A 111,583-nucleotide genomic window follows, 5' to 3' on the forward strand; every position below is an offset into this window, starting at 1 on the left:
GGGTGGCGATGCTCTGACCGTGAGGGGGGGGAAGAGAGGGTGCGATGCTCTGCCTGTGAAGGGGGGGGGAGAGAGAGAGAGGGTGCGATGCTCTGCCTGGGGGAAAGGGGGGGGAGAGAGAGAGGGTGCGATGCTCTGCCTGTGGGAAGGGAGGGAGAGAGGGTGCGATGCTCTGACTGTGAGGGGGGGGAGAGGGTGCGATGCTCTGACTGTGAGGGGGGGGAGAGGGTGCGATGCTCTGACTGTGAGGGGCGGGGAGAGGGTGCGATGCTCTGACTGTGAGGGGGGGAAGAGAGGGTGCGATGCTCTGACTGTGAGGGGGGGAAGAGAGGGTGCGATGCTCTGACTGTGAGGGGGGGAAGAGAGGGTGCGATGCTCTGACTGTGAGGGGGGGGAAAGAGAGGGTGCGATGCTCTGACTGTGAGGGGGGGGAAGAGAGGGTGCGATGCTCTGACTGTGAGGGGGGGAAGAGAGGGTGCGATGCTCTGACTGTGAGGGGGGGGAAGAGAGGGGTGCGATGCTCTGACTGTGAGGGGGGGGGAAGAGAGGGTGCGATGCTCTGACTGTGAGGGGGGGGGAAGAGAGGGTGCGATGCTCTGACTGTGAGGGGGGGGAAGAGAGGGTGCGATGCTCTGACTGAGGGGGGGGGAAGAGAGGGTGCGATGCTCTGACTGTGAGGGGGGGGAAGAGAGGTGTGCGATGCTCTGACTGTGACGGGGGGGAGAGGATGCGATGCTCTAACTGTGAGGGGGGGAGAGGATGCGATGCTCTGACTGTAAGGGGGGGGGGGGAGAGGGTGTGTGATGCTCTGACGGGGGAGAGAGGGTGCGATGCTCTGACTGTAAGGGGGGGGAAGAGAGGGTGCGATGCTCTGCCTGTGGGAAGGGGGGAGAGAGAGAGAGGGTGGCGATGCTCTGACCGTGAGGGGGGGGGAAGAGAGGGTGCGATGCTCTGCCTGTGAGAAGGGGGGGGGAGAGAGAGAGAGGGTGCGATGCTCTGCCTGGGGGAAAGGGGGGGGAGAGAGAGAGGGTGCGATGCTCTGCCTGTGGGAAGGGAGGGAGAGAGGGTGCGATGCTCTGACTGTGAGGGGGGGGGAGAGAGGGTGCGATGCTCTGACTGTGAGGGGGGGAAGAGAGGGTGCGATGCTCTGACTGTGAGGGGGGGGAAGAGAGGGTGCGATGCTCTGACCGTGAGGGGGTGGAAGAGAGGGTGCGATGCTCTGACTGTAAGGGGGGGGGGGGGGGAGAGAGGGTGGCGATGCTCTGACTGAGGGGGGGGGAGAGAGGGTGCGATGCTCTGACTGAGGGGGGGGAAGAGAGGGTGCGATGCTCTGACTGAGGGGGGTGGGAGAGGGTGCGATGCTCTGACTGTAAGGGGGGGAGAGGATGCGATGCTCTGACTGTAAGGGGGGGAGAGGATGCGATGCTCTGACTGTGAGGGGGGGGGGAGAGGATGCGATGCTCTGACTGTGAGGGGGGGGGGGAGAGGGTGTGATGCTCTGACGGGGAGAGAGGGTGCGATGCTCTGACTGTAAGGGGGGGGAAGAGAGGGGTGCGATGCTCTGCCTGTGGGAAGGGGGGAGAGAGAGAGAGGGGTGGCGATGCTCTGACCGTGAGGGGGGGGAAGAGAGGGTGCGATGCTCTAGCCTGTGAGAAGGGGGGGGAGAGAGAGAGAGGGTGCGATGCTCTGCTGGGGGAAAGGGGGGGGAGAGAGAGAGGGTGCGATGCTCTGCCTGTGGGAAGGGAGGGGAGAGAGGGTGCGATGCTCTGACTGTGAGGGGGGGGAGAGAGGGTGCGATGCTCTGACTGTGAGGGGGGGAAGAAGAGGGTGCGATGCTCTGACTGTGAGGGGGGGGAAGAGAGGGTGCGATGCTCTGACCGTGAGGGGGTGGAAGAGAGGGTGCGATGCTCTGACTGTAAGGGGGGGGGGGGGGGAGAGAGAGGGTGGCGATGCTCTGACTGAGGGGGGGGAGAGAGGGTGCGATGCTCTGACTGAGGGGGGGGAAGAGAGGGTGCGATGCTCTGACTGAGGGGGGGTCGGGAGAGGGTGCGATGCTCTGACTGTAAGGGGGGGAGAGGATGCGATGCTCTGACTGTAAGGGGGGGAGAGGATGCGATGCTCTGACCGTGAGGGGGGGGGGGGAAGAGAGGGTGCGATGCTCTGACTGTGATGGGGGGGAGAGAGGTTGGCGATGCTCTGACTGAGGGGGGGGGAAGAGAGGGTGCGATGCTCTGACTGTGAGGGGGGGGAGAGAGGTTGGCGATGCTCTGACTGAGGGGGGGGAAGAGAGGGTGCGATGCTCTGACTGTAAGGGGGGGGGGAGAGAGGGTGTGATGCTCTGACGGGGAGAGAGGGTGCGATGCTCTGACTGTAAGGGGGGGGGGAGAGAGGGTGGCGATGCTCTGACTGTAAGGGGGGGGGGGGGGGAGAGGGTGTGATGCTCTGACGGGAAGAGAGGGTGCGATGCTCTGACTGTGGGAAGGGGGGAGAGAGAGAGAGGGTGGCGATGCTCTGACCGTGAGGGGGGGGAAGAGAGGGTGCGATGCTCTGCCTGTGAGAAGGGGGGGGGGGGGAGAGAGAGGGTGCGATGCTCTGCCTGGGGGAAAGGGGGGGGAGAGAGAGAGGGGTGCGATGCTCTGCCTGTGGGAAGGGAGGGAGAGAGGGTGCGATGCTCTGCCTGTGGGAAGGGAGGGAGAGAGGGTGCGATGCTCTGACTGTGAGGGGGGGGAGAGAGGGGTGCGATGCTCTGACTGTGAGGGGGGGGAAGAGAGGGTGCGATGCTCTGACTGTGAGGGGGGGAAGAGAGGGGTGCGATGCTCTGACCGTGAGGGGGTGGAAGAGAGGGTGCGATGCTCTGACTGTAAGGGGGGGGGAGAGAGAGGTGGCGATGCTCTGACTGAGGGGGGGGAAGAGAGGGTGCGATGCTCTGACTGAGGGGGGTGGGAGAGGGTGCGATGCTCTGACTGTAAGGGGGGGAGAGGATGCGATGCTCTGACTGTAAGGGGGGGAGAGGATGCGATGCTCTGACTGTAAGGGGGGGAGAGGATGCGATGCTCTGACTGTAAGGGGGGGAGAGGATGCGATGCTCTGACCGTGAGGGGGGGGAAGAGAGGGTGCGATGCTCTGACTGTGAGGGGGGGGGGGAGAGAGGTTGGCGATGCTCTGACTGTGAGGGGGGGGGAGAGAGGTTGGCGATGCTCTGACTGAGGGGGGGGAAGAGAGGGTGCGATGCTCTGACTGTGAGGGGGGGAGAGAGGTTGGCGATGCTCTGACTGAGGGGGGGGGGGAAGAGAGGGTGCGATGCTCTGACTGTAAGGGGGGGGGGAGAGAGGGTGTGATGCTCTGACGGGGAGAGAGGGTGCGATGCTCTGACTGTAAGGGGGGGGGGGGAGAGGGTGGCGATGCTCTGACCGTGAGGGGGGGGAGAGAGGGTGCGATGCTCTGACTGTGAGGGGGGGGGAAGAGAGGGTGCGATGCTCTGCCTGTGGGAAGGGGGAGGGAGAGAGAGAGAGAGGGTGGCGATGCTCTGACCGTGAGGGGGGGAAGAGGAGGGTGCGATGCTCTGCCTGTGAGAAGGGGGGGGGTGGGAGAGAGAGAGAGGGTGCGATGCTCTGCCTGGGGGAAAGGGGGGGGGGAGAGAGAGAGGGTGCGATGCTCTGCCTGGGGGAAGGGAGGGAGAGGAGGGTGCGATGCTCTGCCTGTGGGAAGGGAGGGAGAGAGGGTGCGATGCTCTGCCTGTGAGAAGGGGGGGGGGGAGAGAGAGAGGGTGCGATGCTCTGCTTGTGGGAAGGGGGAGAGAGAGAGAGGGTGCGATGCTCTGCCTGGGGGAAGGGGGGGGGAGAGAGAGAGGGTGCGATGCTCTGCCTGGGGGAAGGGGGGGGGGGAGAGAGAGAGGGTGCGATGCTCTGCCTGGGGGAAGGGGGGAGAGAGAGGGTGCGATGCTCTGCCTGGGGGAAGGGGGGGGAGAGAGAGAGGGTGCGACGCTCTGCCTGGGGGAAGGGGAGGAGAGAGAGAGGGTGCGACGCTCTGCCTGGGGGAAGGGGAGGAGAGAGAGAGGGTGCGACGCTCTGCCTGGGGAAGGGGAGGAGAGAGAGAGGGTGCGACGGCTCTGCCTGGGGGAAGGGGAGGAGAGAGAGAGGGTGCGATGCTCTGCCTGGGGGAAGGGGAGGAGAGAGAGGGTGCGATGCTCTGCCTGGGGGGAAGGGGAGGAGAGAGAGAGGGTGCGATGCTCGGCCTGGGGGAAGGGGGGGAGAGAGAGAGAGAGGATGCGATGCTCTGCCTGGGGGAAGGGGGGGGGGGATGCAATGCTCTGTCTGTGGGGGAGTCGCAGAGCAGCACCCGGCGTCCCTGTTGTCTTTTCCCGTTAGAGGCATGGAGCGGGGGGATAGATCCAGGAGGAGGGGATTGGAGCGGTCACTGTATATAAGGGAAGCCCATTGGATATTAAAGCTGGAGCCAGAGATCACAAAGGGCTGAATTCCACAATGATCTGTGACTGATACTGATGGGTTTATTAGCAGGTGATTATCAGCGCATTCATTATACACAGTTTATGGTAATTTGTGGCATTATTATTATTATTATTATTACTAATTATTGTCATTTTTCTTTATAGAGTTCGGGGCAATATCCGCTCCACAGAGAATTCTTCCTCATCCAGTGAATATGAACGTTTCATCTATTGGAGAGAATCCCACAAGTGACAGAAGAGGATATCTCTGTGTATACATTCTCTGTGCTGTGTATTATATGGGGGTGTACTTATATATATTCTCTGTGCTGTGTATTATATGGGGTGTACTTATATAATGTTTGTATTGATGCTTCTCTGTGTATATTCTCTGTACTGTGTATTATATGGGGTGTACTTATATATTCTCTGTACTGTGTATTATATGGGGTGTACTTTATATAATGTTGTATTGATGCTTCTTGTAATCTTCTATCCTGGTAAGTTGTCATTTGCTCGTGTCTTGGTGATTTGATGATTCGGTGACGGGGTTTGTTCCCCCCTCAGAGGTTGTGTGGGTTTTATAAGTGGCCGCATTTACTTTGATATTGTCCATGATTAAGAGCAGTCATCTGTGTGAGACGTGGTGATGGACAGGGTGTCCTTTTTTTCCCACTGTCTTTAATAAAGTTTCTTTTAATTAAGCTGTTTCTGGATTTCCTCTCTTCTATGGGGTCTCATAGATGCTACCATCACTAATTTAGGACTTAGTGGCAGCTATGGGCTGCTATTAACTCCTTATTACCCCGATTACCATCACACCAGGGCAATCAAGATGATCCAGGTAAAGTGCTGGGATTGTCACATCTAATGGATGCAGCGATCCGGGAGGCTGCAGGCTGATATTTTTAGGCTGGGGGGGGCAGCCTAATAACCATAGGCCTCCCCAGTCTGAGAATACCAGCCACCAGTTGTGAGGCTTTATCTTGGCTGGGTATCAAAAATTGAGGGGACTGCACGCTGTTATTTTACTGTACAATATAGATCCACCGGCGGCTGTGATTGTTTGCAGTCAGACAGCTGTCAGTCAGTGTGGGGGTTCATTTGACTGCAACCAATCACAGCCACCAGTGGGCAGGGGAAGCCGTGAATATGTATGAGCCTAATGAGCGGCCCCAGGAAGAAGAATGACAGGCCGCAGGAGCATTGTGACAGCCGGCGCCGGTGATCGGTGAGTATGAAGTGCTTGCTCCTACTGCTTTGTGCCGGATTCTGTTCCCCATAGACTTTTTATGGGGACCAGCATCTGACCAGACACCGGGGATCAATCCCCCGCTGACCCGGAGCCAGCGGGGGATTGATCTGCTAGTCCTCCAAAACACAGAAAGAAGTGACATGCTGCTGCTTTTTCCTTCCATAAAAACTGCAAGGAACAAAGAAGCGACGTGTGCACAGCCTGTCTGAATTCTCATAGACTTTGCTGGGGAAGACAATGCATGCAGTTTTGGGCAACAAACCACCAAAAAACGTGGCAAAATACGCAGCATGCGCACAGGGTCTAAGATGGAATTGCTGTTCGTTAACTTTCCAGACCTGTGACAGTGGCCGGTGTGTAATGTGTGGCAGACGGACAGGAGGTGTGAGAACGGCCTCTGACCGCACCACATCCTCAGCTCTTCATTATATTACCTGGCCGGTGTGTAATGTGTGGCAGATGGACAGGAGGTGTGAGAACGGCCTCTGACCGCACCACATCCTCAGCTCTTCATTATATTACCTGGCCGGTGTGTGTAATGTGTGGCAGATGGACAGGAGGTGTGAGAACAGCCTCTGACCGCACCACATCCTCAGCTCTTCATTATATTACCTGGCCGGTGTGTAATGTGTGGCAGATGGACAGGAGGTGTGAGAACAGCCTCTGACCGCACCACATCCTCAGCTCCTCATTGTATTACCTGGCCGGTGTGTAATGTGTGGCAGACGGACAGGAGGTATGAGAACGGCCTCTGACCGCACCACAGCCTTAGCTCTTCATTGTATTACCTGGCTGGTGTGTAATGTGTGGCAGACGGACAGGAGGTATGAGAACGTCCCCTGACCGCACCACATCCTCAGCTCCTCATTGTATTACCTGGCCGGTGTGTAATGTGTGGCAGACGGACAGGAGGTATGAGAACGGCCTCTGACCGCACCACAGCCTTAGCTCTTCATTGTATTACCTGGCCGGTGTGTAATGTGTGGCAGATGGACAGGAGGTATGAGAACGACCTCTACCGCACCACAGCCTTAGCTCTTCATTGTATTACCTGGCCGGTGTGTAATGTGTGGCAGATGGACAGGAGGTGTGAGAACGGCCTCTGACCGCCACCACATCCTTAGCTCCTCATTGTATTACCTGGCCGGTGTGTAATGTGTGGTAGACGGACAGGAGGTGTGAGAACGGCCTCTGACCGCACCACATCCTTAGCTCTTCATTATATTACCTGGCCGGTGTGTAATGTGTGGCAGATGGACAGGAGGTATGAGAACAGCCTCTGACCGCACCACATCCTTAGCTCTTCATATTATTACCTGGCCGGTGTGTAATGTGTGGCAGATGGACAGGAGGTATGAGAACGGCCTCTACCGCACCACAGCCTTAGCTCTTCATTATATTACCTGGCATAACGTTACTCACTAGTGATTGATGGGCCCTGACAGAAGTTATGAAGCATTGAACGACCGCCCTATTACATGGAATACATTACAAGCTGCGGTCAGACACATTTCACCTATATGGTGATTATGGCAGCTTGTACATCATTGTGAATGGATTTATTTCATAAAATAACCACTTTAAAGGGAATAAACCTTACATAGCAAAGTTTGTAATAGTGAGTTGAAAGAAAAAAAACATCTGCAAAGGGCGCCCTGTAACTAAAGGTCTTATCCTGATTAACTACTCATTAATTTTTTTTCTTTCCTTCGACTCCATGTGTAACACAACAAGAAACTTTAGTAAGGTTCAGAAGTGTCTTCATCAAGACATTGGTCTCTTCCAGCCAATCACTGACCTCAGCAACTCGTTCCAGCTACATCGGATGAGCCACGGAGATCTGTGATTGGCTGCAGCAATGTTGACGTGATGCCACAGCCAAACAGCATAGAACATCACCGCAGTGAAGACGGTGCTCAATCTGGTTTGGGGGTGTACATTTACACCGCGTGCAGAATTATTAGGCAAGTTGTATTTTAAAGGATTTTTTTTATTATTGATCAACAACTATGTTCTCAATCAACCCAAAAGACTCATAAATATCAAAGCTTAATATTTTTGGCAGTTGGAGTGGGGGTTTTTTTTAGAGTTGGCTATCTTAGGAGGATATCTGTTTTTGCAGGTAACTATTACTGTGCAGAATTATTAGGCAACTTAATAAAAACCAAATCTATTCCCATCTCACTTGTTTATTTTCACCAGGTAAACCAATATAACTGCACAAAATTTAGAAATAAACATTTCTGACATGCAAAAACAAAACCCCAAAAAATGAGTGACCAATATAGCCACCTTTCTTTATAATGACACTAAGCAGCCGACCATCAATAGATGCTGTCAGTTGCTCGATCTGTTTACGATCAACATTGCATGCAGCAGCCATTACAGCCTCCCAGACACTGTTCCGAGAGGTGCACTGTTTTCCCTCCCTGTAGATCTAACATTTTATGAGGGACCACAGGTTATGGGGTTCAGATCAGGTGAACAAGGGGGCCATGTCATTATTTTTTTCATCTTTTAGATCTTTACTGTTCAGCCACGCTGTGGAGTAGTTGAATGCATGTGATGGAGCAATGTCCTGCATGAAAATCATGTTTTTCTTGAACGATACCGACTTCTTCCTGTACCACTGCTTGGAGTTGTCTTCCAGAAACTGGCAGTAAGTCTGGGAGTTGAGCTTCACTCCATCCTCAATTCGAAAAGGTCCCACAAGTTCATCTTTGATGATACCAGCCCATACCAGTTCCCCATCTCCACCTTGCTGGCGTCTGAGTCGGAGTAGAGCTCTCTGCCCTTTACTGATCCAGCATCTGGCCCATCCATCTGGCCCATCAAGAGTGACACTCATTTCATCAGTCCATAAAACCTTTGAAAAAACAGTCTTAAGATAATTCTTGGCCCAGTCTTGACATTTTATCTTATGTTTCTTGGTCAGAGGTGGTGGGTTTTCAGCCTTCCTTACCTTGGCCATGTCCCTGAGTATGGCACACCTTGTGCTTTTTGATACTCCAGTAACGTTGCAGCTCTGAAATATGGCCAAACTGGTGGCAAATGGCATCTTGGCAGCTTTACGCTTGATTTTCATCAATTCATGGGCAGTTATTTTGCGCCGTTTTTGCCTAACACGCTTCTTGCGACCCTGTTGGCTATTTGACATGAAACGCTTGATTGTTCGGTGATCACGCTTCAAAAGTTTGTCAGTTTCAAGATTGCTGCATCCCTCTGAAAGACCTCTCACAATTATGGACTTTTCAGAGACCGTCAAATCTCTCTTCTGACCCATTTTGCCAAAGGAAAGGAAGTTGCCTAATAATTAAGCACACCTTATATAGGGTGTTAATGTCATTACACCAGACCCCTCCTCATTACAGAGATGCACATCACCTGATTTACTTAATTGGTAGTTGGCTCTCAAGCCTATACAGCTTGGAGTAGGACAACATGTATAAAAAGTATCATGTGATCAAAATAGTCATTTGCCTAATAATTCTGCACACAGTGTATTTGCACAGTCAGTGTTTGCAACGTTTTGGAAGTAGCGTGTTTGTTTGCATACAGAATGCTGCGTTCTACAGTACAAGCACAGTGGATGGATTTATAGAAATCTCTTGCCCACGATGCTTCTTTTCTCTGCTCCGTAAACTTACATGTGGCGCGGCTTTCCAAGCTGCAGCATGTCAATTTATTTTCCTGTGGCCAGAATGTTCTCCATAGGGAGAAAAAAGCAAAAGTAGGTAGAACACTGAACCCTGATAGTAGGCGCGGACTGCTGCATTCTCCTGCAGAGCACACTCACATTTCCACAGGCGGGCTGACACTGTCAGCTGCTGTACATGCAACCTAAGAGCTTACTTTGTAGTCTTCCATATCACTTAATCTATGTGAAAAAAATGTGAACACTTTCAAATCTAGTACCACTAATATACTAATCGCATACTGATAGATGACAGACTGAACATGAGTCAACAGTGTGATGCAGCAGCAAAAAAGACAAGCACAATTTTGCAATGTATTAACAGAAGCACAGATAATAATAAGTTTTATTTCTACAGCGCCAACATATTCCACAGCGCTTTACAATTCAGAGGGGACATGTACAGACAATATGAGAATACAAAATAACAAAATTAAGATACCAGGAGGAGTGAGGGCCCTGCTCGTAAGCTTACATTCTATGAGGAAATAGGGGAGACACAAAAGGTGAATGGGGGAGAAAAGCTTGTCATATATGGTCCAGCCATCGATCACGTGAAGTAATTATCACCCTCTACTCCTCTTTGGTCAGACCTCATCTGCAATTCTGAGCACCACGTCTTAAAAAAAGACATCAACAAATTGGAGCAAGTTCACAGAAGAGCAGCCAGAATGGTGACCGGTCTATAAACTGTCCGATGAGGAATGGTTACAGGATTTGGGAATGTTTAGCTTGAAAAAAAGAAAACGGAGAGGAATCTTAATAGCCGTCTGCAAATATCTCAAAGGCTGTCGAACTAGGGTTGACAAGGACAAGGAAAGAATAGAAGGAATGGAATGAAACTGATTGGGAAGCGTCACAGATTAGATTTTGGAATAAAAACCTTTTGACAGTGAGGGTGATCAATGACTGGAACTACAAGAGGTAATGAGTTCCCCTTCAAGGGAAGATGTAAAAAGGAGACTGGACAGACACCTGTGTGGGATGATATAGTGAATCTTGCTTTGAGCAGGGAGTTGAACCTGATGACCCTGGAGGTCCTGTCCAACTATAACATTCTATGATTCTACTGCACATAATCTACAGATACAGTAAAATAAATCCCAATTGGCATGATAACATGGTTTTTAGCCAAGTGTGTCCATTTTAAAAACGCCCCTAGGGACCTGGTCCTTTAGCCCACTAGAGTTTAGCATTTTCATAGAGAGCAGGCTAAATCCTAGTGGGCAGAAGGACCTGGTCCATTAGATCACTGAGTCTTGTATTAAAACAGTTATTGGGACCTGGTCCTTTAGCCCACTAGGAATTAGCTTTCTCATAGAGAGCAGGATAAATCCCAGTTGGCAGAAGGACCTGGTCCTTTTTTCTCCATTACGAGTTGTATTAAAACACTCATTAGGACCAGGTTCTTTAGCCCACTAGGAATTAGCTTTCTTATGTAGAGCAGGCTAAATCCCAGTGGGCAGAAGGACCTGGTCCTTTTTTCCCACTAAAAGTCGTATTAAAACACTCATTAGGACCTGGTTCTTTAGCCCACTAGGAATTAGCTTTCTCATACAGAGCAGCCTAAATCCCAGTGGGCAGAAGGACCCGGTCCTTTTTCCCCACTAAAAATCGTATTAAAACACTCATTAGAACCTGGTCCTTTAGCCCACTAGGAATTAGCTTTCTCATACAGAGCAGGCTAAATCCCAGTTGGCAGAAGGACCTGGTCCTTTTTTCCCCATTACGAGTTGTATTAAAACACTCATTAAGACCTGGTCCTTTAGCCCACTAGGATTTAGCTTTCTTATGTAGAGCAGGCTAAATCCCGGTGGGCAGAAGGACCTGGTCATTTTTCCCACTAAAAGTCGTATTAAAACACTCATTAGGACCTGTTCCTTTAGCCCACTAGGAATTAGCTTTCTCATAGAGAGCAGGCTAAATCCCAGTGGGCAGAAGGACCTGGTCCTTTTTTCCCACTAAAAATCGTATTAAAACACTCATTAGGACCTGGTCCTTTTGCCCACTAGGAATTAGCTTTCTCATACAGAGCAGGCTAAATCCCAGTGGGCAGAATGACCCGGTCCTTTTTTCCCCACTAAAAATTGAATTAAAACACTCATTAGGACCTGGTCCTTTAGCTCACTACTAATTAGCTTTCTCATAGAAAGCAGGCTAAATCCCAGTGGGCAGAAGGACCTGGTCCTTTTTTTCCACTAAAAATCGTATTAAAACACTCATTAGAACCTGGTCCTTTAGCCCACTAGGAATTAGCTTTCTCATACAGAGCAGGCTAAATCCCAGTTGGCAGAAGGACCTGGTCCTTTTTTCCCCATTACGAGTTGTATTAAAACACTCATTAAGACCTGGTCCTTTAGCCCACTAGGATTTAGCTTTCTTATGTAGAGCAGGCTAAATCCCGGTGGGCAGAAGGACCTGGTCCTTTTTCCCACTAAAAGTCGTATTAAAACACTCATTAGGACCTGTTCCTTTAGCCCACTAGGAATTAGCTTTCTCATAGAGAGCAGGCTAAATCCCAGTGGCTAGAAGGACCTGGTCCCTCTGCCCACTGGGAAATAGCCGGCTCTGGATAGAGAAAGCTAAATCCCAGTGGAAGGAGGGACCTGGTCCTTTAGCCCACTGGGATTTAGCTTTCTCTCTATAGAGTAGGCTATTTCCCAGTGGGCAGAGGGACCAGGTCCTTCTAGCCACTGGGATTTAGCCACGACCTGTATATATGGCTGCTCTGTGCTTCCAGGACCTGTGATGATGTTACATGGAGGGGAGGAGTCAGGTGTCACATGATCAGTTTCCTCAGTGTATATAAAGAGTGAGCTCTGCGGTGATATCTGGAGTGAAGTTTCTACATGGACATGGCTGCTTAGTCAGTTACGTTTCCAGCATTATTCGCTCCTCACGTCTCTCACTATTCCCTCGCTCCACCTTTTCTAGACAGCTTTATGTGTGGAATGTAATATGTTATTTTCCTTGCTATAAACACGACACAACTGAGGTAATTATTACCAGTAATTGGACGTCTACTATATGGCGGCATTATATTTTTGAACGTCCTTTTATTCTATTCATTTTTAAACTGGTTTAGTTGAAGATTATACAACATAACAAAGTTACATCGTAGAACAAAAGAACAATCAGCATTTCTCATTGTTTGTTAATATTGTCTGACAAGCTAACCTTTGCCATTGACATACGATGGGTCTAATATTTTAACCAATAGCATAAAACACCAAATATCATATTTTAATCATGAGAGAATATTCCTCATCGCCTGGGGACTAATGTGAGTCAAAGGAGAACCAAACCAAGGCTTCCATATCTTATCGAATTTTTTATGTAACACTCTCTCATTGGAAGCGGCAGTATTTACCATATTATACCAGTGTAACTTTGGGGGGTCTATCTATCTATCTATCTATCTATCTATCTATCTATATCATGGCTATAACCGTACGAGCCAAAACCAGTGTTTCCCAGAGAAGAGTGTAAGGGTAGTGAGGCCAGGTTTCGAAAACGGAACGAGATAGAGAAAAAAAGTGCATTACAAAGTTGTAGGGCATCATCAATTCAATACGAATCGACACCTCGCATACAGAAATGCTATGATTAGAACGTGTAAAACTCACAAGGCTGCGGACGTGAAGCGATACCTCATGGAGACCTTCCTACAAGTCATTGGGTATGGTGGCTGTGTGGAGTGGCCTCCACGCTCACCCGACCTGACCCCATTGGACTTCTTTCTGTGAGGTCACATCAAACAGCAGGTGTATGCGACCCCTCCACCAACATTGCAGGACCTACGACGATGTATTACAGATGCTTGTCCAAACGTGTCACCTACCATATTGCACAACGTGCAGCAAGATAGAGTATGCTGTCCAGAGTCCAGATGTGCATTGCAGCTGACGGTGGCCACTTTGTGCATCAAAGTTAAATAAGCGCCATATGCGTGACCAGCATTCAATGTTTTGGGGGGTGGTCAGGGGTTTCATATCATAGCATTTCTTTATGCAAGGTGTCGATTCGTATTGAATTGATGATGCCCTACAATTTTTTATTTCACTTTTGTTCTGTATCTCGTTCCGTTTTTAAGATAAAAATGCTAACTCCGTTGTTTTCCACCAGGTGGCGCAATAGGTGGTTCCATGCCTATAGCTGTAGCCGTTCTCAAGTTAATGGCGGTGGACAGGAGATGGGTGGACACACTGCATATACAGCTAGGTCCAGAAATATTTGGACAGTGACACAAGTTTTGTTATTTTAGCTGTTTACAAAAACATGTTCAGAAATACAATTATATATATAATATGGGCTGAAAGTGCACACTCCCAGCTGCAATATGAGAGTGTTCACATCCAAATCAGAGAAAGGGTTTAGGAATCATAGCTCTGTAATGCATAGCCTCCTCTTTTTCAAGGGACCAAAAGTAATTGGACAAGGGACTCTAAGGGCTGCAATTAACTCTGAAGGTGTCTCCCTCGTTAACCTGTAATCAATGAAGTAGTTAAAAGGTCTGGGGTTGATTACAGGTGTGTGGTTTTGCATTTGGAAGCTGTTGCTGTGACCAGACAACATGCGGTCTAAGGAACTCTCAATTGAGGTGAAGCAGAACATCCTGAGGCTGAAAAAAAAGAAAAAATCCATCAGAGAGATAGCAGATATGCTTGGAGTAGCAAAATCAACAGTTGGGTACATTCTGAGAAAAAAGGAATTGACTGGTGAGCTTGGGAACTCAAAAAGGCCTGGGCGTCCACGGATGACAACAGTGGTGGATGATCGCCGCATACTTTCTTTGGTGAAGAAGAACCCGTTCACAACATCAACTGAAGTCCAGAACACTCTTAGTGAAGTAGGTGAATCTGTCTCTAAGTCAACAGTAAAGAGAAGACTCCATGAAAGTAAATACAAAGGGTTCACATCTAGATGCAAACCATTCATCAATTCCAAAAATAGACAGGCCAGAGTTAAATTTGCTGAAAAACACCTCATGAAGCCAGCTCAGTTCTGGAAAAGTATTCTATGGACAGATGAGACAAAGATCAACCTGTACCAGAATGATGGGAAGAAAAAAGTTTGGAGAAGAAAGGGAACGGCACATGATCCAAGGCACACCACATCCTCTGTAAAACATGGTGGAGGCAACGTGATGGCATGGGCATGCATGGCTTTCAATGGCACTGGGTCACTTGTGTTTATTGATGACATAACAGCAGACAAGAGTAGCCGGATGAATTCTGAAGTGTACCGGGATATACTTTCAGCCCAGATTCAGCCAAATGCCGCAAAGTTGATCGGACGGCGCTTCATAGTACAGATGGACAATGACCCCAAGCATACAGCCAAAGCTACCCAGGAGTTCATGAGTGCAAAAAAGTGGAACATTCTGCAATGGCCAAGTCAATCACCAGATCTTAACCCAATTGAGCATGCATTTCACTTGCTCAAATCCAGACTTAAGACGGAAAGACCCACAAACAAACAAGACCTGAAGGCTGCGGCTGTAAAGGCCTGGCAAAGCATTAAGAAGGAGGAAACCCAGCGTTTGGTGATGTCCATGGGTTCCAGACTTAAGGCAGTGATTGTCTCCAAAGGATTCGCAACAAAATATTGAAAATAAAAATATTTTGTTTGGGTTTGGTTATTTGTCCAATTACTTTTGACCTCCTAAAATGTGGAGTGTTTGTAAAGAAATGTGTACAATTCCTACAATTTCTATCAGATATTTTTGTTCAAATCTTCAAATTAAACATTACAATCTGCACTTGAATTCTGTTGTAGAGGTTTCATTTCAAATCCAATGTGGTGGCATGCAGAGCCCAACTCGCGAAAATTGTGTCACTGTCCAAATATTTCTGGACCTAACTGTATATATATATATATATATATATATATATATATATATATATATATTTATTTATACATAGGTTGTCCAGGTATGTGTCACTATATGAACTGACACATTGAGCTCACTGCGTGCAGTGACTGAGGCAGCATAGGTAGTCAGAATGTGAAATATGCATATTGCATACGAGTGGTCACATGACCACTCATTCTGACTGTCGACAACTCAGTGTCTGCTGCATGTAATGTGAGGATTCACTAGGGTTGGTTTCACATCAGCGCATTTTCCGGTCGCATCTTACCGGATCCGTTGTCTCCTCAATGCAATGTCAATAGACTTGCGGCAACATGCGTTTGCATGCGTTTGTATGCGGTAGTGTCAGGATCTGGTGAGTTGCAGTTTTTTACCTTTTATCAAAAACGCAACTTGTTGCGTTTTTCACCTCCGTCCAAAAACTGCATGTCACCGGATCCTGTACATTGCGGCAGTAGCTGCAATGTATTTCAATGGACGCCGGATCCAGTTTTAACAGTTGCGGTTGTATACTGCAGGAAGTATCCTGTTTGCTGTACAGAACATGGCCTGAATATCACTCTCTCACTCTCACACACTCTCACACACTCTCAGACTCTCACTCACACATACTCTCACTCACTCTCTCTCTTGTCCAGAGCTTCATCCACGCTGTCATGGCAGATTCAGCTCACTCCCGATCACACGACTTTAATGCCCACCCAGCCCCATTAAGCTCATTCCCGACCACATGACTCATAAACTGCAAGTCACAGGATCCAGTAAGGGAAAAGGTTTTGGTACCGTGTTAGCCAGTTGAAAAATTATTGAATGTTCTCAGTGAGAGGAACAAAATTATAATCTTGTGATACCTTTTAATGGCTAACTAAAATAAAATAAAGTGATGTTACAAAGCAAGCTTTCGAGACATCTCAGGTCCCTTCATCAGGCATGGTATGACAAAATATCTGAAGAAACACAAATATATGCACAAACAGAGCAGAGGGATGGCTAATAAAAGACATTTAAATAAACAAACACTGAGCTTAGAAAGTGAATCCTTAATTAGCTTTGATTAGTGGTGTGAGAGTTTTATTGTCCCAATATCCATGTAAGATCAGAGGTCTGGTGAGTCTCTGAAATAGACTCTTCAGATTTTGTAATGTGCCATAAATCCTCCTGACAGGTTGAGTCCTGTGTCCACAGAGTTAAACATTTTAATGAATATGTATTCCCAGACCCTGCGATGGCTCTGTGATCTGAAGTTGCCTTTTAATATGACACGTTTCATTTTATTTTAGTTAGCCATTAAAAGGTATCACAAGACGTCCGGGTTCGTCCGGGTTCTGCGCTCGCTCGCATGGAAGGCAGTGTGTGAGAAGAGCTCCTGCTTCTTTATCAAGCCCCTGCAGTCCCAAGCACACAAACCAGCTGATAAGAGGTGGGAAAGAGGAGATAAGACAGTGTGCATGCCCCTCAGACATAATGGAGAGGTATGTGCACAAGAACAGGACGGCAGGACAGGGATCTTCCCCAGCCCAACAAAGGAGCAGCTGGGCTAATGCTAAAATGGCTCCAGAGGTGACCAAGCCCAGGAAAAGCAATAAACCTGGTAATCAGCTTACCCAGCAGGAGGGAGGGGGTGAGCAGGAGATAAGCACTGCAGGTCTCAGCATTTCTTACAAGTCCCTAGCTGATGAGGTGGTAAAGATGTTAACCCCCAAGCTTCAGGAAATGCTGGAGCAGACAGTGTCTGATGCCCTGAAGAAAATGCAGGAAGCCATCTCACAGCAATCAGAAAGACTGGCTACAGTGGAGAATAGACTCAGCACTGCAGAGGATGAGCTGGGAGAGGTGCAGGCCGAGCTGCAAAAAGTCACCAGGCTGAACCAGCAACTTGCAGATAAAATTGATGATCTCGAGAATCGCTCCAGACGAAACAACTTAAGAATCATCGGGCTCCCAGAAACTATCACCCCTCACCAGCTAATGGGGATATGCATGGAGGACATACCTCACACCTTGGGGATTGCTGATACACTCAAGGCTGAAAGGGCACACAGAGTGGGACCCCCAGCCCAGCACACAAGTGCAAACACACCTCCAAGACCCAGGCTAGTGATTGTCAGATATTTGAACTTTGTGGATAAAACTAACATCTTACAAGCATTTCGGAAGAAGATATCCCCCACGGTGGTAAGAGGACATAAGATTCTGATATTCAGTGACTATTCGGCGGAGGTCACAAAGAAAAGAAGAGCCTTCAGCGATGTCTGCACAGAGCTTTTCAGAAAGAAGATAAAATTTGCTTTGCAATTCCCGGCCATTCTTAAAATCTTTGCCCCGGGAGGAGGTACAGAGACATTCACGGCCCCTGATCAGGCAAGACGCTATGTGGACAAGACTTTTGCAAAATCGTCGCCTCTGGCGAAGAGTGGGGATGCTACTCCCCAGAGGGGGTGAGGACATAAAATAGCCCATACAGGGGCAAAATTGCTAATGTTTAATGTGGAGTATTGATGCTGTTTGTAAAGGAGCGATGGGGGAGGGGGATTGTATGGGGGTCTGGAGTTCATGATGTGGGCCTGAAGCGTTAACTCTACCATAACCCAGACACCCACAGTCCCTCTCCATACCCCCGCTTTTCCCTTTCTTTTTTTTTTTTCTCTTCTTTTTCTTTCTTCCTCTGTCCTCCTTCTTTCCCTGTCTTGCCCAACCCCATTATTATCCCATCACCCAAACGCACCCCCCATCAACACATAACTGCCTCCCTCTACCCCCATACCCACACTCCCCTCCCACTCCCTCCAACTATACTCCCCCACCCACAAACTACTTTCCACACCCTCCCACCCACACCCCCTTTGCCACCCACAAACAAACCCTCTCCTGCCCCCCCCCCCCCGACTACACACTTTCTGCCACCCACAAACTACCTCCCACCCCATCCGTCCCAACCAACTCCCCCATCCCATTCACACCTCTCCCCATTTACGACCCTTCTCCTTCCCATAACCATCCTCTGGACCCCTCCTCCATTCTTCCCTCCTTTCCTTTTTCTTTCTTTTCTTTTCCTTCATCTCTCCTGGGAATGAGCCTCTATATACTGGGTCGAGGTTCAACCTACTTTCAGTCCTCAGGGCTTGGGGATACTTGTATATATTTCTGAAGCTATGTTTAGCATGTCTTTAAGTGAAGTGTGGAAGTTCAAGAAAGCGAACATATTTTGAGGAGCGAAAGAGGGATCATTAGGAGTCCCTACATACATGCGGGAAAAAAGTGAAGTCCGCAACTGTGTTTTCCTACAAAGGATATAGGATAGCGGTGTTATTTTCTTGGTTTAATTGACTTTTTTTTTTCTTTTTTTTTTTGCACCACCAGAGAGAGACGCGGTGGACAGGTTTTAAGAAGGTTTTAGTTAAGATAGGATAAGTAAGATTTCAAGTAATACATAAGGATGCGAATTGTGTCATGGAACGTTAAAGGCCTGCAGTCGCCACACAAAAGACGAATGATATTGAGGCACTTAAAGAAGCTTAAAGTAGACATTGCCCTACTTCAGGAGCCCATTTGAAAAATCAGGATTTCACCAGAATGTGCAAAATGTGGGTGGGAGAAGTGATGGGATCCTCAGCCCAAAATAATAAAGCAGGTGTGTTAATATTACTCCATAAGCAGGCAAATTGTAAGGTAATAACACAGGAAAATGATGGAGATGGGAGAATACAAAAAGCTTTGCTTGATACCCCATGTGGACGACTCAAAATCTACAATGTATATGCACCAAATGAGAGTAATAAGATTTTCTTCCAGGAGTTGGAGAGGCAGGTTTTGGAGGACCCTGAGAGGAACATAATAATAGGAGGGGATCTTAATACGGTAATGAACGTCAGAGAAGATAGGTTGGGCACAGGACACAAAAGCATGTTAGCCAGGACACATGACAGGGTGCTGAATCTATTCACAGAACATACTAGTGTAATAGATGCTTGGCGAAAACCGACAGACCGAGAGTACACTCACTTCTCCCACGTCCATAGCACATGGTCCAGAATAGATTATTTTCTACTAACACAAGGTCTACTCAACAAAATGAGGAGGATCGACATACACGATCTGGTGATATCAGATAACGCCCCATTACTCTTAGACCTAGAAGAAACCTACCCCAAGGGAACAGACATACTGTGGAGATTCCCTTCACACTTAGCCCAGGACGAGAACTTCCAAAAACTGGTGAAAATGTGGTGGCAGGAATATACATGGGATAATAAGGCGCATGAGGAGAACTCCCATTTATACTGGGACGCAGCTAAGGCAGTACTAAGGGGAAGAATAATGGGATATGTGAAAGCATTGCGAAACAAAACAACTAAAGCATACACTGAAGCCAGCAGAAGGACCAGAGAAGCATACACAAACTACATTAATAATCCATCTATTGGTAATAGGAACAAGTGGATAAAAGAGAAAGCAGAATTTGACTTGTGGGTGGACAGGGCAGAGAGGATGAGAGGCCAGAGAATTGCATCACATTATTTTAGATTCGGGAACAAGGCAGGTTCGCTTCTGGCACGAATGGCAAAGGGAATAACTCCTTTAACATCCATAACTCATTTGAGGGACCCATCTGGGGCTAGTCACAATGACCCAAAGAAAGTCAATGACATATTTGGAGAATTACACAAAAAATTGTATGAACAAGGGCCATCAAATGACACAGAAGGAGGAAACTTCCTAAACAATCTGTCATTACCCACAATTACGGAGTCGGACAGGGAAATGTTAAATGCCCCAATAAACGAGGAGGAAGTGAGAACAGTTGTGAAAAACCTTAAAAATAACAAGGCCCCAGGCCCCGATGGAATGACGGGGGAATTTTATAAAATACTACAGGAAGATGTTATGCCCACTTTAGTAAAAGTTTTCAACTACACTCTCCAAAATAAAATTCTACTACAGTCTGGCCATATGGCGTATATAAAGGTAATACACAAACAAGGAAAAGACCCCTCGGACCCTTCATCATACAGGCCCATATCGCTGATAAATCAAGACATTAAAATAATCTCTAAAATCCTGGCAGATCGGCTAGCATTAATCCTCCCATCGATAGTAGGACCACATCAAGTGGGGTTCGTTAGAAATAGGTCAGCAGTATTCAACATTCGCACAGTGTTGGCGGTACTAGATGGAACAAAAAGACCAGGCCTGATAAAGGGGAACCCTGCGTTATTGGCCTTAGACGCGGAAAAGGCCATTGACAATGTAAATTGGCATTGGTTAGGGCTAGTATTAGATAAATTTGGCATAATGGGTACTTTTCGGAACTATATGGAGGCACTTTACGCTACGCCTGAAGCTACAATTTCCACAATGGGCTTTCTGTCAAAATCTTTTCAGCTACAGAAGGGGACCAGGCAGGGGTGCCCCCTGTCCCCTCTTCTGTTTGACTTGGCCCTTGAACCACTAGCCCAATACTTAATAAAATCAGAAGATTTCTCAGGAATCAAGGTGGGGAATAGTGAGATAAAACTAACCTGCTTTGCAGACGAAATGCTTTTATTTATGTCAGACCCAGACAACCATCTGAAGAAGGTAATAGACAAACTGACGTACTTTGGCTCCTTTTCAGGCTACAGGATAAATATCAGTAAAAGTCAGATTCTATATTTGACACCCCTGGGAAATAGGCAAGGTGAGGGAATAGAAGTAGCCATAGCCCCGCACTACATCACTTATTTAGGAATTAACATAGGCAGAGACTCAATGTCATTATATAGACTTAACTATCCACACCTAATTGAAAAAATAACTAAAGAGCTAGACAGGTGGAAAAATCTTTCCCTGTCCCTGTTTGGCAGAGCACATCTGATAAAGATGATCAGCTTCTCCCGCTTGCTCTATCCTCTACAAACTATTCCCTTACTGCTGAAACACACCGATATCAACAAGTTGCAAAAAGCGTTTGTAAAATTTTTATGGCAGGGAAAGAGACCAAGAGTATCCTACTCAAAGCTGTGTCTACAGAAAAAAGACGGAGGGGTACAAATGCCCATGATTAGATTGTCCAACTTAGCGGCGCTTGCCAGACATATAAAAGACTGGATCAATGGGACAACCTTCTTTTCTAACGTTCAGCTGGAGAGGGAGCTAACAAGCCCTTTTAACTTGGTAGCGGTATTACATATGAAGCTAGATAAAATACCAACGTACGTGAAACAGAGCTGTCTAATAAAAGACACGGTGGGGGCCTGGAGAGCACTGAGAAAACTGTATAGACTCCCTTATTGTCTTTCAAAATTTACCCCGTTGTGGGAGGATCCAAATTTTATTCAAGGGTCTCAAAACAAATTATTTCAAGGATGGAAGCAGAGGGGGATACGGAGGTTGGGTGATTTACTGAAAACAGAGGAGGGGAGAGTTCTGAGCTGGGCGGAGGTATCGGAAAAATTTAACATGGAAAATCACCATTACCTACAATATTTACAAATAACGAAACATTACACATCAGTGGTAAAAGAGGTCGGGAAGGCTGAGAAGAAGGGGAGTTTTGATGTATTGATTGGTCAGGGAGCGGGACATTAATCCCTTTCCATCATATACCAACGATTGAGAGATCAAGTACAGGGCCCCTGGAAAGAGCAAATATTTAAAACCTGGGAGAAGGCTCTGGGCGATCCGGACATCTATGATAAAATTCTAAGGGGGTTGGAATCTGTTAAGAAAGTAATGATAAATGAACAATGGAGGGAGATGCAATTTAAGCTAGTACACAACGCAACATACGCCTTTAATATACCACATAGCAGCTCACCAGTGCATTTCTTGGACCATTGCCCTAAATGTGGACTCCATAAAGCAAAACTGTTTCACTGCATATGGGAATGCCCAAAGGTGAGGGGGTTATGGGAGGAAGCGGTGGCGTACATATTGAGGATTTGGAAAGTAGTTATACCCGTCACCCCTCAGGCCTGTTTGTTTCACTGTATAGAAGCCCCTACGGAAACTGACAGAGCAAGTGCTCACATTCCAGGTGTAATATACGTAGTATTGCTTGTAGTCAAGAAATGCCTACTTAGGAATTGGCTGATAAGACAGACTCCGAGAAATACAGAAATAGTTGATACCCTAAAAACAATAATGATGTACGACAAACTGGATTCGGAGAAACATAAGGAGAGGTCCACTAAAAGATTCTTCAAAAAGTGGAGAACATTTATTGAGCAAAGCTTCGCACAAACGGAAATCACCCAGTTAATTAAAGCATTTGAACACATGTCATGGTATTGTGTGGAAGACATTGCAGGGACACTAGGGACACTGAAGGTAGGGAGCATCCAAAGGACCAACTGAACTGAACAAATAGGTTAGGTTGTTAAGTTAGAGTAAATTATTGTTAAGATAATTCTATGGAAATGAAATTGTTGTGACAATGAAAAAGAAAATGTAACAGAAGCATTGTGCAATCCGGAGACATTTTATGGAATGTAACAACATGTTCTCTTGTTGATGATATGTGCTTGCTGACATCAAATAAAATATGTTTTAAAAAAAAAAAAGGTATCACAAGATTATAATTGTGTTCCTCTCACTGAGAACATTCAATAAAGGATCCAGTAAATAACACTTGCGTTTGCATGCGTTCAACTCAAATTCAACAGGAACCAGTCACATGCAGTTTGCGTTTTTTTTGCCTCAAGGCGAAAAAACGCTGATGTGAAATCAGCCTTATTATCTGCACTGTGAAGCGCCATGCAATAAATAGTGCTGCTATAATAATAATAATTAATAATAATAAAAAATAATAATAATCTGCAATAAAATATAGTTACCACAGATTTTTGTGGAAAACCTTGACCACTATTTTTTTTCTTGGGCTACATGATATTTTGGTCATGCTGTCAAACATCGCAGCATGCCTATGTCACTACTAGCATGATACAGGTCCGTACAGTCGCTTTCATTTCCGAACTACTAATAGCCCCATCCCTCACAGCACTTGTACTAAGCTTCAGAACGCATGCTGCAGAAAATGTATGCAATCTGAGTATCAGAGGCTAGTGATGGGCAGAACCGGGCCCTGGATTCCGGATGTTTGATCCGGACCCAGCACTCGTGAAATTAAAAAAAAATAATAATAAAGGAAAAATAAAGAAAATAAGAATGAAAAAAGCGCTTCATACTTCCCGAGGCTCCATCCCAGCTGTACACTGCTCCCGCGGCCTCTCCTTCACTTCCTGGGCCGCTAGTTATTGCTCATCCATATGGACTGATTTCCCCACCCACCGGCTGTCCTGTCTCCTTTGATTGGTTGCAGTCAGATGCACCCTTAGCATGTGTGACAGCGTCTGACTGCAACCAATCACAGGCACCAAGACAGCCGATGGGCGGGGAAAGCAGTTAAACTATGCGTCATTATTGTGGTTTAAATACATAACATATTTGGTGTGGTTTTCTCCCATATTATGACACCCAGCACAGATAAAGCATACGGCAACAGCCTGCAGCTCCTAGCCGTGTGCTCATCTTAGCTGTGTATCAAAATAAAAGGAACCGCATGCAGCTTTTCTATTGATTTACAAATATAATTTAAAAATAATCTAAGTGCATTCACCCCCAATTTTGATACTCAGCCATGATAAATCACAACAGCGGGGGCTGGAATTGTCAGGCTTGAGAGATCCATAGTTATTGAGCCGCCCCCCTACCTAAAAATAGCAGCCTGCAGCCGCTCAGGATTGTCACATCCATTAGATGTGACAATTCCAGCACTTTACCTGGCTCTTCCTGATTGCGGTGGCAATTGGGCGAATAAGGGGTTAATCACAGCCCACAGCTGCCACTAAGCCAGATATTACTAATGGACAGGGTCTATGAGACCCCCCATTACTAATCTGTAAGTGAAAGTAAATAAACACAAACACCAAGAAAAATACTTTATTTGAAATTAAATACAGCACCTTCATTTGCCTCTTTATTAACCCCAAAAAGACGTTTGAAGTTACGCCGTAATGCACACAACGTGCTACGACTGTACTGGCTCTGCTACATCCGAGCCTGGAGAGACCGAAAACATGTCCGATCTCTCTAGGCTCCAGGAAACACTGACAAGAAGGACCCGGCTGGCAGTAGTTATATCACCCAGTTCACCGGAGGTCATATCCGGGTTCCCACAGTATGACCTCTGGTGACCCAAGTACCGTACTCTGGTTTAAAGTACGGGTCCATGCCCCACAGCCTGCCAGCCCTTTAACACTGACCGTGCCGGCCGGGGGGTGCGGGGCTACTCCGAACTCCCAGATTGGCACTGTCAGTGTTAAAGGGCTGGCGTGTTGTGTGACATGGTTTCTTGTCCCTCGTGCTCTCTCTTCCCCCGTGCTCTCTCTTCCCCCATGCTCTCTCTTCCCCCATGCTATCTCTTCCCTCCTCCCGTGCTCTCTCTCCCCCCTGTGCTCTCTCCCCCCGTGTTCTCTCTCCCACACTCACATGCTCTCTTCTTCCCCTGTGCTCTCTCTTCCCCCCTGTACTCTCTCCCACACTCCCGTGCTCTCTCCTCCCCCGTGCTCTCTTTTGCCCCCTGTGCTCTCTCTCCCACTCCCGTGCTCTCTCTTCCCTTCCCCCGTGCACTCTATTGCCTCCTGTGCTCTCTCCCATACTCCCGTGCTCTCTTTCCCCCCCTCCCATACTCTCTCTTCCCCCTTCCAGTGGTCTCTCTACCCCCCCTCCCGTGCTCTCTCTTTCCTCCCTGTACTCTCTCTCCCACACTCCTGTGCTCTCCCCCTTTGCTATCTCTTCCCCCTCCCAAGCTCTCTTCCCCCTCTGCTCTCTCTCCCACACTCCCATGCTCTCTTCCCCCTGTGCGCTCTCTTCCCCTTGTGCTTTCTCTTGCCCCTGTGTCCTCTCCCACACTCCCGTGCTCTCTTCCCCCCTGTGCTCTCTATTGCTCCCCTGTGCTCTCACTCCCACACTCCCATGCTCTCTTCCCCCTGTGCTCTCTATTGCACCCTGTGCTCTCTCTCCCACACTCCCGTTCATCTCTCTTCCCTTCTGTGCTCTCTCCCACACTCCCGTTCATCTCTCTTCCCCCCTGTGCTCTCTCCCACACTCCCATGCTCTCTTTCCCCCCATGCTCTCTCCCCCACTCCAGTGCTCTCTTCCCCCTCACATGCTCTCTCTTCCCCCCGTGCTCTCTCACACTCCCGTGCTCTCTCTTCCCCACATGTGCTCTCTCTTCCCCCCCTGTGGTGTCTCCCACACTCCCTTGCTCTCTCTCCCCCCATGCTCTCTCCCCCACTCCAGTGCTCTCTTCCCCCCGTGTCCTCTCCCACACTCCTGTGCTCTCTCCCCCCTGTGCTCTCTTTTGCCCCCTGTGCTCTCTCTTCCCCCCTGTGCTCTCTCTCCCACACTCCTGTGCTCTCTCCCCCCGTGCTCTCTTTTGCCCCCCTGTGCTCTCTCTCCCACACTCCCGTGCTTTCTTTTCTCCCCTGTGCGCTCTATTGCCCCTCTGTGCTCTCTCTGCTAATGTTGGCCATATATTTACTTTGATGCAATCTAGTCATGCATCCCTCTTAAACTGTCTGCAGTCCAAATTATGAGTCACTCGTGGTAGCATGCATACCACTCTCTTTCGTTTAATATTTCTTTATTATTTCAAAAGTTTTCATATAACAGAAGATAAGAAATGCATAAGGGTCTTTCATGTTACCCAATGTTACAGCATATGAAGATTATAAAATAACCTATGTCTTTAAGTCTCGTAAAACGTATGGTACTATGAAATGTATCGCAAATCATGTGGAAGGTAAAATCTGTATAACATCCTATAGAACATCTTAATTTTAACATGTAATAATCTTCTATCTTTATATTTATTCCGTGTAAAGTGTTAAAGGCAACTTCCTTCTGTATAGTCTGGTTCAATAGGTATGAAAACATGACCCTATGTATATCAATTAGGTGAGAAAGAGATATAGAGAGAGGGAGAGAAAGATAGGTAGAGAAAAAGGGAAGGAGGGGAAGACATGAGGAAATGGGGGGGAGGGGAGAAGGTCTGTATTGTGATGCCGCCCAACTTCTGTGTCCGGGAGCCTATCCCAGCTTCTTGAATATTTATTGTGATAGAGCGCCTGTGAGTAACCAGGTTTGGAATTGCTGTGTTTCTCTATACTGAAGCCACGGGTACCAAACCGAGAAACACAAGGAGTCTTTCCCTTCGTCAAACGCTCTCAACTCCTCCAGACGCCGCAGGCCATCCATAGCCTCTACCCAGTCTGCTCTCCTCAATGTACAGGGGGATCTCCAATGCCTCGGTATGATTTGCCTCATTGAAATCATAAAGTACGAGAGCAAGCCTTTCTTCGCCTTGGAGACTGCCCCTGTATACATTGATAAGAGGGCCACTTCCGGTGAGGGTGTCACTTCCGTGTGATGTAAATGGTTATAGAGAGCAAAGACATCTTTCCAAAGACCCTGTATCCCTGGGCAGGTCCACCAGATATGTAGCATTGTGCCCACTGAGGTCTTGCACCTCCAACAGGCGTCAGATACCTCTGGGAACATTTTATGTAGTCTGGCGGGTGTCCTATACCACCGTGAGAGGATTTTATAATTGAGTTCCTGCATTCTACAAGAAATGGTGGATTTATGTGTTAGGTTAAATGACTTACACCATTGTGCCTTGGGAAAAGTCTGGCACAATTCTGTTTGCCAATGTCTAACGTAGTCAGGCAAGTCGTCTCCTCCATCCCCCTCGGGCACTGCTATGTTGTAGATTATTGAGACTATGTGAGGGGGTGTTTCTCTAAGGAAGCATAGTTTTTCAAATGGAGTCAGATCCTTATGTATCTCAGATCCCGGAGCCAGAGAATCTATGAAACTACGTAGTTGTAGATATTGGAACCAGTAGCCTGGTTCCCGTGGCCGGTCTCCAAGCAGGGATATCAGTGGTTTGCATCCCTGTTGGGTAATTACGTCTTTAACTCGTGGAATCCTTCCCATTGGCGTTGAAATCAGTCTGGGATGAGGTTCGTGAAACCAGCATTGAAACGCGGGGTTGCCCACCAGAGGCGTCATAGGACCCGGTTCTCCTGTCAATCTATATCGTCTATTGGCTGTCCTCCACGCTGTAGCCAGGGACAAGAGGATCGGGGAAACTCCCAGGGTCCCAAGGTTAGTTCTAGATGACAACCAGAAGATTCCGTGTGCCATATTCGGGCATAGGTCACATTCAATCTCCACCCACAATTTTCTGTCTTTACTGTGCAGGAGATCCAATATGCAACCACCCACCGCTGCTGCGTGATAAGCTTTAAGATCCGGGAGCCCCGCCCCTCCGTCCCAGCGAGATTTAGTCAGCATTGAGTATTTCAGTCGGGGTTTGGTGCCACGCCATATAAAATTGCTGATCATCTTCTTTAACTTGAGGAAGACATTTTCTCCTAGGTTCAGTGGGATAGTTTGAAACAGGTATAGTATTTTAGGTAGGACATCCATTTTAATTGTATTGACCCTGCCGAACCAGGAAATGGGGAGGTTATGCCATGCTATGAGGTCTTTGTGGATATTTTTTAAAAGGTCTGGGAAATTGTAATTATATAGATCTTGGTGGTTGGGAGAAACCCTGATCCCCAGATATTTAATGTAATTGCTGGCCCACTTAAAGGGGAAGGCGGGTTTGAGAGTATTCTCTTCTACGGATGGTAGCGATACATTTAAGATCTCTGTTTTTTGTAGGTTTACTTTAAAATTGGAGAGTCTGCCAAAGATCTCAAACTCCTGCAGTATGTTGGGCAAACTAGTCTTCGGCTGTGTCACATATATCAAGAGATCGTCCGCAAATAGTGCTAATTTATGAGATGTTTGTCCTATCTGTATCCCTTTTATCGAAGGGTTTTCCCTGAGTGCATTTGCTAGGGATTCCATTACCAGGATGTATAGGTATGGCGATAGGGGGCATCCCTGTCTGGTACCGTTTCTAATATTAAATGGAGCTGACAGGCGTCCGTTCACGCCCACTTGTGCCGTTGGTTCGTGATATAATGCTTTTATCCATTGTAGTAAGCGCGAACGGACGCCGATTGCCTGCATCGTGGCTTCTAAAAAAAACCAATGGACTCTGTCAAATGCCTTTTCAGCATCTACTGTCAAGAGGCACATTGGAATTTGACGCTGACGTGCCTGGGCCACTAGGGACAGGGTTCTAATAGTGTTGTCCCGTGCTTCCCTCCCTGGGACAAATCCCACCTGGTCTTTGTGGATTAGTTTGGGTATGAGGGGGCCTAGTCTCAGGGCTATCATTTTAGAGTACAATTTAATATCCACATTTATTAGTGAGATAGGTCTGTAATTAGAGCAGGTCAGTGGGTCCCTGCCAGGCTTGGGGATTACAGTTATTCGGGCTTGGAGTGTCTGTTTAGGGAACTGGCATGTGTTGGTTATGGAATTAAAGGCTTTCAGCATTATAGGGCTGCAGGCCCCTCCACATATTTTGTAAAACCGGGGGGTGAACCCATCAGGACCAGGGCTTTTACCCACTTTAAGGGTTTTAATGGCATCGCTTAGCTCTGTGTCTGAGAAATCCTCGTCTATGTCTTCAGCTACCGCATCTTCAAGGGGGTCTGGGGCATATTTGTTTAAGTATTCCCAAATGTCGCGATGTCTCGCATCAGGTGATGGGGTATGTGGGGATGGGATGTTATAAAGTTTTGTATAGTAGTTTCTGAATTCTTCTAATATGTCAGGGGTGGAATGTATCTGGGTACCTGTCTGTGAGTTTAACGCTAATATTGGGGTTTGTGCCTGTCTGGGGTGAAGGGTCCTGGCTAACAATCGTCCACTTTTATCTCCAAACTCAAAGATATTCCTACGAAATTTATCTCTGATACACAGTGATTTTCGGTCAAGGATAGATAATATTTGGTGGCGGATAGTAGAAATTTCCGTTTTAATGGTGTCACTGGATTTGGTTTTGTTTATCGTTTCTTTATGGCCTAGTTGTGCTAACAGTTCTTTTAGTTCCCTTGCACTTTCTTTTTTAATACTGGATCCATGGGATATGCAGACCCCCCTGATCATACATTTCAACGCTTCCCATTTGACCGGGGCAGGTGTGGGATCTGCCATATGATCTATTTTGAAGTTTGCAATGGTTTTATGAATATCCTCCAGGCATTGCTCATTCTTGAGCAGGTTGTCGTTCAGTCTCCATGTGTGTCCCACCCCTCCCATATCTCTCACCCCAATTTCCCCATATACTGGTGCGTGGTCCGACCAGAGAAAAACATCCACTGAACAACCCGGGGATTTGTCTAGCAGGTCGTGGGATATGAAAATGTGGTCTAGTCTGGTGTAGCTATTATGAACTGTGGAATGAAAACTGTAGTCTCTGACTCCGGGATGTAAGACCCTCCAAAGATCATACCACTCTCTTTCACTCACACTAGAGACGTACTCAGATATGAATAGAAAGTAAGACTGATTTATTCTGGAAGTTGGACAAACATTTAAAGGGAATTATTGGCTAGGTGCCAAGAATATGTAACACATCTCCTATTGGATAAAATAGAACAGCTTATTCTGTAATATGCAATTTACTGTAATGTGCTTGGTTCCTCATTTATATTAAGCAATGTCAGCATGATTCACTTGTCACAAGACTCTGTCTGTCTGAGTCTTATGCCAAGAGATATATGTGTGTTACAGTTCAAACACCATCTTAAATCCTGTTCTTTATGGATATCTCCATTCTCCATATAACTCTTATATACTCATAATAGTTCATAATCTTGTCCATAACAGTCCCCCCTTTGGAGATAGCCAAAAAGTCTTTCCTTACTTTTTCCCGAGTCTATTGATCTGTCCTAATGCCGATGGTTACCTCACTCACATACGAGATAACCCATCCCTTGTGGATGAATCTTCCCACCCAACAGACTATGGATAGGAAGCCAGATCCTGACCGTATTTTCTAGACTGTCCTCATGGCTATGTTCCGCTGGCACACGTTATTCAGGAAGGGGGAACGTGGCAGTAGTCCTCTAATTGGCTAATATTTATCAGGGTTGGTTTCACTCAGAGTCTCATGCTCCTCAGTCCTCAGGCGGTAATGGTGGGACATCATCAAAGGTGGGATGCACAGTCGTCTTCCGGTCCACATGCTTAGATATCATTGTCCTGGCACAAAGTATTTGGTTGAAGAGGGAAGACAGCCATCTCCTGGTCTCAGGTCCGACATCTCTTTGTTGTGGAATGAATGGATCTTCGTCCGGAAGAAAAAGAGTGAGAGAAGAGAGAGGAAAAGAGAGAGAAAGATTGAGAAGAGAGGAAGAGAGAGAAAGATTGAGGAAAGAGATAGAAAGAGAGAAAAAGAGAGAGGAAAAGAGCAGTGAGAGAAAAAGAAAAGAGAAAAAATCTAGATCTGGTTGGATCTGGAGGAGAAAACTCAAACGTGTATTAGGCAAATGTTTAAACAAACAACAAGCTTAGTTGAAGTATCTGGGGGTACTTCTAAACAGGATTTCATAGGGTCTCAACCTAGTGGTCCCTGCTGGGGTGTGTCTGACACTGAACAATTCAAGGCGAAGACTCTCATGCCCTTGCCTTCTACACTGCCCCATCCTCCCAACCTTCCCTCTATTCTATGGCTGGTATGGGGTGTGTAGAGTCAGTTCTGTGTCTAAGGCCTGCCATATCTCTTTGGCTGGCAGTGAAAGCAGGTCACTAGCCACTTTCCATGGTCTCCGGGAGCCCACAGCTGCACCCTATCTCAGTCCTCTTCTTCTTCTGAGACTTGCTCTTGTAGGGTCAGGACAAAGTTTTCTCAAGACTTTCCATCTTTCCTTTCTTCTTCACTTTGGGGTCATTCAAAGAACACAGATTGACTGACTGTTTCTTTGGTAAGTGGTCTTGGGGCTTCTTTGGATGTTCTGTCAGTGAGGGCACTTCTTACTGCTTCCCTTGACTCCTCCAATGTAGGCCTCAACCCTGCTCACTGCGACTCTGTCTGGCAATAGCAAAGCTTCCATCCGTTCTTCTATGGCCTCATGGCGGCGTACAGTTCCATTGGCAGTGATCAAGTCTCTTGTCTTCCATACAGAGTAGATGCTGGCTGCCATCTTGCAGGCTTCAGCGAGAGCACATACATCTGCTTCTTCACAGACAGGCATGCGGGTAGCGACTGCTCTATCAGCACAGCGTCTTCTGCTACCAGCACCATACCCATGTGGAACCGTCTTCTTGATGCACATCTTGATCCATCCGCAAAGGGTTTAAGTCAGGGTCCAAAGGTGTATCCGTCACTGTATCAAATCCAGAGTTTCCTCAGCTATGCCAGAGTCGACTACCTCTTCCACCAAGGTGTCAGAGGTGGGACACTCCTCCCCCCTTGGAAGAGGGAGAAGTTTAGCAGGATTAAGGACCGGACACCGGGAGTTGGTGACTTTGTCAGGGAGCAGTGATGTCATACGGGCACTGATCTTCAACTGGTGCTTTAGGTAGGTGTTCAATCTGGCTGAGTAGTATTCACAGGGCTGCTGTCTTCCTCCATGGCAAACAGGTAGAATGATTTCTGGGCTGGAGATGACATGATGATACTCTTCAGGTGACTGTGACTGTAACTCAGGTGACTGTGAATGCAGCACATCCGTATGTGGGGTGATCTTGTAAGCTGCTAGATCCATCTCCATACGTCTTGCCACTTGAAGGAGGGTGTCTTGGTCCTTACCAGCTGTAGTTTGCATGTGGGCTCTCGGAGACCTGATACAAAGGACTATACCCAGGTTTGTAAGAAAGAGCAATGGGTGTAACTTGGGGTCAGGAGAACACTGAAATTCTAAAAACTAAGATCCCCTAAAATCCCGGGGAAAGAGAAAAGAGCACAAGAGGGTTTGGAAACTACCAAGCAGCACCCCCTGACTACATATACACAACTAGGAAAAAGCAGTGGAGCGTATCTACTCTACCTCTCCTGTGCTGACCCTGTAACTGGGGGCCCTGCACTCTCCCTCATCCTGACGGTAGACCTGATGGTGGTCAGGGTCGGGCCTCCAGCGTATCCCTCTCTCCTGTCAGACCCTGCAAACTAAGACACAAAGGATTACTGGGTGCTGCCAATGAAAACCCTAATATATGCCAACTCCTGATGATCAATGTCCCCTTGGGACCACATGATCCTCCACTCTCTCTATCAGGGAACTCTTGTGCAAGATACCAGGCAGGATAACATACAAGTGAGAATATCTCAAACCAGGCTAAGCATCAACTGCCATAGGCAGAAAAATATTCACTGTCCACCAGGACTAATAGTGAGCAGTCTATATGGTCTACTAAACTGTATACTAGATACAGCAAAAACAAACATGCAAAAGTGAAGGGAAAAGGTTTCCACAGGACTATCAGCAATAACCTCTGCTAAGGTTCATTAGTGGGAACACAATGGGGCACAACTGCATATATGACCAAAAACAGAGTGTGTGTTTCAGGTCCCTATGTCCCCCCCTCTGCAGCCTTCTGTTGCTCCAGCAACAAACAGAGCAGTGGCTTTGGCTGCTGAAACAAAAATGGGGAACTGGGTGTCGGCTGGACTAAAATGGCGTCAAAAGATGAACTATGTAGTGTCTGAGTTAAACCGTCCGCTAAAAATAATTACCGATAAGAAACAGCCGCTAAAAGAGGAAGTAGGTGTTGGCCAAAAAAATGGCATCTGAAGAGGCCTGGGAGGGAGTGACATCTACATTCAGGAGGCATTCAATCTGTCACTGGGAATACGGATTATATAGAGACCCCTGGGCTGACTCTGTAACTAGGGACCCTGTACTCGCCCTTGTGAAGCCCCACAGGTGTTGTGTCGGTGCATTACCTTCAGGGACTCCACGTAGCTGGATCTGGTCACAGGTAGGAGATCTTCTTCTTGTCGTGACGCCACTCTCAGTATTGCGGCCAGTAGGGACCGCCACTGCAGGTTGAGGGTCGCCTGGGGCTGATGGTATGTGCAGTTAGTTGGAATAGCCTCCTGAGAGTGAGGCAAGCCCCAGGGCCCGATGTAGGTGCGTAGTACCACAAGGCGCAGAATAACTCCACACAGGCAGAATGTCTTTCAGGGTTTTTACTCACTTCAGGTGGCAGGGTGAGTAACCCGGGCGTAGCTGGGATGAACCAGGCGGGAACCAGGTGTCCTTCAGGCTGACTTGTGAGGGTGACTACTAACTCGCCTTCCTTAGCCCTTGGTGGTTTGGGGTAACCCCGACTTTGAGTCCCTATGGGGGTCACCCAGGGAAGATGCTGCAGCCTCTCTCCCCTTCGTTTGCCGTTTGCTTGTCGCCTGGACCAGGCCACTCCAGCTGCTTGCCTCCTGTGACCTATGGGCCCTAACTGTGGCTACGTGGCTGCGGCTTTTGTGGTGTTGTGGCGTGGGCTTTGAGAGCCCCACACCGGCAGGTTTAGCAAAAGAAAGCTGGATCTATCTCCGCTTCGGGATCTGCCGCCCGTTTGGGCCTGGTACTCTCTAGCAGTCTCCTTACTTCCCACTCCGTGCTCTCTCTTTAGCTGAAGATGGATTTCGGGTAGCCCTCCTAGTTGACCGTTCTCCCCCGTCAGTAGCCACTGCGCGGGCGCTGTTAGACAGCAACAGCCCCACAGGTCTGCTCCTCACTGAGCCCTATGGAGTTCTGCTCTAACTGACTCACTGCCCCTCCTCTCCTGTTCTTGCCTACGCCACCTAGCAACCAGACTCTCTTACCACACCCCTTGAGAGGAGATGGAGGCCATGCTCATGCTTCACCCCCTCCTGGGATCCCCAGGGGTCCTCTCATGGGTACATGTGTGAGAGCTGATTACTATGCGCCTGTGTACCACACCCCTGTCAGCCTTCTGGATTACCTGTATTGTACTGTCCCCAGCATGGGTGCAGTACTCAGTGGTGCCTGACCAGGTCAGGGGCGCCACATTCCCCCTTAGTTATCACCAGCACGTCCTCGGGCTGCAAGACAACATTTTAAAATGCATAAAACAGTAAAAACATGGTAAAACATTTTAAGACCACCAGTTATCATACATCACCATCCTCCACCCACAAGTCCGTTAACCCACCCAAAACCCTCTCAGGAGGCAGGTCACCGGTCCTTTTGGTAACCAGATCTGGGCCATCTACTTCCCCAGACCTTTCCTCCAATCTGCCTCTCCCGTTGGCCGCGACTTCAGCCACTTCTGGCAGGATGTAGAGGCGGCTTACATGGGCTGGTGGTTTCAGGGTATACCTGGCCTGGTGGATCCGCGCCCTCAGCCTCTTCTGGCAGGATGCAGAGGCGGCCTCCACAGTTGGTGCTGACCAGGTACCCTCTTTGTGGTGGAGAGCCAGGCCCCATAAACAGGCATGCTCTCTGGTCGCAGGTGAGCCAAGGCCCTATATACGGACGGGCTCCTCCTGGTTGCAGACGAGCCAAGCCCCTAAACAGGCTGGCCCTGGTGGTGGTGCCACTGGTGTAACTATTTACACTGCGAGAGTTTGTGGCTATAGCCAGTTCATAGCCTTAAGGTTTATGGTTTTCTCACAATAGTTTTTGTGGGCACATACTTAAACGTGAACGTTGCAAAACAAACTTTTCAAAACTGGTCAAAACAGTAACTTCTCTTCTTACTTTACTTTTCTCTACTCCTCTTTACCAGGGCTTTGGCCTGTTGGGCTGCGGCACCTGCTGCTTTCTTGCTCTTTGTCGTCGTCTGAAGTAGTCTCATCTGTAGGTTCCTTGTCTTTTCTTTCTTGATCTTCATCTGTTTCCTTTGCTGCATCTGTTTCTGTATCTCTGTCTTTTCTTTCTTCTTTGGGACATGGTACTACATCTAAGGCATACCACCCTCTTTCTCCCTGATGCATAGTGAACTGTACTGAGTCTCCCATTTTTAAATTTCTGCCAGGGTGTCCTCTGGGCAAGTGAGCTCTCACATCCCTCCTATTAACGAAAATGCCCTCTTTCATACCCGGTGCCACAATAAAGCCGTATCCGCTTTTCAAGTTAAAGTCCTCCACAACTCCTCTACAAAGGGGTCCTCTGACCTGTGCTTGGGCTCTTCTCAGGAACCTCTTTTCTTGTAGGTCTCTGGCCGTGACTTCTCTCTGCTCCGGGGATGGCGGTGCAGGGGACAGCGTTGTTCTGTTGCGACGCCTTGTCTTGCGGCCTGAACTCTGCGTGGTACAGCTTGCAAGCTCCCAGGTGTGACTTTTAGGCAGATCTTCGTCAGCGGACGGTGTCAGGTCTTCCTCATCCCAGCGGGAATATGGCAGCATCTCCGGCTCTGAGTATAGATCCACTGCTGGTGGCTCCGGAGTCAGCTCCTCAGCTTCCTGGCCTCCTCTCCCCCTTAGTTCTTCGCTGCACTCTGGTTGTGGCAGCGCTGGGGATGAGTGTTCCTCAGCTGGCCCAGGCGGTGGACTCTTCAGCGTGGTTGCTGCAGGGGTTGCCTTAGGGGTGTGCGGAGGGAGCATGTATCTGTCCACCATCTCCTGTAGGAACTTGGCCTCCAGGTCAGCCTTCAGCTGCCAGTATGCGGAGTCTTCACCTATCAGGGATTTCCTAGTAGGGACTTCCTCAGACCGGGGAGCGGTATCTGCTCTAGCCCTGCAGGCCGGGGAAAATGATGAGGTAGTCTTTTCTTGGCGGGCCGCGCCTGTCATGGCGGCGGCCTGGTCTTGGCGGGCCGGGCAGGGCATCGCTGCGGCGGCCTGGTCTTGGCGGGCCGCGCCTGGCATGGCGGCGGCCTGGATCAGCGTCGCTGTTGCAGAGGGCTCTGTGCAGGCTGAGCTGGGCGTCGCTGCTGTGATCGGGGCTTGACGGGCCGCACCTGGCGGGGCTGCGGCCTGGTTCAGCATCTCACTTGCGGCGCGGACGAGCGTCGCTGCTGCGGTGGGGTCTTGGCGGACTGGGCTCAGCAGGGTGGCAGCCTGGGTCAGCGTCACACCTGCGGCACGGATCAGTATCGCAGTGGTAGTCGGACCTTTGCGGGCCAGGCGGGGCATGGCTGCGGCGGCCTGGATTTGGCGGGCCGCATCTAGCGTGGCTGCGGCCTGGTTCGGTGGCGCCGCGCCGGGCGCCTCTTCTGGGACCGCGGGCGTGGCAGCAGGGGTCGGGGCACTTGCGCTGGCCAGGGCATCTCTGGACTCACCCATCGGTGGCACCATCGGGGTCTGAGTCGTCGCCGCTCGGTCTGGCATGCGTCGCGCGGCTCCCTCCTCGTAGGTCCGAACCGTCGCCGCCATCTCCAGAAGCTCCGTGCGTTCTTCTCTGAGCCGTCGCACAATCCTGGCCTCCAGCTGGTCGCAGAAGATAGCAAGCTCCCGGCACCACCAGGCAGCAGAGCCTGGCTCTGGGTATCCGTGTCTGGACTCCATTTCTTCTAGCACGCTACCGGCTTCTTCTCTGCTCCGCCGTCTCTGGACGCTTCCGCTCTCCTCACAAGCGAGGTCAGAACTCTGCAGGGGATCTCTGGGTAGCCACACCTCTTCGTGGGCGGTAACTTCTTCCAGCGCGGGCTGCTGTTGTTTTTCAGCGCGCTTTTCATGGTGGCAATATGGCGGCGCTTCCAATTTTTCAAGCGGACCGCCCAGGCACATGGTCACCTGTCTCAACAGGTCTAGTCCTTATCCTGTTCGTGACGCCAGATGTGAAGCCCCACAGGTGTTGTGTCGGTGCATTACCTTCAGGGACTCCACGTAGCTGGATCTGGTCACAGGTAGGAGATCTTCTTCTTGTCGTGACGCCACTCTCAGTATTGCGGCCAGTAGGGACCGCCACTGCAGGTTGAGGGTCGCCTGGGGCTGATGGTATGTGCAGTTAGTTGGAATAGCCTCCTGAGAGTGAGGCAAGCCCCAGGGCCCGATGTAGGTGCGTAGTACCACAAGGCGCAGAATAACTCCACACAGGCAGAATGTCTTTCAGGGTTTTTACTCACTTCAGGTGGCAGGGTGAGTAACCCGGGCGTAGCTGGGATGAACCAGGCGGGAACCAGGTGTCCTTCAGGCTGACTTGTGAGGGTGACTACTAACTCGCCTTCCTTAGCCCTTGGTGGTTTGGGGTAACCCCGACTTTGAGTCCCTATGGGGGTCACCCAGGGAAGATGCTGCAGCCTCTCTCCCCTTCGTTTGCCGTTTGCTTGTCGCCTGGACCAGGCCACTCCAGCTGCTTGCCTCCTGTGACCTATGGGCCCTAACTGTGGCTACGTGGCTGCGGCTTTTGTGGTGTTGTGGCGTGGGCTTTGAGAGCCCCACACCGGCAGGTTTAGCAAAAGAAAGCTGGATCTATCTCCGCTTCGGGATCTGCCGCCCGTTTGGGCCTGGTACTCTCTAGCAGTCTCCTTACTTCCCACTCCGTGCTCTCTCTTTAGCTGAAGATGGATTTCGGGTAGCCCTCCTAGTTGACCGTTCTCCCCCGTCAGTAGCCACTGCGCGGGCGCTGTTAGACAGCAACAGCCCCACAGGTCTACTCCTCACTGAGCCCTATGGAGTTCTGCTCTAACTGACTCACTGCCCCTCCTCTCCTGTTCTTGCCTACGCCACCTAGCAACCAGACTCTCTTACCACACCCCTTGAGAGGAGATGGAGGCCATGCTCATGCTTCACCCCCTCCTGGGATCCCCAGGGGTCCTCTCATGGGTACATGTGTGAGAGCTGATTACTATGCGCCTGTGTACCACACCCCTGTCAGCCTTCTGGATTACCTGTATTGTACTGTCCCCAGCATGGGTGCAGTACTCAGTGGTGCCTGACCAGGTCAGGGGCGCCACACCCTCATCTCCTGTCAGCCCCTGCAATCATATCCCCATACCATACCCCACCCAGGGCTGGGCAAAACACAAAGTGACAGAAAGAAATCTACATTCAGGACAGGAAATAATGGGGTGGGCTTACGTGGACACAGTGCTCCACAGACAGCACACAAGTCCACCCTATATATCAGCTTATGTTTCTTATTTTCACAGACAGGTAAAATACACATAGTGTAGTTGCTAGATTCAGAATTACTCATCAATTCTCATCTAATCTCCCCCCTTGGGAGAATTCTCCATTTCCCTTTTCGACATACGTGTGTCACTTACAATTCATCTTCACTGAAGATGAAATAACACTTCTCTTATTTTCCTAATTTCAACTCTCCTACGGTGTTTCACACCAGAAACTGCGTACATTATACATACAAACATCTTCCAGGAAAAACTAGAGCACCAGGGTCACTTGGGTGATAATAAGGTACACGCACCCTCACTGTAAACCCGCAAACCTGGCTCCATTACTGGCCAGAAAGAATCCCCAGCTTTAATTTGGGTGAGCCCAAACAAATCAGTTTTGGTGGTGGGGTGAATCATTGTTAAATCATTGTCATCTTCCTGCCCCCCACCCCTCGGTGTCTTCTGTTGCTCCAGCAACAAATAGGCCAGTGGCCTTTGGACTTAAGATGGCTGGAAAAGGGAACTAGGTGCGGCCCGACCTGAAATGACGTCTGGGCAGGCTAGGGAGGGCATTTGGTGGGCAGGGGGACAAACTACACAAGTCCAACCCTCTGGGGACGACTTATAAGGAGGGGGGCATTGTTTCCTAATGAGCTTGGTCACTTCCTGAGGTGCCATTTTCTGAGCTGGTGCAATATAGAAATATCTACTATCTCCATCCCATTCCTCTTTCCATGCCAATTTTCTAACATCTTTTGACGTTCTATACCATGCCTCAGCATCCATAAGGAGATCTTTAGCATTCAAAATCCCTCGCTTATTTAACAAGACATCTTTCCATTCTTGCTCCTCTAATCTCCCTCTTGGCAGTGATCCCTGAAGGAGCGACTTCATATTTTTAATATACTTTTTACCTTTTTGCTCGCTTACTAATTCATCTGCCATTAACTTGACAGGTGTGGACTGATTAGACCCCATGCTTAAAGGGTACACGACCTAAAACTAACACGTCAACCTGGATGTCTGGTCTGTGCCGTTGTGCACTTCCTCTCCTGGACCAGCAACTATACACATCCACAGAATACCAAGATTTCTATCCACAAAACCACAACACAAACGGGTTGCCCTACCAGGAAGAAGTGTCACGTGGGTGATAGAAACTAAATTCACCCTCACTATATCTTACTTCAAGTACTAGTAACCTCTGTTCACCTTATATACACCACATAAGTACGGTCCATCCAGACCATCAATAACCGTGATTAAGACCAAAATTTAGGATTTTCCCCAATATATTCACTCCTAGGTAAGAATACATTGTCATCCACTAAAACAAGACCAGTGAGTACGCATACAACGTTCAACTCACTGCTTAGCAGGAAAACCGTACCAGGTAACAGTCAGGGCTCTTTCCCCCACTTTATACAACACTGCACCTGTACATAGAAAACCCTTCCAAATCTTCTATTCCCGAAGATCAGGTCCAAGGCCTTATCAAACATCAACTATTGACTGGACACGTCGTCACCAATCGGTGTATCTCGCAGTATACACAGCAGTATACATAAACAGTTAACCTCAAAGTACAGCTTCTGAGTTTTGGTTTTTTTCTTTTTTTTTTCACTCAAAGACAGCTCTCACTACATTATCGTGACACTTGACACTTCCCCTTTTCTGCCGTAACTGAACCAAACAGAACTTCCCATTTCTCGTAACCAGCAAGTACTCCACCTGCTGCAAATAGACAGACATTTCAACAGGTAGACACAGGTAAACAATGACATAACAATAAGGACACTATATATACCATCCAGGTGGCTGATCTCACCTGCAGATATAACCATATATATCCATATAACCAGCGTATATAACAACTTCCTCATTTTCCCCTACCGTCAGAGAAAAACGAAACTTAGAACTTCTGCTTTCTCCCAGAGCAGACAAAAACCTCAAACCACATTACATTTCATGTGATTTAGAATTACATTTATACAGACAGCTTAAGGTGAACCTGACCACCTTGGTGTGGGATCTCTTAGGACGGCTTATCTCATGCGAGATGGCGGTCATTAGGTGTCTAGACTGGGACAGCCCAACCCCCCCTTCGAAATGCAAGTACACGCAGGAGGTTTGCAAGGTGAGATTAGACAAATTTTCTCACCTGCAGCTGGAGTGCGCATCTCCATCTCCCGGTAGTTGCCTTTTGAATTAAGGGGCCAGCACGGCCGTCCATCATCCAGAGCGCCGTCCTAAGGTTCGTTGGGCGCCATCTGCTAATGTTGGCCATAAATTTACTTTGATGCAATCTAGTCATGCATCCCTCTTAAACTGTCTGCAGTCCAAATTATGAGTCACTCGTGGTAGCATGCATGCCACTCTCTTTCACTCACACTAGAGACGTACTCAGATATGAATAGAAAGTAAGACTGGTTTATTCCGGAAGTTGGACAAACATTTAAAGGGAATTATTGGCTAGGTGCCAAGAATACGTAACACATCTCCTATTGGATAAAATAGAACAGCTTATTCTGTAATATACAATTTACTGTAATGTGCTTGGTTCCTCATTTATATTAAGCAATGTCAGCATGATTCACTTGTCACAAGACTCTGTCTGTCTGAGTCTTATGCCAAGAGATATATGTGTTACAGTTCAAACACCATCTTAAATCCTGTTCTTTATGGATATCTTCATTCTCCATATAACTCTTATATACTCATAATAGTTCATAATCTTGTCCATAACATCTCCATACTCCCGTGCTCTCTCTTCCCCCCTGTGCTCTCTCTTCCCCTCTCCTGTGCTCTCTCTTCCCCCCTCCCGTGCTCTCTCTTCCCCCTTCCCGTGCTCTCTATTCCCACCTCCCGTGCTCTCTCCCACACTTCTGTGCTCTCTTTTCCCCCTCCCGTGCTCTCTCTTCCCCCCTCCCATGCTCTCTCTTCCCCCCTCCCGTGCTCTCTCTTCCTTCCCTGTGCTCTCTCTCCCACACTCCTGTGCTCTCCCCAACGTGCTTTCTCTTCCCTCTCCCATGCTCTCTTCTCCCCGTGCTATCTCTCCCACACTCCCATGCTCACTTCCCCTTGTGCTCTCTCTTCCCCCTGTGCTCTCTATTGCCCCCCTGTGCTCTCACTCCCATGTTCTCTTCCCCCTGTGCTCTCTATTGCCCCCTGTGCTCTCTCTCCCACACTCCCGTTCATCTCTCTTCCCCCTGTGCTCTCTCCCACACCCCCGTGCTCTCTTTCCCCCTGTGCTCTCTCTTCCCTCCTTCCATGCTCTCTCCCCCCGTGCTCTCTCTCCACACTCTCATGCTCTCTTCCCCACCTGTGCTCTCTCTTCCCCCTGTGGTCTCTCCCACACTCCCATGCTCTCTCTCCCCCCTGTGCTCTCTCCCACACTCCAATGTTCTCTTCCCCCCCTGTGCTGTATCCCACACTTCCGTGCTCTCCCCCCCGTGCTCTCTTTTACCCCCCTGTGTTCTCTCTTCCTCCCCTGTGCTTTCTCTCCCACACCCCTGAGCACTCCCCCCCTCTGTGCTCTCTTCTCCCCTCCCATGCTCTCTCTTCCCCCCGTGCTCTCTCTCCCACACTCCCATGCTCTCTTCTCCCCTGTGCTCTCTCCCACACACCCCTGCTCTCTTCTCCCCTGTGCTCTCTCCCACACTCCCGTGCTCTCTCTCCCCCCCGTGCTCTCTTTTGCCTCCCTGTGCTCTCTCTTCCCCCCTGTGCTCTCTCTCCCACACTCCCGTGCTCTATCCTCCCCATGTGCTCTCTTTTTCCCCCTCCCATGCTCTTGCTTCCACCCCTCCCATGCTCTCTCTTCCCCCCTCCTGTGCTCTCTCTTCCCCCTTCCCATGCTCTCTCTTCCCCCCTCCCGTGCTCTCTCTTCCCCCTCCCGTGCTCTCTCTTCTCCCTCCCGTGCTCTCTCTTCCACACTCCCGTGCTCTCTTCCCCCCTCCCGTGCTCTCTCTTCTTTCCCTGTGCTCTCTCTCCCACAGTCCTGTGCTCTCCCCCCGTGCTTTCTCTTCCCTCTCCCATGCTCTCTTCTCCCCGTGCTATCTCTCCCACACTCCCATGCTCTATTCCCCCTGTGCTCTCTATTGCCCCCCTGTGCTCTCACTCCCATGCTCTCTTCCCCCTGTGCTCTCTCTCCCACACTCCCGTTTTTCTCTCTTCCCCCTGTGCTCTTACCCACACCCCCATGCTCTCTTTCCCCCTGTGCTCTCTCTTCCCTCCTTCCATGCTCTCTTTTCCCCCCCGTGCTCTCTCTCCACATTCTCATGCTCTCTCCCCCACCTATGCTCTCTCTTCCCCCTGTGGTCTCTCCCACACTCCCATGCTCCCTCTCCCCCCCTGTGCTCTCTCCCACACTCCAGTGTTCTCTTCCCCCCCTGTGCTGTATCCCACACTCCCGTGCTCTCCCCCCCTGTGCTCTCTTTTGCCCCCGTGCTCTCTCTTCCTCCCCTGTGCTTTCTCTCCCACACTCCCGAGCACTCCCCCCATGCTCTCTTCTCCCCTCCCATGCTCTCTCTTCCCCCCGTGCTCTCTCTCCCACACTCCCATGCTCTCTCGTCCCCCCTGTGCTCTCTTTTGCCTCCCTGTGCTCTCTTCCCCCCTGTGCTCTCTCTCCAAAACTCCCGTGCTCTATCCTTCCCACGTGCTCTCCTTTCTCCCCTCCCATGCTCTCTCTTCCCCCCTCCCGTGCTCTCTCTTCCCCCCTCCCGTGCTCTCTCTTCTCCCCTCCCGTGCTCTCTCTTCCCCCCTCCCGTGCTCTCTTCCCCCTCCCGTGCTCTCTCTTCCACACTCGCGTGCTCTCTTCCCCCCTCCCGTGCTCTCTCTTTCCTCCCTGTGCTCTCTCTCCCACACTCCTGTGCTCTCCCCCCCGTGCTCTCTCTTCCCCCTCCCATGCACTCTTCGCCCCATGCTATTTCTCCCATACTCCCATGCTCTCTTCCCCCTGTGTGCTCTCTTCCCCCCCTGTGCTCTCTATTGCCCCCCTGTGCTCTCACTCCCACACTCCCGTGCTCTCTTCTCCCGTGCTCTCTATTGCCCCCTGTGCTCTCTCTCCCACACTCCCATTCATCTCTCTTCCCCCCTGTGCTCTCTCCCACACTCCCGTGCTCTCTTCCCCACCTGTGTTCTCTCTTCCCCCTGTGGTCTCTCCCACACTCCCATGCTCTCTTCCCTCCTGTGCTCTATCCCACACTCCCGTGCTCTCTCTACCCCCTGTGCTCTCTTTTGCCCCCCTTTGCTCTCTTCCCCCTGTGCTCTCTCTCCGACACTCCCGAGCACTCTCCCCCCTCTGTGCTCTCTTCTTCCCTCCCATGCTCTCTTTTCGCCCCGTGCTCTCTTCTCTCCTATGCTCTCTATTGCCCCGTGCGCTCTCCCACACTCCCATGCTTTCTCTTCCCCCTGTGATCTCTATTGCCCCCCCCTGTGCTCTCTCCCACACTCCCGTTCATCTCTCTTCCCCCCTGTGCTCTCTCTCCCACACTTTCGTGCTCTCTCTTCCCCCCATGCTCTCTATTGCCCCCATGTGCTCTCTCTCCCACACTCCCGTGCTCTCTCTTCCCCCTGTGCTCTCTATTGCCCTCCTGTGCTCTCTATTGTCACTCTATGCTCTCGCCCACACTCCCGTTCATCTCTCTTCCCCCCTGTGCTCTCTCTCCCACACTTTCGTGCTCTCTCTTCCCTCCCCGTGCTATCTATTGCCCCCATGTGCTCTCTCTCCCACACTCCCGTTCATCTCTCTTCCCCCCTGTGCTCTGTCTCCCACATTTTTGTGCTCTCTCTTCCCCCCCTGTGCTCTCTATTGCCCCCATGTGCTCTCTCCCCACACTCCCGTGCTCTCACTTCCCCCCTGTGCTCTCTATTGACCCCCAGTGCTCTCTATTGCAACCCTGTGCTCTCGCCCACACTCCCATTCATCGCTCTTCCCCCTGTGCTCTCTCTCCAACACGCCTGTGCTCTCTCTTCTCCCCTCCTGTACTCTCTCTTCCCCCCTCCGATATGAGCGCAGGTCCGAGATGCAGGAGATCAGTGCTGGTCTTTGCTCCCAGCTTCTTGCTATAAAAGTTCAGAGTGGAAAAACGGGTTTAATGCCGCGCTATAAACCACGAACTGATGTTATTAAAATAGATATTCTTTTATTGAAACATTCCTACGCGTTTCAGAGGCATGCACGCCTCCTTCTTCAGGGTAAAAAATATATATATATTTTTGATGATATTTTACCCTGAAGAAGGAGGCGTGCATGCCTCTGAAACGCGTAGGAATGTTTCAATAAAAGAATATCTATTTTAATAACATCAGTTCGTGGTTTATAGCGCGGCATTAAACCCGTTTTTCCACTCTGAACTTTTATAGCACTTTCTCTCCAACGGGGCCGCTGCTTAACCACTCCAGCACTCACATATGTCTGCACAGGGGTTGTGACTGGCACAACCTGATCAGGTGAGTGTATTCATTCCTTTCTTTTTTCCTAAACCCATATACCGGGTAAGACCCTATTTTGCGCCTTTTTTCCCTACTCAGAGTTTCTCCCAGCTTCTTAGTATTTAGTATCGGTGTACCTCAGATAAAATGAAGGTGCAATCTCTATTTTTTAGGTGTACCTCAGATAAAATTAAGGTGTTCTCTCTCGCTTTTCGTGTACCTCAGATAAAATGAAGGTGCTCTCACTCTTTCGGTGCACCGCAGATAAAATGGAAGTGCTCTCTCTCTCTCTTTCGGTGTACCTCAGATAAAATGAAGGTGCTATCTCTCTTTCGGTGTACGTAAGATAAAATGGAAGTGCTCTCGCTCTCTCTTCAGGTGTACCTCCGATAAAATGAAGATGCTATCTCTCTCTTTCGGTGTACCTCAGATAAAATGAAGGTACTCTCTCTTTTTCGGTGTACCTCAGATAAAATGAAGGTGCTCTCTCTTTCAATGTACCTCAGAAAATGAAGGTGCAATCTCTCTTTTTTCAGTGTACCTCAGATAAAATAAAGGTGCTTTCTCTTTCAGTGTACCTCAGATAAAATGGAAGGTGCTATCTCTCTCTCTCGGTGTACCTCAGATAAGGTGAAGGTGCGATCTCTCTCTTTTGGTGTACCTCAGATAAAATGAAGGTGCTATCTCTCTCTTTTGGTGTACCTCAGATAAAATGAAGGAGTTCTCTCTTTCGATGTACCTCAGAAAATGAAGGTGCAATCTCTCTTTTTTCAGTGTACCTTAGATAAAATGAAGGTGCTCTCACTCTCTCTAACGCTGTACCCATACCTCCCAACTTTTAAAGAAGGAAAAGAGGGACAAAGTTTGCGGCGCGCTCAGCGCGCCGCGGCAAATTTTTAGGCCACGCCCCCTAACCACACCCATTTCACAGTCACGCCCATATCCACTCCCCATCCACACCCATTCAGCACAAACACGCAGGCAGCCGGCGGGCCTCCAGCACGGACACGCAGGCAGCCGGCGGGCCTCCAGCACGGACAAGCAGGCAGCCGGCGGGCCTCCAGCACGGACACGCAGGCAGCCGGCGGGCCTCCAGCACGGACACGCAGGCAGCCGGCGGGCCTCCAGCACGGACACGCAGGCAGCCGGCGGGCCTCCAGCACGGACAAGCAGGCAGCCGGCGGGCCTCCAGCACGGACACGCAGGCAGCCGGCGGGCCTCCAGCACGGACACGCAGGCAGCCGGCGGGCCTCCAGCACGGACACGCAGGCAGCCGGCGGGCCTCCAGCACGGACACGCAGGCAGCCGGCGGGCCTCCAGCACGGACACGCAGGCAGCCGGCGGGCCTCCAGCACGGACACGCAGGCAGCCGGCGGGCCTCCAGCACGGACACGCAGGCAGCCGGCGGGCCTCCAGCACGGACACGCAGGCAGCCACAGTGAGGCGGCCGGTCGCCCGCACAGTGAGGCGGCCGGTCGCCTTCACAGACAGGCGGCCGGCCGCCTTCACAGACAGGCGGCGGGCCGCCCGCACAGAGAGGCGGCCAGCCGCCCGCACAGAGAGGCGGCCGGCTGCCCGCACAATGAGGCGGCGGGCCGCCCGCACAGACAGGCGGCGGGGGGCGCCCGCACAGACAGGCGGCAGGGGGGCGCCCGCACAGACAGGCGGCAGGGGGGCGCCCGCACAGACAGGCGTCAGGGGGGCGCCCGCACAGACAGGCGGCAGGGGGGCGCCCGCACAGACAGGCGGCGGGGGGCGCCCGCACAGACAGGCGGCGGGTGGCGCCCGCACAGACAGGCGGCAGGGGGGCGCCCGCACAGACAGGTGGCGGGCCGACCGCACAGACAGGCGGCCGGCCGACCGCACAGACAGGCGGCCGGCCGACCGCACAGACAGGCTCCGGCCGGGGGTGAGGGGGGAGGGAGGGAAATCAGCGCTGGGGAGATTAGTTTACTGTACCAGCAGCAGCACAGGCAGCGCTCCTCTCTATGCCACGTCTACTAGGATGGTAGGAGGGAAAAGCAGGGAGGCGGAGAGAGAGTGGGTGGGCGGAGCCCGGGAGCCGGCCGTCCCGCCCGTGGCAACGGGACAAACAACGTAAAGCGTGAAAGTCCCGCTGTATCCGGGACGGTTGGGAGGTATGCAGCATGTTAGAATGTGTACATAAGATCCCGCTGGTGGTGGCCGCAGCTTATAGGCCCCAAATCTGGTGACAGGTTCCCTTTAAAGTGAACCTGTCAGGTGCAATATGCACTCAGAGCCAGGAGCAGTTCTGGGCACATATTGCTAATCCCTGCCTAACCGTCCCTGTATACACTAGCATAGATAAAGAGATCAAGAACAAATATTTTTAAAGATCTTATATCTTATGCTAATGAGCGCGGGGACTAGTCCGAAGGGCGTTACTTCACTTGGCTAGTCGGCTCGCATAGCATGTTAGCATGTTATTACGCCCCTGTGTGAGTACTAATACGCTATGTGAGCCGACTAGCCAAGTGAAGTAACGCCCTTGGGACTAGTCCCCGCGCTAATTAGCATAAGATATAAGCTCTTTAAAAATACTTTTTCTATAGATGCCTTTATCTATGCTAGTGTATACAGGGACAGTTAGGGAGGGATTAGCAATATACACCCAGAACTGCTCCTGGCTCTGAGTGCAGATTGCACCTGATAGGTTCCCTTTAAAGGGAAACTGTCACCAGAAATTTAGCAAAAAAAATAAAAGATTCCCCTCTGCAGCTCCTGGGCTGCATTCTGGAAAGGTTCCTGTTGTTATTGTGCCCACTTTGAGACCTAAAAAAATACTTTATGAAGTCTTACCTTTTTGTATGCAAATCTGTTTTTATGGTCACGGGGGCGGGCTGCCTGGCGTCCGTTATTCCCCCTCCTGCCGCTGTACGCCGTCCCCCATTGCTCATTTCCATACATGAGGACGCCTTCCTCATGTAACTGTCCTCCTGAAGTTTTGTGCATGCCCAGTGCCACTCTCGCGGGACTGAGCACTGTGCAAAGTGTGAACGCTTTTGAGGTGATTGCGCAGGCGCGAGATTATGGGCGACGCTGTGATTGTCATCAGCAGCGTCATCCAAGTACCTGCCCATAATCTTGTGCCCGCGCTTCTCACTCTGCCTCCACCGTTATGCGCAAGCACTGGCCATATGAACCACGTTACCTATTACCATGGGTGCGAGATTATGGGCGGCGCTGTGATTGTCATCAGCAGCGTCATCCAAGTACCTGCCCATAATCTCGTGCCCGCGCTTCTCACTCTGCCTCCACCGTTATGTGCAAGCACTGGCCATATGAACCACGTTACCTATTATCATGGGCGCGAGATTATGGGCGGCGCTGTGATTGTCATCAGCAAAGTCATCCAAGTACCCGCCCATAATCTCGTGCAAGCAGTAATAGGTAACATGGTTCATATGGCCAGCACTTGCGCATAACGGTGGAGTCAGAGGGAAAAGTGCGGGCACGAGATTATGGGCGGGTACTTGGTTAACGCTGTTGATGACAATCACAGCGCCGCCCATAATCTCGTGCCTGCGCAATCACCTGAAAAAGCGTTCACATGCGCAAATCTTCGGGAGGACAGTTACATGAGGAAGGCGTTCTTGTGTATGTAAATGAGCAATGGGGGACTGCGTAAAGCGGCAGGAGGGGGAATAACGGACGCCAGACAGCCCGCCCCCGTGACCATAAAAACACATTTGCATACAAAAAGGTAAGACTTCATAAAGTATTTTTGTAGGTCTCAAAGGGGGCACAATAACAACAGGAACCTTTCTAGAAGCAGCCCAGGAGCTGGAGAGGGGAATCTATTACTTTTATTGTGAAATTTCTGCTGACATGTTCCCTTTAACTGGTAGGGCAGCCAGGATAAAGCAGAGCTGAAGTTGTTGGGAAGCTAGGACCCAGCAGCTCTGCTCCACAGGCAGGAGACCACTGATCGGTAAGCTAATAGAAGCCTGCAGATGCCACTCTGCATAGGTTATTACTGGCCAGTGCTATCTGCAGGAGATAAGTGCTGATTGCACGGTCTCCTCAGCGTCCTGACTCCCCGCGTGTCTGCAGCAGTGAGAAGCCGCACACGGGGAGTCAGAGAACAGCTGCAGGGAAACGCAGGCTCCAGGACTGGGGGGGTCGGCTCTGGGGGAGGGGGGGTCGCTCTGCTGCAGGGGGATCGCTCTGCTGCAGGGGGTGATTCATACCTCAGCAGCAGTCACAGGAGTAGGTGCGCGGTCGGCTCTGTAATGAATAGAAGGGAGAAACAGCGAGGCGGGGCTACAGTGGGTGGGTGGAGCCCGGGATAAACAGCCTCACGGGCGGGACCCGGGATCAAAGGCTCAGAAGAGGGACTGTCCCGCTGTATCCGGGACGGTTGGGAGGTATGCTGTACCTCAGACAACATGGAGGTGGCTCTCTCTTCTGTGGTACCTCAGATAAAATGGAAGAGTCTCTAAACTGCAAAAGAAGAAACAACATACACATTTTCAGTATTCCTGAATCTATAAATATGCCAGAGCTGGATGATATGGCACTGAAGGTATTTGTGCAGACCTTAAGGGAGAAAGGAATAGGCCTTATCGAGCTAGACTGCATACATAGGGCACGGAGGTCCAAACCTCCTTCAAACGTCCACTCTAGAGACATTATCTGTACAGTCAATTTCTACAAAATAAAGGACCTTATGGCCGCTGCGAGGCAGGCAGATAGACACCATTGACTTTCAGGGCTCACAGATTCAGATCTTACCAGACCTCGCCAGATGGACCCTTCAGCTGAGGAAAGCATTGAGGCCCTTACTACAATATCTTACAGTAAGTAAAGAAATATCCCTTACAGATGGGGCTTCCCCTTTCAACTAACAGCTCGTAAAGATGGGAAGACTGTGATATTCTGCAAAATAGGAGATTTGGCTACATTTTTGGAAACATTCGAACTCCCTATGGTGGAATTACCGGACTGGCTGTCAGTGCCCCATCTTCCAGTAGAAACTCCCTTATGGCAACCTGCCCGTCGTGCAAGGAAACAAAAGTGCCCTGACATTGTAAAATTACTCAATAGTTGGATTTACAGGCGGACATTTTGTTTCCCTGCTGAGACCATTTCAAACCTGCCTGGTCTGACCTACTGAGCAGCCTATGAGGAGCAACTCTGGTCTCCATAGACAAGGGTGACAATGAACATAAGAACATCATAACTTGTGAAGTTTATATTTTTTTCTCTCGCTCTATTTTCTCTACTGTTTACAGTTTATATCATATATTTTGTGAGATAACTGGGCCTCAAGGCATTACCTGAGGTTCTAGATCATAACTCATACTCCTGATGGAGAAACAAAATGACTCTTAATATGATCTGGATGTTGGCTCTCCATGAGGTGAAACCTGCACTAGTCGATTATTGTTTTTTTGTGCCAGACTGTGGGAGAGCTGACATTCATGATATAAACAAAGCGGAGCAACTTCTAACTATATCTGTTCAACTGTTTAATGTAGTCGCGCCACCATTCTCGTCTGACTATGATAGTTAATATGAGGTTATACGGTAGCACTGGGTTAAACCCCTTTTAACAATTTCCTGTGATAATAGATGTGTTATCTCCTTGCAGAGGCATATCTAGAGGGGCTGGTGGGGCATCTGCCACGGGCGCAGCTGTCAGGGGGGCGCTGTCAGGCTACCTGATGCAGCTTTCTCTCAGAGTCTCCCAGGAGGCTGTGATTTACCACCATACGTAGTGGGAGACAGCTTTTCTTTGAGTCCAGCAGTCAAGTTGACAGCCGGAGTTAGAGAAAGTGTGGAGCGTGGCACCCTGTGATAATGATTGCATGGCCGGCGGTAGCTTTGTGTGACCTATGCAGTGGCACAGGGCGCTGGCCGACAGACAGCACTGGGGGAGGATTTCCCCCCCCCCTGTACGATCTCCTGTCATATTGCAGTTGGAAGCAGTGAGATGGGGAGGGGTCTGCACGGCACTGAGGAGGCTGCATAGTGCCATGTGCTCAGCCTCTCACCTTCCCGTGCTATGTACTCAGGCCTGTGTGCTTGGCGCTCTAGCACCGCAGAGGAGACGGGAGACAAGAATGAAACCAGCGCTGATTGGCCATAAATTAACCACTCAGTGCCTGGCTGCTGCATCCATCTTACATGAGGAGGGAGCGTCAGGCAGGAACTTCTGCAGCACCTGATCTTACAGGGGCAACTAAGCAGCAGGTACTTATATCTGAGCTAAGTGTGTTTATATCTAATATGTACATATATCTAATGTATTAATGACTTCAATGTTCAGTGTATGTGACTCGCCCACCCCCAGGCTTTGGGACACCCGGTGTCGGGCCGGACTAGTCCGGGGGTAGTCAGTGGTGGCGGGGCCTGGCTCCGTGACCCTGGCGGTGTCAACTAATATGGCAGTAATGGGGGTGGTAATTAATAATAAAGTTTGTAGGTTATTCATGACGCCACCTGTGGATTGCGGCTATGGAGCCGCCGCTGCTGGATGGGACCTCCGGGGCTGATGGACTAGCAGCTGGGATGGTTCTGCTCCCCACAGGTGGAGTGGTGCCCCGGGGAAACTGTTGGTGCTTATTAAAGTCTATGGGACTTGGAAAGGGTGCAGGGCTAATCAGGACAGTGAAAAGAACCGACACAAACAACAGTCTCTTTACCTTCTTTTCTCTTTACTGTGCAACAATTCAGTCCTGGGAGACCGTCACAGGTGGTGAAGGGGATCCGGCCAGCCTGGAAGTAACTGGGGTGATCCCCTTGGCCAGTCGAGTATTGAGGCCTACTCCCTGTTCTTCCTTTGCTTCTACAGAACCCTGCACTTTGGGTCTAGCAATGGCCCTCTTGCTGCTGGGACCGGTGGTTCGTCCCTTTCTCCTAGGATAGGCTGTGCAGGCCCTCTCTGATGCTTCCCTGCTGGGGTCCACACCGGGTCCTGGTGATGCAGCTGTACCTTTGGATTGTTTTGGGGGGCCAGGAGACCTACAGTCCTCCTGTTCTTCAGATTCGGCTACCAGGTAAGGGTTTTACACCCTGGCAACCACAGACTCCGATGTCTAATTTTCAGTATGTTCTTTGAGGCGAACAGGTTGTGACAGTTCTCCCCTAGGATCTTCTCTTTGCCTCGCTACGGCTCCTGTTTTTCTAGGTTGAGCTAGCCTAGCTCCAAACCCCAGCTTACAAGACCGCACTACTCACTGCTTAGCTCCTCTCTCCTTGAACTTCCCTAACAGACTAACTAACTCCTCTCCCAGGTCAGGCTTAAGGAAGTGCTCCCTGGAATTCCAGGTTTAGAGCTCCCTCTGCTGGCCTGAGAGAGGAACAGTGTTGGATGTTGGTACTTACTGGCCAATAGACTTCCCCAATTACCTCCAGGCTCAGCATTAACCCTTTGGAGGGGCAATGCTGTTGTGGCAACCATATCCTGGGGCGCCACATATGTGTGCCATATATGCCCAGTGTGTGAGTGCTGTATACAGGGTGTGAGTGCTATGCACTGCATGTGTGAATGCTGTATTCCATGTGTGACTGCTGTATACGATATGTGAGTGATGTATACTGGGTGTGAGTGCTGTGTACGGCATGTGTGAATGCTGTATACCGTGTGTGAGTGCTGTACACCATGTGTAAGTGTTGTACATGGTGTGTGAGTACCGTATATGGTGTGAGTGTTGTATACCGTGTATGAGTGCTGTGTGCAACAACATGGACTCTGTCAGTGCCTAGCATGGGTTACATTTCTTAAAATTCAGCCAGACATGAAGATAGTTTGTTTATGGACAGGGGATAAGCCCCTCATTGTTTTTATAAGACTCTTGTTGACTCATGTAATTGCCTTGGCTAATGAAGGTCAGACACCCAGATAAATCGATTATGAGAACTTCACATTGTATTACTAAGTGTATTGCTGGATGTGATGTAACTTACCTGCCTCTCCCTCATCTCTGGATACTTTGTATACGGCTTGAAATCTAGCCAATAAGAGCCCAGTCTTATCCACCAATCGTGAAGACCCCAATGGTCTGAATGGAGAGCTCAGGGGTATAAGAAGGAGGACTGTCCATTGCCCGGGTAGACTCTTGCTACATGATACCAATCTAGGATCTGCGGGTCCGATTGGCAAGCCATAGCTGAACCTGGATTATAACACTACATGGACTTCAAGATTGAATGCAAGAATTTGGCTGTGATATCAAAGACTACGTAAGAAAGGAATCCAGCTTGGGACAATCTATTGACCTGACTACAGACTTTGTGGTACTCAGCCTGCTTCCGATATCTGGCGTTACTCCATTCTCTGTGGGTGCTTGCCGAAAGCGGGGTGCTTCTGGATTGGAGTAAGTAGCCCTGGAAGCTCTAAGGCATGGACATTCTAAATCCCTGGTGAGCCAGCGGAAAGGTGAGAAACTGTTGCCGGTTACATTCTGTGATTTTGCTGGTTATGTGCTGTGCCCTTAATTGTTTGGGGATCCAATAAAGTCTTAATATTGTGATTCCCTCAGTCTGTGTTGTCTGAGTAGTGTTCCGCCCACGGTTAAGGAGGTTGGGCGTTCAGTTGCGATGAGCCATTCTGTCTTTCTAAAGGCAGCCGGGCCATCGGACGAGAGCACCCACTGACCCCCGTGTCTCCACACTGTACGGTGTGTGAATACTGTATACAGTGTGTGAGTGCTGTACACGGTATGTGAATGCTGTATACGGTGTGTGAGTGCTGTATACCGGTTGTGAATGCTGTATACTGGGTGTGAGTGCTGCGTATGGCGTGTGAGTGTTGTATACGGCGTGTCGCGTTATATACAAGGTATGACTGCGTACAGGGTCTGAGTGCTGTGTACGGCATGTGTGAGTGATGTCTACAGTATACAATATGTCCAATGCATGTGTTCTGTATATGGCCAGTGTGTGTCGTGTCCGGTATACAATATGACCAGTGTGTCAAGACTGTGTGCAGTATATGCCCATTGTGTGAGTACAATGTGCGGTTTACAGCCAGTGTGTCGGAGCTGTGTGCTGTATACTGCCAGTGTGTCAGAGTTGTGTGCTGTATACGGTCAGTGTATCATGGCTGTGTGCAGTATATGGCCAGTGTGTCAGAGCTGTGTGTGGTATATGGCCATTGTGTCAGGGCTGTGTGTGGTATATGGCCAGTCACTGAAAAAAGAGACTATATATGGTATATGGCCAGTGACAGAGCTTTGTGCAGTATACGGCCAGTGTGACAGAGCTGTGTGTGGTATATGGCCAGTGACAGAGCTGTGTGCGGTATATGGCCAGTGTGACAGAGCTGTGTGCGGTGTACGGCCAGTGTGACAGAGCTGTGTGCGGTATACGGCCAGTATGTCAGGGCTGTGTGCAGTATATGGCCAGTGACAGAGCTTTGTGCAGTATACGGCCAGTGTGACAGAGCTGTGTGTGGTATATGGCCAGTGACAGAGCTTTGTGCAGTATACGGCCAGTGTGACAGAGCTGTGTGTGGTATATGGCCAGTGACAGAGCTGTGTGCGGTATATGGCCAGTGTGACAGAGCTGTGTGCGGTGTACGGCCAGTGTGACAGAGCTGTGTGCGGTATACGGCCAGTATGTCAGAGCTGTGTGCGGTATATGTCCAGTGTGTCTGATTGTCCGGTGTCTGGCACATGGCACCCTCGCCAATTGGCTGTTTTAAAGGGAACTTGACAGCTGCAAAATGCACCCAGGACTACGAGCAGTACTGGGTGCATATTGCTAATCCCTGCCTAACTGTTCCTGTATACACTAGCATAGATAAAAAGATCTTTAAAAAAAGTATTTCTAAAGATGTTTTATCATATGCTAATGAGCGAGGGGACTAGTCCCAAGGACGTTTCTTCCCTTGCTGGTCGGCCCTATTAGCATGTCAGTATGTCCCTGTGGGTGTGCTATTATGCTAATGAATACGCAGCGTCAGAGGATGATCTCACTCACCTCTCCACTGCAATTGCCGCCCGACACTGGATTTCGGCTCAGTGCGCATGACCCTGGAGTTTTTGTCAGGCGCACTACTTCAGTTTGAAGCCAGGACACGTATATCCGGCTTCATAGTGCGCATGACCGAACATCTGGGGGCATGCGCACAGAGACGAATTCCAGCGTCAGGCGGCGATGGAAGCATCGCATACGATAAAACATCTTTAGAAATACTTTTTCTAAAGATCTGTTTACCTATACTATTAGATACAGGGACAATTAGGCAGGGATTAGCAATATGTAGCTGAGAAAAAGTGAAGAATGGACCCAGCACCACAATCCAGTATATTAAAATATCAAAAATGTATTAGATATTAAAAAATCCAACGGATCCAAAACTTGAGAGAACGCACAAAAGGGCACCTTACGCATTTCGGACAAGTAAAAACAAGTTCTTAATCATAGGTGACTATACATATATCAGACACGTTTTAAATACTCAAAGGCAAACTCCCAAGTGAGCACCAGAGGACAAGGAACGCCCATGCTCCTCGTTGGGGGCGGGGTGAGACAGATCAGCTGAAAAATGTTATTGATTAAATATTGACGGCGGGCAAAAAACATGCATTTCCATATGTGCGCATGTATACATATGTGTCCCCATGCGTATATATATACTTGTATGTATATGTAGATATAAAAATAGGGATAAACAATTTTTATAGTAAGATAACCACATATGGACACTCATGCAATCATATATACCAGTGCACGTATGTCAATACAAAATCATAATATATATCGCAGGTCTGAGCGATAATTCAGACCATTAGGATATCGGGCATCATAATCCACTTGGCCTCTGCATAGAGGAGTAGCTGGAACCAGTTTCCTCCACGTTGTGGCGATCAATCCTTTCAATGGCAGTAATTTTAAGGTGGGTAAAATTCCCTTCATGATGATCCTTAAAATGTTTTGTCAATCCAAACATCGATCTGTGTTTTTTATTCTGTTCAGGAATCGCATGGTGTGAATATGCTGGAATATTTGTGTACCGCCCTGAGAGGGGCCAGGCCGCTTCCTCCGCTTGCTCGGGCCGAGCCGCTCGAGGTCCGGGCTCGGGTTGTCGGTGGCACTAGCGCCTCCGGACCGGGGGCCGCGTCACTCTTGTTAAAGGGGGTAGGCGGTGGGAGGATGGTGATTGTGTAACGGGTCGTGACGCCACCCACGGGTCGTGGTGACGGGAGAAGCACCACCGCTGCGGCTGAAGTGATGGCGGGCTCGTCCGGGATCGGTGTTGCGGCCGAAGCCGAGATGTTAGCCCCTCTGTGGGTAGGGGCGGCGTGTCCCGGGGCCCGTTGGGGGACAAATGTAAGGGTTGGTTGTTGTTGTCGGGGTGCAGGGCGCCGTGCCGCGGTGTAGTGTGTCGTGCTCGGATGGCACTGGTGTACTCACGATTAATTCACACTGAGTCACTGGTAAACCAAAGTTCGGGTCTGGTCAGTTCCCGCGGCCGGCTGCTGATATCCCCCTGCGGGGTTGATGGTGGCCCCTTTTCCCGTGCACCTCTAGATGTTTGTGTTTCGGCTCCCCCTGCCTCAGCAGTGGTAGCCCACTCCCCGGCGTTGAGCTGCCGGAGGAACCCTCAGTTGCCCGCAGGCGCTGGCCTGTCGGGTGTTGGGCCCTTGGCGGTGGCGCTCACCCGGTCTCGGTGGGCTTTTGCCTTCTTTCGGGACTTCGGTTGTGGATGAACCCGTGAGGTCCGGCCAGCAATCAGTCAATTCGCCTACACTCAGTAGCTTCTAAGCTAGGACGGGGTCTGAGTACCCTTCTTTTGGTGCTCCGGTACACGTTTGACTCCCCGGTTCGGGACCGGCGGGCCACAACCCAGGCCCGGTCCGTACGGTTCCGCCGGTTGCTGTACCGGTACTCCTGGGTATTGGTACTTTTGACAGTGTGGACAGGTGCCAACTGTTGCTGAAATATGATGTTTCCATCTCCAAAAAGCTTATCGACAGAGGGAAGCCTGAAGTGCTCTAAAATTTCCTGGTAGACAGCTGCACAGACTTTGGTCTTGATAACACACAGCGCACCGACACCAGCAGATAACATAGCTTCCCAAACCATCACTGATTGTGGAAACTTCACACCGGACCTCAAGCAGCTTGGATTGTGGTCTCTCCACTCTTGCTCCAGACTCTGGGACCTTGATTTCCAAATGAAATGTGTACCGCCCCACGGGCTCAGCTGCAACCGCCGAGCCGCTCGGATCTGTGCTCGTACGGTGGGTGGTGGCTTGAGCCTCTCATGGACCCGGGGGTCATGTCGCTCTGCAAGGGAGTTGGCGCTACATGCAGGGACTTGACGGGGTGGTTCCACGGCCGGGGCCGCGGTGGTTTGGATGTAAGTTCGTGACGCCACCCACGGGTTGTGGTGAATAGATGGACACCACCGCTGCCGTTAACTAGGCCTCCCGGGGACGGTGTTGCGCAGCTTGGTGTTAACCCCTCCGTGGGTAGGGGGATGATGGTCCCGGGGGCCCGAGGGAGGTGCCGAGGCGTGGGAGCGGGTGCGTGCAGGGTGCTGATGCTGTGCAGCGCGGTGCGCGGCCCGAAGGCACTGATGTACTCACTATGACACAATACACCGGAGTCTCTGGTAAACCAAACGGGGTGATGCAGCTTTTCCCGGAATAGGTTGGTGGTTTCCGCCTTTCTCCTGCACCTTTTTGTATGAATGTTTGACTCCTATGCCTAAGCAACGGTAGTCCGCTCCCCGACTTGTATATGCCGTAGGAGCCTGTTTGCCCGCAGACGCTGGCCCTTTGGGTCTCTATGCCTTGGCGGTGGCTTTACACTGTATGGTTGGGCTGTTGTCTTCTAAGGGGTCTTGTGTGGGATAGGTCCTAAAGTCCAGTCCGCAATCAGTTGATTTGACTCGGCCCTGTCAGTTCAGGGCTTTGTACTGGGTCTGAGTATTCCTCCTGGTGCTCCGGTTTCCAATCGGTTCCCCGGTTCGGTACCGGCGGGCTACCGCCCGACCCCGGTCCCTACGGTTCCACCGGCTGTAATGCCAGCTCCTGCAGATGGCCACCACCATCTGCCTCCTTGCCAAAGGTGACTAGGCTCCGACCCAGCCACCGGGGTAGTCTGTTGGCAGACCTGGACACATGTCTGCCCTTGAACTTGACTTCTCTCTACTCTGCACTACCACTTGTGATGTCTGTTTTCCCGCGTCCAGGCCTGTGAACTTCTCGGTGGGCAGAACCAACCGCCTGGCTCCGCCCCCCTGGTGTGGACATCAAACCTGGAGGGTGGTGACAAGGGTTTCTAGGTTGGCTGCTGTCACCTACTCGGGGAGGGTGTTTGTGTGTGTGACTACCTGGGACGACCTGACTAGTCCAGCGCGTCACAAATGCAAAATTTACTTTCATCCGAAAACAACACCTTGGACCACTGAACAACAGTTCAGTTCTTTTTCTCCTTCGGCCAGGTAAGACGCTTCTGACATTGTCTATTGTTCATGACATTTGTAGCCAGGGCCGGCGTTAGCACCCGGCAAACCCGGTCAAATGCCGGGGCCCTGAGCTGCCGGGGGGCCCACTCGCGGTGGCAAGAGTGGCGCACCGCTATTCAGGGGGGCCCGGTGCCCGCGCTGTCACCGCCCCCATCCCCCGCACCGAGGATCGCGCTTTCAATTGTATCGGTATCGCAGTTGCCGATACAATTGAGAGCAATGATGAGAGAGTGAGCGGCGCGCTCCCTCTCTTATCATTCTCCCCGCTGTGACAGTTGGCGCTCTGACAGCTCTGCGGTGGAGTGCGGCAACATCACCACTGCGCGCCTGCTGAGAGGTCAGAGCAAGCGACAGCAGTGGACACGCCGAGGAGACCAGATCAGCGTGGGAACGAGGATAAGTGAGTATGTACAATCACTGTATACTACATTAGGGTGCCTACTGCTCTCTGGCTCTGCACTGTGCTGTATACAGCTGTGCTATATACAAGCTGTATACTACATTAGGGTGCCTACTGCTCTCTGGCTCTGCACTGTGCTGTATACAGCTGTGCTATATACAAGCTGTACGCTACATGAGGGTGCCTACTGCTATCTGGCTCTGCACTGTGCTGTATACAGCTGTGCTATATACAAGCTGTATACTACATGAGGGTGCCTACTGCTCTCTGGCTCTGCACTGTGCTGTATACAGCTGTGCTATATACAAGCTGTATACTACATTAGGGTGCCTACTGCTCTCTGGCTCTGCACTGTGCTGTATACAGCTGTGCTATATACAAGCTGTATGCTACATGAGGGTGCCTACTGCTCTCTGGCTCTGCACTGTGCTATATATAGGCTGTGCTATATATAAGCTGTATACTACATGAGGGTGCCTACTGCTATCTGTCTCTGCACTGTGCTATATACAGGCTGTGCTATATACAGGCTGTATACTACATGAGGGTGCCTACTGCTATCTGGCTCTGCACTGTGCTATATACAGGCTGTGCTATATATAAGCTATATACTACATGAGGGTGCCTACTGCTATCTGGCTCTGCACTGTGCTATATACAGGCTGTGCTATATACAGGCTGTATACTACATGAGGGTACCTACTGCTATCTGGCTCTGCACTGTGCTATATACACTGTGCTATATACAGGCTGTCCTATATACAGGTTGTATACTACATAATGGTGCCTAATGCTATCTGGCTCTGCACTGTGCTATCTAGGTCTGCACTGTACTATATAGGGCTGTGTACTACATGAGGATACCTAATGCTATCTGGGTCTGCACTGAAAAATATAGGGCTGTGTACTACATGAGGATACCTAATACTATCTGTGTCTGCACTGTGCTATATGCGGGCTGTATACTACATGAGGGTGCCTAATGCTATCTGGCTCTGCACTGTGGTATATAGGGGCTGTATACTACATGAGGGTGCCTAATGCTATCTGACTCTGCAGTGTACTATATAGGGGCTCTGCACTACATAAGGGTGCCTAATGCTATCTGGCTCTGCACTGTGGTATATAGGGGTCGCATACTACATGAGGGTGCCTAATGCTATCTGGGTCTGTATTGTGCTATATGTAGGCTGTATACTACATGACGGCGCCTATTGCTGTCTTGGTCTGCATTGTGCTATATGTGGGCTGTATACTACATGAAGGTGCCTAATGCTATATGGGTCTGCATTGTGCTATATAGGGGCTGCTTAATGTTATATGGGGGCTGCATAGTGCCATATGGGGGCTGCATAGTGCATATGGGGGCTTCATAACACTATATGGAGGAATACGGGGGCTGCATACTACTATACCCCCAGAGTTGTATATCCCCTCCACCCAGGTGCTGTATACCCCCTCAGAGCTGTATGTCCCCCCACCCCAGTGCTGTATACCCCCCAGAGCTGTATGCCCCCCCCACCCCAGAGCTGTATACCCCCAGATCTGCATGTCACCCACCTCAGAGCTGTTTGTCCCCCCACCTCAGAGTCACTGCCCTCCTCTAGAGCTGTATGCCCCTCATTGCTGTATACCCCTTTCCTCAGTAATATGTATTCCCCCCAGTAATGTGTATGTCCCCAGCCTCTCTTGTGATGTATATACAGCAGTGTTAGTGTGCTCTATGTGTTCGACACGCGGGGAGGTGAATAAGGCTGTTGCCAGCTTCCCAATATTAGAAATATATGTACAGTATAAATATATAAAAATATAAAAATAATGTGTGTGTGTGTGTGTGTGTGTGCATGTATGATGTGTATCTATGTATGTTAGTGTATATGACTGGGTATAGATTTATGTCTATTTATATGTTTTTGTGAATTTCTCTTTAAATAAGTATGTGTATGTATGCCTGTATTTGTATGTATCTGTGCATGTCTATGTGTGGATGGAGCCCACTGAGACTCTTTTGCCCAGGGCCCACAAAAACCTAGAGCCGGCCCTGGTTGTAGCCTATGTCCTGGATACGTCTGTGTGTGGTGACTCTTGAAGCACTAATTCCAGCAGCAGTCGAATGGCCTTTTCTTAACAATCCTATCAAGGCTGTGGTTATCTTGGTTACTTGTGCACCTTTTTCTACCACACTTTTTTCTTCCACTCAACTTTCCATTCATATGCTTGGATACAGCACTCTGTGAGCAGCCAGCTTCTTTAGCAATGACCTTTTGTGGCTTACCCTCCTTGTGGAGTGTGTCAATGACTGCCTTCTGGACATCTGTCAAGTCAGCAGTCTTCCCCATGATTGTGTAGCCTACTGAACAAGATTAAGGGACAATTTTAAACCCTTAGGAAGCCTTTGCAGGTGTTTTGTGGTAATTATTCTAATTTTCTGAGATAATGACTTTTGGGTTTTCATTGGCTGTAAACCATAATCATCAACATTAACAGACATAAACCCTTGAAATAGGTCACTGTTTGTAATGACTCTATATAATATATAGAAATAGATCACTCTGTGTGTAATGACTCTATATAATATATAGAAATAGATCACTCTGTGTGTAATGACTCTATATAATATATAGAAATAGATCCCTCTGTGTGTAATGACTCTATATAATATATAGAAATTGATCCCTCTGTGTGTAATGACTCTATATAATATGTGTTTCACTTTTTGTATTGAATTACTGAAACAATTTAACTTTTTGATGATATTCTAATGTTTTGAGATGCATTTGAATATCGTTTTGTATAGACTATTTCAATGTAACAATGGTGCTGTAGATGACCTGCCTGGGTTTTTCTGGAAATGGGAGGAGTGGGGCAGGTCATTCTTACCGGTCATCATTAAATTCATTATCACAGGAGAGGAATTATAAAATAATATCAAGATGGTATAGATGCTCATAAACTATTCATTCTATTTTCCCAACAGCATCAGACGTTGGTTGGAGATGTCAAGAAGAGACCAGTTCATATACACACATATTGTGGTCATGCTCTCTTGTGAGACATTTTTGGGAAGATGTATTAAACTATCTATGAGGAAGATAAGACCTACAAAGGAATCGGCACTCCTATCACTAGGGGATATATCTGTCTCTGAGTACAAGAAGGGTTTGTTGAGTCCAGAAAATTTCCAGATACTAGAAATGGGAAAAAACTCCTTCAAGAAGTGAACTTGTAGCAGAACTTAAAGAAACTTTAGGATGGAGACGTTGATAAGCCAGACTACGTACAGGTAACAAAGGGAAAGTGGATGCCACCTGGGCACCATGGATCATAAAGGAGTCCTCGGATGTGGTGGCGTGACTCAGTGAGGAGTAAGTTTGCCTTATGAATATTCCATCACCCTCTAATAGCTTCCAAGATTGACTTGTATGAGAAACAACTTAAAATGAAGGGGTGTGATCATCAGGCGAGAGGGCCTTAATCCCTTCTACTTCTTTCTTTTCATGTTCTTCCCTTCTCCATCCAACCGCAATTTCCTGCCTTCTTTCGAACTCTACTCCTTTCTTGCTTTACCATTCTTTCATCTCATGATAATTTTCATGAAGTGTTTTACAGTGATTGTATTTTTAGTTTTCATGGTTCTGTGATGTGAAACTTAAGCTTAAAGCTTAAAAAAACTTTGATTTACCAGGAAGTGAGGAAGTCACTGATGGATCCTGTAAGAGTGTGAGCTCCTGAGCTAAACCTGAGTGGGGGCAGTCTGGGGGAGTATTCATAAGTAAGGGCAGTCTGGGGGGGATTATTCATAAGTAAGGGCAGTCTGGGGGGATTATTACTGAGTGGGAATCTTCTGCATCATACATACAGAGGACTCTACTCCATATGCATCACACAAACACACAGTTCCATTAGATACACGTTGTTTACATCTGGCTCCGCTCAGCACACTTCGTAGACGCGCGTCTCCTCTCAGCACACTTCGTAGACGCGCGGCTCCTCTCAGCACACTTCGTAGACGCGCGGCTCCTCTCAGCACACTTCGTAGACGCGCGGCTCCTCTCAGCACACTTCGTAGACGCGCGTCTCTGCTCAGTATGCTTCGTAGACGCGCGGCTCCTCTCAGCACACTTCGTAGACGCGCGGCTCCTCTCAGCACACTTCGTAGACGCGCGGCTCCTCACAGCACACTTCATAAACTCGCGGCTCCTCTCAGGTCGCTTCGTAGATGCGCGGCTTCTCTCAGCACGCTTCGTAGACGCGCGTCTCTGCTCAGTATGCTTCGTAGACGCGCAGCTCCTCTCAGCACAGTTCGTAGACGCACGGCTCCTTTCAGCACACTTCGTAAACTCGCGGCTCCTCTCAGGTCGCTTCGTAGATGCGCGGCTCCGCTCAGTACGCTTCGTAGATGCGCGGCTCCGCTCAGTACGCTTTGTGGACGCGCGGCTCCTCTCAGGACGCTTTGTGGACGCGCAGCTCCTCTCAGTAGACATTGTAGACGCGCGGCTCCTCTCAGCACACTTCGTAGACGCGCGGCTCCTCTCAGCACACTTCGTAGACGCGCGGCTCCTCTCAGCACACTTCGTAGACGCGCGGCTCCTCTCAGCACACTTCGTAGACGCGCGGCTCCTCTCAGCACACTTCGTAGACCCGCGGCTCCTCTCAGCACACTTCGTAGACGCGCGGCTCCTCTCAGCACACTTCGTAGATGCGCGGCTCCTCTCAGCACACTTCGTAGACGCGCGTCTCTGCTCAGTATGCTTCGTAGACGCGCGGCTCCTCTCAGCACACTTCGTAGACGCGCGTCTCTGCTCAGTATGCTTCATAGACCCGCTGCTCCTCTCAGCACACTTCGTAGACGCGCGGCTCCTTTCAGCACACTTCGTAAACTCGCGGCTCCTCTCAGGTCGCTTCGTAGATGCGCGGCTCCGCTCAGTACGCTTCGTAGATGCGCGGCTCCGCTCAGTACGCTTTGTGGACGCGCGGCTCCTCTCAGGACGCTTTGTGGACGCGCAGCTCCTCTCAGTAGACATTGTAGACGCGCGGCTCCTCTCAGCACACTTCGTAGACGCGCGGCTCCTCTCAGCACACTTCGTAGACGCGCGGCTCCTCTCAGCACACTTCGTAGACGCGCGGCTCCTCTCAGCACACTCCGTAGACGCGCGGCTCCTCTCAGCACACTTCGTAGACGCGCGGCTCCTCTCAGCACACTTCGTAGACCCGCGGCTCCTCTCAGCACACTTCGTAGACGCGCGGCTCCTCTCAGCACACTTCGTAGATGCGCGGCTCCTCTCAGCACACTTCGTAGACGCGCGTCTCTGCTCAGTATGCTTCGTAGACGCGCGGCTCCTCTCAGCACACTTCGTAGACGCGCGTCTCTGCTCAGTATGCTTCATAGACCCGCTGCTCCTCTCAGCACACTTCGTAGACGCGCGGCTCCTTTCAGCGCACTTCGTAAACTCGCGGCTCCTCTCAGGTCGCTTCGTAGATGCGCGGCTTCTCTCAGCACGCTTCGTAGACGCGCGTCTCTGCTCAGTATGCTTCGTAGACGCACGGCTGCTTTCAGCACACTTCGTAATCTCACGGCTCCTCTCAGGTCGCTTCGTAGATGCGCGGCTCCGCTCAGTACGCTTCGTAGATGCGCAGCTCCGCTCAGTACACTTTGTGGACGTGCGGCTCCTCTCAGGACACTTCGTGGACGCGCGGCTCCTCTCAGTACGCTTCATAGACGCGCAGCTCCATTCAGTACGCTTCGTAGACGCGCGGCTCCGTTCAGTACGCTTCGTAGACGCACGGCTCCGTTCAGTACGCTTCGTAGACGCGCGGCTCCGTTCAGTACGCTTCGTGGACGCGCGGCTCCTCTCAGTACGCATAACGTCGCTCCGCATACATCGTACACACACGGCTTCGCACTGTACACCTTGTACACGCCATACACATGCAGCTCCACACTCTGTCATACACACGGCTTCGCACTGTACACCTCATATACACACGGCTCTTCTCCGTACACCTCATCCACACACGGCTCTGCTCCGTACACTGCATACACACGCGGCTCTTCTCCGTACACCTCGCACACACGGCTCTGCTACATCCAAACTGTAAACCCCTCCTGACCCCACACATAACCTTCCCCTCCAGCACCATGACAACCAGCACAGCAGAGTCCTGCATACACTGAGGAGCTGATCATGTGACCCCTGACTCCTCCCCTCCATGTGACATCATCACAGGTCCTGTAAGCACAGAGCAGCCATATAGCTAGAGTTGAGCCTAGAATGTATGGGCTCCTTCTAGATATGACGTAATTTGCCACGTGATAGGGGCGTATTCAAAATGCAGCCCAATGTTTTCCAGACGGAATAAACAGTCCTGCTCTAAGTCCAGGTGAGCATAGAGGTGATTATAATAGAAGCGGGTTCTGGGGGTGAGAGCTGCAGATGGGAGGGATGCAGGGGGGCGGAGCCTGCATGATTATAGTGGAAGGGGGAAACCGGCACGCCCCCCAACCAAGCTGGTCACGCCCATTAACCTGGAAGCAGCCCATACATTCTAGGCTCAACCTTGCCGTGGAGGTATGTGGTGATTCCCCATTATGCACTGATAACACATTTGGTGTTCAGTACACAGGCAGCCGCTCCTCTTTTATTCCTGAATATTAAATGTACAATCAGTGATTGTACCTAACTAGTGGCCTAACTAAAGTTTGATGGGCCCCAGTGCAAAATTTGGCCCTGGGCCCCCCTCCTCCAGACCGTACACCGACAGTCTGGGTACGGGAAAAAGACGCCGACACTCGGGGTACAGGATAATCACACTGACACTGGGGGTACAAGATAATGACACTGACACTGGGGGTACAAGATAATGACGCCGATACTCGGGGAACGGGATAATGACGTCGACACTTGGGGAGCGGGATAATGACGCCGACACTCGGGGTACGGGATAATGACACTGACACTGGGGGTACAAGATAATGACGCCGACACTCGGGGAACGGGATAATGACGCCGACACTCGGGGAATGGGATAATGACGCCGACACTTGGGGTACGGGATAATGACACTGGGGGTACAAGATAATGACACTGACACTGGGGTTACGGGATAATAACGGCGACACTCGGGGTACAGGATAATGACGCCGATACTTGGGGTACGGAATAATGACGCCGACACTCTAGGTACGGGATAATGACGCCAATACTCGGGGTACGGGATAATGACGCCGACACTGGGGGTACAGGATAATGACGCCAACACTCGGGGTACATGATACTGACGCCGATACTGGGGGTGTGGGATAATAACACTGATACTGGGTGTACGGGATAATGATGCCGACACTCTGGGTACAGGATAATGACGCTGGCACTTGGGGTACTGGATAATGACGCCGACACTCGGGGTACTGGATAATGACGCCGACACTGAGGGTACTGGATAATGACGCCGACACTGAGGGTACTGGATAATGACGCCGACACTGGGTGTACGGGATAATGTCGCTGACACTGGGTGTACGGGATAATAACGGCGACACTCGGGGTACGGGATAATGAAGCCGACACTCTGGGTACGGAATAATGACGCCGACACTCTAGGTACGGGATAATGACGCTGACACTCGGGGTACCGGATAATGACGCCGAAACTCGGGGTACGGGATAATGATGCCGACACTCGGGGTACGGGATAGTGACGCCGACACTCTGGTTACCGGATAATGACGCCGACACTCGGGGTACGGGATAATGACACCGACACACGGGATAATGACGCCGACACTCGGGGTACAAGATAATGACGCCGATATTCGGGGTACAGGATAATGACACTGACACTAGGCATACAGGATAATGACGCCGACACTCTGGGTACATGATACTGATGCCGACACTCGGGGTACGGGATAATGACGCCAACACTTGGGGCACGGAATAATGACGCAAACACTCAGGGTACAGAATAATGACGCCGACACTTTGGGTATGAGATAATGACACCGACACTCTGGGTACGGGTTAATAATTGTGCACTTGGGGTATAGGATAGTGTGGCTGACACTTGGCTCTTTCCCACAGCACGCATGTTTCCCATGATCTGAAATCCCTCTTTCTATCATCATCCAGCTTTCCTATGTTCTGAAATCCATCTTGTCCTCAGCAACCAACTTTCCCATGCTCTGCTATACATCTTTCCCTCAGCATCCAGATTTCCCATGATATCAAAGCATGGGAAAGCTGGGTGCTATGGCAAAGATGTATAGCAGAGCATGGCAAAGCTGGGTGCTGAGAGAAAGAGCCTGTTTCACTTAGCACAAAACTTTCCCATCCCATGCTTGTGTCTTTGACCCCCCTTCGTATATAGCTCTTCAAATACTATAATGGCCCCCACATAGCATTCCATATAGTATAATGGGTCCCACATAACCCTTCATGTATTAGAATGTACACCCATAGTTCTCCATATATTATAATTCACCCCATAGTCCTCCATATATTATACTGCACCCATAATCCACCATGTAATATAATTCACCCCACAGTTCTCCATATATTATAATGCAGCCCCCATAGTCCTTCATATTGTAGTATGCAGCCCCCATATTGTTTATTGCTCTTCATAGGCCTCCATGTATTATAATGCAGCCCCATAGTCCTCCATGTATTATAATGCACTCCCATAGTCCATGTATAAGATGTCCTTCATATAGTATTATGCAGCCCCCATACCATTTAATGCACCCCCATAGGCCTCTGGCCACCGTGTACTCACTGATTAAAAAAATGATAAACAAGTCCTTACCTCTCTTTGTTCTCCCACTGCTTCGGTCAGAGCGTCCTCCCATCCTGCGCTCTCTAGTCTCAGCATAGCAGTTGCGCAGTAGTGATGTCACCGCAGTCTGTTGCAATGAGACGTCGAGCACTGTGTGCGATGAGCATGGGGAGCGTGGTGCCGCTACTGGCACCGGGCCCCCCTGACTCGCGAGTCCCATAGCAACCATGTTGTCTGCTCTTACAGACAGACTCTCTCACAGAGAGTGGTAGCCAGCTGCTTTTCTGCAGGGCGGGTGCCGGGCTCAGTTGCAGTTGCTATCTCTGCTGCGACAGCGGTCGTTACGCCCCTGGCAATCACTGTGATAAAGTCTCCTAGTGAATATTTGTTGTCCTACTTTTCCACAATAATAAAGACACCCTTCCAGAACTCCATAGCCTTATTAACCCATCTTTCCCACACAAGGCTTTACCTGTAAGCTCTGCCAGGTTCACTTTTCACTCCCCATTCAGATGAGGCTTTTTTTAGCACATGGAGAGGCCGGCCAATAGTGTTTAGGGACCATCCGTATTATAAGCCTTACGTTTTTAACATTTTTATCAATATTTCAAGTATTCATTAATCGATTTTATGTTTAGGTTTGTCATTTTTTCTGGCTCATCTTCTCTCCATTCAGGTCTCTACAATATCGGATCCTCTCAGTGGAGATCTCCTATAGAAGAGAATTCTCCTGATTGCCCCGTGAAGGATGGATATGGACAGGGACAAGATGGTGGAGAGGATATTACACCTCACCCTAGAGATCCTCTTCCGGCTTACTGGAGAGGTGAGAGATTCTGATGACGTCACATTACACCATTCCTATCTATGGGAAAAACAGATGGACAGAACTGGAGAGGTGAGGACTCTGGAAATGTGTGGAGTGAGATTTATTACTGTGTCTTTCCATAACCAGGATTACACAGTAGTGAAGAAGACCTCTAGTGAGCGCTGTCAGGCCCCTGTGTCTGAGGGATGGGGAAGACCCCTGAGCCCAATTACGTGGCCTCCACCTCACCCCCCGATACATGAGGACATCAATGACCAGAAGATCCTAGAACTCACCTACAAGATGATTGAGCTGCTGACTGGAGAGGTGACACCGCTGGGAATGCTGGGACATTATACAGTAACGCTATGAAGGGATCGGGGGTGACGGTATCATTGTATGTGTCAGGTTCCTATAAGGTGTCAGGACGTCACCGTCTATTTCTCCATGGAGGAGTGGGAGTATTTAGAAGGACACAAAGAACTGTACAAGGACGTCATGATGAAGGTTCCCCAGCCCCTCACATCACCAGGTAATAGACAGGACTAAATACACACGGCATATAATTATCTGTATGTAAAGAATGAATTCAGTCCCTGTATGTGTTTCCTCCAGGTCTATCCAGTAAGAAGACAACACCAGAGAGATGTCCCCGTCCTCTTCTCCCACAGGACTGTAAACAAGAAGACCCCAATGTTCCTCAGGATCATCAGGTAGATGGAGAGAAGGTGTCATGAAATCTCCCTATGATGTGTAGACGGCTGTGAAGGTCTTGTGCTCAGTCTTGTTTTATCCACCAGTATTATGTGTTTATACTTGTGTAATGAGAGCGGTGGAGATGGCAGGATTAGAGCTCATCATAGATGTGACTTCTCCATCTGTCTGTGACTTTTACAATATTTGTTTCAGGGTGAAGATCTGACCCATATTAATACTATAGAGACATATGTGAGGGGTGATGAGCGGTGTAAAGAGGAGATTCCTACATATGGCTACCCAGGTGAGTAGTGACCACTAAATGTAGAGAAGTCACAGATTCATCTCAGTCACCGGCTGTGGCTGCTTTCTCGGTTCTGTAGTCCGGCCATATCATAATCATGTGGTCATTATTCTGCCACTATGCCACAAATGTCTCCTTCACTTGAAACTGTTGGCATTTCTATTGGGACTGAATGCCCTTCTTCTATATAACTTACATCTTGGGAGGATCCACCTATCTCCTGGAATTAGAAGATGTTGACCCTCACCTGCCCAGATATGTAATGTAGAAATGACAGCGTACGTAGAATGTGCTGACAAGTTAGAAAATCACTTGAAGAAAAATATTTTGAAGGGCCTTTTAGAGAAAGCGGAGGGTAATGATGCTGTTTCCTTCCTAGAATCCTGGCATCATGAAGGATTGCTCTACCTTCTCTCCCTTCTGTGCTGCTCAAAGTGCTTATATGGTCCCTACAACACCTGGGCAAACTTCGCTTTTATGATCAACTACAATAAATGCGCAGCGAAAGCACAGAGTGAATTTCTGTACAAAAACAACTTAGAGTTTCCAATTATCCTGACTTTCCAATTTTTTAGCCCCCTACCGACTGCCTATATGCCTTTTTGAATGCCACTTTTGAATGCCACATTTTGACTATACTGTGAATTGATCCAAAATTTTCTGTACCCCAAAATGTTAATAGAAAAGCAATCCTGCCGCAATGGCAATAGCAGTACAGACCAAATCCTGATTAGAATAACAATTATAGCAAGGATTTAAATTAAATTAAAATGTAACTTTTAATATCAATATTCTAAAAACATGATACAACAAAGTGCAGTGCAGTGCATGAATAAATAAAAATCAGAAAGATCTCACCCAGTACTTCTCCTGAGGAGATCAGATGCCACCAGAACAATCCAAGGCAGAAGCAGGCCAAAACAGACCCAAGGGGGGGGGAAACCAGTCTCAACGTTCCCTACCCCTGTCGTGCCCCTGCAGAGGTTGCTTCCGCCCTTACAAGGGCAGCACCCAAGTCAGGAATGCTAGCCCTGATGACAAATACACCCTCCCAACGCATTTCCCTCTCTATATAATAAGAGAGTTCATCAGGGGAGAAAATCTTCAAGTAAAGCCTGCAATGGCAGGACAGTACTACACAATGTACATTGGTGGTACAAATGTGTAAACACACAATGCACGTTAATGGTGCAAATGTGTATGCTAGTGGCCAGTGGGACGCTGATGAGCGTCCCACTGGCCACTAGCATACACATTTGCACCATTAACGTGCATTGTGTGTTTACACATCTGTACCACCAATGTACATTGTGTAGTACTGTCCTGCCATTGCAGGCTTTACTTGAAGATTTTCTCCCCTGAGGAACTCTCTTATTGTATAGAGAGGGAAACGCGTTGGGAGGGTGTATTTGTCATCAGGGCTAGCATTCCTGACTTGGGTGCTGCCCTTGTAAGGGCGGAAGCAACTTCTGCAGGGGCACGACAGGGGTAGGGAACGTTGAGACTGGTTGCCCCCCCCCGTGGGTCTGTTTTGGCCTGCTTCTGCCTTGGATTGTTCTGGTGGCATCTGATCTCCTCAGGAGAAGTACTGGGTGAGATCTTTCTGATTTTTATTTATTCATGCACTGCACTGCACTTTGTTGTATCATGTTTTTAGAATATTGATATTAAAAGTTACATTTTTTTTTAAATCCTTGCTATAATTGTTACCCCAAAATGTTACCAATAAATGCTTCAACTCGTCCCTTAACAAACAAGTCCCCACTCAGGTCCATCATTTTTTAATGGAAATATAGTGGGGCTTCCATGTAACTGGAAGCAAAAAGTCCCTGGAGAAGCGCTCCTTCTGAGCCCCAGAGTGTGCCCTAGTCACAGTTATCGTCCACATTTCTGACATTACTGTAGCGAGGAAAGCCCAGTTAATTTACGGGTTGTGTGTCTCAAAAAGCACAAGCTGGGCACAATATTATGGATACTACAATGTACTGGGCACTACATTGGCATATTTACAATGTTCATTCTGCAACTTTCACTGCGTTTGACTCCATAGTTGTTTTCCACAAGCAAAATCATTGCCACACCAGCACATGAATTCCCAGAGGAGTGTAATTTCCAAAATTGAGTAGTTTGGGGGGTTTCTGCTGTTCTGCCACTTAAGGGCTCTGCAAATGGAGTCCGCAAATTATTGTAGGAAAATCTGTGCTACAAAAATCAAATGTCACTCCTCCCTCATGAGCCCCTGCCATGTGGCTAAACAGTACTGTACAGTCACATGTTGGGTATTGCCACGTTCAAGAGAAATTGTGTAACAAACTATGAGGAAATTTTTACTTATTTCCTTTTGGGAAAATTAGAAATCTGGGACGAAAACAATATATTACTACGAAAAGTGTAATTATTTTTGCTTCACTGCCCAATATTGTAACATTTTTTGAAGCACCTGTGTAGTGAATATGCTTACTTCACCTCTAGATGAATTTATTGAGGGCTGCAGTGTGCAGAATTGGGTCACTTGTGGGGGTTTCTGCTGTTCTGGCACGTCAGGGTCTCTGCCAACATGACCTGAAACTTACAAACCATTCCAACTATATCTGCACTCCAATATGGCGCTCCTTCCATTCTGAGCTTTGCACTCTGCCTCAAAAGTTGTTCTGTATTACATGTAGGGTATTGGCGAACTCAGGAGGAGTTGTACAACAAACTATGATGTCCATTTTTTTTCTTATTAGCCCTTTTAAAAATTAGACAGTTGGGGCTAAAACTACATTTTAGTGAAAACAATTGAATTCTTTTTTTTTTTCACTGCTCAATGGTATAAAATTCGGTGGCACACTTGTAGTGCCAATATGCTTACTGAAGCCCTAGATTTATTCATTGAGGAGTGTAGTTTGTAAGGTGAGGTCACTTATGGGTCCTGCTTTTTTGGCATGTGAGTGGTTTTGTCGGCGAGACATGACACCACCAAACCATTTCAGCCAAATTTGTACCCAAATATAGCGCTCCTTCTATTCCAAGCTTTACACTGTGCCTCAAAAGTAGTTTTCGACCACATATGAGGTATCGACATACTCAGAATTAATTCCTGAACAAATTGTACCATCAGTTTTCTCCATTTTGAAAACATTTTCTGCCAAAACAAATTTTTTGTGGAAAAAAAATGGTAATTTTTCATTTACAGAGCTCAATCTTATACAGTTCCGTGAATCCTCTGTGGGTTGATGATGCTCATGCACAGCTAGATGAATTCTTTGAGAAAAGTGGGTTCCAAAATCAGCTCACTTGTGGGGGGTTTCTGCATGTCAGGGGATCTTCAAATGTGACATGGCATCCGCAATCTATTCCAGCCAAAATAGTGCTCCAAAATTCAAGTAGTGCTCTTATCCTTCTGATCCCTGCTGTGCACTCAAACAGTAGTTTCCAACCACATGTGAGGTAGCGTCCTACTCGGGAGAAATTGGCCAACAAATTGTGTGGTCCATTTTCTCTATCTACTTTTGAGAAAATGAAAAATTTGGGGTTAAATCAGCATTTTTGTGGAAAGAAAAGGTAATTTTCACAGCACAATGTTATACAATTCTGTGAATCACGAGGGGGGTTCACTATGCTGACTGCACCCCTAGATAAATTCTTTAACTCCAGAATCCAAATGGTGCTCCTTCCCTTCCAAGCCCCGCTGTGTGCCCAAACAGTCATGCTCAGTAGAAATTGCATAAAAAATTGTCAATTTTCTTCTATTACCTTTGAGAAAATTTGGGGCTAAACCTAACATTTTTGTGAAAAATAACTAATTTTTTATTTTTTGTTTCTACTTTTAAGTCTTCACATAAATTAAAACAAACTTCCTAAATATGGTTTTGAATACCTTGAAAGGTGCAGTTTTTGAAATGGGGTCAACTTTGTTTTATTTGTTTGGGTTTTTTTTACATAATGGCCCCCAAAAGTCAAGTTGTAAATTTTGTCGTAAAAATGAAAAATTGCTGCTAAAATTTTAAACCCTTGAATATAATGCTGATGTAAGGTTAACATTCAGTAAGTGTTATTTATTGATTAATTTTAGTGGTATGACTGTGTGCTTTAGGGTTCACTCATACGACCGTTTAAGATGGCTGAGTGATATCCAATGGTTTGTCGAATAGCACTTGGCCCCATGTTATACTATGGGGCGGTGCCGAGTAGCGCTTTTTTTTAGTATTGATTTGCCATGAGAAAATGTTGCTGCATGCTGCAATTGGCAGCATACATTGGTTGGCGCGCACCCATTCAAGTCAATGGGTGCGTGCAAAACATCGGACTGAACTCGGATGTCATTCAAATGCAATCCAATATATGCTGACACAAACAAAAAAATAACTCCTAAAATTTTGACTTTATTAGATTAAATATTAAAAATGGGAAATAGTCCCATAACAAACAACACTCATTAGAAACAACAATGTGGTAATATAAATATATAGGGGCAAGGCAGGATGACCTTAGTAGGGCCTACCTTGCCGCTGAGGTCGGCTTCCTAGTCCTACGCAAATGGCGCCCCCCCACTCACCGACAACTGACTGACTGACAACAGTTTAGGAGTTAATTTATTGTTTTTGGTCTTGTTTCACTTCTAAATTAATTTTCACAGATTGTTCTACATGCTGACATAGTCGATGGAGAAGATGGAGAAATTAGGATTCTCCTTGTCATGACCATGCTTTGCAGACCTGTCGTCCTGCAGAGACAGTTTCTTGCCTTGCTCGGCTGGGCGTCCCATGCAGAGCTGGCTTACCCCTTGCGATCTCCTCCGGGTTTTCAGCCTCTCCCTGACCATTGGGGAGGGGTCCCTCTAACCTCGATTTGGATCTTCCTCCACATTATAGCAGAGCCAACCCTGCTGCCGCGCTGCCAGTGATATTTCCAGTTTTGTTTAGTGCTCGGCTAGTGCTCTGCTCGTCTCTTCCCTGATCCTATCCCGCTATCGCTCCCCTCCTCCAGCCCTCCTGACTGCCTTCCTTCGCCTATGTCTGCTTTCCCTGACCTCTCTGTGACCCCCTCCGTCTCACCTCCTTGTTTCCCCGTCCCGGTGTATTGCCCAACTCCCTCCATAAACCCCCTGCTGTATTACCCTCCTTCTCCTTTCTTTCCCAACTCTGTTGTCCATTCTCGTCCCTACCCTCTGACTGACTGCCTTGGTTTACTGACCTCGACTTGTTATGACTCTGCCTCACTTCCTCCTTTTGTCCTGACGCTACCTCTCTTTGCATCTATCTTGGCCTGTTTTGATTACTCTCCCCTGGGTTCTGCTCCTCCTTCGGTTTCTGCTAGTATATCCTATTTGGTTGTACTTAAGCGACACCTGGTTGTTTAGTTGCTAACTGCACCAGGTGTCTTTTCACACTCCTCACATGTTCTCTAATTGTCTCGTACAAGAGAATCGGATCACAGTAAATTGACACTCCGTTCAAACTTGGATCAGAGTTTGAGCTGAGTATCATTAACATAACTGGCCACATTCTCTCGCTTGAGAGAATCTACGCCATGTGAGTGAGCCCTAAAGAGCATAAGAATTCAAAGTTCAAAAAAATGCAAAATTTTCATCAAATTCCCATTTTTTTCATAAGTAAATGTAAATCATATGTACCTAAATTTACCACTAATATTAAGTACAATGTGTCACGAAAAAAACAGTCTCAGAATCCCTGGGATTAGTCAATGCTTTCCAAAGTTATTACATAAAGTGACATTGGTCAAAATTGAAACATTTGGGTGAAAACTGGCTTTAGCAGTAAGGGGTTAAAAAAGGTTACCATTGCAAAATGCCCCAGATCTACATTTAAGACACCTAAGTTCTGCACTGTTTTAAAAAGTTTTTTTTTAAATGTTTAATATTTTTTCAAGAAACTCATCTGATAGCTTAGATTATCAAGAGCCACCAAGCCACATCCTAAAATTACCCTAGAGATGTCTCACCACTAGTTAAGCGGGCTTACATGCTACAATATATCTAACGAGATGTCGGCGGGGTCACGTCGTAAGTGACGCACATCCGGCATCGTTAGTGATATCGTAGCGTGTGACAGCTATGAACGAGCAGAAATACTGACCTTCTTGTTCATCGCTGACACGTCGCTCATTTTCTAAAAATCGAACGTCCGGTTGTTCATTGTTCCCGAGGCAGCACACATCGCTCCGTGTGACACCCCGGGAACGATGAACACAGCTTACCTGCATCCCACCGGCAATGCTGAAGGAAGGAGGTGGGCGGGATGTTTACGTCCCGCTCATCTCCGCCCCTCTGCTTCTATTGGCCTGCCGCTGTGTGACGTCGCTGTGACGCCGAACGTCCCTCCCCATTCAGGAAGTGGATGTTCGCTGCCACAGCCAGGTCGTTTGGAAGGTAAGTACATGTGACGGGGGGTCACAGCATTGTGCAACACGGGCAAGAAATTGACCGTGCCGCAAAAACGATGGGGGCTACACGATACATTGTAACGTGTAAAGCAGGCTTTACTCATTATTTTACTGATGAAAACTGTTGAGTTTGATATCAGTAGATTTGTTATTGTCTATGCTCACAAATTTTGACTACAGTACTTAGTGCCCCAAATCCTCTGGTTTAACCCATTCCCGCAGCCGGTTTTCTGTTCCCAATCAGGCCCCATTTTCTATATCTGACACATGTCACTTTATGAGGTGATAACTTTGGAGGCTTTTTCTGATTCCAGTGATTCTGAGATGTTTATATGATACATTGTACTTATGGTCATTTTAGGTTGATATATTTTGCATTTGTTTTTTTGAAATACCTGAAAATTACCAAATAATTTAGAAACATTTGTATGTTTTAATCTTTACATTTGTATATTCTTAGAACAGATACTGATACCACACAAAATAGTTAATAAATAACATTTACCGTATTTCTTCTTTAGGTCAGCAGACTTTTTCTAACGTCCCCTTTTATATTTTTTTAGGATGATCAAAGGCTTACAAATTTAGCAACAAGTGTTTATATGTTTATTTTGAGGGCCTAGATTCTAGAAAATGACAGTCTTCATAGTATCAAAAAAATCACATTCAAGAAATACCACAATGCAATGGAATTGCAATGGAAGTGGAATACAAAAAAAAAATATTTTTCACTAAAGTGTTGATGTCGCCTCAATTTTTCATTTTAGAAAGGGTAATAGGAAACAAATAGACTTTACAAATTATTTTCCAACTTCTGAATCTTATAATGTCCGACATATATTAAACACCAAACCCAGAACCAGTATGGAAAGCTCAATGCATATAGTAGAACCAAAACACCAACCAATACAATGCAACAATGCAAGCCAGAATATATAGGGCCCCTTTCACATTGCCCTTTTACTTACGTTCAGTGGTCCCGTCAGGGCATCCTTCTCCCACCCTGCAAAACGTATTTTGGACGCAATGCGCCGACAGGGCCATTGACTGTAATGGAGCAGACTCCGATAGCGTGTGCTCTGTTTTGCTCCATTTTCGGGCATATACGTTTTCTGCAGGCGGAACCAAAACGTAGTCGACTACGTTCTGGTGTTCACCTGCAGAAAACGTATATGCCCGAAAATGGAGCAAGACAGAGCACACGCTAATGGAGTCTGCTCCATTATAGTCAATGGCCCTGTCGGCACATGCAGGGTGGGGGAGGGTTGGTTTGGACAGATGCTCCGACGGGACCACTGAACGTAAGTAAAAGTGCAATGTGCAAGCAGCCTTAAAAATATACCTTACTGTCACCTTACTTTGACCTTATATGCTGGTAATTGTATTACTATCTATGTTATGAATGATGCCTTCATTTTGCCTATATAGGCTCTCACACTAGTGAATGTATAACGTAAGCCCTATTGATTAATGTGAAGTAGGTCATCTATTGCTGCATCTATTTTTGGTTGTAACATTTACAATTTAAACAGCTTAAGAATTGTCGGTCTTTTATCATTGTAGTGTTGGTGCCAGGTCCCCTGCATCAATTCCATCCGTCACTTGGGTCGGTCCATTCGTTTTTATTGTATTTTATATGCGATTGAAATGATGATTTATAGATTCTTATATATTCTGGCTTGCATTGTATTGGTTGGTATTTTAATGCCTGATACATGGTCGTACAGTGCTGTCTGCGCACATGGCTGGGCTCAGATGGGAAGGAGCTCAATTTAGCTATTAAAACGCAGATTTTCCTTAAATAGTTTGCAAACACAATGAAACTGGGTCACTCTGCGTGTTCACCTGGTAGCTCAAAATACGGCTACCACAAACCGGATTGGGATTGCACTGCTTTTTGCTCTTTCACCACTATATATGGTTCTGGACCTTCCCGGGGAGAGGCACAAATAGTCAGTAAACAAGTCGGAGGCGGGGCCTAGCTCGGTATGTTAGTGGAAGCAGATCCTGTAGCTTCTGCCAAGCACCAAGGAAATCCCTAGGGAAGAAGGCCGAAAACACTCTCTCAGAAGACCCTCTGACCCCCTTGACCTGATTGCAGTGCTTACTGGCACCGATATGAAAAGGAGGGGGCCGAAAAAGCCGGTGGGAGAAGTGGAGAGGCAGAATCAAGATGGCGCCGTGGACAGCATTGAGCAGAGAAAAGATAAAGGTGCAGACGCTGAGGAGATCCGAGGACAGGCTGCAACACAGCTGGAGCGTTTTGCCAGGCAGGAGAGCAGTGGCCATCACGGAGAGACAGTGAGAGGTGAGCTGGAGATGAATCCGGGACTTGCAGACAGCATGGTGCTGAGTGAAGGAGGGGGGAGGGGGGAGAGCAGTGAGGGGAGCTGATGGCGCTCAGGCCTGCATGGGAGAGACAGATCCCAGATCTCAGGCAGCAGAGCTAGGGGATCTGACAGGCACACAGAATATCCCTGAAGAACCCACACTGAGAGAAATCCTCACAGCAGTAATGCTATGCAGAGCATCTATTACTGAGGTGACCCAGCAGCTGGGGAGCCTCAGAGAAGGCATGGCATCCATGCGGCACAAGCTTCATGAAGTCAAAGACAGGACAGGAGAAGTTGAGCAGAGAGTCAGTATCATAGAGGACCGCATGGCAGGATCTGACAGACGGGCAGCGTGCAGCAAAGCAAATAGCAGCACTCCTAGCAAAAACGGATGACCTGGAAAATAGATCGAGACGTAATAACCTGAGATTAATTGGCGTTCCAGAGAAAGGGGAAGGTACATCCCCAACTGAATTTTTTGAGGAATGGCTGAAAAGTAAAATTGGATATGAGCATCTCACCCCTCTATATGCGGTGGAAAGAGCCCATAGGGTTCCCACCCGCCCCATTCCTTCTGGACACCCGCCGCGACCTGTCCTGGCCATAATACTGCACTACAGAGACAGGGATAAATATCCTGAAGCATGCCAGAGGACACCCGGACTTGATCATCAATGGCTCCAAGATATCCATTTTCCAGACTACTCCATAGAAGTGCAAAAGCAAAGAGCCAAGTTCATTGACATCAAGAGAAGGCTGAGACAACTAAATCTGGTATACTCCATGATGTACCCGGCGAAACTCAGAGCGGTAGCGGGAGGAACAGTGCACTTTTTCCTGTATCCTAAGGAAGCGCAAAGATGGCTGGATGGCAATGAACGCTTACGGCGGGAAGGTCGTGAAGGGGAAGCTGGAGACTGACTTTTGGGGACACCCTACCTCTCATCGCATGCAGTGGTGTAGAGGAAGAATAATATGTTATGGTTGCCGGGGAGGAGTTCCTGTTTGAAAATTTAAAAGAAAAAAAAATATATATATTTTTTTGTTCACCCCGGCAATTTAAATTTAAATCTACATTTAATGGACTCTAGAGGAAAGGGGTCTGCAAACACCACTGAGGATGGGAGGAAATGTAATCCTGGCTATGGAAAGGGACTTTCCAACTCATACTGGATTCGCAATGCATAAATACTGAATTCATTTTTATTCTCCCCTCCCCCCTTTTTTGTTTATCATTTTCTCCCCGCTTTCTCCTCTTATTGAGGAGACTGAACATTATGGCTTGGGAACCAACAAAAGATACCCAATATTAGGCTTGGGATCCTAGGCAAAGACACCCACCCTCAGGCTTCAGAACGTGCGATAAAGAGACCGCCCGTGGCTGGCCTTGCACGGCTATCGGCCATGGCTCCTAGGCGATGGGGCTGCCAATTCTCGAAAGACAGCATTATTACAATTCTTAATAGGATTATAAGACCAATTCTTAGTGAATTGGTTGTGGTATAACCACCATGGACCAACGCAAGGGTTTGAATAGTGCAGTTACCATTCATTGTGTATTAATAAATAACACCATGTTCAGTGGCATTTTCCTTTTCTTAAACTGAGAGACTCCAATAAAAAAAACAATGATCCTTGTAGAGAAAAATGTGCTCTTTCTAATGATATCAGAATTAATATATTTTAGGGGTACCCTTTTTGAGAAATTTGACCTAAAAATAGGTAAAATTCGTTTTTTTAAAGTTTGTCATCATATGTGGGTGTGAATATTTCCACAAATACATATGATTTGACCGTGATATTGCAGCAATGCAAAGTCATGTAGATGTTTGGTGTACAGGGCAAAGCACCAGTTACTATTGGTGTTTGGTCTTGAGTTATATATGGGCAAAGTTAGGCATAAATTTTATGCGACACGTTTTACAAGCTACTTTGACATAAAATTGCGGCTGAAATATTGTTTTGTCATAGCCGGTAATAATTTTATCGTGTTTAGCAGCAAAAGTTGAGCTAGTATGCCAAATTTCAGCATCATAGCCAGTATAGAACTCTAATGGCTATGTGCCAAAGTTTGCAAAATCCTCTTAGCTGAAGCCGCAGGCTTGGTGGGACCTCCAGTGAAAGGTCAACAGTGCCCAATGTATTTGAGATCTGGCCCTAAAAATTTACAGAACCTCTTTTCAAACATACATGTACATCCTTATAAATTTTCAGCAAAATCGGAGAAGGTCGAGTGGGGACGATTTTTAAAACTGGTCCACTTGGACTTCCGGATCCTGCGCTGATCATGTAGGACACAGGACGCCTGAGCTCTGTCATTCCCTGCAGCTCTGACATATATACCGGACAACCCACCAGCCTCCCCCGCTCCATACCACTGGTGAGTGAAGTTGCTGCATGCAGGGAAGCTCATGGAGAGCCGTGGAGATAATCAGTTGAAACAGCGCGGTGAACTTCGCTCTCCCCCTCCCTCTCAAGATCTGGCAGCGTGATAAAGATGGCGCCGGAGCCTGCCCTGCACTAAAATCAGATCTGTACACAGAGAGCAGGACACAGCTGAGGGCTTACCTTGCACAGATCACTCACTCCCCCAGCACTAAACAGTTAACCGGCAGCAGAATAATAAATCTCCTGGAGCCCTGATAAGATATCAGCAGCAAACAAAGCTACTGACAAGTTCTGCAAAGAGCAGAGTTAAAAAGCAGGGAATCCCTGGGCCCTTCCCCCATCCTGTCCAGACCTGTGCTTAACAAGCAGGGGCTGAATCTCTAGACATACAGACTCAGTGCAATGCTCCTGCAAAAGTGAGGGAAGCTGAAGGAGGGAAGTTTAAACATACATCCCTGCAAAGTTACAGGACAGTGAGAATTCATATAACTCTGGCAGGGGGGAGAAAGGGGTGAAAGTGAGAATAAACAAAAGGGGGAGCAGAATCAAGATTTGTCTGACAACCCACACTAAATCAGTGTCAAAACTTACGTCCCTTCATTCACTATTTGATGGAAAGATACCTGCTGCGCAGCAGCTCCAAAACACAAAATCCTCATACATCCAGCGTACAGTGTGAAAAAAAGATTGTGACTGCCCATACAGAATTAAGTGTCCCTCGGTCACCTGAAAATACTCATCAGATGGAGATGGAGGATTCCCCGGGGACCCCGGATGTATTCAAAACAATGGAGGGTATGGATTATAAGCGTCTGGCTGATGAAGTCGCCAATCGTTTGCTACCTGACATTTCCGCTACAATTAAAGCATCAATAGCAACAGCTCTCAGTGCCATACAGAACCAACTTGATGAGACGGTGGAACAGGTTGCGGCTATGGAAACCAGAATGTCGACGTTAGAGGAGGACTTCAGCTCTGACCACACTACAGTCATGCGTCTGGCCAGGGAGAATCTGACCCTGAGGGACCGTGTGGACGATCTGGAGAACCGCTCCAGAAGAAGCAATTTGCGCATTGTCGGCCTGCCTGAAACATACCCGGTTGGTGAGCTACGTACATTGTGTGAATCCACTATTCCTACAACCCTGGGAGTAGCAGGAAGGAGAAAAGTGGAAAGGGTGCACCGCATTGGTCCGCCAAGGAGAGGTGATGAGAGTGAAAATAACAGACGCCCAAGACAAGTCATAATGAAATACTTGGACTTCTCCGATAAACAGGAAATATTACAGGTATACAAGAAATTGAAACATCCCTTGGAGGTGAAAGGCTCGCGCATCTTGCTCTTCGAGGATTTTTCTGCGGAGGTCACACGGCAGCGGAGGGCATTCTCATACATATGCTCAGCCTTATTTAAGAGAAATATACGCTTCCAGTTAAAGTACCCGGCAACGTTGATTATCAGACATCAGGATGGATCCTACAATTCTTTCTCAAGTCCAAAGGAGGCAGAGGCCTTTATTGAGCGGATCAGCAGTCCTCGTGACCTCAGGAATTCTCCAGGACAAGGGCGCAACGACTCACCGGACCAGAGAGTGACCAAAGGGAGCTCTGTGAAGCTCGCTACAGCTTCCCCGAAGGACCGGAGACAACAAAACAAGGAACTTAAGGGAACCTGAGACAAATAGACAACTGTCGGATGTGTAAAGTTCAAGGTGGGACACCTGTTTTTGATTTAGGTTGGAGAAGCCGCAGTGGAAAAAGTTCAAGAAATCTGAGGCGGAGGAAAGGAAAGAGAACCTTTTTTTTTTTCCTTCTCTCTCTTTCTTTGTAGGTGGGACACTCCTTTATATTGGTTAAATGCTATACAAGTATAAGGTTGACTGAGCTTGGAAAATGATCAGAAAAAAGTGAAGTCTTGAGTATTATGGAATAGTTGGGGGGGGGGGGGGGGAGGGGAGGGAGATGTTTGAAATGTTTGGGGATTTTGGATTCAAGTGAAGTAGCAAAGATTTTACACAGAGTTATTATTATTACTACTACTCTCATTATTGCAAGTGAGCACTATGTTCAATTGTCTAATTGGTTGAATTTTTTTTTGGCAAGGGAGGGCAGCAAAAACATGGTAAACGAAAGGCAGGATTTCCATTTATTACATGTGCTTTATGAGAATAGTCACCTGGAATGTTAAGGGGTTACGTTCCCCCCAAAAAAGAATTAAGATATTACGCCACCTTAATCGCCTCAAACCGGACATTGCGCTCCTTCAGGAAACTCATCTGGAAGGTTCAGACATGCAGAGGATGGGGAAATTGTGGTTTGGAGGAGTCTATGGGTCATCTTCAGTTAAAAGGAAAGCAGGGGTTATTACATTAGTTAGTAGGAGATTACAACATCAAGTCCTGGAAACATATGCGGACACGGAAGGTAGGGTTCAGATGGTCTCAGTGGAGATACCTGGAGGAATTTATAAAATCTTTAATATTTATGCCCCGAACGAAAACAACAAATCATTCTTTCAACGACTTGAGGCCAAAATTTTAGAACATGCCCATTTTAATCTAATAATTGGGGGGGATTTCAACTCGGTGGTATCTGTGCTAGAGGACAGGAAAAATGCTAAATGCCCCCCAAATGTACCGCGCGGCCATGATAAAGTTATGCGTCCTCTGTTAAATGCCACGGCCTTATGGGATGCGTGGAGACTATTGCACCCTCAGGATAGGGAATTTACGCACTATTCACATGCTAATAGCTCCTGGTCTCGCATTGACTACTTTCTTATTTCAGGGAACCTGGTACGTGCGCTCCACTCAACTACTATCCAGGATTTGGTGATTTCTGACCATGCCCCGGTGGTGCTAGACCTAGCAAACATCTATCCCAGAGGAACGGACTATCTGTGGAGATATCCTTCCTTCCTTAAAGATAACGAAGATTTTTCCTTGAAATTAAAGGAATGGTGGACGGAATTTATGGTACATAATGATCAACATAAAGACACACCTATGTTATTATGGGACACGGCGAAGGCAGTATTACGGGGCAGAACGATAGCACATGTTTCCTATTTGAAGAAAAAGGCTCATCTTAAATTTACTGAAACCTCCCATAAATTGAGGGAAGCATATACTTCTTTTCAAAAGCATCCTGATAGGGACCATAGAGATAGATGGGTAATAGCCCAAAGAGCTTTTAATGGGTGGGCGGAAAAACGGGAACAAATGGCTAGGTCAATGCAAGAAGCTACATTACATCGCTTTGGAAATAAAGCAGGGAAAATACTGGCCAATTTAGCGAAAAATAGGATTATAACTCAGGGACCCATGCAAATAAAAAATCAAAAGGGGGAGATACACAAAAACCCTAAGACAATAATTGAGACTTTAGGCACGTATTGTAGAAACCTTTATTCGTCGGAAAAGCGAGACAAATTTCCCGATAATAATCTTTTATCTAAAGTGACACTACCTCGACTCACAGAAGAGCATCGCACTTTTCTGAATGCCAAAATTACGGGGGAAGAAGTATTGGGGACAATCAACTCCATGCATAATTATAAAGCCCCTGGCCCTGACGGATTTACGGGAGAATTCTATAAAACAGTAAAGGAAGAGATCTTACCTACATTACTAGAGCTGTATAATAGCATACTAGACGGTAATGCGTCTTTCCAAAATAATAACCGGGCATATATAAAATTGATCCCTAAACAGGGGAAGGACCCGAAGGATCCTGGTTCGTTCAGGCCCATATCACTTATCAACCTAGATATGAAGATAATGTCAAAGATTATGGCAAATCGTCTAGCTATAATTCTTCCCCAACTGATTTCCCCAGCACAGGCCGGTTTCATTCAGAAAAGATCAGGGACACTAAATATTAGAAAAGTTCTTCTTGTCCTGGATAGGGTTAACCTTCGGCCTCTGAAAGGAGAATCTCCCGCTTTGCTTACAATAGATGCCGAGAAAGCCTTTGACAATATTGAGTGGTCATGGCTTTATAGAGTTCTAGATGAAATGCGTTTTTCGGGGTCATTTTATACCTACATTAGAGAAATTTACACAAATCCGAAGGCTCAAGTTTACATTCCAGGATATCTGTCAGCCCCTTTTCCGTTACTGAAAGAAACCAGACAGGGTTGCCCCCTTTCCCCATTACTTTTTAATCTGGCTCTGGAACCATTGGTACGATTGTTATCTACACATAGCACCTTCCAGGGTATTTCTGTAAATAATAGACAAATTCAGTCAGCTTTTTTTGCGGATGACATTTTGCTTTTCCTTTCGAATCCAGCTCAGCAGGTCCCCGAGATTTTACAAATTTTGCGAGAGTTTGGAGCGTACTCAGGCTTCAAGATTAATGCGTTAAAGTGCGAGCTCCTATACCTGGGAGGGACAAATGTTCAAACACGGGAGCAGAACCCTTTTGAAGGAATTACAGTGGCTAAGTCATATATCACATACTTGGGAGTTAAAATAGGTAACGTTCCGGCAACCCTCTATAGTCTAAACTATCCACCCCTTCTGAGCCAAATAGAGCAAGATCTTAAAAGATGGCACGACCTTCCATTGAACCTAATTGGTAGAGTCCACCTAATTAAGATGATGTCGATATCAAAATTAATGTATCATCTTCAAACACTTCCCCTGCTTCTCAAGCATAAAGATATTGTCCAGCTAAATAGAGCTTTTTCACACTTCATTTGGAGGGGGAAACGCCCTCGTATAGGGCTTAAGAAGTTGATGGCATCTAAGGTTCATGGAGGTCTGAGTTTGCCGAACATTCGGGGTTACAATATAGCCTGTTTGACTAGATATATATTGGATTGGATTAAAGGCTCTAGGCATTATTCAGCGTTGGAGCTTGAGAGAGACTATGCACAACCTTGGGATCTGGTGGCATTGTTTCATACTAGGCAGGCTAATCTCCCAGTGAAAATCAAGCACTCTTCCTTATTTATAGACACGATTGCAGCGTGGAAGGCGTTGAGGGAAAACTACAAACTTCCCCATAAAATATCCAAATACTTGCCTATATGGGGGAATCCAGAGTTTGTGCAGGGGACAAGCAATAAGCTGTTTGAAGAGTGGAAGGTGAGGGGTATAAGGACTGTTGCTCATCTCTTGCACACCTCAGAGCCTAGATTGTTGAGTAGAGACGAAATTATAGCGCAGTATGGCCTGGGGCCTAACCAAGTAATCCAATATGACCAAGTGAGATATAGTATTATGACTCAGTTGCATGATGTGACCCAGGAGGTAGTATTTAACTCTTTTGATTGTCTGGTAAAGAACTCAATAACTTCACCATCTATCTCTTTTCTTTATGGAGCCATGCGTGATCTATTAATAGGACAACACCCGGAAGGTTTATTTAAATCTTGGGAAAAACAATTTGAGGACCCGTCTATGGGGGTAAAAATTAGGGGAGGGTGGAATGCTCTTCGTAAATCAATTTTAAATGAGAATTGGCGAGAAACCCAATTTAGAATTATGCACAAGGCAATTTATGGTTTTAATCTCCCTCCATCAGCAACAAAGCCAGACAGGCTTACGTATTGCCCTAAGTGTAAGAGTAGTGGAACTGATCTCCTTCACGGGTTGTGGTCCTGCCCCCATTTGAGTTTATTGTGGTCACAGATCAAAAGTTGTATACAAAAGGTGTGGGGTTTTGAAGTTCGGCTCTCACCTGGGTTCGCTATTTTTCACCATTGGGAGGAGGGGAACGATACCAAAGGGAAGATGACTAACCCACCCAGACTTATACATGTGATACTTCTGGCAGCCAAGAGAGCGATACTAAAAAATTGGTTGGAGTCTAGGGTCCCCGCGATTGAAGAGATCTTGGGTCAGCTCATGCATCTTCTTGAAATAGAAGGATTGGATGCAGAGAGAAGGGTGGATAGAATACGACAGCACTTTAACAAATGGAAGAAATTCATACTGGCCTATTGTACTCGGGAGGAGATAGTCAGGATTATGTCACCTTTCAAAGACACAGTGTGGTATCATACTGAAAAATTGAAGGATACATTGGATGGCTTGGAGGTGGGGGAGGAAAGGCTGAAAGCTGACTAAAAGGAGAGGGGGAAATAACCGATTTGAGTGGGACTTCTTTATTGTATGTCATTACCATGTTCACAAGGGTTCAATGGGGGGAATGATAAGAATGATGGGTTAAGGGGTCGCTGCTTTCCTTTGCTTTATCTTGCCATGTTACGGTTATTGATTTTAAAAATTGGTATGGAATTTGGGATGATCAAACATGACAATGTAATGTTTTTGAATTGAATTTACAATGCTGAATTCGATTATGCCAGTGTTATGTTATTGAAAAATTTGAATAAAAATATAGTTAAAACTGGTCCACTTGATGTGGAATGACCCAAAGGTCATCGTGGATAAAGATGGGCGGTATGTATGTCTTTCCTGTAGGCTGGGGACAAGAGCCGTAGTAATTATATCCCTATACATACCTCCGCCATATTGCAGCAAACTACTTCACAGTCTGATAAATTTATTGGCAGACTTTCCGGGGGTTCCCTTTATGGTAATGGGAGATTTTAATAATATTCCGAATTCACATTAGGACAAAGGGAGACATGAGGTACGAAAAATGGGGGGTAACTGAATGAAGCAATGCAAGGTTTGGTAGTGGGTACTAAATACTTCCCCAAGACGGTATCAGATCATTCGCCCCTGTGTGTAGAAATAGATCTGGGGGAACAACAAAACAAAAATAGACCCTTATGGAAATTAAATCCCTTTTGGTTACAATTAGTGGAAGAAGGGGGGGGGGGAATTAGTGTTAGTTTAAGGGAATACCTTAGGTTCAATGAAGGATAGGCATCTATTGAAATGCTTTGGGAGGCAATGAAGGCATACTTGAGGGGATTGTATGTAAGGGGTATATCTAAGGTAAAGTCGGAGGCAAGAAGCAGAATCAGCTTGCGTTTCAGGAATTGGGGGAGGCGGAAGATGCTTTAATATCAAACCCCACGCAAAAGCTAGGATGAAGGCAGCTCAAAAGATGGTTAATAGATTACCATACAGGCGGCGGAGAGAAAGAAAATGTTCCAGACCACGCAGTCCTTTGAGAATGGAGAACGGGCGGGTCACCTATTATCAGTGATATCTGCGGCACAGAGGGAATCGACATATATTGCACGGTTACAGTCAGTAGATGGGGCAGTTGTCACGGACACCTCGGGGATCCTAAAAGTACTAGAAACATTCTACTCTGATCTATACTCAGTCAAGGTGCACCCGGAGGCGGGGGAGGTGGATGAATTTCTAGGCAGAGCTCAGGTGCCAGTCCTCTCAAGGGAATCTAGAGAGTTACTAGACGAGCCATTTAACTTAGAGGAGTTGGAGCTAGCTCTGAGTGATATGGCGAACGATAAGGCGCCAGGGGTAGATGGGTTTCCGGCTGAAGTATATAAGCAACATAGGGAGGCTTTACTGCCGGTGCTGCTTAAGGTATATAATTCATGTCTGGAGAGAGCAGAGCTGATGTCGTCTATGTAGGAGGCAATAATTGTGGTACTCCCTAAAGAAGGCAAAGACCCGGATTTTACAACCTCTTACAGACCGATTTAACTATTGACGGTAGATGTAAAGCTCCTGGCTAAGATCCTTGCAAATAGGCTCACCAAAGTCATTACATCCCTAATACACCCAGATCAAGCAGGATTTATGCACAACAAATCCACGGCAACTAACCTTGGGAGACTGTACCTGAATATGCAGATACCGGCGGAAAATAAGGAGCGGAGGGTTATTTTCTCCTACGAGAATTTGACAGCGTAGAGTGGGGGTATCTATGGGCTACGATGCGATCAATGAGGTTTGGGGAAGTATATAGTAGGTTGGTGCAGCTGTTGTACTCTACTCCTACGGCAAGAATTAGGGCGAATGGCAGCATGTCAGATAGATTTTCTCTCTTTAAGGGCACAAGGCAGGGGTGCCCACTTTCCCCCCTGTTGTTTGCTATCGCTATCGAACCACTGGTGGCGGTGATGCGGCGGGATCCTGGTGTAGTGGGTTACCGATATGGGAGTGTGGAGGAGAAAGTGGCCTTATATGCGGACGATTTATTATTGTTTCTGGGATATGCAGGGAGTTCCTTGGAGGCGGTAATGAGGGTCATATCTAACTTTGGAAGGATATCAGGGCCCACAATAAATTGGGACAAATCGATTTTGATGCCACTAGATGAAACGCCCTCCAATGTGGTGGTGACTTGTGCTCCGGTTCAGGTGGTGTCAGAGTTTAAATATCTGGGATTTATGATATCCAATAAACTGATTGAGTATGAACGTCTTAATCTCGCCCCCCTTTTACTTAAGTTAAAACAAAAGATTCTGGCCTGGTCCAAACTGTACCTTACGGTGGTGGGGAGAGTCAACTTAGCTAAAATTATACTAATGCCCGAACTGCTCTATGTGCTCCACAACGCCCCGATGTGGCTACCACAAAATAGGTTTTATAAAATAAATTCTATTTTCCGAGGCTTAATCTGGGGAAGGAAGCGCCCACGGATGAGGCTAGAATATTTACAGAGACCGAAAGATGAAGGGGGACTGGCTCTACCTAACCCTTGGTGCTATTACTTAGCTGCTCAGAGTCAACACATGGTGGGGTGGGGTGTGACAGGTTTGATGACCTCAGCGGGGAAAATATTACTATATGTGATCGGAAAAGGACCTCTGCTGGCAAGTCTGGAGGCGGGAAAGTTTCGTCCACACTCTGCATCATATCCTACTATACAGTTGATAGATAAAGTATGGGGTAAGATCAAACAGGTGAGGCAGGTAACCGGGTTCACTAGATATACCTCCGTGTGGGACAACCCCAACATTCTGGAATTTTTATCCCTTAAAGAATTTGAGCAATGGAGGAGAATTGGCATCTGGTACCTCTCCCAAGTGATGGATGGAAACATATTTAAGACTTTTTAAGTACTGCTAAAAGACTTCCAACTGGGACATAGTATGTTTTATAAATACCTGCAGCTACGTCACGCATTTGAATCGCAGAACAGAATAACACCAATTGTTATACAATCAGATAGTGTAATTAATATATTAGGGACGCAGAGAGGGACGGCAGGATGTATATCGATGGTCTACGGGGGACTTCTGTCCATGTCGGTTGGGAGGCAACAAATTGGGGCATATGCAAGGTGGGTGGAAGATTTGGGAGAAATTGGGGAGGAGAAATGGGAGTCTATTTTGCAATATGTCATCAAAATATCTCTGAGCGAGGCAAAACGGCTATCGCAAATATATGTTATATACAGAGTATATAGAACCCCCGTGTGGATGAAGAAAGTGGGAGTGAGAACGGATTCCAAATGTCCAAAATGTACTGTGGAAGAAGCAGAGATCATGCACGTGTTGTGGGAATGCCCGTGTTTACAAGGGTTTTGGGTCACATTGTTAAATTTAATTCAATCAGTGATGCAAGTGGACCTACCCAGAAACCCGTTGGTGTGTGTGCTAGGCTGTGTGGATGAAGTGGGGGTGGATGAACAAGAGAAACTGGCAGTGGCACGATTGTTGTATGCAACAAGGAAATTAATTGCCTTATATTGGCTATCTGAAAAAGCACCGACACGTAAGGAATTTGTTGACAAAGTGAATTATATTATTTATATGGAGAAAAATGTTTATATTCAAAGGGGGAGGAAAACTCAATATGAGAAGATCTGGAGCAAGTGGCTGGACCTTCCAGGATTAGCATCATTAGATATACTGAAAGATAGGATATTTAGACTATAGGTAGGAAAGGAAAGATCGCAGTGGCTGAGAAATAAGGAGGGCAGGTCATTATGTGAATAAAGAGGGATGTAGAGAGTGGAGGGGTGAGACCAGAAGAGGGTGGGGGGAGGGGAGGGAGGATGTGTGAGGACTACCCTCACAATTTGTTATGTTTATGAAAGTTTTAAAATGCAATAAAAAAGTATCTGATAAAAAAACAGGTCGGAGTCAATACAGGAAACAAATACACAAGCTGGGAGCTGAATATAGAGGATTGAACCAGAGGAGAACAAGGCTATATCTGGCAGCTTCAAGCAATATACTTTGAGTTTTATTAGGGTGGGGTGCTTTCCAATTGGCTGAAGCAGAGAGCTGATTACTCCAGCTGGACTGCACACACACCCATACTGCTAGACTGGATGGTATTACAGGTCCCAGCCATCTTAATCTTGGTTATTGGATAGAACCTGCACTGCCCAGAGCTTCAGGTTCCGACGTCTCTGCCAACACCAGTGCCGCCTGCAGAATGAATAATGTGGAACTTGGTGACAGAAGCAAATGTCACTAAAGCAGATCCCACAGGAGATGTGACATATTTCCAGAAGCCCTAATGTGTAATTGTAACCCTAAGTGAATTAATTTATAGGACTAGTGACTATTTTGACTTCACAGTCAGCATGCAGTAGATGTTAGAGAGCGAAAATTGCAAATATCCCATTTTATTACCCAAAACAAAGTGCCCAGATTGTGCTTCAGGAGACACGGACACCGTTAATTCAGTGGGTTCTTTTCACTATAGCAATGCCAAATACATGGATGCTAATGGTGCCACACAAGGCTCAAATGAGAGGGGTAGATTTGACTTTGGGAGAGTGGATTTTGCTGGATTGGATTATGTAATCCATGTTGCTTTGAGTCTTTGAGCCACTAATAATGTGGAAACCCTGTTTTTCCATTGACATATGATGGGTGTGAGTGGTGGCTTGTTTTCTGTGGAATGAATATAAATTTTTATTGCCACTATTTTGTTCTAGAAAACCTTTTTGGTGGCTTTTTATTCCAATATTTGGGAGGCAAAATGAACAAAGTATTGAACACCACACTGGTTTTCAACTGGTTCATGCCATAAAGTCTTCTACTAAACTTCGAACTGTCATTATCTTGGTGAATTGTATGTTGTTACATAACTTGTTATTTTTACTGACATTTAAAGTAGAAATGTTGAAAAATATAAATTTCAATTATTTTATTCAAAATAATAATTGGTTTTATTCTTGGCAGATGACTGTACCAGAAGATCAGAGGGACACCTGACATCTTCAATTCATAAATCAGATGAACTTGAGATCTCACAGAATGTAATTGAAGCAAATGACATTACTCAGGATATTCCATCATCCTTTCACAGCAGGGATCTATCTTCTCATCCTTTGAAACAGGTCCTATCAAAAAAGCCATTTTCGTATTCAGAATACGGAAATCGTTTTTCCCTCGAAACATCTATTGTTCAACATCAAAAAATTCACACAGAGGAAAATAGATTTTCTTGTTCCAAGTGTGGGAGATATTTTAACAACAAATCAAGTCTTGTTAAGCATGAGAAAAATCATAATGAGGAGAAGCCACGTTCATATTCAGAATGTGGAAAATGGACTTTTAGTAGTCATGAGAAAACTCACTCAGGGGAGAAGCCATTTTCATGTTCAGAATGTGGGAAAAAGTTTAACCAGAAATCTCATCTTGTTAGCCATCAGAGAACTCACACAGGGGAGAAGCCTTTTTCATGTTCCGAATGTGGGAAATGTTTTAACCAGAAATCTCATCTTGTTAGTCATCAGAGAACTCACACAGGTGAGAAACCTTTTTCATGCTCAGAATGTGGAAAATGCTTTACAGAGAAAATAAGTCTTATTAAACATCAGAGTGCTCACACAGGGCAGAAGCCATTTTCATGTACAGAATGTGGGAAAACCTTTAACCAGAAATCTTATCTTGTTAGCCATCAGAGAATTCATACAGGAGAGAAGCCATTTTCATGTTCAGAATGTGGGAAATGTTTTGTACAGAAACATGTTTTTGTTAGACACCAGAGAATTCACACAGGGGAGAAGCCTTTTGTATGTTTAGTATGTGGCAAATGTTTTGTACAGAAGTCAGTTCTTGATCAACACCAGAAAACTCACTCAGGGGAGAAGCCATTTTCATGTTCAGAATGTGGGAAAACTTTTAATCAGAAATCTCATCTTGTTAGACACCAGAGAACTCACACAGGGGAGAAGCCTTTTTCATGTTCAGAATGTGGGAAATGTTTTACAGAGAAAACAAGTCTTATTAAACATCAGAGTACTCACACAGGGTTGAAGCCATTTTCATGTTCAGAATGTGGGAAAACGTTTAACCAGAAATCTTATCTTGTTAGTCATCAAAGAACTCATACAGGGGAGAAGCCTTTTTCATGTGTAGATTGTGGAAAATGTTTTGTACAGAAACATGTTTTTGTTAGACACCAGAGAACTCACACAGGGGAGAAGTCGTTTTCCTGTTTAGAATGTGGAAAATGTTTTGTACATAAATCCGTTCTTGTTCAACACCAGAAAACTCACTCAGGGGAAAAGCCATTTTCATGTTCAGAATGTGGGAAAACGTTTCACCAGAAATCTCATCTTCTTAGACACCAGAGAACTCACACAGGGGAGAAGTCGTTTTCCTGTTTAGAATGTGGAAAATGTTTTGCACATAAATCAGTTTTTTTTCAACATCAGAAAACTCACTCAGGGGAGAATCCATTTTCATGTTCAGAATATGGGAAAGGTTTTAACCAGAAATCTTATCTTTTTAGTCACATAGGGGGTAAGCCTTTTTCTTGTTTAGAATGTGGGAAATGTTTTACAGATAAATCATGTTTTGTTAAGCACCAGATAACTCACAAAGGGGAGAAGCAATAAACATGTCCAGAATGTGGGAAAAGTTTTGTCCAAAAATGGTACCCTCTTAATCCCTTCACAACACATGACGCACATTTACATTGTATATCATGTCTCTCTGAATTTGAGTCCACATTTTTTCTGCCAGAGGATAGCGGCATTAAACACGTAATGATATGGGGCAGATAAGTCTGTGCGCACGCGTTAGCAATCCCATGATGTGTTTGCGGGGCACCGATGTGTTGTCATGGCACTTGGGGTCTTCTTGAAGACCTCCACGCTTGTCATAATGATTCTTTTGTGAAAGTCAGCCTGTAGTTGGTATTCATAGCAGATCATGATATTCCATATACATAGCAGTGCCAATCAGATGACTGCAGCGTAAAGACTCTTAAGTGGAATATAAAATATAGAAAAAAGTAAAAAAAAAAAACTTTTAAATGTGGATGAAAAAAACAAACACGCTCACATCACAGCCTTTTGCCTCATTAAGACTAAAACAGTAATAAAAAATACACATATTTGGTTTTGCTGCATTTGTAAAAGTCCAATGTATCAAAATGTAAAGCAAATTACTCCAATCGGGAAAAGAATTAATGAGATAAAAAATCAAATCTCCAGGATTATGTTTTTTGTGGGTCAACGGCAACACTGTTATAAAATGCAATAAGAAGTGCTAAAAACAATGTATCTACACCAAAATGATATTGGTAAAAACAACAGCTTATGATGCAAAAATAAGACATCACATAGCACTATATATCAATGTAAATACTTTTATGTCCAAAAATAACAAAAGTATTCTAAGGGCGGCTTTGCACACTACGACATCGCAAGTGCGATGTCGGTGGGTTCAAATCAAAAGTGACGCACATCTGGCGTCACTTGCGATGTCGTAGTGTGTAAATCCTAGATGATACGATGAACGAGCGCAAAAGCGTCGTTATCGTATCATCGGTGCAGGCTCCGACATTTCCATAATGCCGGTGCTGCGACAGGTACGATGTTGTTTCTCGTTCCTGCGGCAGCACACATCGCTGTGTGAGAAGCCGCAGGAGCGAGGAACATCTCCTACCTGCCGCCGGCTACAATGCGGAAGGAAGGAGGTGGGCGGGATGTTTACATCCTGCTCATCTCCGCCCCTCCGCCGCTATTGGCCGCCTGCCGTGTGACGTTGCTATGACGCCGCACGACCCGCCCCCTTAGGAAGGAGGCGGGTCGCCGGCCAGAGCGACGTCGCAGGGCAGGTGAGTGCATGTGAAGCTTGCGTAGCGATAATTTTCGCTACGCCAACTATCACAAGATATCGTACCTGCGACGGAGGCGGGGACTATCGCGTGCGACATCGCAGCATCGGCTTGCGATGTCGCAACGTGCAAAGCCCGCCTAAGACTTGGCTAACCAGAAAAAATATCACTCCTAGAATACTTTTGTCGTTTTTGGGCATAAAAGTATTTACATTGATTTTTTTCTGGCTAACACTACAGTAATATATATTGAAAGTTGAAAACGTTATGGGGCTCGAAAAATGGTGACCGAAGCAAAAATGTCCAAATTTTTTTCACCATTTAAATTTCAGAAAAAAATCAAACCATACACTTTGAATCTGTGTAATTATACTGACTTGGAGAATCATATTGCCAGGTCAGTTTTACCGTTTAGTGAATATGGTAAAAAAAAAAAAATAATAAATTGTGGAACTGCACCTTTTTACAATTTTAATGCATTTGAAATGTTTTCCCGCCTTCCAGTATATCACATGATAAAATGAATGTTGTCATTCAAAAGTGCAACTCAACATGCCAAAAAAAGCCCTCAGAACCCATTATCCTGCCTACAGTGTGAAATAATTTACTGGAAAATCGTAGTTTGTTTGCCATCAAAAATAACTTACACAGGGACAAATTATATATTTTATTGACCATGGGGGAACACTATTCTCTTTAAGGAGACTTTGCAAGCCAGTCTGGCTGCCAGTAAGGGGACTTATAGCTGCAATGCCCCTCTGGGAAATATTCAAATTGTCTCTCCAGGAAAGGAGACAAACTCTAGCGCTAGAGTTTGTCTCCTTTCCTGGAGAGACAATTTGAATATTTTATTGACAAATTGTACACAAAACATTTAAGCTATGTGCGCACGTTGTGTTCTCTGCAGTGCAGAAAAGAACGCACCCTCTGGCAGACTGGACAGTGCGTTTGTAAAAAAAAAATGCATCCACAACGCATGTATTTTGGATGCTTTTTCCATGCATTTTGCATGCGTTTTGGATGCATTTATGTCAGTGCGTTCCCCTGGCAATTCAGCTCTGCTACATGCCGACTGACAGCACACACAGACAGAGTCGCGTGATGAGAATGAACTCGGGTGAACTTCACCCGACTTCATTGTCATACCGTGGCTCTGTCTGTGTGTGGCGTCCTGATTAGCGGTCACCCGTGAAGGACTCACCGGTGACCGCAAATCCTCTGAGTGAAGTGAACAGCGCGATTAGCAGTGCCGTCACTCAGGTTAAGGCTACTTTCACACTGAAACGTAACGCATGTGACGGATGCCTTGCAAATAGTGTGATAATAAAGGCCACGGATTCCAGTGAAATAACGAGTTGCGTTAAGTTATCTTTAGCCGAGAGAAAGAGCCCTCATCTTCACCGCACATATCCCGATACTACAGCCCTCATCATCACCGCACACATCCCGACATTACCGCCTACATCACCGCACACATCCCGACATTACCGCCTACATCACCGCACACATCCCGACATTACCGCCTACATCACCGCATATATCCCGACATTACCGCCTACATCACCGCATATATCCCGACATTACCGCCTACATCACCGCACACATCCCGACATTACCGCCTACATCACTGCACACATCCCGACACTACAGCCCTCTTCATCCCCGCACACACCCCGACACTACAGACCTCATCATTCCCACACACATCCCGACACTACAGCCCTCATCTTCACCGCACACATCCCGACATTACCGCCTACATCACAGCACACATCCCGACATTACCGCCTACATTACCGCACACATCCCGACATTACCGCCTACATCACCGCACACATCCCGACATTACCGCCTACATCACCGCACACATCCCGACGTTACCGCCTACATCACCGCACATATCCCGACATTACCGCCTACATCACCACACACATCCCGACATTACCGCCTACATCACCGCACACATCCCGACATTACCGCCTACATCATCACCGCACACATCCCGACATTACCGCCTACATCACCGCACACATCTCGACATTACCCCCTACATCACTGGACACATCCCGACACTACAGCCTACATCACCGCACACATCCCGACACTACAGCCCTCATCATCACCGCACACATCCCGACATTACCGCCTACATCACCGCACACATCCCGACGTTACCGCCTACATCACCGCACATATCCCGACATTACCGCCTACATCACTGCACACATCCCGACATTACCGCCTACATCACCGCACACATCCCGACATTACCACCTACATCATCACCGCACACATCCTGACAATACCGCCCACATCAACGCACACATCTCGACATTACACCCTACATCACCGCACACATCCCGACACTACAGCCTACATCACCACACACATCCCGACACTACAGCCCTCATCATCACCGCACACATCCCGACATTACCGCCTACATCACCGCACACATCCCGACATTACCGCCTACATCTCCGCACACATCCCGACATTACCGCCTACATCACCGCACACATCTTGACATTACCGCCTACATCAACGCACACATCCCGACACTACCGCCTACATCACCACACACATCCTGACATCACCGCCTACATCACTGTACACATCAAGACATTACCGCCTACATCACTGCACACATCCCAACACTACAGCCCTCATCATCACTGCACACATCCCGACATTACCGCCTACATCACCGCACACATCCCGACATTACCGCCTACATCTCCGCACACATCCCGACATTACCGCCTACATCACCGCACACATCCCGACATTACCGCCTACATCACTGCACACATCCCGACACTACAGCCCTCTTCATCCCCGCACACACCCCGACACTACAGACCTCATCATTCCCACACACATCCCGACACTACAGCCCTCATCTTCACCGCACACATCCCGACACTACCGCCCACATCTTCACTGCACACACCGGCACTACCGCACCCATCATCCCCGCACACGCAGTCACTGCCGCACCCATCATCACCGCACACACACACCGGCATTACCTCAGTGACGTCCCCGCTGACGGCGCAATTCACCTCAGTTGCTGCGTGGAGCTCACAGGAGTGGCGGTGTTCTACTGCTGCTCCTGTCAGCTTCATGTAGCAGAGCTGGATGTGTCGCGGGACCTCTGTGGATTACGCCGGACCTGGAGGGGTATTTGGGGATTTTAATAAAGTGGTGAAAGAGGGTGTATTTTTTTGTCCTTTATTTCAAATAAAGGATTTTTTTCGGGTGTGTTTGTTTATTTACTTTGACTTACAGGTTAATCATGGAATGTGTCTCATAGACGCCTGCCATGATTAACCTAGGACTTAGTGGCAGCTATGGGCTGCTGCCATTAACTCCTTAGTACCCCGTTTGCTACCGCACCAGGGCAATTCGGGATGAGCCGGGTAGAGTCCCGGGACTGTGGCATCTAAAGGATGCTGCAATTCCGGGCGGCTGCTGGCTGATATTGTTAGGCTGGGGGACTCCCCATAACGTGGAGCTCCCCATCCTGAGAATACCAGCCTTTAGCCGTGTTGCTTTACCCTGGCTGGTATCAAAATTGGAGGGACCGCACGGTGTTTTATTTTTAATTTATTTTACTGCACGATATAGACCCGCCCACCAGCGGCTATGATTGGTTGCAGTGAGACAGCTGTCACTCAGCGTGGGGGTGTGTGTGACTGCAACCAATCATAGGCACCGGTGGGCGGGGAAAGCAGGGAATACCAGATTGAATAATGAGCGGCCGGCATTTTCAAAAGAGGAAAACCCACCGGAGCAGTGTGACAGCTGTGCAGCGCTGCGCCGGTGATCGGGGATCGGTGAGTATAAGAGTGGGAGAGTGACTGACCGACGGACAGAGAGGGGGACAGACAGAGAGAGAGACTGACAAAGAGAGAGAGAGAGACAGACAGAGCGACCAATTGACAGAGAAAGAGACCGGCTGACCGACAGACAGAGGGAGATTCACCGACATCGACAGACAGAGATTGACTGACATTGAAGACCTGCGTTTTGCTTGTCAAAAAAGCATGCAGAACGCAACAAAAATGCAGTCCAAGTGCATTTTGGTTGCGTTTTGACGCACATCATTGATTTCAATGGGTGGAGAACGCAGCTACAACGCACAAAAGAAGTGACATGCTGCTTTTTTTTCTGCAGCGATTTTGGGTATCCAAAATGCTGCGTTTACAAACGCAGCGTGTGCATTGATTTTTCGGCTTTCTCATAGACTTTGCTTTTGAAGCTGAATGCATGGAATTTGGCACTGAAAACGCTGCAGTTCAAAACGCAGCATTTCCGCGGAAAAAAAACGCAACGTGCACACATAGCCTTAAATGGACTCTGTCAGCAGGTTTCTGCAATGTAATCTGAAGAGAGCATGCTGTAAGAGTTAAAACAGGAAATTCAGTCCTGTGTGTCATTTCTCATAGTCTGCTTTTGTTTACCTGTAATGTTAGTTTAAGCCTCTTATCTTTATCATTAGTGGCTCTCAGGGGTGGTGAGCTATAGTCCAACTCCGCCCCTTCTGTGATTAGCAGCTTCTCTCTATGGAAATATACTCTGAAAACCTGGAGTGGGTGGGGTCAGCGCTCAGTTCTGCTACATACAAAAAGTAAAAACTTTCACTGTCAGAACAGCTGCACCCACTAATCTAAGTTATACATCGTTGAACTCGGGGTCTCTTTGCCTATATCATGCTGCTCTCATATGAGGTAGCAAAAACCGTCTGACAGATTCCCTTTAACAAAATAGTCTTATTAAAAGAGAAAGGGAAATTACTTTAGAACTTACAGTATATTAGAATTAAAAATATATGCAGTTATTATTATTATTTATTATTATAGCGCCATTTATTCCATGGCGCTTTACAAGTGAGAGAGGGTATACGTACAACAATCATTAACAGTACAAGACAGACTGGTATAGGAGGAGAGAGGACCCTGCCCGCGAGGGCTCACAGCCTACAGGGGATGGGTGATGGTACAATAGGTGAGGACAGAGCTGGTTGCGCAATGGTGTACTGGACTGAGGGTTATTGTAGGTTGTAGGCTTGTTGGAAGAGATGGGACTTCAGGTTACTTCAGTTACTAATTTTTCATCCAAAAAGTAAATAAAAAACAATATCCAATGTGCATTGACTATTTCACATTGTTACATAATCATACATATACTATATGGAGAAATATTGTAACCTCTTCCAACACTCCTAGAGGAATAACTCAAAATGTCCTCCTCCCTCTTCTTCCTAACTCCCAATCTCAGCAATCTACCATTCATTACAGTTACTTTCAGAGCACAATCTACATGTCTGAACAGCGTATGTAACTTCTCTATACTACAATAATAAACATGTTCATATTACAAATTCCTATTTACATCTACGATCCATGCTTTCTTTATATGAGCATCTGATGTGATCCATTTATTAAATCCCTTTCACTGGTAAGTATAGTATTCTTTTAACCATCACTGGGAACTGATTCTCTTCAATCCAAGACATGGAACTTCGTGAGTTGCCCATTTCATCCAAACCTGATTCATATGTTTCAGAGCTTCCAAAGCCAAGAAATAGACAAAGAAATTCGGAGTTGCCCATCCTCCCTGTTTTTTTAGACTTTTGAAGATGAAACATCTTCAGATCTTTACTTCTCCACACAAGGTCCTTGAACACATATTCAAGGATTTTAAATGCTTTTTCTTTTGAATCCAAGTTGTAATATTTGAGAACACAAACAATAAAAAATATCTGATAAAATAAAAAAGTGGTTCATTTTCCCACCATTTTATTTAAGGCTGAAGAGGTATCACTCTCTGGTAGACGCTAGAGCACACACAGGAATCCGTTTCTTGGGTTCAAAATAGTGAGTAGTTTATTAATAGTGGTGATTGAGCACTGCCATCCTCAGGTGCTCGGTACTCGTAACTAGCAGTTGGACTTTTCCAGGAAATCTTCTGGGAAAATGGTTGAGTTCACCATTAAATTCAAATATTCTAAGGAACTCGAGTTGTGCTCATCCGAGCATCCAATTACTTGTTACGAGTACCAAACAACCGAGCATGGTAGTGTTCAGTTATCGCTATTTATTAACAGTCCATAAACTGTAGCAGCTCACAAAACAAAAGCCTGCCTTTGGCACTAAAGGTGAAACATAAAAATAAACAGAGAATATACAGTTCATACCTTTAGGTTTTTAGTCCAGGACTCACTGGAGGATTTTTCCACCTCCTACATGCAGACATAATTAACAGAGGTGTTTTCACCTCAAGTCCCAGACAGCTTCTGAGGGAGATTAGCTGCCTTTTAAATAAGCTGCAGAGCCTGGATTGGAGATAAAGGAATGACCAGTCCCACCCAGCTCTTCCAGTCATTCCTAAAACCAGGCCCATTAAATAAATGTATCAGCACTTTTAGTGCTGGAGCATTTTCTCCGTGTTTCACATCACCAAAGCTATGCGCCATGGTGACACATAGACTCCATTACAATGAAATGTCCCAAAACCACTTTTACATTCTCCCCATCCAAAATGCTCGGGTACAAATATCTATGCAGAGACCCCCTGTACAGAAATATTAGGACTACAGCCACACCACATATTTCATACAGAAGAATAGCTCTATCTCCATAGTTCTTTATATAATGACATATAAATTAGACTATGTTCTCATATTTAGGCAGTTTCTATTTTTCTCAAACGCTCTTTATTTCTAAAAATCGCTGCAAAGCTCGAAGTTTAGTCGATTGAATCCAATCAAGGAAGGGCTGCACCTTAACGCAATGTGAACCCTGAAGCAGAAACCAGATGACCTAGAAATTGGACCTGCTGCACTTCAAAAACACATTTATACAGCTTAGCAAATAAATTCTTGTCACAAAGAATCTGGAGGAACTGCCGGACATTTCCCCTGTGTTTTCCTGAAAATGTGAGTAAATCAAAATGTCAGCAAGATAGATCACCACAAATCTACCCAAAAGAAAGCAAAATATGTAATTTATGAAATTCTGAAAAACTGTCGGAGCAGTCAAACCAAACGACATCACCAAAATGTCAAAATGACCTGCTGTTAGTCACCCTGTCAAATACGTATAAGGTTATATGTCCCCCTGAAGTCAAGTTTAGAAAACCATTTAGCTCCTGCTAACTGATTAAGCAGGTCTGTTATAAGGGGTAAGGGATAAGGATTGCGGACCATGATTTTATTAATCTGTCTAAAGTCCAAACATGGGCGCAACCCATCATCCTTTTTTTAATAAAGAAAAATTCCACAGTGACAGGAGGGGGTAGACGGCCGTATATGCCCCTTGGCCAGACTCCTCTGAATATAGTCTTTCAAGGTCTCTCTCTCAGAAAGAGAGAAATGATATAAACAAGATTAAGGGGGCTTTACACGCAACAACATTGCTAACGAGATGTCGTTGGGGTCACGGAATTCGTGACGCACATACTGCCTCGTTAGCGACGTCGTTGCGTGTGAAACGTACGAACGACCGCTAAGGATCAAAATTACCCACCTAATCGTTGATCGTTGACACGTTCTAATCCCAAATATCGTTGCTGTTGCAGGACGCAGCTTGTTTGTCGTACCTGAGGCAGCACACATCGCTACGTGTGACACCTCAGGAATAAGGAACAGCACCATACCTGCGTCCTCAGGCAACGAGGTGGGCATCACTTTCTTTCGGCTGCTCTCTGCCCCTCTGCTTCTATTGGACGGCTGCTGTGTGACGTCGCTGTGACGCCGCACGAACCTTAGAAAGGAGGCGGTACGCCAGCCACAGTGACGTCGCTAGGCAGGTAAGTATGTGTGACCGGGAATAACGATACTGTGCACCATGGGCAGCGATTTGCCTGTGATGCACAACCGACGGGGGTGGGTGCTTTCACCAGCGACATCGCTAGCAATGTCGCTGCGTGTAAAGTGGCCTTTAGGCATTTTTGCTCCTTGGGTAAGAATTCGATAGCACAATCATATGTCCTGTGCAATGGAAAAACTTCACACTCAGACTCTGAAAATACATAATCAAAATCCTGAATGAATTCTGACAAGTGAGACCTCGCAAAAGCCAAGAGTCTGGATAAACAACTAGAAAAACAAGAGTCACCCCAAGACTTAACCTCCTGAGTCTCAGAATTGAAAGTTAGGATTATGCTTAACTAGCCACGGCAAACCCCACACCAATTTTGCAGGTAAAAAAGAAAACACCATTAATGAAATTAATTCAGAGTGTAATACTACTATATTCATGAATACATTCTAGACCTTTGAGGTCACGTGGCTTTGGGAAAGAGGAAAGTTATCAATCTTTTAAACTTAAATGGGATGAACGAGGGAAGAGACATTATAACCACAGTTAATAGCAAAGTCATAATCAATGATTCTGAGCAGAGCCTGAATCTATAAATGTAAATCTACAAGAAAAAAAAAATATCAGCTCACCACCATGTGTGTGTAGAGTCCACACATTTTTTTGTATTCCTGAACTGATGCAAGGATTTTGCATGGCTGGCATCCAAGCACAAAGCAAAATAGCAAAAAATGGTAGAATCCAGCACTACAATGATATGAAAATATTTCCTTTTATTCAGACATGGTTAAAAATTGTCCATATGTCCAATAAAAACCTGTATGTATGTTCATCTTGAATTGTAGATTCATATTGTTAGAATTAATGTAATCACTGAATCGATGAATCTTACTAACTGGTGACATATTGTGTGTTTACCCATATTAATATGATGTCATCAATATATCTTGCATACTATTGTATAGATGACATTAAAGGGTAATCCTTCCATTAGGAGATGTATAGAATCTCCAATGAGGGGGAACATTTGGCCCCCATTGGACAGCCGCATATTTGTAGGAAAAATAACCATCCATAGTGTCTTAGTGCTGCAGTCAAGCATGGGCCATAGATGACACACGGTCTGGCCCGGCATTTACAGCTTTCAAATCAAGACGTGGGTGGATGGAAAAGTGACATGAGTAAGTCTGTTGCTCTGAGAACCCTGCCACTACAGACAACATACAGCTTGGAGACCCATTTTGGAGTCTCCACATTTCCGAAAATTAAAGGCAGACAGCAGGAGAGGGGCTTTTATTGGCCCACAGTACCCATAGTTCTGAGAACCCTGCCACTATAGACAAAATACAACTTATACAGTATAACCTATAGGTTACCGGAGCTTACAACCACCAGATCTACCGGCAGCTGTTTGGCCGGGAAACATTAAGGGAACCTTTAAGGTTCTTGGAGTTCCCATCTGTTGGGACACCTGGAAGCCTTGAACTCTGGTACCAGTTCACAGCCTCCTGATGTCCAAGCAGCTGGGAACTTGAAGAACGCTAAAGGCTCTCTTAAAGGTTTCTGAGCCTCTCAGCTGCAAGGAGAACCAGTAGCTGTGAGCTCCGGTAACCTTAGGTTACCAGAACTCTCAGCCATTGAGTCTCAAAGCAGTTTTCAACCCGGTTATTTTAAGGGAGGTATGACTTTTTTCAGCATCCTATAACCTGTCTGCCTGTATTAAGGCTATGTGCACATGTTGCATGGCAGGAAAAAAGCAGCTGAAAAAAACACATTTTTTATTGCGTTTGCACATTTTTCACATGCATTTTTTGTTGCTTTTTTTTTTTTTATTTTAGTCATGGCGATTGTGGGGGATTCCTCCGCTGTACCCCTGTGATCACCGCTGGGTGTCCGGCTGTTGTTAAAATCGGGACCTGGCTCTCACTGCCAGGAGCAGTGCCCCCACGCAGCTCCTGGTATTTTAACCCCCTGAATGCCATTTAGGAGGCAGGGAGAGGAATCACTTGCCTCTCCCTGGCGATCGGGTCCCTGTAATGCGATCGCAGGGACCTGATCGCTGCTATGGCAACCCTTGGTCATGACAACCCTGGGTTACTAAGCTACTGATCGCTTCACAGACTATGCTGTATGCATGGTGTGTGAGGCAAATGTTGACAGATATAATCTACTGTAGTGATAAAGCTCTGCAGTGGATTATAGAAACGCAGAAAGAAAGCAGAAACAATTGACATGCTGCTTCTTTTATCTGCAACAAAATCTGCAAGGAAAAAAGAAGCAGCGTGTGCACAGTAAGTCATTATTCTCATAAACTTTGCTGGGATGCGTTTTTCCTTGCAGTATTGATTAAAATCTGCAAGGAAAAACACATGAAAAAAGCATAAAAAAATGCAATGTGTACACGTAGCCTAATAGTTTAGATAGGTCAAATGTGGTGACAGATTCCCTTAAAGACAGTCAAAAGCATACAAAGCACCCTGTGTTCTTTTAGAGAAGTCCGTACGCTTCTTAGTCATGTCAGTAAGTGGTCTTGCTAGCAGAGTCGTTCTTAAAAAACTTCGGTAATAATTTGCAAAACCTAAAAAACGTGGCAGGGCTTTGAGGTTCTCTAGAGGACGGTCACATTTTAAAATAGCCTGTCATTTAGTGGGATGCATCTGAAAACCTGCAGCTGAAATAACGTAACCTAAAAATGGAAGTTCTTGAAGGGTGAACACACATTTTTCTAGCTCAGGATACAATTTATTCACTCTGAGAATTTCTACTTGTCTGACATGTTCCAAATGAGACCCAAAATCCCATGAATATATGAGAATGTCATCAATGTACACGATTACAAATTTCCCTAACAGATGAGAAAACACATCAACAAAATTCTGGAATACTGTTGGCGCATTGGTTGGACCGAATGGCATTACCAGATTTTCTAAGTACCCCTAAGTGTCATATTTAACACCGTTTTCCACTAATGCCACTGCCTGACCCTCTCCCAGCCTCCTAAATGCTGTGATCGCTATTGATCACGGCATTAAGGGGGTTAAACAGCTGGGAGGAGCAGCCACCATGCCTGACTTTGACAGCTGGAGCTTGGCTATTACTTACACTGAGCTCCCGGAGGCGACTGTGTGGGCACAGCTTCTGTGCCCCGCATGATTGCCATGACATACCCATATGGTCAGGAATCCCTATCCAACCATGATGCCACCACCACAGTGAAAGCAACTAAATTCTCTTAAGAGCTCTCACTGGGCGTAATATTGCAATGTTTGGTGGACACAACATTCCCATCTGTAGCATGCCCACCAGCCACAAACCTATACCTGAGAACCAAATTGTCGGGGATGTTTGTCTGCAGCTCATTTTTATAGGGAATGTTTGGTGAAAGCATTTATATCTAGGACACCATTAGGAAATATGAAGGTAGTTGTTACGGTTGTGCCTTGAACCGGCCTAGTCCCATCATTGACTCCCATATTGGGGTCAGTTAACTCTGCAGCACCACCTGGCCGTCACTTGAGGCATCAGGTGGCTAGAGTTTTGTACCATCCTGAGCCCAAGTGCTCATGCAGCCACACTGAGCATGTGCGTGATGTCATTGATGACAAGGCGGCTACTGATTGGTCATCATGACTTCAGCAATGACGTGGCAGCCCCTGTATGGCTGCAGCCGACGCCATTACCACATGCCATGTGGTCTGGGCCAGGGTGGCGGCTATAAAAGGTCTGACAGCAAAGGCTGTATTCCCAGCTGTTAGAGTGAGTGGGTTCCAGCGCCATTGTAAGTCTGCAGTGCTTGTGGCAGACCTGTGTATATGTGCAGTGTGATTCTGAATTTAGGGCAGGCGCCGGTACCAGGTACTCGTATCTGGGTACTAACTGTGTCTCGGCACGGTGAGGGATAAGGGTCCTTCCGGACAAGATGTGCCCCCTACGCACACGCCCCGTCTGCAGTGGCAGACTTGTGTGTATGTGTGTGCCAGCTTTGGGTGCCCAGAACTTGGTGATGCTTTATCAGTTTTTTGTCCCAGTCCTCTTTTAGTGTCTCATTGATAGTTTGGGCAAGGGGTACAGTTGCCATCAGCATAATCCAAAAGGCAGAGTGGTCATCTTTGTATCTTTGCCTTGGATTGACCGTAGTGGTAGTGGTTAACAACACTTATGTGTCTCTTGACCACGACCCAGTCTCCTGGTGCCAGTGTGTGTGTCGCTTATACAGTTGGGGTCTGGGATGGAGGAAAGAACAGAGGTATGGTTAACAGTCAGATGTTTGTGCAACTCAGGGACATATTCCGTGAGAAAACCATATGAGGCCTGTAATTGCTGTGGGAAATACAATCCTGTCTCAGGAACACTACCAAACAGTATTTCCTATGGGGACAGCTTATACAGTTAGGTCCAGAAATATTTGGACAGTGACACAATTTTCGCGAGTTGGGCTCTGCATGCCACCACATTGGATTTGAAATGAAACCTCTACAACAGAATTCAAGTGCAGATTGTAACGTTTAATTTGAAGATTTGAACAAAAATATCTGATAGAAATTGTAGGAATTGTACACATTTCTTTACAAACACTCCACATTTTAGGAGGTCAAAAGTAATTGGACAAATAAACCAAACCCAAACAAAATATTTTTATTTTCAATATTTTGTTGCGAATCCTTTGGAGGCAATCACTGCCTTAAGTCTGGAACCCATGGACATCACCAAACACTGGGTTTCCTCCTTCTTAATGCTTTGCCAGGCCTTTACAGCCGCAGCCTTCAGGTCTTGCTTGTTTGTGGGTCTTTCCGTCTTAAGTCTGGATTTGAGCAAGTGAAATGCATGCTCAATTGGGTTAAGATCTGGTGATTGACTTGGCCATTGCAGAATGTTCCACTTTTTTGCACTCATGAACTCCTGGGTAGCTTTGGCTGTATGCTTGGGGTCATTGTCCATCTGTATTATGAAGCGCCGTCCGATCAACTTTGCGGCATTTGGCTGAATCTGGGCTGAAAGTATATCCCGGTACACTTCAGAATTCATCCGGCTACTCTTGTCTTCTGGTATGTCATCAATAAACACAAGTGACCCAGTGCCATTGAAAGCCATGCATGCCCATGCCATCACGTTGCCTCCACCATGTTTTACAGAGGATGTGGTGTGCCTTGGATCATGTGCCGTTCCCTTTCTTCTCCAAACTTTTTTCTTCCCATCATTCTGGTACAGGTTGATCTTTGTCTCATCTGTCCATAGAATACTTTTCCAGAGCTGGCTTCATGAGGTGTTTTTCAGCAAATTTAACTCTGGCCTGTCTATTTTTGGAATTGATGAATGGTTTGCATCTAGATGTGAACCCTTTGTATTTACTTTCATGGAGTCTTCTCTTTATTGTTGACTTAGAGACAGATACACCTACTTCACTGAGAGTGTTCTGGACTTCAGTTGATGTTGTGAACGGGTTCTTCTTCACCAAAGAAAGTATGCGGCGATCATCCACCACTGTTGTCATCCGTGGACGCCCAGGCCTTTTTGAGTTCCCAAGCTCACTTTTTTCTCAGAATGTACCCGACTGTTGATTTTGCTACTCCAAGCATGTCTGCTATCTCTCTGATGGATTTTTTCTTTTTTTTCAGCCTCAGGATGTTCTGCTTCACCTCAATTGAGAGTTCCTTAGACCGCATGTTGTCTGGTCACAGCAACAGCTTCCAAATGCAAAACCACACACCTGTAATCAACCCCAGACCTTTTAACTACTTCATTGATTACAGGTTAACAAGGAAGACGCCTTCAGAATTAATTGCAGCCCTTAGAGTCCCTTGTCCAATTACTTTTGGTCCCTTGAAAAAGAGGAGGCTATGCATTACAGAGCTATGATTCCTAAACCCTTTCTCCGATTTGGATGTGAAAACTCTCATATTGCAGCTGGGAGTGTGCACTTTCAGCCCATATTATATATATAATTGTATTTCTGAACATGTTTTTGTAAACAGCTAAAATAACAAAACTTGTGTCACTGTCCAAATATTTCTGGCCCTGACTGTATATACCCCTTGGGGCATTTCTCACTGAAAACAATGTGATAGGCAACCAATCTACCCAGGACAAGTGTGTTTCCTCCATGCACCTCTGGATTTTTAATTTAAGAGTACGGTTAAGGTGTTCCACCCTTCCACTACTTTGTGGGTGATAGGGATCATGGAAAGTCTGCTCTATTCCTAAAGTAGCCATGATCTGTTTAATTAATTCCCCAGTGAAGTGAGTACCTCTGTTACTTTCTATGGTTTTGGGAACCCCATATCTGCAAACCACCTCACTTCAGACATACAAGGTAAAATTCATAAGTACTCACCTTAGGTAGCAGTATGTAGTCCCCCTGCAGTCTCTGAAACAAGTAATTTGGTTTTGGGGCTGAATTTCTGCGGACCTCGGATAGGTCTACCGGGGCTATGTTTTGCACAAATGATATTTTTTTGCAGCTGCATTCGGGAACCCTGAGACACACCCATTTTGTAGCATTATTGCACTCATCGCATCCTTTGAATTATGCACCAGGGAATGTGCCAAGGCAGCCATCTCTGGGAACAGGCAGTGTGGGAGGTAAATCCTGATGTTTACCTGCCATACCCTTGACTCTGACCATACAGTGCCCGCTTTGGCCCTTGCATTCTGTTCACTTAGGGGGGCCTGGGTCTGGAAGACCTGCAATAGTTCACGATCAACGGCCACTGGGGCCATTACGGTGCCAGCCTCCTCTGTTAAAAGGGGGCGTCCCGCACTTTCGGTCACTAAGCTCCCTGATAGGGCTATGTCTGTTATGGCCAGTATTCCGGTCAGCGGTAGTCTTGCTGTTTCTTTAGCCGCCTTGTTGGCCAGTGCATTCCCTACTGCAAGGGGAGTTTGGTACCATGTGTGTACCGATACTTTGACTATGGCTGACCTCTGGGGAAAGGTGAGTGGTGTGAGTAACTGCTGTACCGCTTGCATATTCTTTATGGGTTTGCCTGCAGAGGTCAGGAATTTACAACTTTGCCAAATGGCACCAAAGTCATGTGCGACCCTTAAAGTGTATCTCGAGTCTGTAAAATACATTAATCTTTTTACCTTTTCCCAGATTGCATGCTGCAGCGAATGCCTTCAGCTCAACCTCTTGCGCAGAGAAGCTGGAGGGGAGTGGTTCTTACTGCCTTACCATTGTAGTCTACTGTATACCCGGTGAGTGGTACATCGGTGATATTTGCCTAGTCCTTTGTTTCTGCCTCCACCAATGCCTGACAGTCATGTATCATATCAAACTGAACTTCCTCATCTGCTAGTTTGAAAAACAGGGGCAAGTCTTGTTTCACGGTCCCTCTCACAGGGGTGGGTCTTAGCTCATGATCCCTCCCATAGGGGCGGGCCTTGGCTCACAGTCCATCCCACAGGGGCAGGTCTTGGTTCACGGTCCCTCCCTCTTCCAGATCCGGATATTCTCCTCCCTTTTCTACAATCCACTGGTAATCATGTAGCTGGATTTAGATCATTACAGAGTTTGAGAGCATTATGGGGGAATGTAAGGAGGGAAAAACTTCATATTTGGTCTGCCTTTATACTGAAAGATGGTGGGTCTGAGCCTGTTGGAGTCTTTCAGATACAGCATGAGGAGCTTGGAGTGAGGGGGCAGCCTAACACTATGTCCTTTGTCTTTCTAATACAGTCCTGAAACAGCTGCCCCAGCTCTTACACAAGCAGAGGTCCTTGAGATAACTGGATGTAAAGTCCCAGAGTAATACTCTGGAGGGCGCTGTCTGCCACCGTTTTCTTGGGTGAGGACACCGGATATATGTCCAGCCTGCTTGTGGCGGTAAAGGGTTAAAGGATTTTCCCACATCCATTTTGCTTATGTGACCACAACTGGGTTTATTCTCAAGTCAAACAACTAGGGAATGGGGTACAGAGTGTGAGAAAACTAAAACCTGGGTCACAAAATGGGAACAGTGAACGTGGTCCCTGGGGGGTGACAATGGGTTTTATGGGAGACATCTGAATTGTCAGTTTCCTATGGTGGTGGGGGGGTGTCAGGATAGTTGCTGTTGCCTTTGTGGGACATTTGGCCCCTCAAAAAACAAAAAAAAACATAACAAACCCTTTTTGCCCACAAGCCCAACCTTTTACATTGCTGTAGTCTAAGGCGGGCTTTACATGCTGCGACATCGCTAGCATTTGCTAGCGATGTCGAGCACGATTGCACCCGCCCTCGTCACACGGCCGATATGTGGTGATCGCTGCCGTAGCGAACATTATCGCTATGGCAGCGTCACACGCACATACCTGCTCTGCGACGTCGCTGTGACCGGCAAACCGCCTCCTTTCTAAGGGGGCAGTTCGTTCAGCGTAACAGCGACGTCACAGCAGCGTCACTGAACCGCTGCCCAATAGAAAAGGAGGGGAGGAGATGAGTGGCCGGAAGATGCCGCCCACCTCCTTCCTTCCTCCTTTTCCGGTGGACGCAGGTAAGGAGATGTTTGTCGTTCCAGCGGCGTCACACACAGCGATGTGTGCTGCCGCAGGAACGACAAACAACATCGTACCTGCAGCAGCACCGATATTATGGAAATGAACGACGTGTCAAGGAGCAATGATTTTCCACGTTTTTGCTCTTGTTGATCGTCGCTCATTTGTGTCACACGCTGCGATCTCGCTACCGGCGCCGGATGTGCGTCACTAACGACGAGACCCCGACGATATATCGGTAGCGATGTCGCAGCGTGTAAAGTTACTTGTAAGCCTTTAAAGCTTCCAGGACTACGACAAACCCACCCCCTGATGAAGGTGATTCTGACCTGACCACAAAAACGCACATTGGTTCTGGGCATCACACACCAACAAGATGTCCTCTCACACATTGTGTTATCTTTATATGCAGCACGGCTGACATACCTACAGTCTTTTTGGCTGACACATTTACCATTGCTAATACATCTCCATTGCTAATGCTGCACATTTTCTCATTCTTTAGCACCTTACAGTTACACCATTTACTGTTGTATGGTTCTTCATACACTGCTGCTGTAATATACTTCACCATCATTCCACTCTGTTCTATAAACTCATTGCCTTACATACACACGCAGCATTTTACGTTTTATAGCGCATGCTGCTTGTTTGTCCTTTATAGGTCAGTACGGGTGTACTCACATTGCTGCTTGTGGTCATCATTATAAATATTCCTTTATAATCCAACATTATAAATATTCCTTTTACATATTTTGATTGTTGTGATGCTGCCCTTTCTCACTTGTAACCCACTGCCCCATTTTACTTATTAGAAATAAAAATTATTGTTTTATTTCTCTAATGGTTACATATAGTTTTTTTTTCTCCTCTTTTGTGTATTCCTGGAGTCTAGTCTCTTATCTCCTTCTTGTGGTTGATTTTCCCTCTACCCCTCCCTTTTCCTCTACTTGGCTGCAGGGGGGCCAAATTAACGCTTTCCTTTCTAGTTCAGCTCCCCAGGGGATATTTCCCTCAAATACATCCATTTCATATTGCTCCACTTTGGGAGACTGGTACAGCGCCCTGGACTGTAGGTCTATGGGCATTCATAACACACCGCAGCAACAGTCCATGATTCTTATCATTATGCTCATACCCAAAACTGAGTATGGTCCTATGCTACAATCTGCAACAGATCTTGTCGCTTATTCTGCC

The 111,583-nt window shown here is 47.4% G+C and overlaps 1 protein-coding gene across 1 annotated transcript; it reads left to right on the forward strand.

The window, feature by feature from the left end:
- Positions 1–68,206: 68,206 nt before the first annotated feature.
- Positions 68,207–93,646, forward strand: LOC142312241 (uncharacterized). The gene is made up of 5 exons (XM_075351163.1): positions 68,207–68,376; positions 68,458–68,581; positions 68,665–68,762; positions 68,959–69,049; positions 91,199–93,646. Exons 1-5 carry the CDS (start codon positions 68,353–68,355, stop codon positions 92,860–92,862), a joined length of 2,001 nt encoding a protein of 666 aa, XP_075207278.1. The 5' UTR covers positions 68,207–68,352; the 3' UTR covers positions 92,863–93,646.
- Positions 93,647–111,583: the final 17,937 nt, after the last annotated feature.

This window comes from Anomaloglossus baeobatrachus, chromosome 5, assembly GCF_048569485.1.
Source record: "Anomaloglossus baeobatrachus isolate aAnoBae1 chromosome 5, aAnoBae1.hap1, whole genome shotgun sequence".
NCBI classification, from domain to species: Eukaryota; Metazoa; Chordata; class Amphibia; order Anura; family Aromobatidae; genus Anomaloglossus; species Anomaloglossus baeobatrachus.

Excerpts from the sequence above, each read along its gene's own strand:
- LOC142312241 (XM_075351163.1), top strand. The coding sequence starts at position 68,353 with ATGATTGAGCTGCTGACTGGAGAG. Across the intron at positions 68,377-68,457 it reads TTGAGCTGCTGACTGGAGAG|GTTCCTATAAGGTGTCAGGA; the intron begins GTGACACCGCTG and ends TGTATGTGTCAG. Across the intron at positions 68,582-68,664 it reads CCAGCCCCTCACATCACCAG|GTCTATCCAGTAAGAAGACA; the intron begins GTAATAGACAGG and ends TGTTTCCTCCAG.